Source organism: Manis pentadactyla, chromosome 10 (assembly GCF_030020395.1).
Source record: "Manis pentadactyla isolate mManPen7 chromosome 10, mManPen7.hap1, whole genome shotgun sequence".
Taxonomy (NCBI): Eukaryota; Metazoa; Chordata; class Mammalia; order Pholidota; family Manidae; genus Manis; species Manis pentadactyla.
In genome coordinates, this window is record NC_080028.1 from 7,228,120 (window position 1) to 7,368,597 (window position 140,478).

At 53.0% G+C, this 140,478-nt stretch overlaps 3 protein-coding genes and 1 long non-coding RNA gene across 9 annotated transcripts; 2 read left to right on the top strand and 2 right to left on the bottom strand.

Annotated features, from left to right (window-relative positions):
• The first annotated feature begins 772 nt into the window (after positions 1-772).
• LOC118935212 (uncharacterized) lies at positions 773-18,196 on the top strand. Its single transcript, XR_005033719.2, has 3 exons — positions 773-1,060; positions 17,103-17,268; positions 17,780-18,196. It is a non-coding gene; the product is annotated as an uncharacterized LOC118935212 (long non-coding RNA).
• TEF (TEF transcription factor, PAR bZIP family member) lies at positions 8,684-30,029 on the bottom strand. 4 transcript variants are annotated; one of them, XM_036931294.2, is made up of 4 exons: positions 29,813-30,029; positions 17,456-17,773; positions 13,452-13,672; positions 8,684-12,305 (listed from the first exon to the last, which is right to left on the bottom strand). In XM_036931294.2, exons 1-4 carry the CDS (start codon positions 29,913-29,915, stop codon positions 12,090-12,092), a joined length of 858 nt encoding a protein of 285 aa, XP_036787189.1. In that variant the 5' UTR covers positions 29,916-30,029; the 3' UTR covers positions 8,684-12,089. The 4 variants fall into 4 exon arrangements, with proteins under 4 accessions (XP_036787189.1, XP_057342318.1, XP_036787188.1 ...); XM_057486335.1 differs by lacking the exon at positions 29,813-30,029 and adding an exon at positions 21,420-21,526; XM_036931293.2 differs by lacking the exon at positions 29,813-30,029 and adding an exon at positions 20,838-21,071.
• A 3,553-nt stretch (positions 30,030-33,582) lies between these two features.
• ZC3H7B (zinc finger CCCH-type containing 7B) lies at positions 33,583-83,312 on the bottom strand. 2 transcript variants are annotated; one of them, XM_036931297.2, is made up of 23 exons: positions 83,072-83,311; positions 64,810-64,868; positions 62,223-62,256; positions 61,895-62,092; positions 60,810-60,968; positions 58,396-58,476; positions 57,590-57,646; positions 52,160-52,202; positions 51,462-51,652; positions 50,743-51,064; positions 49,907-49,965; positions 49,065-49,164; positions 47,462-47,623; positions 45,711-45,916; positions 44,701-44,801; positions 43,660-43,841; positions 41,405-41,490; positions 37,961-38,094; positions 37,708-37,813; positions 37,457-37,565; positions 37,143-37,276; positions 36,895-37,058; positions 33,583-36,549 (listed from the first exon to the last, which is right to left on the bottom strand). In XM_036931297.2, the coding sequence occupies exons 2-23, from the start codon at positions 64,860-64,862 to the stop codon at positions 36,303-36,305; spliced, it is 2,928 nt and encodes a 975-aa protein (XP_036787192.2). In that variant the 5' UTR covers positions 64,863-64,868; positions 83,072-83,311; the 3' UTR covers positions 33,583-36,302. The 2 variants fall into 2 exon arrangements, with proteins under 2 accessions (XP_036787192.2, XP_057342317.1); XM_057486334.1 differs by lacking the exon at positions 57,590-57,646 and having other exon boundaries at positions 83,072-83,312.
• A 13,318-nt stretch (positions 83,313-96,630) lies between these two features.
• On the top strand, positions 96,631-122,776 carry RANGAP1 (Ran GTPase activating protein 1). Of its 2 annotated transcripts, none has more exons than XM_057486338.1 (16): positions 96,631-97,039; positions 99,449-99,583; positions 102,217-102,344; positions 105,338-105,397; positions 107,708-107,887; positions 110,485-110,619; positions 112,791-112,949; positions 114,018-114,131; positions 114,528-114,627; positions 114,705-114,789; positions 115,702-115,888; positions 116,832-116,951; positions 118,042-118,144; positions 119,262-119,350; positions 119,614-119,735; positions 121,717-122,776. In XM_057486338.1, exons 2-16 carry the CDS (start codon positions 99,472-99,474, stop codon positions 121,784-121,786), a joined length of 1,764 nt encoding a protein of 587 aa, XP_057342321.1. In that variant the 5' UTR covers positions 96,631-97,039; positions 99,449-99,471; the 3' UTR covers positions 121,787-122,776. The 2 variants fall into 2 exon arrangements, with proteins under 2 accessions (XP_057342321.1, XP_036787297.1); XM_036931402.2 differs by having other exon boundaries at positions 96,635-97,039; positions 99,434-99,583.
• Positions 122,777-140,478: the final 17,702 nt, after the last annotated feature.

The following is a 140,478-nucleotide window of genomic DNA, read 5'->3' on the forward strand; positions in this document are numbered from 1 at the left end:
TCTCAGGGCTTGGTCAGCTCCCTGTGCCCTCCCCGTCCTGCTCCACCTCACCCTGCCTACCCTGTCTCCCACATCCCCACCTATCCCCTAGGCCAGGCCTTGAAGTTTGTCTCCACTCTGTTGCCTGACCAGCTCCACTAGGCTTCTCAGGGACTGTGGGGAGCCAGGTCATTGGCCAAGTACCTGATCACTGAATCCAGACCTGCTGAAGGAAAGCAGATGGGCCCCAGCCTCCTGTGCCTCCTGAAGGCCAGAGAGGGCAAGGGACCTGCCCAGGGCCCCACAGCCAGGGCTGGGGGGTCATCAGATGGGCTCTGTAGACACCTAGAACCCCTGGCTGGGCCTTGGGACTGTCACCGAAGCTTGATTTAAATTCATTTTTTTAAAAGAGCTTTTTGCCTGCGGGCCTCAAGGCTTTCTTGATGCCATACATCTCAGACAAGCTGCAGAAATAAACTGGGTGATAGGGTAATTCCCAGTGGCACCACAGCCCTCACCACCACCCCAGGCTGGGTGTGTGTCCATCACAATTGTCACACACCCTCTCAAATGACTCTAGACTAAGGACCTGTCAGTACCCTGAGCTTAGAAATTTATGCTGATGAGACACCCCTTTTATCAGTTTCATGTTTGCTTTCTGGATAAGACTGGGGCGGAAAACGAGGTTTACTAGAAAAATCCATTTGAAAATGGCAGCCTTGACTCCTCTCTCCTCACAGCTGCCTTGGGAGGCTGGGCAAGGGCCAGAATCTTCTTTCAGCAAATGGGGAAACTAAGGCTCAAAGGAGAAGAGTGACTTGAGCAGTGCCTGGCATCAGGGTGCTTCTGTCCTCCAGCTCCATGAGAAGTGAGATTGGCCTGCCTCACCCAGCCCAGCATAGAATTAGTGGTCTGACACCCCACTAGCCTGCAGCACCCAGCAACAACAAACCCTTAGAATCTCCATTTCTTTTTTCTTTTTTGAAGAATTTCCACTTCTTGATGGACCACTTCAGTCCAACACAAACTTTGGACCCAGAGTGACTCAGTTTAAAACCTGTGTGTGCATTTCTTACCTTGGGTAAGTCACTCAGCCTCCCTGTGCCTCAGTTTCCTTGTCTGTAAAATGAAGATAATAATAGGATACAATTTCCAGGGGGGGTTGTGGGAAGGGCTGCTTGAGAAACTGCCTGAAAAGCACTTAGCACAAGGCTGGACACTTAATGAGTTGCCCAACTGACAGTAGATTTTATTTTCATTATTATTATCCCTAAGCAAGTACTCACTGGATATTTACCCTAACAGCGCTGCTCTTTGTCCTGGAAATCAGACGTGGCTTTTGCCCTCAGGGGGCTCAGAAGTCCAAAGAGTCAAGGGGCTGAGGGAGAGGCCACTTCTGATGGGGCATCCAGGAGGGCCTTCAGGCAGAAGTGGCCTGGAAGCCGGGCCTGGAAGGATGGCCTCTTCAGTGTCTGGGCACAGGAGTTGGGAAATAGCTGGCCCAGCTTGTCTGGGAGAAAGAATTGCAGAGAAGACTTCCTGGCTGGACTGGGGGGGGGGGTGTGGAGAGAGGCCAGAATCAGCTCAAGAACCCCCGAAACCTTAGCAGCCCCTTTGTCTTTTACCACTGTTGCCACCACCACCCTCATCTCCCCAGCTGGTCACTTGAGCCAAAAGGGCAATAGCCAGGTGGCTGGGCAGATGGCTTATAACCAGGAGGGTAGGAGCTAAGAAAGAGGGAGCATGTAGCCCCCTTCCCATTCCCACCCCACAGCTGTGTCAGCAGAAAGTCCACCAGAGCTGGGTTTCCACCCCACTTATCGTAGGATCTTAGCCCAGTCACTTCCTTTCTCTAAACCTTAGGTTTCTCCTCTGCCAAATGGGCATAAAGATACCACAGAGGGCTGTTGTGAAGACATAATGAACAGGTGTACAAGGTATCCACACACAGTAAACGCTTAATAATTATATCTTTTGAGAAGGGAAAGAGCCAGGCTGACTCCACATGAGGAAATGGGAGGCTGGGGACTGGGCCCCTCCAACTTAATTCCTGGCCCCCTCGCTCTCAGCCTCTTGCCTGGGTTGGCAGGAGTGAGACTGACTCGGTGCCCCCTAGGGAAGTAGGTGGGTCTGAGTGCAAATGTCTGCAAATCAGAAAGCGCAGAGTGAGAGAAAAGATCCAGCCCCAGGTGCTGGGAGTGGCAGGAGCAGAAGCGGGTGCCCGGTGCCCTCCTGGCACGGACTGAATAGGTGCTCCAGGCCCTGAGGGCCCCTCCTGGCATGGAGGTGAAAGCCTCTGGTTCCCTGGAATCCCAGGTTCTCCTCTGCCAAACGGAGGCAGCCTGTCCTCACCCACGGGCTACTGGCGTGGACACATACAGATGCACACCCCCGCTCAAACAGACCTACCTACCTGCACACACACATACCCAGGCTCTGTCTCTCTCTCTCTCTTACACACACACACACACACACACACACACACTTCACACACATACACTTCAGATCAGTGGTAGGAGAGGCCCTAGATATTTTCCCCATTTGGTAGAGCAGGAGACTGAGGCCCTTTGCTGCTGGTTTCTTGTCCGTCTGTCTTTTCCCCAAACCCACACGCTACCCACCTGCACATACCACCCACCACTGGGGTGGCCCCTCGGAAAGCCCCTCAGCCTTATTCTGATAGAGCAGCCCACTTCAGTTCTCCATAGAACATGGGATGCCAGCCCTTGCTCACATTTTTATCCCATTGACAGAAGAGGAAACCGAGGCTCAGAGCCAGAACAGGCTTGTCAAAGGCCTACGGAGGAGGTGAGGTACACACCCAGGTTCGGAGAACAGACTGCACGGCTGAGGCTCCCAGACACCTTGCTGTGGCTGAGCCTCGGTTCCCTACACCGCACCCCCTCATGCCTAGCCGTCCACTTTCCCAGAAAGAGCCTAAAAGTACAGGCCATGGGAGTCAGCCAGCCCTCCCTCCTCCTGGGCTTCTGTGGCTACCCCTGGACGGTCTGCCAGTAGCCACTGGAGGACAGGCACGGTGGGGGCCAAGTCAGCTGGTGCCCCCCAGTACCGCCTGGCACAGAGGCCCCAGAAGGCTTTGCTAAGAGGCCAAATCTGGAGGCTGGAGCTGAGGTCAACACCCAGAAGCCTGTCTGCTGCGCCACCTGGTGGTGAGGTGCACGACTGCACACCCAGCCCTGGTCCTGTCATCCTCTCTCTGTGGTTTCAGACCACATTTAGCCCCTACTCTGTGCCTGAGCACTGGGTGGGCCGGGCACTGAGAATGGGACTAGGCCAGGCAGATCTGGGGGCAGCGCTCCAGGCAGACATGACAGCAAGTGCAGTGGCTTTGAGATGGGAAGGAGTTGGGCATGACCCAAGAGGAGCCAATGGGCAAAGTGGCCAGACATCGGATGGGGGCTGGGGTGGAGGGGGGGCAGTGGGCTGGGTTGGCAGCTGGGTCTCACAGGGCTTTTTAGGCTGTGGTGAGGGGTTTGGCTTTGTTTCTGAGTGGGTTGGGGGCCATGGGATATAACAGGTGGCTTAAAGGCTGCAGTGAGGGGTGAACAGAGAATCAGGAGGGTGCTGCCCTGATCTGGGCAGGACATGGTGGTGGCTCAGACACCATGGGATGGCAGTCGGGTAGCAAGAAGCATCTGGATTCTAGAACTGACAAAATTTGCAGAAGGACTTGATGGGGCTGCAGGCTAAAGCAGGAATCAAGGATGACCCCAAGACTTAGGTCTGAGCACCTAAGAACAGTAGGACACTTTAGTTTGAAGGGAAGACTGAGGGGAGAAGTGTGGGGAGACCAGGAGCCTTTGGGCAGGTGAAGGTGGAAATATGTGTAAGATGCCCAAGTGGAGGTACTGAGGAAGATCTGGAGCTCAGGGGAGTGGTTGGAGCTGGAGATACACATGGGGAAGTTGTTGGGCTATAGATGGTACATATGGCTGCTTGCTACATGCCTGGCAGTATTTTAAGCATTTCATGTGTTATAATTCCTTGGATCCTCTTGTCAAGTGTGAGGGATGGATTGGGCCTGGCTGGGGGCCTCCAGAAGAAGGCGTGGGGTCATGCAGGAGGGGCAACTTTTCCCCAAAAGAGTTGGTGAAGCCTTCCTGGTGGAGGTGACTACTAACTGGGGCCTGGAGGGATGACCAGGAGTTTGTGGGGCAGAGAAGGAAAGGGAAAGCATGGGCAAAGGCCTAGGGATGGTACCAAGTCTGAACATTGGTACTGAGAGCCACACTTCCAGTCCTCTTGGGCAGATGGGGACACTGAGGCCAGAACAAGAAGACACTCAATGAGTCATTGTGGGCTGGGCACTGGCTCATGGCTCAGAGGTCTAGCCCCCCTCTGGGCACCTTCACTTCTCTGGTCACACCCCTAGGCTCACACTTGGGGCTTCAGCAAGACTCTAGGTAGGATTCCGGGCATCTGAGGTCAGTCCAACAGCTTCTCAGAGTACTGGGGCTGGGGGTATGCCCAGCCCCGCCAAAGACAAGGGTCAATAAGTTCCAGGCTCAGACCCTCGGAGAACAGCCATGCTCTTCAGCCCTGAGTGGCCTGGCCCCATCTCCTGCCTCTATCTCCCTCCCTCTTAACCAACCAGCCATCTTTTCTAGTGGTGGAATTGCAGGCATGGGCATGTCTGTGGGGAAGGGGATTTGTATGTGATGTGGGGGAAAAAGTGGGGCAAGGCACCTATAATCACATTCTGGGTCTGATGTGTTGGGCTGGGGTACTATCCCATGTCTCATCCCTTGCAATTTACAAGGGCTTCTGTACAGCATCTATATGAACCTCACAGCGACCCTGACAAAAGGGCAGGACAGGAATCCTGATCCCCATGGTAGTGATGAAGAAGTAGCTCAGAGAGGGATGTGGCTTCCAGGAGGTCACACAGCAAGCTGGAGATGGTGCTGGAATGAATGTGGCCTGATTTCTGGTTCCACGTGAGCCCAGGTTTCCATGAACAGCTCATGGTCTGGGTAGGAGTAGGCGCAGCCAATGGGAGAAGAAGGACCACCCAGCTGTGGCACAATTCCAAGGAGATGGGACGCGTGCAGATGCAGGATCCTGTAGCCTGAGTCTCATTTTGCTGTGAGACCTTAGCTCCTTCCCCTCTCTGGGTCTCTTGCTCATCCATTCAGGGAGGTGGTAATGTCTAAGGTCCTTGGTGTCCAAAGCCTCTGACCCTGCTCCCATGCTTTGGTGGGGAAGGGGGGAAGTTCAACAGTAGCTGGGGACCAAGAAGAGGTCAGGAGTGGCAAGAGCAGCAGTGTGGCCTCAGGGAAGTTACTTCCTCTGTCTGAACCTCAGTTTCCACATTTGCCAAATGGGGTCACCGTGGAGAACCTGCCTAACGTGGGACAAATGTCAGTCTTTTCCTTCCCACCACCACCACCTGGTCCTGGACCCCACTGCTGGCCATGGGGGCCTGGGCAGCCCATTGATGTCAGGCCAGGCCTTGTCCTGGCTGCTTCAGCTGGCTGACCTCTCCTGGCCCAAGGGAGGTGGAGGGCAGGGGTGTCCTTCCAGCATGGGCGGGCCTAGGCAGTGCTGACACCTTGGCCAAATGGCTGAAATGGCAGGAAGAGCTTGGGCTCAGCAGTCACCAGGCCTGGTTTGGATCTCAGCTCTGATACTTGGTAGCTGTGAGATTTGGGGCAAGTCAGCTAAGACCTCACCAAGGCTCAGTGTCCTCCTTTGAAAATGAGACACACATCTTAGGGCCCAGTGAGGCTGGGATGATAGGAGACAGCCAAGATGGGGCTCTGAGAGAATGGGCTGGGATTCCTCCTCCCTCTGCTTTCCCTGCGGCCCACTCGGGATCAGCATGGGCCTGGAGGCAGCACCCAAGGCCCTGTTAGCCCTTCTGCCCCCGTCTCCTCCCACTCCGGACTTGGAGTGGGCCTGGAACCCAGGCTGGAGTGGATGGCCCCCACCCAGCTTATAGATGCGAGCAGCCGCTGCTGGGGGAGGCTGAACATGGCCTGTGCAGCCCCAGCTCCTGCTGACAGAAGGGGCAGCTCACGGTAGGCTCTGGCTCCGCTGGGCCCAGCTGCCGGCCGGCGCAGCTGGGAGAGCTGCTGAAGTGGGAGGCTGATGTGGGCACAGGGAGGGCTGGCTGGGACTGGGGGCACCCACCTTCACACCTGTCCTCATTTCCTTTGCTGCTCGCCCCTATCTCCAGCTGGCAGCTTCCGCACAGTAGCTGCGAATGTCAGGAGCTGCCAGGTGGGCTGGCCTGGCACAGCCACAGGGAGGTGGGTGAGGGCTGTCCGGCAGCTGGGTACAGTCAAGGACTGGGGCATGTGTGCAGCTTTGGAAATACATCCTCCCGGAAGCTGGGAGGTGGGAGGGAGGGAGCTGCACTGTGTCAGGCGCTCACACATTATCTGTAGCACTGAACAGAGAAACAGCTCAGGGAGGTAGAGTAATGGCCCAAGGCCACACAGCTGGACTGACCCTGGCTGCATCCACACCACCCAGTGGCCACCTCTTCCTGGCCGAAGCTGTTGGGCCTGGAGGGGCTGACGTCTGTGTATAGGTCAGTACCTTTTACATCATCTTCACCACGGCAGCTGCCACTGCCTGAGGCTGGTGGCCCCTTCTAAAGAAAACAGAAGCCCAGACAGGGAACTGACTTGCCCAAGATGACAGCCCAAATTGGTGATGGAAGCAGGGTTTGAACCCAGGACTGACTCCAGAGCCTACCTTCTTACCTGCCACCCGCTCAGCGGCCATCTCACTGCTTTGATGTATTTAAAGCCCACAGTCCCTGTACTTCCCCCAAGGCTGCACACACCTCTGCTTTGGATGAGAGCATTTATTTGTATGCAGAGAACAAAACACAGTGGGTTAGGCCAGGTCATCTCCAGGGAGAAAGACTTCAAGTTGATAGATTGGGGGGGACCTCATGCTCACTCCTTGGCCAGTCAACTGTGCCCAGGGCTAGGGTCAGATAGCCATGGAGCAGCCCCCTGGGGACCACGGGGGAGGAGCAGGGCCTGGGCAAGGCCTCTGACTGGAGATCTGACCCCCAGGGTGAAGGCTGTGTGTGTTACGTCTGCCTCCCTTGGCTTCTTGGCATCCTGTTCCCCACCTCAGTGCCTAGAGGCTATGTGGTGTCAGGGTTGCACTCACCCTGGGTCCTCGTGTAAGTGCTTCCCTCTGACCAGCTAGTCGGCTGAGTCTGCCTGGGAAACTGAAGGGTACAGATGGGGGTCAGTAGCTACTGGCAGGACTAGGCTTGTGCCCAACTGGTTGTGAGCCTTGGGGGCAAGTCACACGCATTCACCCTTCTAGTCTCAGCTTAAATCCACCCACAGAAAGGTCTTCCCTGACTCCACCAGTATAACTGGTCTCTCCCAGTTCCCCGGTCTCAGCCACACCACTTACCACAGTCCGTCATTCTCTATTTTTGCCTGTGTCATTTTATCTTTCCTAGCAGACTGTGAGGGCAGGAGACAGGGCTGACATAAAATAGACATTTAGCATTTGCTGAATGAGGTTTCTCTAAACTTTGGTTTTCCTATCTGTATGGGGGTAATAACACCCCCTTGAAATTTAAATGATAGTGCCTCAAAGCAGCCAGCCCGGGCCCAGGATGTAGTAGGTACTCAGTCCTGAGGGCTGGAACAAGGGGAGGCAGAGCTGGAGGTCTTTGTAGGTGGGAAGACCCACAGGTGTGGCTGGTTAGAAGACGGGGTGTGACAGCCCTGATCGCAAGCTGGACAGTCCACTCGCCATTACTGTTCTGGGAATCTGGATATGAAAATTTGAAACCCTCTCTGCATTTGAATTTCAGCTCTGCTGTTGTGATTTGGAACATATCACTTTGCTTTTCTGAGACTCAACGTTAATTTTAAAAAGCCCACCTTACCGACCCATCTCCAAGCCGCTGATGTTTGTTTTTTCCTCAGAAACAAAAATACAAGTAGATCCAGGTCCTTCAGGCCACACGGACCCTGAGCCCTGACAATACGCAGTGAGGGAGGCAGGACAGAGTGTCTCTCCAGGCCTTGCTGGAGGCAGACGCCTGGTGGGCACCCAGAGAGCATGGAGGGCAAGGGTGGGACAGGGGGAGAGGGGGGGGCACTTGCAGCAGGCACGGACAAGGCTGGTACACCCTATTCTGTGACTCCCACCCAGTGAAAGTCCCAGGGAACCCAGGCAGGCCCTGAGCAGGGGATCTGGGGACACCAATGCTAGGTAACTACTACGGCTGGTGTCCTGCAGGTGGCAAGAATCCTTGTGTATGAACTGGCGTTTAATTGTGAAGGTCTCATAACCACAGACAGAAGGTTTGGCCAAAGAAGAAAAGGAAGACCCCCAGAATCCCACCACCAGGATCCAACTCACTGTCTTCTTACTTTTTTTTTACATAGTTGCCATCAAGTGTTCCCTGTTTGGGACACTTTTCACCAGCAGTTCCCCATCTTTCTACCAGCTGTACAGTATTATTTGTTCAAACTGCTTTTGGTCTGATTACCGGTACCTGCTCAATGAACGGTGAGGTAAAAAGACAGGAATGGCTTCCGTCTGGCAGATGAAGTCACTGAGGCCCATAGTAGTTAGGTGACTTTGCCAGGCTGGTGATGCTGGGTGTCTGGGATGACCTTCAGGCTCCGAGGCCGACACACAGACAAAGGGAATACTGGAAGAGGTGAGGAGGATAGAAAAGACAGCCCCACAATTCTCGTCTCAAAATATTTAATTTTGTTTTGAAAAGGATACATTCCCGGCTTCCCTCCCTGCCGCATCACTCCGGCCCACCAGCAGCGACACATTCACACGCACACACGCACGTAAGGCCAATGGGCTAGTCTGCTTCTGCCCTCCCCAGCTGGGAAGAAGGCATTTTCTCCTCGTCTCCTCTCCCTAACAAAGGTAAGGAGAGGGCCACTGGGATGTCAGCTCCCAGGGGAGGACGCAGAGCCCCACTCATTCCATCACATGCACTTAGAAAAATAAAACCACGTGGGGTTCTGGCATCCCCAAGAGCCTTAAGATAGCAGTAGCCACCTGGGAGTCATCTTTGCCATTTTCTAGAAAAATTTATTGCACTTAATTAACAGGATGTCCAAGGAGCTCTGGGGTGGGGCTTTGCCATGAAAACCAGGGGCTCTTGGCCCTTTGTGTTATGCAGAGCAGAGCTCCCCAGGGCCCTGGATGGAGAGCTGCCCAGCACAGAGGGGACCCACCTCTGCTGGCCCCCATGCCTGCCACCCTGCCTCAGGCTGGAGGATGGCAGAAGCTGCCTTCCTAGGGCCTCAGCGCCCCCTCAGCAGGGTGATGCTTACCTCGAGTCAAGGTTCACTGCTAAGTGCCTCCCCAACCTCAGGACCCAGACAGGCAAGCCCCTCCCTTTGGCCAAGGTAAGAATTAGCCAAATCCTCCACAAGGCTGCTGCCATCAGGAGAGCTATCTAAAAGCTCTCTCTCTCTAAATATATATATATATTTCTATATCTAGATAGACATTTATTATATGTATAGTCTTGTAACGTTCTAGTTCATTCATGATTTGTCAATTCTGAGGTTGCATCAAAGCTGCCATGAAGACAGGATACTTAGAAAGGGATGGTGCCTCACAGCCGATCATGAACCCATGGAAAGCCATTCACACTGGTTTCTCTATCCACCAGTGCTTTCTAGAGGATGTCAAAGATCTGAGCATAGGAGCCTCACTCTTTGGCTGTTGGGCCCAAGATGGAGAGGGTCCAGGGAGAAGTCAAGGGGACTCCCCATTCCATGATGGAAACTGAGCAGGCACCAGCCCTCCCCTTCTGCAAGGACCTGGTTCTTAGGTCCGGGAAGGATATGCACTTACCTGAGGGCTCCGTTCCCCAAAATGTCGACCTCCATGGACATCATCCTGTCCCTGCCAGGCTCCTGACTCAAAAGGGCTGTTCTAAATGAGGCCAGCCACCACACTCTTTCCAAATAAGCACTTTGGGAAGGAACCATATACCCACTGCCTGGGGGTGGTGGAAGGGGTCAGTGTTGAACACGCATAGGTGGGACAAAGAGAGGAGAGCCATCAGGCCATCATGTCACCCACTGGGGTCAGAACATGGACTCCATCAGAGATTAAATGTCCAGCCTTTAAAAAAACAGAGTAACAAAAACCCCAAACCACACACTTTTTGGCCAAAGAAAATGAAGAGCTTTTAAGCTGGAGGCTCTTCTACCAATAACAAAATGAGAACTGCCCTCCTGGTGGGTAGCCAGACCAGAGGGCAAGTACCGGGCTGGCGAGCTGCCCGGGGCAGGACACTGACATGCTGGATGCAACTGCCCTGTGTGGTTACAACAGAGTGAAAAGTGTGAACACGGTTTTTATAGAATCACAAAGTAAAAGTCAGGGGCCTAGAGGGAGGGGGTTACCTCCCTTGGCCTTAGGAACCCTTGTCAAGTCCCCCAGAAAAGGTGTGCAGGTCCCTGGAGGGCCATGGCATTCCCATGGGGTGTGGTCCACAGCCAGTGCATGGCTTCCCCTCGTCTTAACATCTGTTGTGAAAAGTCTTTAGGGGACAGGGCCTGGGGCTTGGAGCCACCACTTTAAACAAAGCCAGTGGTAAGCATGACAAAATGCACCCATCACCTCTGACTCCTTTACCACAGGCTGCCCGCCCTGAGCAAATAAATACCCCCACGTCCAGGTGCCCCAGCAGACCACAATGCACAGAGGGTTCCACGGACTTCCTCAGTTAATCTGGGCAGAGCAAAAGGAAAAGTCCAGTTGGACACAAGACAAAGAGCAGCTGTGAGGTAGTGAAGCCACAGCTGCAAGGACCCTCCACTCCATGCCACGGCCAGCCCATGTGGGTGGCCCACATCTCCTGGGACCCAGAATGAGGAGACTCCAGCCTGCACAAATGTCCCAAGAGCCCCCTATCCCGTAAGTGTTGTGCTGTGACCCTGGTGACCCCGGACCACAGGTTCTGCCCAACGGATGACCTCGGGGTCAGCTCGCACAGGGGAGGGATCCTGAAGCAAGGGCTAGGAAGCCTCTTCTGCCTTCAGAGAGAGTGGATGCTGGCTTGGCCCACACCAGACAGCAGAGCAAGAAAACAGAGGAGCTTCTCGAGAAACATGCCCAGCTCTTGGTCCGCAGTGTAAGGGGACTGGAGGAGCCGGTTCTCTAAACACCATGCGGAAGGTGCAGCCTGGCTCCAGGAAGTTAAGCTTCCTAGACGAGGGGGTCTTCCTTCTAAATCCAGGATCTGAGACTGGTCACTGGGTGGAAACAAACAGCAGGTCCAAAGGCCCAGTCTAGTGGGACAAACAAGATTCAGGTGGCTTCTGTGAGTGACCTGGAGAAGAGATGGCCTCCCTCTGTACTGTGATCAGGGCTCAGAGACTGGCTGCCCTGGGAGTCTCTCCTACACAGCAGATGAAATACAGAGAGAGCCAACTGACAGGCCTCAGAGCCACAAGAGAAAAAGGGTGTGGGAGCTAAGACTGGCTAGGTGCACTTGCGCACAGTCCCCAGACCCAAACCCCGTCCCAGGCTGTGCAGAGACCTTGCTCCTGTGGCCTGGTGCCTATGCAGACACTAGGGAGGAGCTGGTGTATCTTTCTACCTCTGAGAAAGATGGAAACTTTCTCTCCAATACTTTCTGGGAGGGTGAGGTGGAGACAGACACACCCGACCTAGAAATGCGCTCTGCTACCTGAGAAGACATAAGGGCAACAACAATGATCATGACTTAGTCGGCGGAGACAGGTCTCAACGGTCAGGCTGGAAAATGGGTGACAGGGAGCAGGGGCGGTCAGGGAAGCCTGAGCACCCTGAAAAAGGAGGTCTGTACTCCAGAGGTCCCCCTTCCGATTCAACTGGGACATCCAAGAATAGAAACTAAGGCTGATTCACCCGTGTCCGTAGGTTCTCTCGTGTCCCACCTGTGAGGAGGCTGGCCCCTCAAGGAAGTCGCCACGTGCGCTGGCCATGTGATAAAGAAGCTTGGACGTGAACGCTCCTGGAGCAGGTGCACCGCCATTTGCCCATGACGAGTCATAAGTCTCCATGCGCGCGTGGGTTCTGGGAGCCCCAGGCAGGTCTGAGGTTCAGGTAGCACTGCCTGGTGGGCACACAGGTTACAAGGGCCCGTACTTGGTCTCATACTTGGACACGATGGTCTTGCACTTGCCCACCTCCTTGCGCAGCTCAGCCACCTCCGTCCGCAGGGCTGTGTTCTCCTTCTCCAGGAAGGCTGCTCGGATGGTGATCTGGTTCTCCTTCAGGCGCCGGGCGTCTCGGGACCGTTTGGCAGCCACATTGTTCTTCTTGCGCCTCGTCCAGTACTTTTCGTCCTGTGGGGAAGTGTCCTTTGTGGGTCTCTCTCCTTCCCGAGGGAACCTGCCTTTTACTCCTTCCAGCACTCACCCCCAACTGCTCTTACAACTCTTCTGAGGCAGGCAGAGTAAGAGCTGGTACCCCGGGAAGGAGCTGCATGTGCCAAGGACACTGCGGGCCCTGCACTGCCTACTGGGAGGTGGGATCAGCAACAAAGTGCTTTGCTAGATATGTGGTGGAGGGAGGGGGACCCCACTTCCTGGTAGTCCATGCCCTTGCTTCTCCGGGGCATTTTGGTTGTGGCTAAGGGCCTGTATACTACGCAGGGGTCCAGTCCCCTGAGTTCAAAGCTTGGCTCTGCCACTTACTAGCAGTGGAACTGTGCAAGTTCCTTAACCTCCCTATGTCTCAGGTCCCTCATCTTTACAATGGGGGATAATAACTGTAACTACCTCACAGAGTTGTTTGAGGATTGTATGTACAAGACGCTTTTAACAGTGCCTGGCCTACATGGTCGTGGATTGCATAACTGTTTACCATTTTCATCATCACTATTATCAAGGCCTTAGGAGCCTCCTGAGAGGCAGGTATGTTATTCCCATTTTACAGATGAGAACCCGAGGCCCAGCTAGGTCTAGGTAGCAAAGTGGTATTTCAATCCAGGTCTGCCCTGAATCCAAAGCTTGGATGAGAAGATCTTCCTGTGAGTTTTTCATAGGAGAGGATGGAAAAACTGCAAAATCCTCCTTGCCCTCCCCCATCTCCCAGTTCCTATAAAAACATCAGCTTCAAAACTGCTTGCTTTCCTTGGGGATGGCAACATACAACTATCTTTTCTTTCCATGCAAGAGTTCATTCACACCTCAGACCTGCCTTGGTGAGCTCTTGCCTGAAGGCTGGGCTAAAGCTAGAGCAGCAGGAACATCAGCACCGCCAGTGGCCCAGAAGGGAAGAGAAGCTTTAGGGAGTCACACTGGGGCCAAACACCACCTGACTCCCTTTTCTTCTACCAATTGCTGCAGGATGTGCCTCTATGCTCTCTATTTATGCTTTTCTAAATGCTGTCCACAAGGAGGGCAGGTCCTTCACACAAAACCAAATGTGAGGAAACACAGCCCCTTGAACCAAGGCTGCACCTTCATTTATAACAGATACCAGGTTACCTTCTGCTCATCAGGGACAAAGACCTTCTTGGCTTTTTTGATCATGGGCTGGGGCTTCAGGTCCTCCTCTGCGAACTTGTGCTTCCGAGGGTTGAAGAGCTCCCCACCAGGCACACTGGAGAGGACCAGGTCGGCAGGGTCAGGATTGAAGTTCACATCCACCTCCACACAGTTGGGGTCAATGGGACTGGGTGTCTCCCTCTCCTTCTCCAGGGAAGATTCTGAAAGACATAGAGGAAGGTGGTCCTGAAGGAGCCCACTGGACGGCAAAGACTCACGTCTTCACACACCGAGACACCTGCTTGTATCTCAGGGTTACACAGGCCACTGCCCCTTGGAGGGAAGAAAACCCACAATGGCAGCAGTCCCCAAGCCAGACTGGCATACGTGATGCAGTTCAATGAAACACACATGGAATTCTTCTCTTTCGGAACAAAATGCTCAAAAGGAAACAGAAGCCCTCAAAAAAGAAAGGATTTTCTGATTGTTTTTCCTCCGAAATGTTATGCAAAACATTAAATCACTATATCCCCTTAACTTCCTGTGGTTTCAAGTTCTCAAGTAATGAGAAACAGCTGAATCTTGCCACAAACTATAATGGGTAAGGGACAAAGATGGAATAACAAAATGGCTTCCATTTTTGAATTCCTTTTCTAATGAGCACAAATTAGTCTTACGACGATTCTACATGGAAGATGGATGTTAGCCTTATTTTACAGATAAGGAAACTAAGGCTCAGAGAAACGTGGTTTTCCGGGGCTCACACAGATAGTAAGTGACTGAACAAAATCTGAGTGTGAGTCTGGCTGATTTTGAATCCTTGTTCTTCTCTGCCCTACCCAGCCGCCACTCTATAGTGAACACTGGATTAAAGGCACTTTCAGAATTCAAAGGTTGTGTGTTTATTAGAGATAAGTTATTAAGAAAAAAAACTACACCTTTGGCCTGACCAGTGCTACTGACAGGAGTACACAAACTGATTATTCAGTTAATAGATATTACTGAGCACCTACCATATGCTGATACCATCCTGGCAAAGACAAAGCAGTGAATCAAACAAGTAAAAATCCTTTGCCTTCCTGGAATGTTATTCTAGGGGGAAGGCACTGGTGTGTTTAAGGAACAGTAAAGAAGGCCAACATGGCTGGAGGGAGCGGATGAGAGGGAGGAGTAATGGGACTGGCTCAGAACAGAGTGTTTAGGGCTTTAATCTGAATAAAGCATTGATTTTCAATAGTGAAGGATTTTGTCCTGCAGGGGACATCTGGACATGTGAGGATGGGGGCTGGGGAGCAGTGCTCTTCTGGCATCTAGAGAGGCCAAGGATACTGCTAAATACCCTACAATGCCCAGGACAGTCCTTCCCCACCCCCAACAAAACATTATCTGGTCCAGAGGTCCACAGTGCCACAGATTCTGACTTTTACTGAGATGGAAGAAGCCATTGGAGGGTTCTAAGCCGAGGTGTGACACAATTGGGTTTTTAACTGGATCATGCCCATAAACTCACTGTGTCCTGTTGGAGGAGGTTAACTAACTACAGAGAGGGCTGAGCATCAGCGGAGTCAATGACCAGGGACGAGCATGGCAGCTGTAGGAATACTGAGGCTGCCAAACTCTATGCCTGCAAAACAGACACCTGAGGTACCAAAGGCTGACCACTAGGAAGGACTCCCCCGCTCTGTGGTGGAACAATAAATGGCCAACCCCCTCTGTACACTATTTGGCAGCATCTATAAAAGCAGAACATATGCATGTTCGATGACCCAGCCATTCTACTCTTACGTAAATAACCAAGCGAAATGTATACATATATTTACCAAAGTATGTATAACCCAGAACTAGAAACACTGCAAATGCCCAGCATCTGTAGAGGGGGTGAACTGCGATATGGCTGTACAATGGAACACCGTTCACAGAAAACATGAAGGAACCACTGCTATAGGCAACAACATGGGTGATTCTTATGAAGTTGTGGAGAGAAGCTAGACACAAATACAGTTTATATCTTTTCTACAGAGGAACAGAAAAATTAAGAGGGGGAATTCTACTTTCATTTCTACCACGTGTACAGTCAGTTCTTCAGTGTAAGTCTTACTGCATCTGTGTGGTTTTGCTGTCACAGGAGTATTCCCTAAATGTGTTTTGTAATCTATTTTATCAGTATAAAGAGATTCTGATGCCCACATAAATTATACTTTCTATACAGCTAGCTATGGGATGCTATATATGTGAGAGTGTAAATGTAATTAACTTAAATATAAAAAAAGGACACAAGATACAATTTCATGATTCTTTGGTGATGGAAATGAGGCTAGTGATTCCCTCTGGGGAGAAAGGACTGTGCAGGGTCACAGGCCCTTCTGAGATACCGGAAGTGTTCTATATCCTGACTTGGGTGGTAGTTACATGGATGGGTTCACTTTATGAAGACACATCAAGCTGTATACTTATGAAGCAACCACTTTTGTATGTCTTACTTCATTAAGAAGGTTTACTTGAAATCAAAGGCAAATGCCACCTAAGTGGTCTAAGGTATAAGATGAGAGCTCCTGTCCAGCTCTGCTCCCTATTCACACATGAACCCGGCCTTCTAGGGCAAGCTGACCAGCACGGAAATGAGCTGCCTTTAAACTATTATTCAGCTGTAAGCAGCTGAAGCCTCTGGGTCTAACCGGTTTACAGGAAAAAAGCAAGGGGCAGAGAAATGTGTTAAATGGCATTACAGGGATATAGTCAGAAAAGTCCAGCATGTACAAAACTCTACAGGACAAAATTTTCAGTTTCTTCAACAAATAAGCCACAAAGAAAAAAAAAAAAGATAGGGGAGCCTATAGATTACAAGAGATTTAAAAGATGTAACTAAATGAAATGTGTTAAGAGAAAAGGGTCTTGTTTGGATTCTGTTCAATCAAGCAGCAACATTCATGAGACAACTTTTTGGAAATTTGAATGCTATGGACTTATTGTCATTTTCAGATGTAACACTGCTATTGTTGTGCTTTTTAAAAGAACCTTTACATTTTATATACATATTGAAATATTTGTGGATGATGTAGTATCTAGGATTTGATTGAAAATAATCAGGTGAGGGGAATGGAAGAGGTTACAGAAAATAAGAATTATGGAAGCTGAGTGACATTACATGGAGGTTCATTATAGTAGTCTCCTACTTTTGCATTTGAATGATTTTCCATAGTAAATAGTAGAATTCCTTGGGTGTGGGTGCCTGGGGTCCTTCCCTGTATACTTCACACTGAGTCTGCAGAAAGCTTTGCAGAGCTCATGCCTTCTCTGGGGGGTTCATGTCCAAGGGGCATGAAAAGCAATCAACCTCCAGAGGTAAAATAGAAAAGGGACAAGCAGATGGAGAAATCCCACAGATGATGTTTGTCCTGGCAGCAGGAATGCCTTCTTTGTGCCAGTGCCTAAGCAGTACCTGGCTCCAAGTGCTGCCTCCACAACCTACCAGCTGTGTGACCTTGAGGAAGTTAGTTAACGTCTTGGTTTCCTCACCTATAAAACAGGGATAATCTATCAATCTCATAAAGTTCCTGTGAGGATTCCATGTTAATGCCTGGCACACAGTAAGTGCTAAGTGAATGTGTCATTCTTCTTGTTGTTTACTGTTATTGTTATTATTACTGCTAGATCTTCCCAATTATCTGTGGCAAAGTGCATGCAGGGTGAAGAACAGCACCGAGGAAATGTAGAATGGGATTTCTGTCCTGCAAGGCCCAAACTGGAAGGGCTCACTCCACAGTCCCAACCATCTGTATAGCACGCCAGCCAACAAGAGAGGCTCCACGGCACTGATGTGAGCGCTATTTTTATCTCTAACCTCGGCAGACTGCGCTGAAAGGGAGGGAGCAGAGGCCTTCTCCACCTTGCGGGCCCACCAGGACATCCTCTAAGGGAAGGGTGTGTGGACACAAGCAGCCCTTGGTGGGAAGAGGACTTCCTTGGCTGGGAAAAGTGGCCCTGGCCAGAGGCCCGTCACCAACCTGTGCTGGAGACGGTTTCAGAGGGCTGAAAGATAGCGGTGGAGGAGGATGGGGGCGATGCCGTGGACGAGCTGGCCGATTCCTTCCCTTCGAGCTCGGCCACAGGCAACAGCAGGTTCTGGGCCAGGTGAGTGGGGCTGGCGGGGATGCCGTTCTCCAGCAGGAACTCGTCCAGGTCCATGTACTCCAGGTGGAAAGACTCGCCATCATATGGGATAGTCTTGTCCCAGATGGGTGGCATGAGGGAGGCCGAGACGGCCATGGTGCTGGCTGCCGCGGCCTCGTCTTCCTCCAGCTTTTCCTTCCCCTTTTCTTTATCTGCAGACACAAAATCTGTGATGAGACACCACGCAAGAGGGTCACTCAATCCCAGAAGGTGAGCAGTGAGCCTTGTGGGGCTGACCCATTTCTCAGAGGCCTGATGTGGTCCCAGGGTGAGTTCAGAATGACCTGTGGGATTGGCATCTGCAGCAAAGAGGCTACAGGGAGAAAATGGGAGATTCTGGTCCTTCCTGGTGTCTTACAATGTCCTGGCAAAGGGCTGGTTTCTCAGGCCAAGAACTTTTGTGTTTCTCCTGTCCTGTCCTGTCCTTTTCTGCTTTGCTTCTCCACAGCAACCCGCCTAGGACTTGAATCCCAGCTCTGTTCCCCACTTGCTGGGATGTGTGACTTTAGCCATGTCACCTAACTCTCCCAGTCTCTGTGTCCACCACTGTAAATAAGGATAATGCTGTCTCTTTGGTGAAGACTAGAAGTAACATTTCGAAGTGTTGTACAAAGCTGCTGGCCCATGGCAAGCGTTCATTATTACTGTGAGCTTGTTGAGGGCTGGGACTGTGTCTGATTCATTTCCAGATCTTGGGGGCCAACACAGGAGAAGGCAGGCAGTGGGCCATGGGGAAATGTATATATTGAACGAAGAATGATGGGTTTGCAAACAGACTCCTGAGGTTTATCAGATGAGAGGGCATGGAGCTGTCTTTTCAGGACCTTTTTCAGAGCAACCATTTCAAGAGACCTCTATCCTTGAACAAGCAAATGAGACTGAAGGCAGATTTCTGCAAGAGGGAGAGGGGTAGAGCTGAAGAAGAAAGTTTGTTTCTATTCAAAGCAAAACTGATCCATCAGTGGGGACTGGATCCCACCTAATTGTCTTAGTCAAAAAGTTATGCAAGTGAATATCCAAGGAAGGGCAAATGAAGAGAAAAGGGGAGAAATGTGACAAGGTTGCAAGGAAATCAAAGTGACAGGGATGCTAACCAGGGAAGTGGGAGATAAAACTCATGACAAGTTCATAATGGGTTTTCAAATTGAGGGAGACAACTTTGAACTCTGGATTTTGAAGTGAAAAAGAGAAATCTAATATGATTATGTTGGACAAGTCATACATGAACTCCTAGACCACAGATGGCCAAAAAGTAGCCTGTTGATCCAATAAAAATGGACACACCCAGTGAATTAAGAAGGTGGAGATTTTGACAAATAGAATTTGGCATGGCTTCTAATATGAATTAACCTGAATTCTTACAACTGCCTTCTGTACCAGACCTTGGTTTAAAATCAAATGGGAAGAAAGCCAAGCTCTGGTGGTCTGGGTGGGCCAGATGGCCTCTCTGCTCTCCTCCCCAGAGCTCTTGACTCGACATTCTATTCAGGAATGACTGTGCTCCATGTTGGGTGAAGTCATGGGGATCAAAGCAGTCAGGAGAAGAGAAGAGATAAAAAACAGACATACTGAAGGACAACAATAAGTTCCAGGTTTTGTCTGGCCTAAGCAATTAAGGATATTTTTAATCGGTGTTTTTATAGGATGGAGTTCTAATTATGAGATGATAAGGGACTAAGCCCATACCTCAGGTCACAGGGATTAACATCAGTGGTTACTAGTGACACAAGAAAAAGCACCAGACTAAGAGCTGTAAGGCTTAGCTGTGTGACCTTGACAAAGCATCCCCACCTCCCTGAGCATCAGCTCTCCACATCTGGGAAGTGGGGAGAATGCCCTATGGGACAGCTGTGAAAAACAATAATTTCATGTCAAACTGCTTTGTAAGCACTCTACAAAGGTAAGGCAGAATTATTGTCATGGATGTTTATTACTTGGTAATCTTGAACAAGAACCTGACAGATGTGCACACCTGCTCTGGCAACTTGTCTCAGCCCCAGATCTGGAACAAAGGCATTGCCTTAAAAACAAAGGATTTGTGCACATGAGGTCCTGAAGCAGGACAAAGTCTAGCCTCACCTGATGTGCTAAAGCTATTTATAACCCAACAGAGACAGCCATGGGGATGCGAGCCTCAGAACCCAGGAAAGCAAAAGAAATGGAATTTTTTAAAAAGAAAATTAATTCCCCAAGACAGGCAATTCACTGAAGGCCTATTCCTTCCCAAACCCCTGAACTATATTGACGGTTCTTGGGAACTCAAAAGTCTCCGACTGAAAGCATACCTCAGTGCACCTAAAACCCCACAATAGGTGGCACTCTTGCTGCTCCCTGAACCTCATGTTCCCAGGTCAAAAAAACCTGGGCCAAACCTGCTTTCCAGATAGGCCCCCGGGACCTCTGCGGCTAGTCCTGGACAGTGGCCCCAAAGTCTAGGGTCAGCCCCAGCCAGCCAGGTAAATGGCCTCAGGGCCACATTCTCACCCTCATCCGTCTAACCTGCCTGCCCCAATCTCCCCCTCAAGGCTCCTAGAATCCCTTCTCCTGACACCCCTCCCCCACCCCAGCAACAGCCCTGAGACACGTTTCCAGAAAATCTCCAGTTCTGTGCCTAGTAGCTGGGGATACTCACTCACACGGAGGGATGAAGACGGGTCCTCCTCCCAGGAGGGGGAAGACCGAATGCAAAGAATTTGCCACCATACATCACTGCCTCTCAAACTTCAGTGGACGCTGTTATCACAGGTGGGGTGCTCCCTAAAATGCAGATTCCTGTCCCAGGAGCCGCAGATTTGGTGGGCGAAGGGTGGAACCCAGGAACCGGCATTTTAAACAACAATCCCAAGTGATTGTGATACAGGCGCCCCAAGAGAAGGCGCCCAGGAGCGTCATTTACGTGGCTGCTGCGACCCCCATCAGCCTCCTCAGTAACCCCTCCGCATCGCGTGCGCCCTGTGAACCTCCTCGGCGCGACCCCACCCAACACTTTCCTCCCAAGCCCTTCACCGCCAACTCCTATCTGACCCAACCGCACTCAGCTCCCTTCCCACCTTCTTCTCCGAAGCCCCTCACCACCCTCCCGGCTTCTCATCACAGGCCCCAACCCCCTCCCCCAGACCACTTCACCCAGACCTCCGACCTCCCCGGCCCCGCCCCACGAGTCCCCGCCCCAGCATAAGCCCCGCCCCCAGGGGCGCGCGGACCCCCGTCTCTCACCGAGGCGCGCCTCGCGCGGGGGATTCTCCATTAGCTTCCTCAGGACCAGTGGGAAGGAGCCCGGCAGGCCCCTCTCCCCAGCTGCGCGCCCCGGCCCCGGGCCCGGCCCCGCCTGCGGCTCCACAGGCTGCTTCTTTCCGCCGCCCGCGTCGGACATCGTGCCCCACGCTCCACTCGCGCGCCTCGCCTCCCCCGCCCGCCCCCCAATGTGGGCCGGAGCTGTGCGACCCGCCGCCGCAGCCGCTACGGGCAGCTACTGCGCAGGCGCCCAGCAGCACCCCCGCCTCCCTCCATCCCTACCCCGCCCGCGGACAGGCCCTGGCATATTAATTATTCATGAGGCCAGGCCAGCTTCCCCGGATCGCTGCCGCGGATTGGCCCGCCCTGCCAGGAGGACTGGCGCAGCCTTCTGGTCCGTGATTGGCTAGCCTGCCTGGACAAGCGAGACACGTGCGGGGCCAAGTGAGTTGCAGCGCCGGCGGCCCCGCCCCGTCCGCCCCTGAGTCCCGTGATTGGCGCCTGCTGGAGTTTGTCACAGGCCTTCTCCCGCGGCAGCCCCTACCCCTCTACCAGTGATTTCACCTTCGCTTCCCTCTTCATGACCCCTGCCCTCCTTCCAGACCACCGTAACCGCTCTTCCCTCTCATCCCAATCTCGCCATTCTCTGGAAGCGCCGCTGAAGAGAGGCGGCCCTCCGCGTGTCACGTGGAGCCGCAGCCGAGCCTGGTCGCGGGGGAGGGGGAGGAGAAAGGCACGGAACAGCCAATGGAGGGCGGGGGCGGGACTCGGGTCGGGGCACGAGGCGCAGCACGTGCAGGGCTGCGACTGGGAGGTGAGGGGCGGGTCTGTTTGTTCTGGGGACTCTGCCCAGGGTCGTGGGGCTGGGACACAGAGCCCCGCCCGCGACCCAGAGGTTGGCTCAGGGCAGGACCGCGAACGGTGACCTGCCCTGCCCGTAGGGATGGCTGGAGCAGACTTGGCCGCTGCTGAAGAGGGGGTATCGGGTTCCCCACTGATCCGGGTTTCTGGTGCGGGCGTGGCCGCCAGATAAACACTAGCGCGGAGGGAGCATTCTCGAGGCCCCAGGGGTGGAGGGAAAGAGCCCAGACCTGAGAGCCGGGGTACACGCTTCTGACCTTGAAAAAGTCCATTTGCTTCACTTGAACCTGTTTCCTCATCCATAAAATTGAGGAGTTGTGCTAGATAATCTCTGAAGCCCTAAACAGCTCCGAAATTCTATCCTTCTCTAGGACTTTCTATTTCCTAGAAAAGACAACGCAAAACAAACTCTACACCGGATACCGATTGCACACTTTGTGGGGGAACCACCTCTTTTAAAAAGTAATCCCTGGGAGGTCTTCAGGAAACGTATAGAAATGTTAAGATGTGAGGGGGTACAGGAATGTGGAGCCCTAATAAATAGGAAGCTGCTCCTAAACACCACCCAGAACTTCATAGCTCTTTAGAGCACTGATCCTGCTTTGCTTTGAACCCAAGCAATATTATCTGACTCCCCCTACCTGAACTTCCAGCAGGGGCTTTGTCTTGTTGATCTGTTTCCCACCAATGACTCAGGCTGGGGAAACGGTAGAATGCAGTCCTTGGTTCATGGGGTGGGTGCATGACAGCAAGGCCCAGCTAGCAGAAAGTTGTCAAGCTGATCAAATCAATCTTGCTGTGAGTTGAGGAAAAAGAAGTTGGACTCCTGAGCTGATCTGGAAAGCGGGTGGTTTGGAGGGACTCTGGGTGGTAGGCATGGCAGGCTGATGAAGTCTAACTCCAAAATTCAAGTTCTTACTGTCACACTCAGTACACTGCAGTCATAATCTGACGGCCAATGTTCACCTATCCAGGCCTCCTTTCTTTATAATGTCAAATACAGATAGGGCAGGGTCTACCTTGTAAGGTTTCTGTAGGCCAATGCATGTAAAATTGCAAACCTGCAACAAATGGTAGTTTTCATAATTTTACTAAAACTCATGGGTAAAAATCCGCTGCTTGGTGTATCCATGATCCCAGAGACTAGCACAGTACCCACGTCATTCTATATTTAGTATAAATACTAAATTGTAATAATAGAAAATCTGTTGTGGTGCGGAGTTGTTAGTGGGAATTCTTTATGTGGCTAAACTAAGATATCTTTAGGAGAAAATGACCTAGAGATTTTTAGAAACAATTTCAAAGGGCAGTCCAAGGAAATTTACATGAAGCTTTTTAAAAAATGGCTACTATGGCAGGTGGTGAGACTTGCTGGATTAGAGTAAAATGTATAATTTCATGGCTAATGTGATTATTGAAGGGCAAAAAAAAATCTCAAGGTATCAGAGGAGGATTTATGATAACAGAACTGGAAAGTTATAACATTTGTTTATGAAAAAATGGATGTAGTAAGAGGGAGTAAATATTTAGATTGCTTTTTTAAGTTACAGTTATCCAAAAGGGATAATGCCTACTCCAGTCATCACCCTGCCTGGGGCAACTAACCTAATGGGCAGAGGACACTGGTGAGAATCAGGCAGGCACGTTAGGGCTTCAGAACCTAGTTTTTATTCCATTCTCTGTTCATGTACTGACATTACCCAGTGAGGGTTTTTCTCTGGAGAACCACAGGGTAAATGGTGTGTCACAACAAACACTGCAAGAACATTATAAACATGTTCTCTCTCGTGCTTACTTGCAAGCCAGGAGCTTAGCTAAATTGCCAACCAGCAGCATTCGCTAGCACAGTCCTGGAGGCAGGAGCCATTCCATTCCGTCATTCTCCTGCAATCTGGGAAGAGCCTTGACATCCTCTCTCTAACCCCCCTCTTATCGGTGAAATGGGAATGGCGCAGCCTTGCCCCTTTTCTTAGTGGAGAAATTAATGTTGTGGGAAGTAGTTTGCCAATTTTCATAGTGTTTGTAAGCCTTACAAAGAAATTCCAGAGAAAGGACATGTTATTACGCGTTAAGACTTTAAAGGTATGAAGTGGCATCTTAGTGATCTTTAGTAATAGGGCTTTAATGCAGCAACTTCTTGAGTGAAGCGTAGTCCTGGGGGCAGTGGCGGCTCTGTAGGCTCAGGAGGCAGACCTGGGTCTCCTGTCAGCTGCTGACCAGTGCAAATGACTTCTCCTGCCTAAGCCTTAGTTATTTTTCTCTTGGAAACAGATGGATATGCTTCCCTCACAGAGTGGTTATGAGGATTATGTGTGAGAAGCAGTGTCATGTGTCCATCTGAAAAGTCTGTGGCATGGAGTTGGGGTGGGGGGGCCTCCACCCTTCCCCTCCATTCTATTTGCATTGGGTCAAGAATAGAAGAATTTTGGTTATGGGGACAAGGTTGTGGGGCTTAGGGTGGGTTCTAAGTCTTAAGCTACAGCAGAGACAAGGGTGTGAAATGTCCATTTTCCCAGCTGGACTGGCTTTAGTGTTTCAGAAACCTGCTAACCAATAAGTTAAAAACTCAGTTCATTGAGCATATGCAGAACAAGTGCCTTATACCAATTTGGAGTATAATTATTTAAACTTGGAAGTTCAGAGGAGCTAAAACTCTAGCATGGGCACCTTTGGCCAGATTATCCCATAATGCTCTCTTTGGCCACATATTCAGCCTCTAGCAGGACAGTACTACTCAGTCTTCTGACTTATTGAAAATGTGACAGGAGCCTGGTTTGTAAGAGGAGCAGGACAGCAAGAAGGCTTCCTGTGAGCTCTAACAAAGCCTGGCTGGCAGTGCTGTGCCAATACCAAATGCAGGAGAACACAAAACTTCGTTCAGGGTAGTAACTCAGTCAATATTTGTTGGCTTGCTTTGTTGGTGGTGCTGGTAAGAGGCTTAACAAAACCTTTCAGAGCCAAGTCATATACATTTGCAGTCTTAGTAACATTAAATAACAGTCATTGTCTTTGATTCACAGTTGAACCTGGCCTAAGAGGACAAACCTTCCTTACGGCAAATCCCCCAGTACCAGCTTGGCCAACAGCTGTCTCCTTTTGAGCCCACATACCTGTGGCTGCCTAGCTCTGGACGGTGGTTTGTACCTTGGCCTCAGTGTTCTAGGGCTGAAGTGGTGGGTGGAGGCTCTTTACTAACTCTTGTCCACCTCCTTAATACTCTCAAGAGTACTAGCTTCCTGTTTGGCTTGCATTTTGTCCACTCCCAGGGTTTGGATTAGAGACAGAAAGCTACCCTGAGAGTGCCATTTCCAGAGAGAAGCCGTTACCTCCAGCCTCTGCCACGTCTCCACAGCCACTGCCTGACAGCCCCGGTTTCTCCGGGGGAAGCCATGTTGGTGGTGTCATGGTAGGGTATGGGCTCCGGAGCCGGACTGTCTGATCAGTTCCTGCTTGACTACCTCCTGTGTGACCTGGGGCAAGGGACTTAACTTCTCTGTGCCTGGGTGTCGGAAGTAAAGGAGTCATTTCAGGCACATGCTTGAGAATAGCACTCAGCATATAGCAAGTGCTCAATTGGAGTTAACCTTTACTGTAACCCCACTGTGAGTTCAGTATGGGAATACCTTATCCCTCCCCACCTGCCACCTCCCCAAGAACAGTGGGGTGGTTGGGGCCTTGCCCACAGAACGAAGACAGCCTCTCTTCTCCTTCTGACCTTCAAGGTCCTGCGGGCCCCCCCTCTTGTTGGCATCTCCACTTCACCTCCTTCTCTTCCTGTTCCTCACCTTCTACAACCACAGTGCCTTGTATTGCTCAGACATAGACACGGGGCTTACTTGCCTCAGGAAAGGGGCCTTTGCAGGTGCTGTTCCCTAGCTGAAAGTTCTTGGTAGAGCTGGCTCCTCCTCCCTCCGCAGGCCTCAGCTCAAATGGCTTCCCTTGGAGCGGGTGGCGGCCTCCTCACTGCTGACTGCCTCCCCCCAGTGGAATGCAAACACCAGGTGAGGGGGGTCAGTGTTTATCTCATTCACGCCTGCACAAAAAAGTGACTCAATAGACAAAAGTGACTGGTTGGTGACTGAAGGGGCACTGCCCGCAGCAGGTTTCAGAGACCCCAGGGATCCTGTCTGCAGGGAGAGCCTGCACGTGTGTGGGGCTGGCTTGGAACCCTTTGACAATGGTGTGGCTTTCCCACCTCTGACCAGCAGGCTCCCATCTGCAGAATGGGTCGTCGGACCTCTCTTGCAAAGCCACTTCGCAGACGGGGATGTAAAGGCGCCCAGCGCAATTCCTGGGACACACTCAGGAACCAGGATCCATTCCCTTCACAGCCTAGCCCTGAGCCAGGCCCCTAAAGCTGCCAAGCCTTCTGGAGGGGGCACTCCTGGACCCTGCCAGTTTCTGTCATGCAGTGAGAATGAATGTGTCCCATTTCTCTGGTGGTGGGGTCAGGTAGGGAAGAAGGCTCTGGGCCCCTCAGGATGGAGTGAAGGAGAGGCTAGCCTGGAGGGCAGCAGTCTCTCCGGGCGAGTTTCCTCACCATTAGGAAGGTGGTAGTGAGGCTAAAGGAGCTGAAGTCCCACACATCGAAGGCCCCCACCCTTTCCTCTTCCCTGAAAGCGAATGTCACCATTTCTTGAATTTGCCCTGGTTTCCCCAGGCTGGGAGTGGAGATGACCAGGTGGGCCTTTACTGAGGCCAACCTCAGGTCAGACCAGGCTGCACTGAGCCCACTCGCTTGGTCCAGCTACCTCGGTCCTCCTTGGAGGGCACCCAGGCCCCTCCTGTGCGCCCCTGCCTCTGCCCCTGCAAGTCCTACTGAGTTCCAGCCTGTTACCCTTCAGTCCTTTCTCTGGCCAGCCCAGCTGGCACCTGTTTAGCGCAGGGCTCATGGCACCATGCCCCTAGGAGCCTCAGCACACGTTTCCAAGGAGACAGCCCTGCGTGCACTCACACAAACTTGCAACATCCAGTTCTTTCAAGGAGAATATCCACGGGAAGGAGGGTGGAGGGGAGGCAGTGAGGGTCAGATTGCGAAGGCAGTGTCGGTGGGAGGAGCTGAACATCAGGCCCAGCTGCTCTTTGCCTTTCACAGAGAAAACAGCCTGGCCCTGCACAGTCTGCAAACACTTTCATGTGGGATAACTCATTTAATCCTGGCAACAAGCCTGGGAAGCAGATATTCTTTTATACTTGTTACAGATTGGGGCTGGAGAGAGAGGTGTGTCAAGGATGCCCTGCTGGGTGGCCCACACTGATTCTATCAGGGAGCTCCCTACAGTGGGGCCTCTGCCTTCCCAGCTCAGTCAGCCTCTGGGTGTGCTTTCATAGTACATGGGTCCCTGAAAAGGAGAACTGAGTAACCAAGGCTGGTGGAAAGAGGGGGACGGCCTGAGAGCACAGCACAGGGGTGAGGGGAAGGGGAGGGTGTGAAGAGCTGACAGCAGGGCCCTTCCAGAGTGCAAAAGAGAGTGACAGGGAGTGATCCATCTGGAACAGAATTGCCTCTTGGGAGTAGAAACAGAAGAGTAGTTCTTAGGGATTAGGGCCCAGATACAGAGGGGAAACTGAGTCAGGGTTGGGGTACAGACCCACTCTTTTGCTGGACTTGGATTTCTCTGTCCAACTGGTAGCCCAGAATGAGGGGCTGCCAGGTGGCTGCTGTCACCTCTTGCCAACAGGGGCAAGAGCCTGGCCAGACCTGACGGAGAAGGTATGCTGGCCCAGAAAGAGGAAAGAAGGGCCGGTCTGCGTAGGCTGGGCTGGGAGGCCAGGTGGCAACGGGTGAGGGGCCCCGAGGCTGGGCCTCAGGGAGCGTCTCTGAGCCAGGATCTCTCACACTCCACACGGCTTTCCTCGGAAGTGCTCCCTCACTGGACCCGGGATACGCTCCGCGTGCGACCTAAATGTGTGCTGAGGCTCGGTCACTGGGCTGGAGCAGGTGGGGAGCGTGTTCACAGGTCTCAGTCCCCGAGAAGGAGCTGCCCCTTCCACACCAAAGTAGAGGGTGAGCACTCCTGAGGGCAGGCCCGCGTTCCAGGGTGCCTGACCACCTGTGGTCTTCCTCCCATTGAGGTCTGCAGCCAGAGTGGTGGGAGTCTGGGGGAGACGCTGCTTCACCAAAAACTTTAAAGCACCAGACTGCTGGGAGTTCAGTTCTGTATGGGTGTGTACTGTTTTTACCAAGGAATATTGCTTTTCAGGGAGATACTTTTATTTTTATAAAGGATTTGGAGAGTCCAGAAAGTTTGGAAAGTGGTGATTGCAAATGGGGGCAGTAGTGTGAGTGAGGCCTTTGGGGGGTGCACTGATTGCTCTGGCTCTTCACCCCTCGTATCTTCATTTTATCTACCCCTTGGCATTTGTCAGTCCTGTGGGGCCTCATGCTTCTGACCTCCAGTGAGACACTAGGTGGAGAAGTGACAGGAGTGGGCCGAGCCATTGGTCATGCCCCTTGGATGAACCCAGCTGTATCAGACCAACTAATCCTTGGTCAGAACCTGACAGTTTTTGGGCAGAACTCTGCCTGAGACCTTGGGCAAGTCCCCTCAGTGCTTTGCCCATCCAGTGAGTGAGGGGGACTTCCTGACTGTCTCAGGGCTCTGCAGACCAGCTGTGAGCCACTGACCTGTAGCTGCTGCCACCCTTCAAAGGCCTTATTGGTCTGAGGAGCCGTGCTCCGAGTCACTCCTGAGAGCCCATCCCTGCCCAGCCAGCGGCTGGCCCTGCAGAGCCACTGGGTGCACTGGGCCACCCTGCCTTCCCCGGGGGCCTGGACCAGAAGGGAACCCTGTACCTCCAGCTTTTGGAAGGACTTCCAGCCTCACCTCCCCCCACGGTCCATTTGGAGATGGCAAGAACAAGTCAGCTGTGGCTCACCTGCAGGGCTGAGCAGAGGGTCTCCTGAGGAGAGGGGCTTCTCCTGGTGGGCAGCTGGGGTTCTGAGCGCCAGGAGAGCAGGAACTCCTAAGATGCCCGCCTCTGAGGGTGGCCTGCGCTGCCCCAGCATCCAGAACCGCAGGGCTCAATGGGAGAGCCCACAGAGAACCCACCCTGAGTGCTCGGGGCCCCCTCGCCTGGGGGGTGCCCATGAGCAGAGCCCGCTGCCCCTCTTCTCCGGAGCCCGGCTCCCCATGGGATGAGAAAGAGGGCAGGGGCTGCGGTGTCTGCCCTCTGGCTCTTGAGTTTGGGAGTGGGCTGGGAGTCCAGAGGAAGGAAGTCCGGAGGGCACAGCCAGGGTGCTGAGATGGGATCGGTCAGATGCCGGCTCAGCAGGAAGGGGGAGAGGCCTCAGAAAGTTGCCCGAGGGAACGCCCGGGTGCTCAAGTCAGACTCAGGCAGCCGAGGGACAGCTGGCCTCCTGTCAAGGCACTTGTGGAGTCCGAGCAGTAGGGCCCTGGGTGGGAGCCCTGACGTCTTAGAACAGGAGTGATTTGGGAAAATATTTATCAGTAAGGAGCACCCTAAGCCGGCTGGCGCCAAAGCTGGCCGTGGCCTTGGTTTTTCAGGTAGACAGGAGACACCTGGTGCTGGCTGCGGGCACTACCCCTTGGTCCACGCCCTACTCTGCCAGCCCCCTGGCCCCGTGTTTGTCTGTGGTATCCTAGGAACCAGGGCTTCGAGCCTGTGGCCTTGTTACATAACAGCCTCCAGCCCATCCGTGGGTTCAGCCAGCCAGCCAGCAGGAGCTGAAGCAAGCACACAAGAGGGAAGTCTCTCCAGCCCCAGAGACTGCCCAAACCTCCGGATTCTGCCAGTCCTCTGCCCCACAACACGCAGAGGGAGGGAATTTAATCAGCAGTCAGCATCCAGTGCATTCTCTCAGCAGGGCCCTCTGGTCCTGTCCTTGTCCCACGTGAGCACAGCACCTGTCAGTGGCCACATGCTGGCCCTGGCTTCCCAAGGCAGGCCCAGGAGGCAGCCCCTGGGTTGCAGTGGCACTCCCCACCCTTCTTTGCCCAGGAAGGGGCCAAGGGCAGACCTCTGCTGGGGACCCTCCCTAGCTTGGAGATACCTCTCCTGCTACCATGCCTGTGGCTGCCCCCACCCCTTGGGCACCTGGGCAGCCAGCCAAGGCGGGCCACTTCCGTTCCTACCTGTCCTCTTCTCTGGCCAAGGCAGAGAGTGCTCCAGCAGGGACTTGAGGACTTCGGGCATGTCCATGGCAGGGGCCACTCCAATCCGGTCACAGCTCGACATGGCTCGGCAGGAGGCGCTTGCTTGGGGAGTTTAGCAGCAGCTGGAGAGGCAGATGCTGGCGGAGCCGCAGGCTCTGGAGGCAGGCGGGGCGGGAGCCCTAGGCAGCCAATGGGCAGCACAGGCCCTGGCCCACCCGTCCACCCCCAGCTCGGCCACCCGCCAGCTCCGGCTGCAGCCAGGCCTTTCCTTCCCGCTGCCTGGCAGGGCGGGCCTGGCCCTGCGCCAGCCGCAGCACGTGGAGCCACCGCGCCAATCCTCTGACAGACCAGCCTGTTATCTAACTTTGCAAAGGGAAGTTCTCCCCTTGGCTGAGAGCCATAACCAGGGCCTGCCAGGTGAGAACAGTGAGATGGCTCTATGCCCACGTTGGGCGTGCACCGCACACTCGGCACACTCAGCGGAATTGACCCGGAGGCCAGGCACAGCAGAGAGCAGGCTCCACCACGGAAGCTGGCTCAGGCTGAGACCTGGGATCCTGGCACCCAGGCAGCTGGGCACAGGGGATGTACTCTCTGTGGGCACATACAGGCCCATGAAGGGGTATCACACATTCACCTGTGAGCCTCCAAGGGTTGTTGGCATGTGTTGTTGCTGGCGTGCCCTGCAGGGCACCCAGGTGCCCAGGTGGTGTGCATTATCGGGGCTTTATACCATTTGCAGAGCCTGAAGCCTGCTTTCCTTAGGGAAGTGACGAGACCTGCAGCCTGGGCTTTCTTTGGTCTTCCAGGGAGAGAAGAGGCAGGAGCCTAGGGAATAAGTTCTGGGAGGGACGGGGGTGGAGCTGGCACACTGAAGGGGGCAGCCCTGTAAACCCAGCTCAGGCTTATCCTGGTTGATGGCCTGCTTCCCAGCCTGTCCTGGGGAACTTGGTGGCAATTGGCTGTTTGCTCTCTGTTACCCCCACCCCCAAGCCTTCTCACCAGGGCACTGGTCTCTGTGTCCTGAGGTCACTTGAACATGTGCTTCTTTCTGTAGATCTCTCTCCACCAGAGACCAACATCAGACTTGTCCAGGGCTGCTGACTCTGGTGTGCGATCTCAAACAAGCGTCTGGGTCTCAGTTCCTAAACTACTGATTGTTGTGACCTCTAAGGTGCCTTTTCTCTCTGGTTCTGTTCCCCTTCCTCACAACAAACTTAGTGTCTTATTTATCCTTCCAGTGCCCTTTACTCTGCGACTATGGTGGGAGGGTGTCGGGGGCCTTGGGGCTCATTAACCATTCCTTGGCCCAAGAACCATCTCATGTGCATGACTGGCTTACCCCGCAGTGGCGTGGGTAGGTGGTCCCAGAGCATGATTTCAGAGGCGACAGGACATGTCTCGCACATCCCTATCTGCTGCGTGACGATTTCATTCTCAGAGATTCATGCCTGAGTTCTCTGCAGACCTCTTTCAATGTGTACATGTTCTGAGGCCTCTCAGACCATGAACGAGTGCTTACTGCGCACCTGGCACCACCAGCCTAGACCTTGGGAGGAATTCAAAGGTAAATAAAGCTGGCCAGGTAGGTCCCTACCCTTAGGGAATTTTCATGCCACTCAGTCCACGTGGCACCCCACTTTGCAACCAGGGTGTCCAGCTGGCAGCTTCACCTATGCTCTCACAGGGGCCACATCAGCAAGTTGCAGCTGCAGAGGACAGAGATGGGGAGAAGGGAGGCCACATACAAGCCTGGGGACATTTGGAGGAGGCTGTGTGGCAGGCAGGTTGCGATCGCCTGCATTTCTTAGGTTTCCTGGCTCAGAGGTCTGCTGCCCCTACAGATGACTCCCCTGGTGGGGGGTATATGTGGACAGTTTCTGGCAGAGCCCGCAGGGCTTCCTGCAGAGAGGTGCAGACCTGCCTCCGCCCCCACCTATGCCTGCAGGTAGGTCCCTGACAGTCACCCAGGTGGCTGCTCTTCAGGAGCAGCTCTCCCAGAGGCAGGGAGGAGGAGCCAACTGAGGCGCCCTGGGGATGCTCACTGCAGCCCCTACTGACAGCACTGAAGACTAGAAATGGGCCTTGTTTAATATCTAGGGGGTGCTCAAAAAAGCTCTGGCCCCTTAATGGATGAAGTGTCAGCCCCTGACTAAATATCTAGGTTACATACACATCGGGTTACATATACACCACAAATGTATTTGGGCTCAGAGACACATGTGAAATACAATTGAGAGAGAAAAAAAGATGCAGAACAGTAAATGATTATAATGACACAATCTTTTCTCACCTCAATTCCAGTTTCACCTCCTCCAGGAAGCCCTTCCTGGCTCCCCAGCTTGGATGATGAGGTGCCTTCCCTGGCACCTGGGGTACCTCTCAGCACTGCCCCTATCACATAATCTTACCCTCTTCCATGTGGGTCTGTCTCACCCACAGACTGTGGATTGAAGGGAAGTCATGTTTAAGTCATCTGAGATGAGATGGGTGCTCAGTTAATGCCTACCACCCTGAGCTAAACAAGGACCAGAAAATAATTTAGGGGAATTAATGAGAATTTAAGAATTTAGTCCTTTAGGCTCACTGAAGTCCTGTTTATCTTACTCTCTGATTTTCTGAGGTCAATAGCGGGGGAAGGGGGGTCCTGATGCAGATTCATGACCCATGCAGCCCGAGGATGGGCCTGCATCTTTCCCTCGGGAGCTGCCCCCTGCCATGCCAGTTTGTTTTCTTTTGGTGGGGCCAGAGGGGCTGAGAACTTCAGAACATCAGGGCTGATGGGATCTTTGCCAATTAGCCAGTTTCCAGTGGTTCTCAGTCTTTTTCCTTCCTCCCTTCTAAAGGTCCTTAGAACCTTCACTGAACCTCCCTGGGCTCTAAGATGTGGGTATGAAATGGGCAGGCTTGTGGTGAACAGACGTGCTGCACCCACAGAGCCTGGCACACAAAGGGTGCTCACTCAGGCCAGTTTCTTCCTTACCCATCATCTGAGCCTCTACTGCATACCTGGCCCTAATGATTCCCTGTCCTCAGAGAGTCCAGAGGCCTCGGACCTCTGTTCCTGGGCTACTCCATACTGCAGCTTGAAGCTGCATGGTGAGAGAGCCTGCTCTTGAATATGTGCAGCCCCTCCCATCAGGGCTCCCCCACCCCCTTCATCACCTGCAATCACCCACAATCCATGGGATTTGAAAAAGTACTGCCCATCCCCACAGATACATGTGTCTCTGACTGAGAATTCCTGATCTAATGTATTCTCTCATTTTAAAGCTGGGCCCAGGAGGCTTGGATCTCCCCTAGGCCCAGAAGAGCTGGGGTTGCAGTAAGGATCATATTCCAAAGCATGGCATGGCCCCTCATGTTTCTGAAAAAACTATGTCCAGAAAGGACACAGAGCCAGCCCTTTGGGACCTACCACAATACACATGCTAAAAGCATGCATACTGCTGGGCAGCCGCATGTAGAGGGCTGTGAGCAGGCAGGCTGCAGAAGAGCCAGTGGAGGGTGGCTACTTGGGGCCACTTGTGCAGAGCACAGCTTGTCCCTGCCAGCCGAGGTGCTGCCTGAGCCAGGGTCAGCTGGGTCTCCCTGTTTACACAGGGACACAGACCTTCTGCCCCTCACCCCTTGGAATGTCTGCCTTGAGGCATGTGCAGTGCCAGCCAGCTGTGCCTCATGAGTCCAGAGAAGAAGCCCAGGCCCCTGGCACAAGTGCCAGGCAAGAAGAACAGGAGCAACACCTTGGGGACAGAGGTCAAAGTGCATGTTTATTTTCAGAACAAAGGCTAAAAGAAGTTTTTCATTTTATTTTAAGAAGGACAAAAATTGTTATTAAAACATCTACATTATTATCAAGATACTAGACCTCATGAATATTTAATATTAAAGTGTGGTATTCCTAAATTTTTAATACACAGACATTTTAAAAGGACCGTTAAATTGATTACTGCCTAGCTGAGAAATGCAGCATCCCTTTTTGCCCCACCCCAAAGGGACATTTCCATGAGGGGCACTTGCCCCTCACCCCATGTTCATGTAATGTCTCGTCCCATTGTGCTGGCAGTGGGCACAGGACCCTGATTTAATTCTCCTAACCTCCCAGGCAGGGTCACAACTGAAATAATCACTGTCCTCATTCAAAGTGTATATTGCTGATTCTCTCCGTCACCCATTCCCTGCCGCTTGTTCTCTTTGCAACTCTGTGGAGATCCCGCTCTGGCCAGGATGGGGAGCCCCAGATTCCAGTGGCCCTTGGATGGATAACAGGTTGGAGAAAAATCTAGACTCCAATCCTATTCCTTTGGGTGGGAGACAAACACCAATATTTTCTTTCCCCGAGCACCCCTGCCCTCTGCCCACTAGGCTAGGGTGGTCTGGAGGCTGTCAGACAGAGCTGGGCCCAGGCAGGAGCCACTTCTACCCCTACTGCCCGAATCACCGCTGACCCAGGGCTCCAGGCCCTGAGTCCTTGAAAACAGCCTGACAACCCTGAAAATCCGTCCTAATTACACCAGGATGGCTGCATTTTCTGGCCAAATTCTTTATCTTTAGCCCTCATTAGAAGTGATTTCTTGGATACCACACACATATAATATTATATAGAGCGATATATTTAATACCTGTGTATATATGCATCACGGGGGCGACATATATACACACTAAAAACAAGGCTGGTGACAACAGACTGCAACACCATGGATCAGGGAAAACAACTGTCATTGACATTCACAGCCACGGCCCCAACCTTGGGTGTGGTCTCTTCTCCCCTCCAGCCACACCACCAGCACCCAAACTCTGCAGTGCTGGCCTGCTGGGGGAAGGGGGCAGGGAGAGGAAGGGATGCATGCCACAATTACTGGGAAAAGGTTGGGCAGAGGCGGCAAGAGGAACAGGGTTCTCTGCGGCCCAGGGTGCCCATCATACATCCTCACGCAATATCAATCCTTGCAGGAGGAGAAATAAGGGGGATTCCATTCTCTCCATCTCACCCTCCCACCCCCAACTTCAGCCTTGGTCCCTGGTTCCTCCTGGGGAGGGGGCCCACTCCTTGTGCCAATGGTGTGGGACATTCTGGAATGTCTAGGGAACCAGGGGAGGCTGGGTCTGCCCACAGTGGGTGGAATGGAGAGGAGGGGGTGCACATGGACACATCAGACGAGAGGGATGGGTGAGGGCTTGGTGGGTGGGAGCAGGGACTTGGGGTCAGCTGGGGTCCCAGCGGTTAGGGAGGGGCTGGGACACATGGTCATAATTGTATGTCTGGGTCTAGCAAACAAGGGAGATAGGACTATGCTGGGTTCCCAAGAGGGGCTGTGTCCCAGCTGAGAGTGGCCCATGGTGCCCCAGGTCAAGTCTCCCTTCTCTCTGTATTCCGTGATCCCTACCCTCCCAGTACCTCATGCAGAACCTGAGTCCACAGGTGCCTTCCTGTCACCACCTTTCTCCAGGCAGGCGTGGAGAAGTAACCTTTGCTGCTATGCTCCCTAGGAAAGGACTCTCCCTCTGCAGGGTACTGATGGGACCAAGCTCCTGTGCCTCCCTACCCAGCCCCTGGGGCCCCAGCTGCACACCTATTTGGAGGCCGTCCCATCTCTGCTGAGAGCCTGGAGACTCCAGCTCGCAAGTGCTCAGAGTCTTTTGACCAGTTTGGATCCCACCAGTTCCCTCATGCCATGGGCTGGAGACCCCGTGGGCCAGGGCATCACTCCTCTCTTCTAGACCTCAGTTTTCTTATCTGTAAAATGGGAGTTTGGGCTGGGTCGTCTCTCAAGGCTCTGAGATCTACAGTCTACATTCAGTGGCCCATGAGGGACAGGGGCTGGGCTGGTGGCCTCACTAGAGAGAGTCAGACTCCTTAGTCAGGCTCCAGGGATCACATAGCTCAGCCAACTTCCACTACTCCAACAAGAGGGGAAACTGAGGCCCCGGAGGGTAAGTGACCAGTACAGTGCCCCCAGCTCCATCCTGGGGCAGCATTTAAAGCTAACTGGGGCCTCCTGCCCATTGCTGCGTCCTGATCTGCCCCCAAGGAGATGGGGGTGGGTGAGGGTGGGGCAAGAGAGGGACCTTCCTGCTGCAGATTCAAGTGGAGACCACAGGCTCCCCAGCCCTGAGCTTCAGGCCCCCTTTAGGAGCAGACAGAAGTTAAAGCTATAGGCTGAAGCTGGAGGGGTCAGCCAGCCCCTCCCTCACCATCATGAGAGCTGAGGGGGTGGGGGAGGGTCTGCCCAGGGTATTAGGAGGATGAGGACCCTGGGACCACTTGGGGCTGCAGCACGTGCACCTGGGTCTGCACACTGGGGCAGGGTGGGCAGAGAGGATGAATAGGGCCTTAGGGGGCCGGGGGCTGCCTGGCGAGGGCGGCCCCCCACCCCCAGCCCTGGCTTGCCCTGGCCCTGCTATCAGGCCCTCTGTCCCCAGCCCTACTTCCTGACCCTAGGACTTTACCCACAGCCAGGAGCTGGCCTTACTCCCCAGTTACAGTGGGAGCAGCAGGGGCTCCTGGGGCGACACCAGTGGTGCTCCCGTCCTCTTGCAGCAGGAAGTTGTATTTGCCAAAGTCGTCATCCCGTGGGCACAGAAGCATGTCCTTGCGTGCCTTGGCCAGCTTCTGCTTCAGCACCTCGCGCCGGTCCAGCCACTCGGTGAGCTCCTCCTGCCCGTGGGCGCAGCGGCACTTGTCCCCGTCAGGGCAGGCCTTGCCCTTCTGGAGCCTGTGGACGGCAGGAGGCTCACTGCCCAGACCCTGCGCCCTGCCCACCACGAGCTGCTGGATGTTGGGCTGGCTGCTCAACCTCCCCCTACACAAGCCTTTCCCAGGCAGCTTTGGTCCTGGTGAAAGCCAGCACATCCGACCTTCCCTCGGATCTGACCCAGGACTGCCAGCGGGAACCTGGGCAGGCAGGCGCCCAGCCCTCCAAAGTCACCCCGCCTGGCTCCCCGTGGCCCTCATGCCTGCCCCGGGACACGCTGCCCTGTGTGCACCCCCCAAGCCCAGGGTTGCCCAGCTAGCCTCGGCCTCCAGGTTGTGGGCCCAGCACCCCCATGCGCCCGGGCACCTGTCGCAGAGCCGGAACTCGCCCATGGGGAAGCGGTAGGCCCAGCCGCTGGTGTCGCTGTCGGACGTGAAGACCTTCTCTTTGTGCTTCTCAGACTGGATATGCTGCTGCCACTGTTTCTTGCTGTTGCTGTTCTTGCCGCAGAGCCAGCAGTGGTAGCCCATCTGGGGGTACAGCCGCCATGAGAGCCCGCCCCGCCCCCGCCCCCCACCCGGGCGCTCAGGCGCCGAGCACTCGCGGGCTGTTACCATGATGTCCGCGTAGTCCGTGGGCATCTGGATCTGCTTCTCCCCTTCTCGAGAACTGATTGGGGTCCCTTCCCCCGGCTTCCCCGGGTTGTGTTTCTTCAGCCACATGTCATAGGTCTGCTGCATGTCTAGGACTGGTGGGAAACAGGGGACAGGGTGCCTGGTGAGAGGGGTTCTCCATCCATTCTGCCCAGTGGCCCCTGCTGGACTGGGGCCCCTACTGCTGGGCTGCCCAGTCACCACAGAAGACCCGGAGAGGGCACTGACCCAGGAGGAACCCCGGGCCAGCTCCCCTAGCCCGGCTGCCCACTCACTCTTGTTCTCCTTCATGAAGGTCCACATGTCCCTCTCCTCTGGGCTGTGTGCAAAGGAGCAGTTGCCCACATACTGGCACTTGCGGCCATTTTGCGCATGGATGCAGAGCTGTGGAGTGGGCATGGGGAGGGCTGGCTAAGTCTCACCGGCTTGTGTAACTGCCCTAGCCAGCGGGCCAGCTGTCCCAGGGCCCCACAGTCCCCACGTCTGAGGTCCCACTGCCACCCCATGCCCCACCCCCGGCGCTCACGTCGTATTGCTGTGGGAAGTTTCGAATGGATGGCAGTGGCCTCACTGACACCCATTTCCTCTTGGCCTTGGACATCACCAGAAGGACCCGCCGTTCCTTGGTCCAGCTGCAGGACAGAGCAGGGGGTTGGTTGGAGAGGGTTCAGAGCAGAGCCTTGGGCTGTGTAACTTCCAAGGAGAGCCCCAGCTTCCTCCCCGTGGTGCTCTGGTGGGCCCCACCCCGCCCACCCATGCCCACGCCATGCCTGGCTCACCAGTGCCGGGCCTTGGCACTGCAGTACTTGAGGTCTTTGTCGGGTTCCACCACCTGCCCGTTCCTCCAGCACTGGCCACACACGAACTTCATCTGCAGGTCAAAGGTGCTGGGCCCGTGTGTCCGTGGGGCACCCTGTCAGGGAGAGGAGCTTATGAAGCCACAGGCGCAGAACTGAGGCCCTGGGGTCTGGGAGGCAGGTGGCCTCCGGGAGCATGAGGGCTGCCCAGCACCTCGGGATGGACTGGACATTATCATTTGCTTGTGAGAAGTGACCCCCTAACTCCAGGCTTCTCAGCACGGGAGCCAGGCCCTGGATGGGGCCCCTGCCTTCCGATTGGATGCCCTTCTCCTCATCCGGCTGGTCCGTGTGGGCCTGCTCCGTGGAGCTGCCGGCGTCTCCCTGACCTCAAACCTCCCAGCCCCTGCACAGGCTGTTCCTCTGCCTAGACTGCCCTTCCTGTTCTTTATCAGCCTTGTTCTAGAAACTTTCAAAACTCAGCTCCAGCACCTCCTCCCTCTGGAAGCCTTCCCTGGAGCTCTCCTACGTGGCAGCTGCTTGTCCTACAAGCTCCCACAATGCCCGAACTGCCTCATGCTGATGAACACATCTAGTTATGAGGGCTGGGCCTGGTGGACAGCAGGGTGCAGACGGTGGGAAGGGGCGGAGGGGCCTGCCTCAGGTGGTGGCCCAGACTTCTGGGCAGCCCTGGACCCCCTCAGTCTCCACCAGGCTCATTCCCTGTCCCCTGCCTCAGCCCTTCCTCTGCAGGCAGGAGAGCCTGCTCTTCTGCACCCATGGGGCAGGCTGGGCGGCAAGAGGCGGGAAAACCAGCCTTGTCGCCTTCAATCCCCTCACCCCGCTATGTTGGCCAATCTGTTCTCCCTCCTTTTAGTTAGGGCCTCCCTGTCCTCCCTGGAGCCTCAGATGGGAGGTTCCCCCTGGGTAGCCCTCTCTTCTGGGCTGGTGGGTACGTGTCCCCCGCCATGGGACGGCTTGCCCTGGAGCAGGAAGGGGCTCTGTCCTTATGTGTCGACTGATTTCTGGCCTGGTGCTGGGAACCCCCAGCCTGGCTTGGCCCCAGGATAACACATATCATCCCAATAATGAGGTAAAATCACACCTTAGTGGCTGGCACACAGCCTGTACTAGAGCATGCTGGAGGTTTATCTGCACCATGATTGATTTCTGGGTGTTCCACGTATTCTCCCAAGTATGAAGACCCATTTCGCAGGTGAGTTAGGAGGGGCCCAGAGGGGGCGTGGCTTAGCCACTGCTCGAATGGGCAGCTGCGCCCATCCGCTGAGCTTCCCTTTGCACACTGCAGTAGTCTCACCAGCTCCTTGCCACAGCCCTGGGGCAGCTGAGATCGTTCCACTTCAGCAGAAGCAGAGGCTCAGAGAGGTCACTGACCCATCTGCAGGTTGAGTGGCCTGAGGACAGGAACCTGCCGTGAGGTAGGTGCTCATACTTCTCTGTGGATGGCACAGCTGCACCATGGGCACTGGGCCAGAGTAGCTTCTAGCCTGGTGTCCTGTCCAAACCCTTGCAGTGCACTGGCCCTGTCCTGGGATGGCAAGCAAGACGCCTCATGCCAGGATCGCGGTCAGGCCTGGCATAGAAGCCCTATTCCTAAGCAGGCCCAGAATGGCACCTTGGGTGGGCAGGGCGGGGCCCTTGGCAGCAAGAGGGGGGTTGAAGCCTGCCGTGGCCCCTTCGGGCAGCTGGGCTTGCACCCATTCCTGGGGACCCTGGCAGCAGCCTTGGGCAGGATGAGGGGGGTCAGAGGGGCCGGTGAGTCCTTAGTGTTCTCGCTTAGGCTGACTATGCTGTAGGTCCAGGCTGAACTCCTCACTGCTTCCCAGCCAGGCTGCTGGCCAGGAGCGAAAATAAGCCACGGTGGGGGAGGGGAAGGGGAAGAGAGGACTGCACAGGAGAGGACAGAGGAGGGGTGACGGGAGGGGACAGACAAAAGAGGGAAGGGACACAGTGGGACGGGAAAGAAAAAGGATGAGGAACAAGGGGGCAGTGAGAGAGAGGGGAGGCCCGAGGGGCCAGGCAGCCCTGCCTCCCTGGCCGGCCCAGGCCCCCCACGCCCGCCAGCCCGCTGTGCTCCTTGGCTCACTGCCACTCCGGGCCCACCTTAAGAGGGCCTCTCCCAAGTTTACCAGCAGCTGAGCCTGGCACGGTGAGGGGTCTGTCCTTCACAGGTGGATGGCATGGAGGCCTCGCCTCACACTCGTTATCTCCTGGGCCCTGAGACCACCCCTTCTGTCCCTACCATATCCAAGGTTACGATGAGCCCTGCCTCCAGGGGGGCATGGGAGGACCAGGAGGCAGGGGCCCCGTGCAGAGCAGGGTCTCAGCACACTGCAGCTCGCTTGGCTTCCCGAGCCTCACACCTACCCTGAAAGATGCCAGGCAGGACAATGATCCCCACTTGACGGATGAGGAGCCCTCAGGGGTGACAGGTGTGGTGCAGGGTAGGGAGGGAGTGGAGAGAACTCTAGATGTGATATCAGAGAACCTGGGATTTACTCCACTAAGTGTGCCCCTGGCATGCTCTGAGCCTCGGTTTCCCCATCTGAAAAGGCCAGAATGCCCCAGCTCACTTCTTCAGGGCCAGGGTGGGGACCAAGAGGGAAGGGATCAGTGGGTGACAAGTCTGAGGACTACTAGGATATTTACATGGCCTCAAGGCATCTCCCCAGAAGATATTAATTACAAAGTAGAAAAATAGAACTTCCCATAGAGAAACTTTTATAGTATAGTAAAGGCACCTTTGTTCAAGCCATCAAGTTATCACAGTGAAGGGACAAACCGAGATGCTGTGCCTCCCAATGAGCAAACTGAGAAGAACATTAACATCACCGATGTGTCCGAGGAATCATCAGACAATCCCAATGGGTGGACCTTTGTGAACAACTGGCTCTTTGAAAATATCAGTGTCATGAAAGACACTGACGAACTGCTCTAGGCAAGAGAGGCCACAGAGACACAATAAATGAACACAGCCTGTCACCCAGGATTTAGGGACGATTCCAAAATCTGAATAATAGTAAACCATAATCAGAACAATTACATCAATGTCAATTCTGTGATGTTAAAAATTATGCTGTGGTTATCATGTAACAGAGCGTCCTTACTTTTAAGAAATACATTCTGAAGGATTTAGGGGTGATGGGGCATCATGTCTACAACTTATTCTCAAATGGTTTTGGAAAAAGTGTGTATATTTCTGCATATAAATATATACATGTGTGTACACACATATATACATAGGACAAAGTGAGTGGGGAATGTGGTGAAACATGAACATCCGAGGAATCCAGAAGGTGGTGTACATTAATTCTTTGTACAATTCTTACAATTTTCTGGTAAATCTAAAAATATGCCCAAGTGGGAGGTAATGATCCCACCCCCAACACCAAACCAGGGTCTTACCAAGCTGCTGCTGGCCTTCCCTGTGTGGGCCTCCATCTGCTGCCAGTATTTCTTGGATTCCTGGACGATGTCTTCGTGGGTCATACCTGGGGAAGGTGGAAGCAGACGTGGCGTCCCTGAAGGAGCTCAGTGAGGAGAAGGGCAGAGGTCCTGGGGGTGCCGGGCCCTTGCCAGGTCCAGGGAAGGAGCCCCATCCGCACCAGGCCCTGCCATGGAAAAGATGTGGGGCGCAGGCAAACCGCTCATCCTCTCGGGGCCTGCTGATCCTTCTGGGACTGGGAGCAGCGGCCTGCCCTGAGCCCTTATTGGGATTGAGAGAACAAAATGTGGCCAAGAATTGGAAAATGCAGGAGAAAGATGCTGGCTCTGCAATGTGGCATGGGGACACCCCTGACCCCAGGCCAGTGTTCCTGTCTCTTGGGACAGCTGCTCAGCACCCTTCCTTGACCCCCTCATCCCTCAATGAGGCCTCAGGCCTGATCCCCACTTGACAGCCTCTAGCCCAGTGGTGCCTGGCCCAGCCAGCCTCACCAAGAGGCCAAGGCGCTTCACTGCCAGTCAGCAAAGGGCAAGCACCTGAGCCTGGCGGCCCACACCCTCCCAGTGTGACTGTTGACCCTGTGCCCACCTTCCCAGATGGAGCCTGGAGCCTATTCCATGAAGCCTGCCCCATCCCCGCCGACCCCCTTGAGCCTTCTAGTCCCGTTCCCAGAACGGATTTTGTTTTTGACGCTGTCCTATGGATACTGTTCCACAGCTGCCACTTGTCATCAGGGGCTTACTCGGCGCCAGGCACTGTACTTGACATCCGCTTTCCTGCTGCTGATGGCCACATGTGTGTCTCCAGCCCAGACCTCTCCCATGAACTTCCAGGCTTCCACAGCCGGCTGCCTGCCTGACGTGGTCACGTGAGCTCCAACAGTAGCTCCGACTGCCCCGGCCCACGCTCAGCCCTGATGTGACCTCCCAGGCCTGCTCACCCATGGCCTCCCTTTGCTCAGACACTCCGGTCAAAGACCCTGGAGCTGACGTGGACACTGCCCTTCGTCTCACTTTGTATCTGCTCCATCGACGACTCCTGGGGCTTCTACCACCAAAATGCACCCAGAATCTGGCCATTCCTCCACCTCCACTGTTGCCACCCTGGCCTGAGCCACAACCTCCCTGGTCTCGCTCCACCTGCCATTGACCCTCTATTCTCCACCCAGCAGACAGAATGACTTTTTTTAAGTACTGATCAGATCATACAACTCAACCCACTTAAATCCTCTAGACCCTGCACATGGTAATTAGAAGAGTTTCAACTATTTCCAGGTATGACCCAGAGACTTTGACATGCTCAGGGCCCTGTGGACCCTCAGGCCTCATCTCTGACCCCTCCCCACGCATTAACTGCCCAGCCCTCCCCGCCGGTCTTTCTGTCCCCAGCTTGTCCCTACACCAGGGCCTCCAGCCTTGCTCCTCCTGCCTGGAGCGCTCTCCCTGCCTCTCCTTGCTCAAATGCCACCTCCTCAGAGGCCTTCCCCAACCATCCTACCCCAAGGGCCCCCACCCCGAGTCCCTCTCCGACCCACTGCTCTGCTCTGCTGTCCTTATCGCACCGACGCACATCTGGAATTCAGCTACCCTGTGTCATCAACTGCAACTTCCTAACATGGATTGTCAGACACACAGATTTCCAAGTTGCTGATTAAATCAGGACATGCAGTAGGGCAAAGCGTGCACATCCTAGCACGGACAGAGTACGGGATGTATCACTAGGTGTGGGGTATACTGACTGCCGTGCCCTCACTTACAGACACCACGTGTCCTCTGGGAACAAGGACCTCAAGCCCTGACAGAGCGGGAGCTCCATGAGCTCCTGTACCTGAGCCGGTGACGGAGTATCTCTGAATCTCTTCAACTGAGGCACAAGTTATGGCCACCACTCCACAGAGGAGCTGGTGGAGGCTCACGGGGAGGCGACCTGATGCCAACCACCCAGGGGCTGCTCTGCCCCCTCTCCCTTCTCCACCGTGTACCCCTGGCAGTGCCTGGATAGGGATGAACCCAGGTTCTTTGGAGCCTGGCAGCTCCCCACAAGCATAGCCTTTGCTCCTTTGTGATGGCTAGGAAGCCCTGGCTTCTGCAAAGGCACCCCCCGCACCCCCAGGACTGCTCTGCTGAGTCCGGAAGCCCCCACCTCCTGTGCAGGCGGCCCACCCACCACAGCCCATCTCACGCCTCCCCCACACCTGCGCCCACCAGCATCTCACCTGAGTACTGCTGCAGCAGCCAGACCTTGAGCTCAATGAAGCTGTGGGCGAAGTGGCAGCTGTCTTCCCGCAGGCACCCATAGCGCACCTCGTGGCGGCACACGTCGAACTGGAAGTGCTCCTGGAACTGGCGGATCTTGGAGTACTTGAGGGAGGTGGAGCGGACGATGTGCACCAGGCACCTGGTGGGCAGGGGTTGGACCACAAAGCAGTGTGCAGCCCCCGGCCACTCCTGGGCTCCTGGGAGGGCCACTCTCCCCAGGCTGGCAGGCCTGCGGGCAGAGGCTTCTCCCCGGGTGCTCCTGCCCTACTAACAGTTTCTAGGACACGATTACACAGTAGGTAAGAGGTGGGGGTCTTACACTCAGGCAGTCCTGGGTTTGAGTCCCAGCTGTGTACCCCTCTTCTGGCCTTAATCTCAGACCAGCTCAAAGATGGAGGTGCCGGCAGGGGGAGGGCACCAGACCCCTGTTACAAGGCTGGGGTGAGGGGGTGCCTGTGGCTGGGAGAAGGGGCATTTCCATCTGGTTCCCCAGCACACTGCTCCAGAGCTGGTCCTGCACCCAGAAGAACAACAGTGGAGCACCTCCTCTGGGCCACGAATTTTGATTACCTCACAGCAACCCTAGGAGACTGAGATCTTTATAGATGAGGAAGCCAATTTTACAGATGAGGAAACCAAGAGTTACAGTGGCCAGAGCACATAAAACAGGCCATTGACCAAGGCTGGGATTTGGACCCAGCTCTGTCTGCCACGAGGACCTAGGCTCCATCAACACACGGAGCCAAGAGGGGTCAGGGAGCAAGGGTGGGTGCTGGGCCTGGCTTCTGCAAAGGCACCCCCCGCACGAATATAGTAGATGCTCAGTGAATGTGGTTGTGTCCTTTCAAGGTGGATGTTCAACCTGAGTCTCATATTCTGCCCCTTGTCCTGACACCCTAGGCCCGCCCTCTGGCCTCAGCTGCTCCCGGCATCTGACCTGCCCCGGGGGAGCTGTCCACCCGCCTGCACCCTGGGCCCGGACTGGAGGCCCCTCTCACTTGTTGCTGTAGAAGCTGTGCTTGGCGGCCAGGTTGGAGCAGACAGATGGTGAGTCCTTGGTGCCTTTGCTGATGATCCGGGGTTTACTGTCGAAGCAGATCTGCCCAGGGAGGGGACGGACAGACTGGGTCCCCACAAGCCTCCGCCTCACTGCTTCTGGCTCGCGGGTCACCTGGACCTTGGCCCCCTCTCTGGTCCCACCACTCCTACTGCCTGGGGCAGGGGGTCCCTCCCTGTCTTTGCGCCTTAGTGTCCTCAATTGTAAATGGGGGATAACCACACCTACTCTGCCCCGCAGGCTCACTGTGAAGCTCAGAAAGGATGTAACAACACTGTAGGTGCTTTGCAAAGTGCTGTGGCCGTGATTCCCAGGCTGACTGCTCCCGGGAGGGAGCAGGCACTCCACCTGCTCTAAGAGTTGGAGGGAAGGGCTGGCTGTATGCTGGATGGGGTGGGGCTGAGCTGCACCAAACCCTGGCAGCAACCTGGACCCAGAGCTGTCACTCCACACAGATGGGCCTGACACTGTCCCTGCCCTCGTCACGCTACGACTGGGTGGGGACGCAGGAGGCCAGTAGGGTCTTCTGTGACAGCTCTGGGGAAGGATTGATTAATAGCTTGGTGGAGCTGCTGGGATCAGAGCTGAGTCTCAGAGGGTCTGAGAGGCAGAAACCCAGGGAGGGCCCTCCAGGCAGAGAGCACAGCCTGGATACGGGCAGAGAAGTGGGCCGAGCCTGTGAGAGCCGTAAGGGGAGGGCAGGGTGCATATCTCTTTCTGGCCTCAGTTTCCAACCCAATGGAATGAGGCAGATGGATAAGACCTGGGCTCTAGAATGACAGGGCCCTATGTGCCTAGCTTTCTGACAGCCCAAGGACCTATGATTCTAAAGTCAGGCCTCCAAAACCCACTGCAGAAGGCTCCAGGGCGGGCCTTCTACAGTGCAGTGCACCAAGGAGCCCCCTTCCCCAGCTCCATCTGTGCCAACACCGTGGAGGGGCGGGCAGGTACCTCACAGAGGAAAGTGAAGATGCCCTGGTGCTCCTTAAGGAGCTTGGCGATGGTGAGGCTGCCGCGCTTGACGCCGCCCAGCGGGTCAAAGAGCAGGTCGCGGTTGAGGGTGCCCTTGCGCTCCTCGGTCCACACGTCGATCTCCTCCTGGTGGTAGGCGAAGGTGCAGCTATCCCCGTACTTACAGTCCTGCTTGTTAATCATGTCTGCAAAGAGGCGACAGGACACACAGGCGGCTAGGCAGGGTGCAGCCGACAGCGCCCATGAGCACTGCTGCGGCTGGCGGGACGTGCAGTCCGCCGGGGGCCTTGGGCGTGTCTCCAACACAGTAGGGTGGTGGGGTGGTGGCCTGCCAACCATGGGGCTTTTGGGCAGTTTGGGGAAAGAGTCCCTCTTGGGCCAGGCCCCTTCTTCGCCTGCACCTGGGGGTGAGCGGTGGTGAAGCATGGCAGTCATTCTGGCCCCACCACCCCCACAGGCTGCCTCGTGTGGGTCAGGCATGAGGAGGCATGAACAGGGCTTTGTAGACGTGTACAAGACGGAGACAATGCCACTGGTTAAGGGCCTGGAGTCTTGTAATTCCTAAGCTGTCTCTGCCATAAACGGAGAACACCAGGTTCTGGGGGATTAAGTGAAAAATAAACGAAACTCCTAGGGGCCTGGGAGCTAGGAGGGGAGCAGCCTCATCATGCAGAGCTGTCACTCCCGGGCGGTAGGGTGTGTGGGGGGGGACTGTTTCTTCCTCCCCATCCCTCACACTGAGCTGGCCCCATCCCATCCCTCCGCCAAGCTGCAGGGACACATGGAGGAGCAGCCGGACGCCTGGGTGATCACCACAGACTGTGCTCCAGGCGGAAACCAGCCCTGCACCTTCCCTACAGGGCTGCCTAAGACCCAGGCCCTGCAGAAGCAGGAGCACAGGATGACCAAGTGCAAAGGGCACAGCGTATGCAGGAGTCAGGTTCAGTGTATGGTCAAGGGACTTGCAGGCCTAGGATCTGGACTTCATCCACGCTGGCCAGGGGATGGCTGACAGTGGCCTTTGAGCCCAGAAGCAACATGTCCTCAGTGTCCCACTGGGAGGACAATGAGCTGGTCCAGAAGGCCCGGGTGGGCTCCTGCCACGGGCTGGGTCAGAGAACAAGGCAGAGCCTGGGCAGGGCTCCCAGAGCCTCAGTTTCCTCACCCAGTTGTGAGGATGCATGTTGGTCGGCACAGAAAGGAGACCCTATAAAGTACTTAACAGCAGTATGGCTGTTCCGGCACTGCATGTAGACTGCACCAGATGCTGCATGCGGGATGAAGAAAGCAAGGAAAAATGTCCCTTAAATATGGACCAATTGGCACGAGCCAGATGTGAGGACAATGATGACATAAAAAGCTTTAAAAGCTCATATGTATCAAGCCCTTACAATGTGCCAGTCTTGAACACCAAACACAGGTTCTCCATATCCCTCCAACAGCCCTGCGGGGCCCTGCAGCAGTAGCAGAAACCAGCCCCCCACGAAGTGTCTGACCCTTCCATCCGAGAGCACAGGCCACAGTAGGGGCTCCAGCTCCTACGAATGTAACGTCCCGCCTGTCCCTGCCTGTCTACACTGCTGTTCAGGGACAGAGGTTCTCATTCTGGTGCTGGACTCATCCTCGTGGACCACGCTTGCTCTGTCTACCTGTAGTGACGGGCAGAGCAGCAGCCGGGCTGGAGAAGAGCCGGGCCCTGGTGGGCGCCCGCCCTGTGGCAGCACACCCACCTTTGCACAGGTAGTAGGAGCCCACGAAGCTGGTCTTGGTGGGCCGCGGCCGGATCCGCTTCCAGGTCTGGTCCTCAGAGCTCCGGAGCCGGCCAAGCAGGATGTCCCGTTTGCACTTGTGTTCAAGTCCCTCACGGTAGGTATAGTCACCTGCCTTGGGGCCTGTGGGTACAGGGTGGACAGGCACTGAGATTCTGGAAGCAGAGCTGCTTAGGCTGATGGGCCCAAGCACTGGGAACTAGCCCCCTTGCCTGAACACCTGCCTCCCTCACCGGGGCCTCCTGCCAACTCCTGCCACACATGCCTGCCATGGGCTTCCTGGAGACAGGGGGAACCGGGTAAAAAGGGAGCTCCCAATGAGCCCCTCCTTTGCACCCACCCCCTTTCTACCACCACCCTGAATCTCCAGTGAGCCTGAGCATTTCAAGGTTTCCCTAGGATAAACTATGAGGGGAAGGCCTGGCAGGGGGCAGGGGCAGGGAGCAGGGGGCAGGGGCAGGGAGCAGGCCACAACAAATGCCCACCCCTTTCTTGTCCTGCCTCAGATGGCACTGCTCAGATTCATTTCCCCCTCATTCTTTTTCTCTTCCCGGGTCCTCTCAGATCCTCTGACCAAGGGCCTCCTTTCCCCCAACAGGGTTAGGGACTCTCTCCAAAGAGACCAAGAGGAAACGGCACTTGTGGGGACCCCAGGCGACCTGGCTGTGTCGGCAGAATGCGGGTCAGGGAGGAAGCCTGAAGTCTGTGTGAGGAAGGACTTCCTGACGGGCACAGCCACCCACCAAGACAGCGCTTTGCTCCCCATCCCCGCAGGTCCATGGGAACTTTGCCAGGGGTGACACTCAGGCAGGGGTGACACAGGAGTTGGGGGATGAAGGGAGAGGTCCTGCAGTGGGTGGGTGGCAGCAACTAGATGATGTATAAGGTCCTGTCACCTCCAACACCCCTGAGGAGAATCATTCTAGACTGCTTAGATTTTTAACCCTGGGATCCCAAGAGAGTATCATTCTAAACCTCAGAACTAAGGGATTCTGGCAAATTAAACCCCGTAAGTCTTAGAAGTCTCAGATTCTAGATGCGCTGAAAACTGCCTTCCAACATTGGGCATCTGTTCTGAATTGCTTCTATCGTCTCCCTTGGATTTGGGGGCTGGGAGCCTAGGAGCCACATTTCCCAGACTCCTTTGCCACCTGGGTTCCAGGCATGGCTTGAATTCACCAAGTGAGATGCCCTCAAGTAAGAGGTGGACCAAGAGGTGGGGTGAGGGGGGCTTTCCTCTGGCAGATGTACTTTTCGCAGCGACCAGCTGGCTCCGCATTCCACAGTCAGGTATGGGCCTCTGGGCTGTGGGGCAGCTGTGAGATGGCGCCAAGGTTCTAGCAGCCCCCCGAGCCCTAGCCCATGGAGCTGCGCGCTTCCAGCAGTTCTGAAAGCTCCCAGCCCCCATGTCACCCCTCTGTCTGCCTGAAATCCCTGAATGGACTTCTGTTCACCCGCACTTCTCTCTCACTGGTGCCCTAGGATATCGTCATCCTTTGATTCTATGCTCCTGAGATCCCTAGCATCTCAGGGCACAGGGGTTGGGTATGAAGTGTGACATTACCTGTTCTGGGGTAGCAGAGCTGGCAGGCCTGCTTGAACTCGTGGGTGGCAGCCAAGGGGTTCTTGATGAGCAAGGCAGTGTTGGGCATGGAGGGCTCTGGCTGTGACAGGAGGCACTGGATGATGGCTGGAGCCCCTGGGGCCAGCCTGGGCACCAGAGGTGAGGCAGCTCTGTGACACCCCTCCCTCTCACTCAAGAGCAGAACTATAGCCCAGGACCCTCCCTTCTTTCTCTGCCCTCCTAGCCAGGGAACTCCGTGGAATAAGATCCAAGAATCCAGAACATCAGGACCAGATAGGTTTGTGGGCTGTGTGGGTGACAGTGATCTTGGCTTAGAACCTGTCCTGGAGTGAAAGCATAGTATGAAAGCAGAGGAACAGGGGTGGCCCTGCTCGGGGCCTAAGCACATGCTATACTCCCCACCCCCAGCCTCCATCTCCCGAGCCCCCAAAGCACCAGCAGATGGGAGGAAGGCAAGGCTCAGAGAGGTTAGATGACTTCTCCAGGGCCACACGGAGGCCAGATAACAGGCTGCCAAACTCCTAAACTCAGGGCCTGGCTGAACCGAGACCATGGGTGCAACTGACCCAGGGAAGGTCCTTGACACCGCCTGAGCCTTGATGTCCTCCTCTGTCAGACAAGGTGGGTGCCGCCTGCAGCCAGGCCTCCCAACATGAGGTTTAGTCTGGAAGGGCCTGGAAAGGACCAGGCCCATCTGCTCTGGGGGTGCCCCTCCTTGGGGGATGCAGCACTTTATCCCATGCAGAGGGCTTACACCCCACTTTCCTCTACCCTTGGGAGCACATGAGGGCCTGGCCACCGATCCGCAGCATGTCACTCACCGAGGGAGCAGGTTTCTGAATACCGCTCGGGGGACGATGGTCCTGTGAGCTGGTTTCCTCTGGGCAAGGAAAACACATGGGGTCACCTGCCCTACTCTGGAGGGCATGAGGGGCCCTCCAAGGACTTTCCCTTAATTATTTTGAATTCAGAGAAGCTGTCCAAGCCACACATCCTCCTATTCGTGTTGGTCCCCTGACCTACCCCATGGCTGCTGCCCAGGGACGGAGGGGCATCCCAGCCTGAGCATGTCCACCCTGTGCTGGCTCCTGCCACAGCCTCCTTGCCCCCAGGAGAAAGCCCAGGCTCTTCCGCTTGACTCATAGGCCCAGAGGCCAGACTCAGGTTTTCAAGGCCCTCAACCCGCCTTCCCCTCTGGCCAACTACCCTGTTGCTCAGCCAGTCCCTCCGTCTGGCAGGCCTCTGTCATCTTGCTCCCTCTGCTGGCAAATGACTTCCAAGACTTCGCTCAGCCACCACCTCCTCCAGGAGGTCTCCCTTGGCTGGAGGCTGAATGAAGCCCATTTGCATGCCCCCAGCTGTGAGCTCTCTGGGCTAGGTCTGACTGCCTAGGAATCAGACAAGTCTGAAAACAGGTCTATTTCCTCTCTGGGTCCCTGGCACTCAGTTCAGGGTCGTGCTGGAGGAGCCCATGGCCTTGCAGCCCCTCCCCCAGCCTCAGGACATCCCTGTGGGATACTACCAGCCTGGCAATCCCAGGGCCTGGGAGGCTGGGCAGGGAGCACCAGACTGCAAGCCCAGAGTCCCTGACCAGCCCGGGCCAGCACTAGCCAACTGTCAAGGGAGTGGCGAATCAACGTGCCTGCCCAGGGCTCACCCGCGAAGGAGCTGGGCTTGTCCAGAGAGCCACGGACCGACCCAAAGCTGTCAAGGGCATCCCGTCCGGTGTCCGAGTACGGCAGCAGGTCCAAGGAGTCCAGCGCAGAGCTTGGAGGATCGAGGGCATCCAGCACGGAGGCAGCTAGCTTCTTGGAGGGGTCCATGACCAGGCCGAAGGAGGCAGGGGGCAGTGGGCTGGAGACGGGTATGGAGCCACCCACCACAGGTGGCAGCAGTGGGGTACCCCCTGGGAACACAGGTATCAGCTGGGGCAACTCGCTGGGCACACTGCTGCCAGGCAGTCCACCCTGGACCAGAGACTGCGAGGTGGGGAACAGAGCGGGTGTCAAAGGAGGGCTCAACCACCCAGGCCTGGGCAGAATCAGGCACTGCGAGCCCCAGGCAAGCTGACCCCCGTGCCTCTGCCCTGACCGGTCCTGTGGGGTGCAGTCCAGGGGCTGTACAGTCCCCCCAGTCCCTTCGGGTTACACACCCTGCAGCTTCAGTTTCTATCCTGAGCAGGCCCCTTTCCCTCCCAGGGCCTCTGTTTCCCCCAAATTAAACCCTGTAAGTCTTAGAATTCTCAGATTCTAGATGCACTGAAAACATAGAGATGGGACCCTCCCTCACCCCTCATGTGACCTGAGGATAAAGTGATGGGGTACCTGGGAGGGAAAAGGGTTCAGGGGAGCATAAGGAGGCAGCAGCACGGCTCACCAGTGAGTCCAGGAGGGTGTCCAGCTCTGGCCCAAAGACGTCCCCATCAGAGAAGTCATCCAGGCTCTCAGTGCTGGGGACGGCCCTGCTGCTGTCCAGGGGCGCCAGCAGGTCCAGGACGTGAGGGAACAGCGGCATCGTGGGAGTAGAAGGGAGGGGGGCCGGGGAGCCTCGCAGGTCCACGTAGCAGTCTGTGGATGGGGGTGGGCTCAGTGGCCGCGGGGGGCCCTGGCTGGTGGCAGTCAGGGACGTGTCCCAGCAACACCTTCCCCCTTTTCCTAGCTCCTGCCAGTAACTGCCTTCCCGTTGGCCTGACCCTGCTGGCGGAGGCTCAGTCCTGGTGAGGGAGGCTGAGGTGGGGCAGGACAGGCCCTTCAGTCCTATTCCGCCTCCCGGATGGGCCTGGCTCAGTGCCTGAATATCAGTCCTCTGAGGTAAGCGATGCATTCTGTAAGGGACACTTTAAAAATGTGACACTTCCTGGAAGCCAGCGGGGAAGAGAAGGGGAAAGCAGGGCTGGGAAGAGGTGGACTCCCATTGTTGACCTGGGACCCTGCTGGGTGGCCGCCCCACCCTTCCAGGCTGCAGAGTGTTTGCCCCTCCAGGTGGGGTCTCTTTTCCTGAACCCACTGTTTCTTTGGGGAGATGGCTGAACCATCCCTGGGCCCCCTCTCCACCCATCCCATCCGCAACATTACCTGTTTCGATGTCATCTATGGACCCCAATCCATCGGAAGTTCCCTGTGGAGAGGAAGGACGTGGAGGGTCAGTGGGTGAGGGCTGGGAGGGCCACGGTGCCTGACACAAGGGCCCGACTGTCACTGACATTAACCCTCTCAGAGGAGCACCCTTAGGGGAAGGGATATAACCTGAGCCTGGTTTTCTCACCCAGCACGGGATGGAGTCCACAGCCTGGGGCTGGTGGCGAGGGCTCTGCAGAGCCCTCCACACGCCTTGCCACACATGGGTATTTTGCAGCTCAAAGACAAAACTGCCACTCCCTGATCCCCAGTGTTCCCCCACAGCCCCCATTACAGTTCCCGGCCAAGTCAGCCCAGGTGGCATTCCCATCGCTACCCGTGGGCCTCCTCCTGTGCGAGGGAAGCTGGGCCCGGGCTGTGGCCTTACCCTCTCTGGGCCTGTCTCCGTATCTGTAAAGCGATGACAGCACCTACCCCCTAGGACTGCATTAAGGAGGAAACCACCTGACATCGGTCCAGAGCTTAGGCCAGCGCCCGACACACAGCAAGTGCTCTGTGTGCTTTATGTGCAATCTCAAATCTTAAATCCAGGCCATGGGGAGGCCGGCCCTGGAGACCGGGTGTTCTCATCACCAGCCTCCCTGGCCCCACCCCCAGGCCCCTGTGTGGCTCATCTCCACCCTCAGCTGTGGTCTCTTCCATGAGTCTGGCACGTTCCCTTTCCTGAGTCCTGCTCATGCAGCTGAAGGGCTCCTTCCCTGCCACGGCTCTGGGTGACCATCTCCCCTGCATCCCCACAGAGGGCAGCAGGGCCAGACCCCCACCGTTAGCCATCCCGTCCCAGATTGGTGGCAGTGAAGTTCAGCACTCGGTCCAGGCGCCCTGCAAGGAGCTGTCCTCAGCACAAAGGAGACATCGGCCCGGAGAAGCTGCTGCTCACGGGTCAGAGGGGCTGCCTGCCTTGGGAGCCTGCCCTGACCCCAGCCCCCAGCCCCCGCACATCCTACTGCCACCCGCACAGCGCGCCTCCTTCTCATGTCCCTGGGTTCTCAGCAGATAAGTGCACTTCAATCTCCCGGGCGTGTCTGGCCGTCACAGATGAGCTGCACAAGCTGAGGCTGTCGCGCTGGATGAGAGAGCCATGACTCTCACGGTAAGTATAACGATGTTTGAGGGGTTAAAGACGTGCCACGTGAACGTCTTAGGGACAGCTGGGCCCCTCTCTGCTCAGGGCTGCCCACAGCTCCCCAGGCCCCATAGGCCAGTCACCTTCTCAGCGCCAGCCCATCTCTCTAGGTTTTTCTCTCTGCCTCTTCCTGCTGGTGACACTCATTTGGCAACAAAGGTTTATGGAGCGCCTCTTCTCTGGCAGACGCTGTGCTGGGAGCATCCACGTATGACCCACTGTAACCCCACAACCACCACAGAATGGAGGTTCTAGCACCTCGCTGACAGCTGGGCAGCCACCTCAGGCAAGGGCCTGCTCAGGATCCACATCAAAATACGCCCAGCTGCAGAGCCCAGGTTCTTCGGAACCAGCGGGTCCAGGGTGTGCACGTCCCTCTCCCTGCTCTCGGCCTCTGCTCGAACTGCTCGCCTGGCCTTGAGAGGTGCTCCCTCCTATCCACTGGCCCGAATCCTGCCGCCCGGGCTCTGTGAAGGCCTCTCCAACAAGGCTGCCCCACAGCCTCTGTTCCTAGAGCTCACAGTGCTCCTCGTGTCCCACTCCGCATGAGTCCAAGAGGCAGCTGACACAGACACCACGCCTGCGGGACCTCTGCCTGCTCCCAGGCTCCACCACGAGGCGCACACGTGGAAGGACTGCCTGGCTGAATGGCCAGGACTCCCACGCCGGAGAATCCTGCAGGCATCCAAGCAGCCAGGCTCACACACACTCTGTGTATAGCTTACAGAAGGTCAGGGGATCTGGCTGGGGCCCTGTCCACCCACATGGCCACTGTGTGTGTGGTGTGTCGATGTGGGAGTATGCGTGTGCACAGGTGAGCACCATGTTGGTGCTCTGAGGCAGGACCTGACCTGATCCTCTCCATTGTGGAGTCGGCTCTATTTGGGCTTCTCACAGACACCCATCGCTGCGACCACCCTGGCCTCTGTGTATGGGGTGGGGGCCCCAGCAAGACTGTAGGATGGGTGAATGGTTTGGCAGGGCCTGAGGCACAGCTCAGTGGCTGAGTCGCAGACCCCAGCTACAGACTCGGTGGACACCAAGGACTGGCCCTTGTGCAGCCAGGTATTCAACCCACGTTTGCCGTGGCCCTTTGGCCATGCTCATTCCGTAATTCAGTGAGTATCTGCTGAGCATCTGCCGTGCCAGCCCAGTGCAGTTCTGCTTGCTGTGTTGAGCGGTTGGTACACTGCACCCTCCTCACTGGCCTGTGAGGACCCTGGAGGCAGGGCCCTCCATCCCTGACCCTTGGAAGAGACTTGTGACCTGGGCTGGGATGGGGAGTGAGCACACCCTGCCATGGGCACCATGCTGCCAGCTGCCTGACCAAGCCTGCTTGCATTTCATCCATGCAGCCACCTGGGACCTGAGCAATTATCTCCTTTGTACAGAGGGGCACCCAAGGCTCAAGGAGAAGTCATTTTTCCCCAGGTCATGCCACCAGAGAGCAGAGACCATGCTGTCTGACTCCAAGGTGGTGGCTCATCAGGGCACAGAACAGAGGGACCCACAGACCCTGCTCTTGGCTGAGCTTATCGCAGAGCTGAGGAGATAGGCGCACACATTGTCTGGTGCATGAAGAAAAGGAGGTGAGGATGGAGAGGGAGGTTGGACCCAGGTTGTGGAGGGGTCTGAATGCCAGGCTACAGTCTCCAGATGTTGATTAATAACATTATTTTAAATAGATACCTTAATAACCACTGAGGATTTCTAAGCTGGGGAAAGACCCACCAGGTCTTTCTGTCTGGCTGTCAGAGTTCATTGCAGCAGTGTTCGTGGGGACTGGGAGGGGAGGGCAGTACCTCCAAACCCTTCTCACAGCACTGATCAATTTCTGTTTTACCTTTGTTTATCACTTTTTTTTTTGTCTCCCCTAATTAGACTGTAAGTTCTACTAGGGTGGGACTCTTTGGCTATTTCTCCCTCTCCCTTTTCCCCGGTGTTTGGGTAGATTTTATGCTGGGCATATAGGAGACCTCAACAAACATCTTCGGGATTAATGAGTAGAATCGACGTTATCCCCCTTCAATGCTTTCCCGGTTCTGTTATGTGCAGACCCTGCTCCCCCCCAGGGACTAGGAGTCCAGCTTCCACCTACTGCGCCGGCCCCACGGGGGTCCTGCCACGCCTCACCCGGTTCAGGCCGGAACATTCTGAGCTCCTCCCAGCCTCACGGCCTCCGCACGAACCTCCCCTCCGTCTGGAACGCTATTTCATCCACACACCCTGCCCTACCTTCCGGTCTTGTGTTAAAGGCTCCTGATGCCTGGTCTGAATGAAGCCTCCTGGGCCCAGTGGCCCCCTGGCCCCCCACACTCCGCCCTTACGGCTGTCCCCATGGTTTATAACCAGAAACAGGTTGGTGTGCATTTGCCCCAGCCTGTGAGCTCTGAGGGCAGGGGCTGCATTTGTTTTGTTCACCATGTACTCAGCCCCAAGTTCAGTGCTCAGCACGTACTGGGTGAACTCAGACAAGTTACTCAACTTCTTGGGCCTCAGTTTCTCCTTTGTAATAGGGGGTGAACGGTACCTCCCTCAAGGCATTGTTGTGATATTATTTGCGATTGTTCACTTGTTCATTCACTGCTATGGTCTGAATGCTACGGCCCTCCACTAAGGTTCTGTGTTGAAATCCTAACCCCCAAGGTGGTAGTGCTGGGAAGTGTGGCTTTTGGGGGGTGATGAGGTGGTGGGGATGGAGCCCTCACGATTGGGATTAGTGCCCTTATAAAAGAGGCTGCAGGGAGCCCCCTGGCCCCTTCTGCCATGTGAGGTTACAGCCAGAAGGTGCCATCAAGGAAACAGGAAGCAGGCTCTCACCAGGTATCAAATTTGCCAGCACCTTGACCTTGGACTTCCCAGTCTCCAGAACTGTGAGAAATAAATTTCTGTTGTTTATAAGTCGCACATGGCATTTTGTGATTATAGCAGCCCAAACAGAGCATGACATTCACTTTATTTCTTTTTTTGAGAACCCGGGTCTGTTAATTTCTGGTTACAAACCACAAAGAATGTTATACAAATGGAACTGAATCTTCCTCCTTCACAACCCAGGAGGTCCCCAAGACATGCCTGACTCAGCTCTGCCCGCTGAGAAGGGCTCCCTGGGAGTTTGTTGAGTGACTGAATGAAAACATATAACACTCAGGAGGGAGGGAGGCCCACTGCTGCCTTGCTGTGTGACATTGGCTAAGTTCCCCCCAGCTCTGTGCCCCAGTCTCCTGTCATGTGCAATAAGGAAGCAGGACACTAGGCTCTGTTGGTGGGTGCTCTTACAGATTGTCCCTCATCTTCCACAAAGCCCCAAAGTCCACCTGAGCAGCTCCTGTCTGGTGGGCAGTGGGAGAATCCAAAGCGTGTGCTGGGCCTGGCCACCGCCCCCAGGAGGAGCCAGGCCCCACTAGGTTGTGCAAGGGTGTTGGCCGTGGGGATAGGGAAGTCTAAAACCTGGGATGATGCTGCGGTACCAGCAGTTACTGCCCATCGTGGCTCCGTCTGGGCGCCACACTTCCCAGGGTATAACGTGCTCTCCCCTTGCCCCATCTGAGCGGTAAAACACCCCCATCTCACAGATTCAGAAGCTGAGGTTCCAAGGCGAAAGACCTGCCCAGGGACACAACTAGCAAGGGGCAGGGTGGGCTCTTATCTGGGAGGGTCCCAAGTCTGAGCTCTCCCGCCACCTCTGTGCATCTCCCCAGCAGGTCACTTGGGCAGGGCATCCCAGGAAGGGCCCCCTACCAGTCAGGGTGGGTACTTGAGCTGGGCCTTGAAAAGTGAAAAGGCAGGGTGGGGAGGAGCAACAGCAGCAGGAAGGGAGCAGGGGTAAGAAAGCTGAAAGAGAGACATGGGGGCCAGGCTGCCCAGGGCTTGTCCTGGCTGCGGGGCCGTGGGTGAGGCTCCCCCGCTGGCGCCCGAGTGGCCACTCCCACAACAGCAGCACAGCCTGTCCCCACTCTGCCCCTTTGGACACAGGAAACACCTCTGGCAGGGGAGGTGCCGTGTGTCCCCGGGCTGTCATGAGGCTGGCTGGGCCTGGGCTGTCAGTCACTGCCTCCTCCCAGGGCAGGTGCTGGCTCACAGCAGTGCAGATTAGGACCCACTGAGCCCAACCACTCAGCTTGATGCCCCCGGACCTGCTGCTTGCAGTCAGTTCTACCCAAGAGTGAATCCAAAGCTCTCGTGATGGATGAGGCGGGTACTGGGGGTGGGAAGGAGGCTTGGGGTCCTGGCACCCCTCCTACCTGATCTGCCACGCCAGCTATAGTGCCGTTACTGAGCAGAGAAAAGGTTTCCAGTTCCTGCCAGAGATTGGAGAGAGGTGAGAAGAGATGAGGTAAAGATGCTCAGGGTCCCATCAGGCAGGGCAGCAAAGGGCCCCTACACCAGCAGCTGGGTCTGCATTGCCCTCCACGGCCCCGAGCAGCCCTGACAGCAGGTACCTGCCTTGTGTCTCTGGGTCAGATTCAGGTGTTTTCTTTCTGCACCATGACCTGGGCAGAGGACTTCCGTGCATGTGCCCCTACTGTGCCAGCACTGTGCCAGGTGCCATCTCAATCATTCCCTCATCTTGATCCTCCCACGAACCCTCTGGGGTGGGTACAATTATCCCCATGAGCCATACCCTTTCCTACCTGCAGCTTCCCAGCATACAACAGGTGCCAAAAGAATAAATGTGGATCTGAACGAGCCAAAAAGACACCAACATTTTAAATACATGCCATACGGGGGTTATTTGAGAACATAAGGCTGAAGGACACCAGTGTCAACTCAGGCCACCTCCCAGGTGTTGAAGTCAACCAGGGCAGGGAGGGAACAGGTTTTAACAGCTGGTACCTGAGGTGAGCTGGAAGCTTTGGCTGTTCTTTCCTTTTCCAAAAGGTTCTGGAAGTCATTTCAGGGCTTTCAGCCAACAGAGAGGGGAAGATCACGTGCCACTGCCCCCCTGTCCTGACCTGGCCCTGACCACCCTCCCGTGTCCTCCAAAGACACCGGTCCTCCCTTTAGACCTCCCCATCACCACCCACTCCAGCCCTCGGCGCCCACCTACCTGGGGCCTCTTATATGCCTTCCGAACTCGCAGCCCAAGCTTCTGAGCCAGCTCCTGACCAAGCTGAGTTACACTTTCATCCTGGGAAGGCAAGACACAGGGGGGAGGGTTAGGCTGCCCCGGCTCCTGCGGCTGTGCTCAGACGCTTGTGACCTTCAAAGTGGCTGCTGCTTCCCTATGTTACAGACCAGGGAGCAAGGCCCCAGGAGGGGACACTGGCTGCCCAAGTCACCCAGCCAGTGCGTGGTGGGGCTGGGGCCAGGAGCCCATGCTTGAATTTATCCTTTTATTGTGGGGAGGGAGGAGGAGTAATTCATTTTTTATTTTAATATTATCCTTTTATGTCTAGAATTCAGCAAGTAGCAGTGTCGCTGTAGAAGGCGGAAATGTACAGAGAGGGCGCCCCAGGTCACCCCACCCTGCCTCCGGCACTGTGGGGCTCGTGCGTTTCCCCACACCATTCCTAGGACCTCATTTACCTGCATGTGGGCCTACCAGGGAGGCTCAGTTCTGCTGCATGGGGATTTTCTCTTTCTCCTTCACATAAGTGAGATCATATTATACCTGTTGTCCTATAATTTGCCTTTTCACCAAACACTGTCTTGGACTCTTTGGATGTGAGGACATGTGGAGAGTGCATGGATGTGAAGACGTGCGGTGTGCAACACACCCAGCCTGTGGCTGGTGCCCAGTAACAGCACCCAGCCCTCCTCTCTCCCTCCAAGTCCCTGTGCCAGGCCAGAGCCAGGAGCTGGGGAAGCCACATTAACAGGCCAAGGGGCCCAGGCCTCGTGGAGGCTCCAGTCTGGTGGGGAAGACCAACCAGAAAACAAAGAAACGGGTGACTGTGGTCTGGGCAGCAAAGGGGCAATGGGATGCTGTGACATCCTGTGCATTTGTCACCTCCAACCTGCCGAGCTCCTGGAGCCCAGGGTCAGGGTCTGGGTCATCTCTGGTCCCAGGTGCCCAGCGTGGAGCAGAGCTCAGTCAGCATCTGCCCACAAAGACTGGACAACAGAGGAATTCCCCAACTCAGAGTGCAAGTCCTCTGGCTGGCTACCAGCCCTCACTGGCCGGGCTTCCTCACCTGTACAGTGGGGTAAAGGCCACCTTGCCCTCCGATGAGTGGGTGGCCATGTGACCTGGATGTGGACCTGCTGTGAATGATAGCAAATGTTGTGTGATCGGGGCTCTGTCTTAAGGTTCTCAATTGTGAACTACACTGAACTGGAGAATCAGGAATGATGACCAGTATCATAATAGTGAATGTTCTCTGATACATACTATGTCTGGCCATTGTGCCAACTGCCTTATATGATTTTCTGAATCCATCCTCAGCACAGCCTTATGACCCATGGTACATTATCACCCCTGTTGGACAGGGTTGCAAATCAAGGCTCAGAGAGACTAAGCCACATGTCCAAGGTCACACAGTTAGAGGTGGCAGACCCAAGATTAGAACTGAACCCGGGCCAGCTCTCTGACACCAACATCCTTGACCATCATGCACATGGCCTCCCCCTTGCTTTGCCTGCGCAAATCCTTCTTGCTTCTTCCAACTCCATGAAGCCTGACCTCCCCCAGGGGGGTCAGGATCCTGACCACTTCTGAGTCCTTTCTGCGTTCCCTGGGCAGAATTTACCTCTCTTTGAGCCCTTACACAGCCATTATTTTCAGGGATAAAATAGGCAGGGCACTTTATAGACATGAACTGATGAACAGAAAGAAGTGTTTTGTCCAAGGTGATGCCAGGGACCAATGGCAGATCACGTAGAGGCAGGCCTAGACCCCAGGCCTTTTTCCATTTGTCTGCTAGTGGACCCTGCATCTCTGAAGGGCACAGATCTGGGCACTGTGTGGGTGCTTAGTAAATACTTGTGAAGTGGATGAATACATGGGGAGGAGGACATGGGCCCAGCTGTGCTTGAGCAGGAAGGAGCAGAGCTCTCTGCTGGTCATTTCCCGCTGTCTCTCCCCACCTAGTGACAGCCTGGCCGTCAGGACCCCGGCACACGGGGCAGCCTGTTTAGCCCTCACTGCAGCACGGTACTCAGAGGCTGGAAGCTGAGACGGCCTGTCCACAGTCAGACTGCCTGGGTTCAGATCTTAGCTCTGCCACCCGCTAGCTGCGATCTTGGGTGAATTCCTTCCTCTCCGGGCTCTGCCTCATCTTTAAAATGGGGATAATAGTATCCACCTCAAAGGGTTGTTGCAAGGATTACATGAGTCAAGACCCACAGTGCAGTCTTAGCAGTGTCTGAAACACAGTCGGAGCTGCGTGCTAGCGTCAGCATCTGCAGCTCCACGTCGCTGAGTTGGAAGAGGCTCAGAAAGATGTGGTGCCTTGGCCCAAGTTGAGAGCTTGGACCTGGCCTGGGAGCTGGTCCCTGGTGGGGCCGCAGGGCCGCACTCACGTGGGGCAGGGCGAGGGAGCACCGGCTGCTGCACTCGTAGGCCTCCTTGTGGCGCCCCAGCTCGCTGAGGGCTCGCGCCTTGCGGAACAGCGCCCGGATGTTTTCGCCGTCCAGGCCCAGCGCCTTTTCACTGTCCTCCAGCGCCTTCTCATACAGGCCCTGCCAGAGAGGAGCAGGCGGCTCGCTGGTCAGCGACCATTACCCTCCCTAGGCCCGCTGCCCCCACCTAGACTGAGCACTGGCAGGCGTTCAGACACTGGTTGGGGCACCCGTATGTCCAGCTGGGCACTGGCAGGCCACTGGAGGGGGCCTTCAAACATTACAGGGATGGGCCTGGTTGCTCAGACACATCTACTTCTACTTCCATATCAGCCTTCAGTTGAGACCCTGTGGGCTGAGGGTAACAAGGGTGCCTTTGAGAGGAAGTGAAAACATGAAGGCAGCTCGGTATGCAGAGCAGAGTGTGAACAGGCACCTGGCAGACTCATTTCTCCAGAACAGTCAATTATGGATTGCAGAGGTGTTCCTGGACCCTCTACAGAGCCCTCGGCAGAGCCTCCCATGAGGTCTGGAGAATGAATCAGTGGGTGGGTGGGACAGGGAAGAGTTGGCTGGGTTTTGAGGACAGGAGGGGAGACTGGAAGCCCAGAGGAAGTGAGCAGCTGAGGGTGTGTTGGGAGGGGAGGGGCAGGAGAGGCCTGAGGTTTGTGGAGAGAGGCGGTGGACAGAAAGGAGTGGTTCTCAGCCCTCCTGACCGCCCATGGGTGTCTGCCAATACCTGGGCCACCCCCAGCTTCTAACTCAATGCACCTGGGGTAGGGCTTAGCGCTCCCCCTCCCACCCTGCCCAGTATCATTTAAACCTATTTTTAAAAATTATGTGTTAATACTTTAATAGCTTCCCAGGTGAGTCTGTTGTGCAGCTGGGGTGGAAAACCCAGACACAGAGGGCGAAGTGCAGAGAGGAGGAGGTGGAGAGGCTGGCCTTCCAGGGGCTCGCAGGGTACAGGCCTGGCTCGGCTGGGCTTCTGGGGAAATGGTGAGCAGGGTGGGAGTAGAGGAGAGGAAGGTGGGGTACACACTCACCATGGTGAAGTAGCAGGCGGCCCGGTTGACATGCAGCTTGCACAGCAGCTCCTGGGGCAGGGCCACCTGGTCAGAGGCAGCGTAGTCGGCCACGTTCAGCCCCTCCATGTACTGCACCAGGGCCTGCTTGTAGTCCTTCTCCCGGAACAAGTCATTGCCTTCAGCAAACAAGTTCTGCACCAGCTTGAGCAGAAAGGCCTGCCGGGGGCAGGACACAGAGGGGCTCAGCCCCTTCTCCATCCAGCCCCAGCCCTGGCACCCAGCCCCCGCCTCCCCCTCCTACACCCGCTGCCCTTGGCCTTCCCCTAGCGTGGCAGCTGATACTCACCTCATATTCTTCTTGCTTTAGGGGTAGTGTTGACCTAGCCAGAAAAGGAGAAAGACACAAGGTCTGGGTGACCCCAGGATCCAGCCTCATGGAGGCCCCAGGAGCCAGGGAGATCATGCCAAGAATGGGCCGCCCCAGCTCAGACCTCAGACGCCACCTTGCGGATTGGGGTGAGAAGACAGCAGTTTTTTCTCCCTAAATCACACCAGGTGGACCTTCATTTGTGATGGAAGAGTTGGAGGAAGGCCTTGCGTTTCCCAGGTACATATGCTGAGAAAGAGCAGACCAGCCAAAGCCAGCTGTCCTCTGCCTAGAAAACCAGTCCTCTGGGAGTTACTGCACCTGGACAGACCAACCTACAACTGCAGGCCATGGGCAGCACGAAAATCCTCCTTAGGCTCCTTAGTTTTGGGGTCTCTGCCTTCTGCCCATTCCTCCCTGTAAAACACACATGACCGCAGCCCAGGCTAGGCACACTGAGCCTAACCCCTTATGCCAGACTCAGTACAGTAGGTGGGGGCTTGGGCACCCTCTCCTCTCCTGTGGTGCCAGGTCAGCACGGAAGAATGCATCAGCTGGGAGAACCACAGCACATCTATCAGGCTCAACGGCTGAACTGCAAGGGAAGCTGGGGGCTGTCTCCTGGCCGCTCATGTCACAGGTGGGAAAACAGATGCTCAGAGAGGGATGGTGACTCGCCCAACATCACACAGCAGGTCAGCATCAGAACAAGGGCCAGAGTGCAGGCTGGGGCTCTTTTCGTTACCTAGAGCTGCTGCCAACACCTGGACAAGTAAGAGCGGCCTGAGCTTGTGAGTGAGAAGGGGTGAGGAGATGCTGGGGGTTCCCTGTGTGTGGGAGGTGTCCCTGATTGTGAGAGGGCTCACTGCCCCACCTTCTCACCTGCCTCTCCACCAGCAGAGACCTAGGCCTGCCTTCCTTCCCCTATGGCCCAGCCTAGCCCCATGTTACCCTCCTGATAGACCTCCAGCCACCAGCATCAGCTTCCTCTCAATAGTCACACCCTGTCCGAAAGGTCACACCTGTAGGTCATCCTGGTGTTTAAGGCCCTACCCAAGCAGCGTCAACCACCTGACCAATTCACTTTATGGCTCTGTGCCCAGAGGTGCCTAATAAATGTCTGCTTGTGAGAAAACAGTAATTTTACCAGGAGCAGGTCCTGCTGTGTTCTCCTGCAAAGGGGTCCCTCAGGAGGCCAACATGTGGATTCCCAGGAGGCTGTCCTATTGCTAAACCTTCTTGGAACTCCCCTTTGGAAAGGGGAAGGACATACTGCCAACATTTACCCCAAGTGCAATGACCCTGTGAGGGAAGTGGCATTATCTCCCTTCACAGGGAGGGAGCCCACCTAGGAGTGGGGGACCGGTATGCGGAACCTGGTCTGTGGGGCTCAGACGTTCAGCGCTGCAGAAATCAGTGGCTTAAGTTAAGGACAGAATCTTACAAAACACAGTATCTGCAAGGTTCGTCTTGCTCACCAGCCTGGCCTTGGAGTAACATGTGAGTACCTCCTCAAAATCAAATGGAAGAGACCGGCCTGCAGTGAGGGGTGGGGTGGGCCACGGGCGGCCAGGCCGAGCAAGGAGGAGTCACCGAAGTGCAGGCAGAGGACAGGGTGTGTGTGTGTGTGTGTGTGTGTAACGTAAACACAAGCTCTGCACAAGCAAATCGGACACTGGGGTGTGTGTGAAAGGAGACCTGGTGTGTGGTGAAAGGTGGGTCTTTGAGAGCGAAGAAAACTGGGGAGTTTAGTATGAGGATATTTGATGCAAACCCCAGTTTTGTGGGGTGGTCTAGCTGAGGAAAAGAAGACAAATGAGAGAATTGCTAGGGAGTCTTCCAGGACTTCGGAAAGAACCTGTGCCATTGAGGGGTCCTGACTTATACCTCATTAGTCTGATGATACATCAGCCTCTGAGGATCTACCTGAGAAACAACTTGGTAAGAATATTTCATGTGTAAAGAAAAACATGAAGAAACAAACATGGTATGTAGGTACTGGGGGGCAAATAATGGAAACAAAAGTGGATTTTGGAGTCGGCCAGACCTGAGTTAGAATCCTGTCACTAACTAGCTGTGTTACTATAAACAAGTTTCTTGACCTCTCTGGGCCCTGGCTTGCTCCTTGGCACAGTGGAGATGAGACCTTGTACTGCTGTGACGACTGAAAAGATGATGGATGTGAGGGCCAGCATGGAGCCTGAGACTCAGATGAGCTCAATGAGGGGGAACTGCTGATTCACTGTAAGATGTGCCCAGGCAAGCAAGAGAAGTCACAGGGAATGCGCAGGCAGGTGTGGGAGGTAAGGGTCAAATGGTATCCTGGACAGTACGAAGGGCAACCAGGGACAGGTAGCATGTGCAAGGGTGGGGTTCAGATCCACCCCCTGGCCTCACCATGCCAGCCCCTTCCTAGTGTACCCCACCTCCCCGCTCCCCAACTCACACAGGAGCCTGAAGAGCTAAGGCTCAGCTGGCAAGGAAAGGGACAAGGGGAGAGGAGTGTAGGCTTCAGGGGTCACTCTGGCGGACCCACCGCGGCCCAGCCCGTCCCCTGCACACTCACTGAATGAACTGCAGCCCCTTCTCGATGTCCGCTTTCCGTCTCTGCCTCTCCATCAGTCTCTGGAGGGAGAACACAGCCCATGAGTCGGTCTGGAGGAGCTGTCCACACGCTGCCCCCACTCCCACCTGCCCACTCCCGCTCTCCTCCTATTTCACGGATGGGGAGGGAGTCACAGGGGACACTGACCCACGTCAGGGTCTTCACAGACTGTCTGAGCCAGGCCAGGCAGCACCTGCCCTCTGCACCCATATCCCACTGGACTCCAAGTTTGTGTGGTGCCCGTGATGGGCAAGGGGCTACATGGAGGCCACTTGACCTTTCCCACAATGGCTAGGGCTGCCAGTACTGCACAGGACACCCTCAGGTTCAAGGGAAAAACTTCGTTTCACCATCAAACTCAGTCCAGGGAAGGGGACAGAAAATGCAAAATGACGCCATGATTATGCTTGGCCCACAGGGTGGCCCTCATTCCCTCCTGCCACAGGATCACCGCGAGAAGCCTGCGGGCAAAGGCCCGGAAGGCGGACATCCTCAGCCGTGACTGCGGGGCAGGCTCCCGCGTGCCTCGGCTCCCACACAGCACCAGCGGAGGACCAGGACGTGGGCCTGGGGGGTGGATCCTCCCCGCCTCACTGGCACCAAGGTGTAAAAAGCTACGAACAATACCCAGCTACTCCGAGGAGGGAGCAGTGTGCCAAATCAGTCCTTTCCCCAATTCCTTACTTTCTTGTTCTTTATTTCCACCTGAGCTCACCCACCTATCCTCACCCCCTGGAAGGTACAAGGGGCAGGGGTCACTAGGCCCACTTTACAGATGAGGAAAGCGAGGCACTAAGAAGTGAAGCTTGACCTACAAGCAGAGCCTGGCTCTGTCAGACCAAAGGCCACGTCCGCCGCCACCCTCCGACCTGTGAGGAGCGTGTGGCTGGAGCAGGCCCCTGGGCTTCTGTGTGCCTCACTTTCTGCGTCTGTACAGCCAAGAGGGGTGGGACAAGGAGCTCAGGTCTCTGGGTCTCCCGCCTCCCACTTGTCCTTCCCAGGGAAGAGTGAAGCCCCACTGAGTCTTCGGGCCCCCAGAAGAGCGCTCTTCACCCCGGATCCTCATCTTGGCCAGGGCCAGGACCACTGGCATGTGCCCACCATCCATCTGCTCGCCCTGCCGGGGCCCTGGATCAGGGCTCTGCACTCGGGCAGACCTGGTGTGGATGCCCGCTTTACCCTTGCTGTGGGACTTTGCGCCTGCCACACAGGCTGTTGTGAAGGTTTAGGAGATGGATGACTCGTGCGGAGCGCCTGGCGCAGAGCAACGGTCCCCAAACCTTGGGAATATGTGTCTCCAGCGCTGCTCTTCGTGCTCACAAAGAACTCCTGGCGACAGCCCTGGGCTGCCCACGCCTTGCCGAGCAGGCCTCTGGGTCAGTCTTTCTGTTCCCAGCTTTCCTGTCTGTGGAACAAGTTCTCATGATCCTCACACCCACACCCAACTCCAGGTCTCTCCGGAAACCGCAGCTGAGAGCAGTGTTTCCCAGTCTGCCCCCTCGGCCCTGAGGTCTGAGCAGACTCAACAGAAACAAACATTGCCCATAACCAGCCCAAGTGGTAATTCCCAAGAAGTCTGAATTTGTTGCTGAGGAACAAGCATTCTCTGCTCCAGACAGTAAGAAGAAGGCTCCCCACACAGTCCCCGGCCTGCCCCCGCCTCCCTGACCACTGAGACCCGCAGCAGCAGCCCCGGCTATGGGGAAGGCTTCTCCCCCGGCTGCGGCTCCCCGCGCTGCACGCACATCACACGTTGAGCCCACTGACGTTCCCACAGAGGAGGCTTTCAGCTCAGGTGCTGGCACATAGCAGACAAATGGTGGCTATTGGATCAGAATTCATATGCTGGGCATTCAGTTCAACATCTGCTATATGCCTGTTACACGTAGACGAAAAGGTTCAAGTGCCCAACCCACCCAGGTCTCACAACCTAGTTAGAGACATGGAAAGAATATCCCAGCGGCTCGACCCCAAACTCGATTTCTGGGGCAAACATAGGCTGGGATGAGGCACAAAGTGGAAATTCCTCAAAGTGGGTGGGATTTTCATTGGGCTTTAAAGAGTGAACAGGCATTGGCTCCTCGGTGTCAAGAAGGGAAGTCTGCATGGGACGGTTCAGGAAATCACTGTCCTCTCCCACGTTTTGTCTGATCCTGAGTGATGACCCTGGGGGCTGGGCTGGGCCCCACATTTGAGAGACAAGGAAAGTGAGGCTCAGAGAGGTCACAACGCCTGCAGACAGCAAGTGGGGGCCAGGCCTGGAATCACTGACCAGGGGTTAGTAAAGACACTGCCGCTCCCCTTCCTCAAGGGCATAGCAGGGGTGGAACTGCTTGGCCACCTTCCCAGGCACCTGAGCCTGTGCCTGGTGTCCATGAAGGCTCAGGCCCCCAAGATGGCGGATGTGGGCTGATCTGGGGAGAAGGCTCCACAGAAATACTATGCTTCTCCTAAGTTCCTGCCCCAGAGTCTACTATCAGCCACTCTAGAGTCATTCTGTTGGGCATATGTTGAGGCATGTAAAGGCCCCAGCCCAAGGCTGGCAAACAGACTCCAGCTCACACAGCAATGCTGCCAGGCTGGCAGAGGCTGGTTGGGGCTGCCTGAAGGGCTGGGCGCTTTAAAGAAAGAGTGCTGATAGCTGATATGCACTATCAGCCGTGAACGAGGGATGCCCAGTGGAGGTACGCATGCCTTGAGCACTTAGGCATCCCCTCCCCAGTGAGCGTATACGTAACTATTGTTAAAATTCATAGTAATACACAGTGACACCAAGTCAAAGGCCCAGATCTTACTGGAGCCCAGGATGCAGAGGGAAGGAGCCTACACCACCCGTCCTTTGGGAAGATTTTCTGACTCGTCCAACCACACTGGCAAGTTGGCCTCCTCTGAACCAAGGGCACAGACAGACATGGAAAGGGAGGATTTAATTCAGTCCAACCAACATTTACAACCTTCCTACTTGGGGCTAGGCATGGTGCTGGGCATGGGGGTGCCTCAGCACAGTCCTGCCCTCCAAGAACTCCTGGTCCAGTGGGAAGGAAAGACAGGTACACCACCAGGAGCCACCGAGGTGGGACAGGCTAGCTGCGGGTGCAAAGGGCCTGGGAAGGGAAGGAGAGGTGGGTGCACCGGGGAGGCCAGGGAAGGCTCTGCAGGAGGTGGCCCCTGGGCTGGATGTGAAGGAGGATGACAACTAGAATAGGAGAGAAGGGGCATTCCTGACAGGACACCTGCTCAGAAGCACACCACTGAGCCCGTCCTGAATCCAATTCTTGTGGTACCTCACAATATGCACAGCCATGATGATGGAGAAGCCCAGGCCCACCTACCTTCAGGGCTGCAAACAGAGGTTGGCTGACAGGCCTGGCTCACGAGGAGAAGCCGCAGGGTCAGGTGGCAGCAGGGCAAGGACACCATGCTCCCTGGGCGCCGTCCACGCACCAGGTACAGTGCTGACCTCGCCTTCAGCTGGTGCCTCCAGCGGCCCCTGCTGAGGACGGGAGCGGCGCAGACCACCCCAGCTGCACGGCCCAGCTCTACGTCTGGCCCCGCCTGACCATGCCCATTACAGAAGGTGCACTGAGCACCTGCTAAGTGCCAGCCCCTGGATGGAGGGACAGGAGAAGTATCACACACACTGCCTGCAGGGAAAAACCACAGAGGCTGCCAGGATAGTGGCCCTGCATGAACTGTCACACACTCAACTCCCTCCCTCACGCATTAAACAGGAGCGGGCACTTTCATGGTGCCAGGTCCTGCTGGGTATAGGGGACTCAGCCACACTTGAAACAAATTCCTGCCCTGGAGAGGCTCACAGTGCAGTGGGGAAACCAGACTACAGGGGCAGTTATGGTAGGCTGAGGAGCTTCCGCGGAGCCAGTCAGCCCTGCAACGAGCACTTCGGGAATACTGGACAGGTTCTGGACCTTTTGGAGATTAACAGAGCAGAGATGACGTCTCTCCTCTTTTAGAGCATATGTTCTGGTAGAAGATGGATACAAATATATACATAAAGTGATGCAGCCTGCAGACACACAATGAAGGAAAAACAAGGAGACAGAAACTCTCCTATGTTAGTTGTATATGAGATGCTATGATTTTACTGGGGACTGAGCGATGTCCTTTTGACATTTGAACAGAGCTCTTAACGGCGGCAGGGAGCAAGCCACGTGAGTACATGGGAAAAACTCTGAGGCAGAAGGGACAGCGAGTGCAGAGGTCCTGAGGCAGAGACTGGTGGGTGTACCTGAGGAAGAGCAAGGTGCTGGTGTGGACGGGTCGAGTGGGCAGTGGGCGGGTGGTGAGGGGGAAGGTCAGCGGCATTAGCGGGGAGGACCACACCTGAGGCCTTGTACGTGCAGCCAGGACTGTGGCTTCCAAACTAAGTAAGATGGAAAATTACAGGAGGTTCTGACCCAAAAGGGCAGCTCTGTCTCTGGCTTTGCCCTGTATGAAAATGAGTAGTCATTAAATAAAGGAGATTTATTTACGTTTTACTACAACCCCTTCAGGCAGAACAACAGTGCTCCAAGAAGCTTGGAAAGTTGTTCAGGGACACACGGTGATCCTGCAGCCTTGGTCCAAAGGGCCTGGGGAGACGGCCATCAGACAGCCTCGTTAACAATGTGCTGGTGAGCAAAGCCCCCAGCAGGTGCCAGGCTCCCCTTTCTCTGCAGTTTCCCTCCTCTTGAGACAAGGTTTATAGGGGGCTGTAATGAACTGAATGTTTGTATCCCCTCCCCCCACTAAATCCACAGGTCGAAGCCCTAAGCCTTGGAGGTGGGGCCTCTAAGTAGTGCAGCTTAAATGAGGTCATAAAGGCAGGGCTATGACCCAAAACTGTTCTGGCAGACTGAGGAGACTAACAGATTTTGGGACTGGGAAGTGGGGTGCTGCTGCAACAAATACCTGAAAATACAGAGGTGGCTGTGGAACTGGATGGTGGTGAGAAGCTAAAAGCGGTCTGAGGTGCACACTAAGAAAACTAGGTTGCCAGGAAGGGACAACAGGCAAAAATATGGATGCCAAACGCTACTGCGGAGAGATCTCAGATGAAAATTAAAAACAGGTGATTGGAAACTGGAGGAAAGGCCATCCTTGCTATAAAGTGGCAAAGAACTTGGCTGAGTTGTGTTCTAGTGTTCTAGTGTTCTGTGGAAGGCAGAACTTGCAAATGATGAAACTGGAAATTTAGCAGAGTTTCTAAGCAGAATTTGGAAGGTGTGGCATGGATCCTCCTTGTTTAAGTAAAATGTGAGAGAAGACAGATGAATGGGAGAAGAACTCGTTAAACAAAAGGAACCAGAACTTGAAGAATTGGAAAATTCTCAGCTAATTCATTTTGCAAAAAAACTGAGAACTCTTGAGTTCTAAAGAGAACAGTAAGGGTGTGGCTCAACAACCATTTGATAAGGAGATTGGTACAGGGTGAACCATGGATCTAATCAGCCATCAGCAGAAGCCAGACCAAGAGATGGGATTATACCGGCAGGAACACTGCCAGATTGAACTAAAGGGGCTGAGAAAGCTGGCCGATGGAAAGAAGGAACCCTGTCAGATTTCCGGGATCCTACAGGACCAGACATGCAGCTATTTGGCTGCAAACACGCTTTCCCCTTCAAGGAAAGGGAAGGTGATCTCGGAGGTGATTCAGAGCCCCATCAGGGCGGTCTCCTTAGTTTCAAAGGGTGGAGCCACCGCCTCCTTTTCAACAGGCCCTGCTGTGGCCACCCAGAGCCACGAGGGTGAACAGCTGGTGGAGCCCTGGGGGTGCTGCTGGTCCCAGTAGGCCGGGAAGAAGGAACATCAAGACCCAGAAGATGATTCTCAAGTCTTAGTATCAAATGGAAGTTGCCCCATGGATTTTCGACTTCCTTGGGACCCATCACCTCTTTCTTCCTTCCAACTAATCCTTTTGGGAACAGGAGTGTCTATCCTATGCCTGTCCCACTGCTGTATTTTGGAAGCATATAACTTGTCTGGGTTCACAGGCTCACAGCTGGAGAGGAACTGCCTGGGATGGATCTCCCTCCAGTCTCACCTAGGCCCTATTTAGATGAGACTAAGACTCTAATGTAGACGTTAGAGTTGATGCTGTGTGAGTTAAGACTTCTGGGCTGCTGGGACGCAATGAATGCATTCTGCATAGGAGAAGGACATGAATCTGGGGACAGGAGGAGAACTTAACACACTGAATGTTTGTGCCCCCAAAATCATCCTTGTAGCCCTAACCCCCAATGTGACTATTAGAAATAGGGCATTTAAGGAGGTAAGCAAAGTTAAATGAGGTCATAAGAGTGGAGCCCTGATCTGATAAGATTAAGTGTCTTTATTAGAAGAGAAACCAGAGAGCTCTTCTCTGTCCTGGCATGAGCACACACAGAGGAGGCCACATGAGGCCACAGCAAGAAGGTGGCCTTCTGCAAGCCAGGAAGAGAGCTCAACAGAAACCAAACCAGCCTTCACTTTGTTCTAAGCCTTCTAGCCTCCAGAACTGTTTCGTTATAGAATCCTGAGCAGACTAAGACAGTTGAGTAAAAGATCATGTGTTTGCAGCTGAAGAGGGAGGTAAGTTCCCTGACAGTGAAGGCTGGGCATGACTCAAGGTACTTGGTGGAAGAGCAATGGGCATGTAGGACAAACAAACCTCACTCTTTTGAAAGAAAAAATGTCCAAGGAGAAAACTGAGGCCTAGATCTTCCCAGAATCCTACTACCAGGTCAGGCAGTCCCTTCCCCCCAACTCTTAGGTCCTATTCTTAAAATTTAGGAAATTAAAACTGGACCTGCCTCCAATGGGATCTACCCAGAAATACAGCCATGAATTAAGGAACCAGTAGGAAATGATTCCCTCAACATGTCAGCACAATATGTGCCCACATACCCAGATGCACACCTAGGTTCAAATCCAAGACCTATTCCTTATTAAGTGTGCACAAGTTGCTTAATTTCTGCATATTTCACTTTCCTCATCACTAAAACAGGGTTACTAGTATCCACTTCATGGGTGTGAATGTTCATAAGATGTCTGCCACACAATAAGCATTTAATATCAACTATTACTGTATTATAACGATTACAATTACTTTAAAAGATGGGCAAAGAACATAAATAGGAAATACGAATCATTAAGAAAGGATACTCAAACTCACTGATACACAAACCACATATTAAAACGAGATGCCACTTTTCACCTATGAGACTAACGGAAGAAGGGAGCCTGGTTAATGAGGGTGCACTAGGCACTCACAGTAGGTACTGCAGGCACCTGTTGGGCGGGAACTGGCCGCGTGGCGGAGCAAGGCTGGGGCTGTGGGTTTCCCTGCTTCCTCCCTGTCGAGCCCCACTACTCCTTTCCCAGTTACTCATGGGCAGAGCCAATCATGATGGTCCCTTTACTTGCCAGTAATTGGCTTAGACAAGGGCATGTGATACCATCCTGGCCAATGAGAAAGAAGGGGAAGTCAGCCAAGTAGTTTCTGGGAAAGGTTCTGTTCCATTTCAAGGTTTCTCACACTTGAAATGGAACAGAAATAATGCCCTTTTCTGCTCCCGTATATGAACACACTGGGGATGGCAGAGCAGAAACACAGACCAAAGGTGTTTGTTGCCAAATCTGACCTAATAAATTAACTGACCCTGGAACTGCTCTGCCTCACGTCATGAAATTATAATAAACTCCCATTTTTAGGTAAGAATTGTTCCTTGCAGCCAAAAGCCTTCTAAATGATTAAATGTCCTTTCCCTTTGATCCAGAAATTTCACTTCCAAGGATTTTAACTTAGCAAAATCTTTGTACAAGCACTCAATTACATTTGTACCTGATTCATTTTTTTAAGAGTGAACAACTAGAAGCAACCTCAATGTCGAAAAATAATCAAGTTATAATACACCCACACCATGGAATACAATGCTGATATTGAATCTACGCGCATGTCATGGAGATGCCTCTGAACATGACTGAGAAAGAAAAATATAAGCAGTTTCCAGAACATTTTGTGTTGTGTGATCACATCTGTGTGCAAATATATGTTTACATCAAGAAGGAGTTAAAGATAATTCTCCAATTTAACTAGTTCTCTCTGGGGACTGGGATCTGCCAAAGGACAACAGGACACAGAACACCTTCCTTTCCGTCTTACATACCTCAACATGGTTTGGCTTTTTTGCAGAGCAACTATTAACCTTGTCGTCTAGAACAAAAAATGAGACGACTGATTTGAGACCAACCCAGTAGAGCAGGGGCTGAGGGGGAACCAGCAGCTTGGTTTTAAACCTGGTGCTCGAGGTCTGCCAAAATGTCCAAGGACTGTTCTTCCTGACAAAAAGACCAAAACATTGACTTGAGAACCATGAAGGAAACACTTTTTTTTTCCCACTTTGGAGAAGGGTTTGAAGATGACATTTTAGACTCAGATCTTCCATTGGAACAGGTAGGGACTGCACTGGGCTCTTGGAAATCTCAGTGCCTGGCTCTGTGCTTGGCACAGAGCAAGTGTTCCACAAATGGTGATAAAAGAAATGGATGAATGAATATTGACTCATCTAACCCAGGCATTACATAGGTAAGGATGAATGAGTGAGTGTTCAATAAATAATTGAGGAGAAAACTGATACCAAGAGAATAATCATGTAATAATATGAACATTTGCTGAATGGTTACCATGTGCCAGTGACTGTATGACCCCTATACACAGAATAACTTCCTTAACCCTTACATCCTGAACAGCCTATGGGATAGGGACTGCTATCACTCCCATTTTGCAGAGGAGGAAACAGAGGCAGAGAAGTTAAGTATCTTGCCCAGGGTCACAGAGCTGGTACATGGTGGAGCTGGGATTCAAACCCTGGCAGCCTGGCCCCAGAGCCTACACGTATCACCCTTATTGTTGCTGATGAAGCAATCAGACCAATCCCAGGACCCCTCAGTCTGTCATCATGCTCAAGGATCCCCCACTCCCAAAATAATTCCTCTCCTGATCCCAAATGCCCTTCTGGCTAATGCACAAACCCACCTCTCTTTCTTGGCCACATTTCCTGAAGGAGTCGTTTCCATATCCTCACCTCCCACTCCACCCCCTAACTCCCTGGAAGGTGTCCTCCCCACCCCAGGCACCTCCTCCCTGCTGGGTCCAGTAGAGGGCAGCAGTTCTTCCCTAGCATATCTGGGACTCTCAGCTGCATCTGCCTGGTCCTCCTTACCCTTCCCGATGGTTCTTGATCCATTTTTCAGGGGCTCCTCTTTCTTTGCCCAGGTCCCATAATCAACGCACCCGAGCTTCCATTTAAGGAACAGTGCTCCTGCTCGCCTCACTCTACATGCTCTCTGAATCTCTTGCATTTCACGAGCTCATGAGTCATGCTGATGACTCATAGAGCTATTCCTCCCGCTAGGCAGACCCCCTCCCCAATATTGCCGATTCATGTTTCTTACCTTCTGGGTAGTGCTACCTGGATGTCTAACACTCTGGCTGTTTATGGTCTCCACGCTTTTCTTAATCCTGGGCCCTCTACGTGGAATGCCCTCCCCACCACATACACCTAGCCAACTCCTATTCATCCTTTAAGATCCAGCTTGGATGGCTGTGTCCAGAAAGTCCTCCCTAGTGGCCCAGTCTAGCTGGGATGGGTGCTCCTCCAACTCCACACATTCAACTTCATTTGGCAGCTCTTCCCCTAATCCTGCTGTTCCTCCATTTTTCCCCAGTTCTGGTCATAGCTCTGATTGCCCTCCTATTCTCAACAACCTTCACCTCCTTCCACCTTTACCACTGAAACATTTCTCCACTCTGCAGCTCCTCCCAACATCTCCACAACCACAGCTGTCTCTCAGGTCCTCATCTTCTCTTGCCAACAGCCTCCCACAAGCCCCCTCCAATCTGCTGCCATTTGGTGGTCAAGGATATCTGTCTAACACACATGTCCATGTCATCCCACTGACCAGAACCCTCCCAGGCATGCGCAGGTACGCCAGTGAATGCAGGTTTTAGAAGTGGTGAAACCTGAGTAAGCTCTGTGGTCTATAGTTTTGATAATGCACAACAGACATATATCACCATCAGGGGAAGCTGGGTGAAGACCTCTTTGTACTTTTTTGCAACTTCCTGTGAATAAAAAGTTAAAAAACAAAATCTTCCATGACACCCATTACCAGGGAGACAAAGGCCAAGCTGCTCACCACAGGCACACAGTGCCGGAGGACGCGCCTGGCCACCCCCCAGACAGTGACCTGGCCTGGAATGTCACATTCAGGTAATGTCAGCTTCCCTTTCATGCTGCCCGCTCAGTCTGGAACAACTTTCATGCCCGCTGCTTCTTTCCAGTGCCCAGTGCTTCTTGAAAGCTCAGCTAAGGTGGCTCCTCTACCAGGAAGCCTTTCGAGCCAACCCCAGCACCAAACCCCAATTGTGTGCTTATGTTCCAACCGCTCCCTAAACTCTGAGCGCTTTGAAGGAAGAAGCTACATCTGATTCCTTTCTGGGCAGCCCAGAGAAACAGTGCTCAGAAACCAACTCTAAGGCTCACAAATCTTAAGAGTAACAGTGAAGATGCTGATTTCAGTCATCTTTGTTAAGCACTTTCTCCTACCAGATATTGTTCCAAGACCTTTAAATATAACAGTTAATCCTCACAAAGCGCCCACTTTACAGATGAGGAAATCAGGCACAAGGAGGTGAAGCAACCTGCCAGGGTTACAATTAGCAAGTGCCGGAGCTGAATGTGAACCCTGGTTGCTGGACTCTGGAGTCCACACACTGTCATCTCCCCAACACCTGCAGGCTGCCACCATCCTCATCCCATGCTCTGTGCCTGGCCCTCACCTGCCTAGTCTCATGAAGGAGCAGCAGTCACTACGGACTGCAGACACGCCACACGCACCTCACTACCTGTGGTTACATCATCTCCAAAGATGCTGGGCACTTCTCCTGACTCAGCCCTGGATGGCTTACTCAGAGACTAGGAAACAGTCAGTTTTGCTGTCCCCAATGTCCAGGTCTGACTTATTCCTTCCCCACTGTCCTTAGATGCCCTGTCTAGCCACTGAGGTTCCTCTCTCCAAGGACCTCAGGGGTTGTCTAGGCTCGTTTGGAGATTACCTGCTGTGTGTCAAGCACCTTCTACGGCAGAGGAGTTTTGAACCTGGGGCCTGCAGAGAGAATTCATGGGCTCCATGAACTTGAAAGGGAAAACATTAATAAGTTTTTTTTCACTAACCCCTACCTGATATTTAGCATTCCCTTCAGCAATGATGCAGGCAATATACCACAGTAGTGTCTGTGCTAGAAATCACAGCTTTCACTCCATTACATTTCAGCTACTGGAGACATAACAAAATATAGTTCACGCTCATCACGACTTTAAAATTACGGTAGTTATATTAGACTCATGGAGAGATCTTGCTTTTCAGTGCATTGATAAAAAGCCCTGCTGTAGTTCAAGAAAATTGGTTTATTTTGTAATCCTGTGTGTTTTACTTTCTGCACTGAGAAGCAGTACTCTGAGAGGGCGTTTGTGGGCTTCCCTGGGCTGCTTGCGGGACGGGTCTGCAGTGCAAGGATGATTGAGGAGCCTTGGTCCAAGGAATGATGTTCTTTATGCCTACAATAATCTCAAAGGTAGGTGTTATTATTCCCACTTTCCACAGAAAAGTGAGGCTTGGAAAAAGTCAAACCTTTTCCAAAAAGATGTGGAGGACCCGTGGCCTGTCCAAGGCCACATGGCTGCTGGGGGCAGCAGGGGGTGCTGGAGGTACTGGTGCTGCTATGGCTCCACCAGGAACCACCTGTCGGGGAATGAATGGGGAACGGGAGGCCCACAGGCTAAGCAACCTGTGGTTTGTTTTCTTTTAACAGGCCACCCTGAACAGAAACCAAAGTTCAGGAGAGTTCCCCCAAGCCTCTCCCCGACTGCCATACCATAAGCCCAACTAAGAGTTGGCAGCGACACATAACCCCCTCCTGGCGGCAGCATTCTGCTTACAGAGGCTTCTACTTTTCATCTTGTCTTCCACTCCCAACAAGCTGGGGAAAGAACTGCACAGGAAGGGTTCAAACCCACCTGTCTGTCTGCCCGGGCTCCAGCTTCTCCATCACCACCCACGAGCTATGATGCTAAAGGAAGAAAGTTAAATGCAACTTTTTTTTTAAAATAGAAAAGTTATAGAAGCTCACGGCAAAGTCCTTGGGAATTATAGTTAAAAAACAGAAATCACCCGGAGTTCCATAGCTTAGAACGACCGCTCACCATTGTGGAATCTTGCTTTCTCTCTTTTGAGCAGTAGAGTTCACAGGAGCTCAGAAATCCTTGTGGTCATACGACCCAGGCACCTTGGGAGTTTCATGGGCTGCTCTGCCTGCTTCACTGGCTGAGGGCAGGGAGGCAGGCTGGGGCGGTGTCAAGAGCCCCAAGCTGTGCAGTCTGCCAGACCTGGGTTCTAACCCTAGCACTGTCTGCATCAGTTCTCAGGGCAACTCTCTGAGCCTCTTGTGTCACTTGCGAGATGAAGCTAAGGATACCCACCTTGCAAGATTATTTTGCAGATCTACATAGTATTTGCTCTACCACCCCCCCAGCCAGGAGGTCAGAAATTTGTGTTTCTGCTGAACTGGACAACTTAGCAAAAAAAAGTACTTGGCAACTTAATAAAATTGCCCTGTAAGTACTTTTCAGTCAACACCAATTCCTTTGCAGCTTCTGCCTAGGTCACTCTTTTTTGACAAGGGCTGTTCTGGACCATCCTGCCACTATTATTCATTTATTCATCAAATAACCACAAAACACTTTTATGTGCCAGGGGCTCTACCAGGTCCTGGGGGAACAAGGTTAATAAAGTTCCTGGCCTTAAGGAGCTTGTGGTCCAGCCCTGGGAAGACAAACAGGTCAGTGGTAAATGCACAAGACAAGTAGATACAGATAAGAGTTAGAAAGAAACTAAAACAGGAACATGGTAGGGAGTGTGAGAGGAAAGGGGTGTGGGCTGGGAGCTTAGGGAAGGTCCTTCCCAAGAGGCAGCATTTAAGAGAGATAAGGAGTCAGCCCTGGGAGCACGGGAGGCAGGTAGAAGAGCACCAGCAGAGGGTATGGCAGAAGCAACGGATCAGCATGTTCATGAAAAAGACAGAAGGCTTATGTGACTGCTGCACTGGAGTGAGGGCAGGCCAAGTCGAACACAAGGTCCTGAGGCTGGCCTGAGAGCTACTTGCTGGACATGATGGAGAGCCAGAGCTGTGTTCTGTGCGTCAGGAAACCACTAGAAGATTTTCAGCAGAGGAGTGACAGGGTCTCATTTAAATCTTGAGAAGATCTCTTTGGCTGCAGCATTGAGGATGGTAGATAGCAAGAGGGGAAGTTGTGGCAATTAGTTAGGAGGCTCCTGCAGAAGTCCAGCCCTGGATCAAGGTGGGCTGTGGAGAAGATTCAGGAACATTCTGGAGGTTTTTAAATGCTCACAGTGACCATAACCATGCCTTCACACCCGATCTTTATATCATTCAGAGCTCCTTCATTTGAGTCTCACAGCAAACCCTAGGTAGATGGGACTGAATCAGCAAGGCCATTTCATAGAACAGGAGACTGAGGCCAAGACTGACATAATGATTACACCCCAGATCATGCAGCTAGTTTGTGCTGGTGTTGGGAATGAAATTCAGGACTTTGGACTCCGTGCTCTGCATTCCACTGCCTGCAGAGGGACAGGACATCACATGGAATGCTCTGGAGAACAAGAGTGCAGATGAACCTCTGAAAACCCCAGAAGGGTCACAGCCTTGACCTCCCCTGTAGGCCTGACAGGAAGTACTCAATGAATACTTGCTGGCTGACCCCAGCACTTCAGAAGGCATGGCTCCTGGTCTCAGAGAACATGACACCCCGCTCCCTTTCTGAGTCACGTGCAGACAGGGCAGGAAGAGCTGGAGCGTGACTCCTCAGTTTTCTTCTGAAAAACAGGGACATCTAACTTGAAGGACTGTCATGAGGATTCATGACAGATAATGGGCAAAAGCATGACACAAATGTTAGATAATTAGGCTTTCCAGACAGGTAAGGAGAAAGCTTCATGGGAACTGAAATAACTTGAAGGAATCTCTCCCACATGGCAGCGGAGAGCTTGGACTCAGTTTACCATACTGGGCTCCCTGGCCCTGTGCTGCCACAGCCGGGTGATCGTGGCATCTCAGTCCCCTCTTCTGCAAGAGGGGCTGCTAATAATCATTCCTGCCTCCAAGAGTTGCTAAGCAGATTCAGTAGGAGAGGGCCCAGAAAGTTCCAAGCAAAGAGCCAGCACACGTGGTGGCTGCCATTGCCATTGTCACCGTTACCATTGGGCGCATGTCTGAGCCTCGGATTCAGGGCTTGTGAGCTGCAGAGCTGAGGTTGCCTACAGACGGGTTCTGAATGCAGAAATGCGGCTGCTCTTTCCCTCCAGGCCCTGAGCTGATGGTGAAACGGCGCTAACACACCTGCAGAAGCCATCAGGGCACTTACAAGAAACAGACTTACTAAAGAAATAAATAAGGCGGGAAGGAGCTCCATAGCTGGTGATGACAGAGTAAGGAAAACGGGCCTGTTTTCTATGAGCCATTAAATGTGATGAAAGGCCCGGGCTTCTGTGGAGGCCCCTGCAAACTGACACCCAGCAGTCACTTCATCAGCTGGGCCCAGGCTTCAGCTTCAGGTTGCGACCAGGCTTCCTCAGAGGACAACTGCTTCTGCTTCTGAAGTTTCCACTGCAGGCCCATCGGTTGTTCCTCTCCCTCCTGCCCAGCCACACCTGGGCCCAGGCTGGGCCAACCCAAGAGCCAGACTGCCCGGCTTTGCTCTCTCATTCTGCCACTTACACAGTGTCACCTGACTTCTCTGGGCCACAGTTTCTTCATCTGTAAGATGGGGATGATTATCACAGCTACCTATAGGGCTGTTATTAAGATTAAATAAGCTAATCCAGGAGAAAGCATTCGCAACAGGGCTCAGCCACTAGGTAATTGCTGGATTTAAATTATTAAAATTCTAAAGCTCTTCTAGTCCTTTTTATCTGAGTCTGCTGTCCTGAGCTGCAGACACTGGGCTTCTCCCACGAGTTACCATCAAACGTGAAATCTCAGGGCTTGTTTTCACAAAGGGAAACTGGGGCCCAGGGAACTCAAGGAGCCATGACGGCAGAGCCTAACTTCAACCCGAACGCACACCTGCCCCTGTATCGCGGCTGTTCCGGGCAGCCTGCCTACGCCTTCCTTACAGGGGCCCTGGCTTCTCCGCCGTGGTGCCTTTTCTCACAATCCCCTTTCTCTGGCCTTCCTTGCCTGTCTTTCAAACGTTCCAATGGCACTTCTAGGAAGACCTTCCACCCCGAGGCAAAATAAACCTTCTTGGAACTGGGGCATTATTCAATATGACAACACAATGGCTGAATGTATTCTCCTGGCACCTGCACTGGGGCCTGGGGCACAGGGGGTGACTCAGATCCAGTTCCTGACCTTGGAAACTCAGGTAATCACCCTTTCTCCTTTCCAAGCTACTACCTCCTCCAAGGTGTCACCAGGCACCGAACTGTGATCTCTACACTCAGGGTCCAGCCCTCCCTCCACCACCATTCTGCCTTTCTCCAGGCACACTCCCAGAAACTCCTGAGCGTAGGTTCCCTGGGCCAGCCCTGGAGGCCCTGGTACATACAGCGCTAGTACAGTAAAACTCCCGGCCTTGGGGGACCTGCTGACCTCAGCTTAAGCCTCCACCCCTGTTGCATTTGCCAGATCAGACCGTCCTGGTCTCTGTTCATGTCTACATATTTGAGCAGGAGATGGTCCAATTCTGACACCGGTTCTGATGAAGCACATGCAACAGTCACACAGGCCTGGGTTCAAATCTAGCTGGGTAACTTTGGGCCAGCCACATAAATCATGTCTTCCTCAGTTTCTTCATGTGAAATGGAGATAAGAATGTCCACCCCTCATGGAGGTGCCGTAAGAAGAGAAAGAATGTACACCAGAAGGTCTTGCTCTGAGTAGAGAAGCCATGGTGGTAAGCACAGGAAATCCCTTCCTCTTCTCCACCCGCAAGCCTCCCCATTCTTTCAACATCAAGACCTGCTTCCGGGAGCAGGCTTGCTCGCACTTTTCCAGGTAACCCTGAGGGCGCTCTCTTCTCTCCACTCCCACAGCATTGACCCCAGTATCGAGCATTTCCTTCTTCTCTTTTTGGTCCACTAGAGTTAACTTTCTCTTCCCAGCCAGACTCTAAGTGACAAACTCAACCCCACGCCTGCCCTCCAGCATCTCGCCATTCTCACAAGAGGCACTTGGACCGTAACTTGCTAACGTAGCTCAGGACTCTGGGAAAGGCCCCAGGGATGGAGTCAGAAAACCAGGTGGGCATCCTCGCTCCGCTGTGTGACTTTCCAGGGACACATTCAGTTTTCTAAACCTCAGGTTTCTCATCTGGAAAATGAGGATGGAAAAATGTCTACCTGACACGGTTGCTGTGGGGGACAGATGAGCCAGCATATGTGAAAGCCTTTTTGTTATAAACTAAAAAGTGCTATTTAAGGGATTATTATTTTCAGATTCTCAAATCCAAATATACTGATGCCTCAACCTTCCTATACCTAGATTGAAGAGACTAGAGCCTCTGACCCCCATTAATCCATTCAAACCCACACTAACTGCCCATCCTAAACAAAAAGCCAGCAGCCTTGAATTCACAGCATCTGTGAAGCGCAAGCCCATCCCAGCTCCGGGGCCACAAAATCTCTCCCCTGCCTCCGTTCTCATGCCTCCTGGACACAGGTTTCTCCTTCCCAGCCTAACCAGCACCAACTGCGTTTCTGCTGGGCTTCATTTCTAACCTGCAGTCCAATTTCTATGGGAAGGGCAAGACCACTGCGGGGATGCTTGTATGTGGAGAGAGGAGGAGGAGTCTTGGTAGTAGAACTAAAGATTCCACTGGAATTTTGTGTCCAACACTTGCTAACGGTACTATAATTATCCCATTTGTGTAAAAATTCAAGGATCTGCATTCTGCTGTTTTCATGAGACTATGAATTGCAGGCACAAAGGAAAATGGTAAGAATCTGGGATTCAAAGTCTTGTACCAAGGAACCAAAGTCCCGATGAGCAACCCCAGAAAAATGAAGCCCCTGACAGCTGCTGTGGGCCCGGGTAACCCCTCCGGCCCGACCCCCAGACTCCCCGGCATCGGTCTCCCCTCCCCCGTTCCGGGCTCTTCTTCATTAATGCCATGTTGGCACCGCAGCCATCAGGGTCTATCAGAATCGTTTCTACGTGATTTTTTCCCCTTGGGAAAACTGCTTTGTTTCTGTGGAAGACCCCCAAACCGCGCACCTTATGAACACGCGGAGACACACAGATGTTAAGAGGAAAAGGGGGACGGGAAGAACAGGCCCCAAGGGGCCCCTGAGACCAGCTAAGAGCGGGAGAGGAGTCCGAGGCCGGCTCGGCGGGTCCGGGGCACCCATCCCTGGGGGGTGTCCCCCACGCTCTGGAGCTGTTCCCCGCAGCCCCCGCGCTCTCCCGGCACCACGACGGGCCCCTCGCAGGCCTCGGAGCTCAGGCACTGATGGTGCGGCAGGAAATGCCCCCCTGCCCAGACCGCGCCCCCCTTTCCTGCCGCCCTTCCCCTGGGGCCGGGCTACAGGCCCCGGATCCCCGGGCTCGCGTGGCTGCCGCAGCCGGCAAGGGAGGCCCGGCGGCGGCCGAGGTCCTCGGCCCCGCTGCGGTCCCTCCAACTCCTGGTGGTGGGGGGGGCCAAGGCGCACACAAAAGGAAAGGGTGCGACGCCCCTGTCCACCCCCTCGACCCCCTTCGCGAGGGCCGGCAAAGCGTCCTCGCGCCCCAGACCTGCGGACGCGGAGGGCCCCCCATGGAAGAGAATTCCAAGGCACCTCCCGGGAGCTGCAGGGGCGGCCAAATCACCGAGCGGCAGGTGCCCCCGGCCGCACAATAACTTTGAAACTTTGGGACAGGACGCGGGGACGGAGAGAGGGAACCCCAAAAAAAGGAAATGAGGATTTGGGGAGATGGCTTTCTTTCTGCAAAATGCACTTTCCTGCGGCCCCGCGCGGCGCCGGCCTGGCCGGGGTTTTTCCGCGCCTCCTCCCGGCCCGGCGCCGCCCCGGGCGCCCCCAGCCCTCCCGCGCGGCCCCCGGGACACAGTCGGCCCCGGCCCCGGCCCAGGCCCCGCCGGGCTCGGCCGCGCGCACCACTCACCTCGGCCGGGCAGCGCTCCCCGCGGGCCTGCACCGAGCCCGATAAATGGTATGCTATGACTAGAGGTATGATTACGTTATTATTATTAGTAATAATAAGAGTAAATGCTATTTAATTACGGGCGGCCGCATCCTGCCCCCGGCGCCGCCGCCCCGGCAGCTCCGTCCGTGTGGCTCCGGAGCCCTTTACTTTCATTTCCAGCCCCTCGGCCGGCCGCTCGCGGCAGCGCCCGCTGGAGGCACCGTCTCCCCGCAGCCCTTCCTCCTCGGGTCCTAGAGCGCGGCCGCCCTCGCCTGGCGCCCGGCGTGGGCGGCGCGGGCTGCGCACCTGGGGGCGGGGGTCCCCCTTGCCGGCGGGAGGCTCATGACCGGAATGCGCCGCTGTTTTCTCTAAAAGCGGCCTTCCTTTCTAGGGCTTTCCTCGGGGCAACTGTGCGTGTCTGGGCTGCCGCTGGCCAGCCTCAGCGCCTCCGCCCCCCACCCCCGTGTGTGTGAAGAGCCCCCGGGATTCCAGTCGCGGGGGTGAGGACCGGACGCCCACCGAGGAACTGGGCCCTCACTCAGCCGGTGTTTTCGGTATGGGATCTTCCCAGAAAGGATTTGAGACTACCAAGAAGCCACTTACTTTACCAGTAGGTAAAGGGAGATTAACCAGTGACCGGCTGTATTCCACCCCCGGCACTGCCCCAGACCTGCTCAGAGACAGGCTGGATTTGAATCCAGAGTTTCTGATTGCAGATACCGTGTCATCCCACCCTACCACTACCTACCTGCCCCCATGACTCCAGATGACTCGCACATACATCCCTGTGAGAGTCCTCTCAAATTTCCCCTTCTCCTCCTCTGCATTTTACACACACACGTGTATAAGTATATGTATATATGCACGCATATTGAGCTTTTTGAGGATCAGTTGTGAGCCTGGCAGACTTTATAAATGTTACCTCTTCCCCAAACCTTTGTTCCAGACACAATCCTAGGAGCTAGAGATACATCAGTGGGGCACACTTTTGTTTTAAAGAAACTAAAAAGCTATTTTTTAAATTAAGGTATCATTGATATACACTCTTACGAAGGTTTCACAAGAAAAACAATGTGGTTATTACATTTGTAAGAATATAGTAATTTATCCTCCATTTGCCCCATGCTCCCAAGCACGTAAACCGGTGAGAATTATGCCTGGGCTTGCCTGGGGTTTGCTGGGCTTACCCCGCCTTATCTCTAAACATCCCGACCCTCCCCCAGAGCAGCAGGCCGAGCGGATCCACAATGAAAGGCACCACGCTGCTGCCATCTCTCTCTCTGTCTCTCTCTGTCATTCTCTTTGTCTCTGTCTGTGTCCCCCTGCTCCCCTGCTCTCTCCCTCTCTCTCTCTGCTGTCTCTGTCTCTCTGCTGCTCTCTCTCTCTGCCTCTGTCTCTCTCTCTCTCTGCTCTCTGTCTCTCTGCTGCTCTCTCTCTGTCTCTTGTGTCTCTCTGCTCTCTGCTCTCTCTGTCCCGCTGCTCTCTCTGCTGCTCCCTCTCTCTCTCTCTACCCACCTGCTCCCTCTGGGGCAGCCACTCTCTCCTTCAGATAATAAAGTCTCTTGCATGGGCCTGTGTCTCCTGAGTCGTTCTGGTTAAGGAGGGTCGCGGCGAGATACCCTTTCATTGGTGCCGTGACTTCGGATGAGGCTCTCCCATTGACTTTGCTCTTCCTCTGGGAACCTGAGCTGCTCTGGGAACCCTCACTGCCCGATCCTCCTCCACGGGCTCACCGTCCATTTCTCCAGTCGCTCGTCTTCTCGCCCAACACTGGCCTTCGATTTGGTGAGTCTCCCCTTCATGGTCTACTTAAATGTCCCTTTGAAACCTGGGAAGTGACCGTTGAGTGTCCGGCACCCCCAAGGGCTCCTCTGGGACAGGGGCAGCCCCAACCACGACTTTCAGAGTCAGGGTTGATCCCCATAGTCGACCCTTCTCTGCCTCCCCATTGTAAGAATCCTCATCCATTGAGGCCCAGTCTCCCTTTATCTACGTATCTACTCGACTCGAAAACTCCTGGTACCAGGTACCGAGCCTCCCCGGCGTTTTCACCTCGACCCCACAGTTAGAGGTGGTGACGACCCCCTAACTGTGCCTGGTCTTCTTCGCGACCTTCTCAATCGCTCAGGGACGCCTCAGCGACTTCTGAACGGTCTCGTTCTCACCATGGGATCTGGCCCCTCCGTTCCCGCAGATTCACCGCTAGGGTGCTTAGTCAATGATCTAAAGTCCCTCCACCTCACTCCAGACCTCGAACCTGTTCGCTACTGTAATGAGATCTGGCCACAATATCCCTTGGACAATCAGTCTAAATGGACCCCCAATGGCTCTTTAAATCCTAAAATTCTCCATGACTTACACAACTTTTGTGAGCGTATGGGCAAATGGAAAGAGATCCCATATATCCAGGCTTTCTCCTACCTCGGAACCAAGCTCTCTCTCTGTCTCCCCTGCAATCCTAAACACCTACTACTTGCCTTAAAGTCCACATCCCTAAGCTTTTTTCACGTTCCCAAATATCCTCAACTGCCTATAAAACCCCTAGACAATGCACCACCACGGGCTCTCTTGTCCCCTCCTGGCTCATGCCATGAGCTCTGTCTGTCCTCTCACTGTATCATTACGTCTCAGTCTGTATGTTTGTGTCTAAGTGTGTAAATGAAAAATATTTTTCTACCTCTGGATGGTATTAATAAAAATTGATTTAAAGACAAGTGCTTGTAAAAATTGGGCATTCTCAGAGACGGGTAAGATTCCTCAAGGGAGGAACAACCTAAGACAGGCACAGTCGCAGGGGGGCCATCAGGTGAGAAATTGGGGATCAACAGAGGTGAGGCTTAGAACCTCACCCCCCCCTGTTCTGAGAGAAATCTTCTGCATACGTGGATGTTTTATTGCCCTGGTCTAGCTTGGATTAACACATAGTCTACAGGCACACACCTGATCATCTACATTTGCTCTCTTACAACACTAAACTATGTTTTCTACCTTTATCTTGCATCTACCTACCACTTCAGCATTTTATTAAAAATAATAATAAAGAGAGAAATGTGGTATCCACATATAAATCAAGTATAAAAAACAAATGAGTATTCATATTTGAACTGACTGTTTATAGTTCATAATGCATGAGCAAAACCGAAAGTTTCTGTGATGACTGCCCTTGTACTGTTCACCATGTAACTTAATCAGTATGTAAGAATTTGTCCTCCATGTAAGAACTTGTTCGTTATGCTTCAGAAGATTGGAGACTGATGAAAATTGGGCTTGGGGTGGATTAATGATTGTGCATTGAGCATTGTCTCCCCTATACAGAATTTTATTGTTGTTAACAACCATTTGATCAATAAATATGAGAGATGCCCTCACAAAAAAAAAAAAAAAAAATTGGGCATTCTAAAATTTCCAGAAAATTCTAATAGAAGATATTAAGCATTAATGCTAATTTAAGATGAATTGAATAGACATGTCCTTATGGTTATCAGCTGCCTAAGTTTACCTAAAGTCATTTAAGTTGATAGTATCTGTTAAATCTTTCAAAGAAAAAATGTATAAAGTGAAGTGTAGCTTTGTCTAATGTAACTATTTAAGCAAGTGCCTTAAAACTTTTAATAGCTTCCCAAAATCAAATGCAAAAAGGTGCTGTTACCTCTAGTTAACTCTGATATTTTCCAGAGGGCCCCTGGAACATGTCAGAGGAATTTTTTCTCATTGAGGAAAATATTTGGCTAATTTGGCTTATTTACCTGCTTAATTACCCAGAAGGCACTATCACAGAGAATGATGCTAAACTGTTACTGAATGTTTTATGTTACAAAAATACCCAAATTTCCTTATGACAACTGTCTTACAGTAAGCTCTCATCAGATCTTTAACCATTGTCATTTGTAAGTCTTTTATCATCTATACTCACTGTTTTATTACTCTTAACTAGTAAAAAACTAGATTTCAGCAGAACAGGTATTAGTTACATAGGATTAAGTAAACTAAGGAAGATAATTTTGTGGCTTTTTATTTCAAATGTTGATAAAGTGTTTTAAGCTTTTTCTCTTAAGCTGACAACAGTTTAGTAAATGACTGCCTTTATAAGCAGAATTGAAACTTTATCTTTCTACCTGATCCCTCCAGAATTTAAAAACTCAGTGACTATTTTTATATTTCATGGCAGTATGTTTATTTGCATAAGTTCAATAAGAATCTGCTTTCCTTGTAAGAGGACTAATTAAAAACACTGGTTACATTACCAAGGCTTTGACTGGAACGTCATACCTGAGAGACACGTGTGTAAACTCAGATATGAACAGACAGCTTTAAGGAACTAAGATTGACTTTATAAAGCCAACAAAGCCCCTTGGAAGAACTGGCCTGGTACCTTGCTTACAGGGTTCCCAGCAGCCTTACCAGGTGAGTAAGGAAGGTCACTTCCTGGCAGGTGCAGGAACCTCAGGAATGTCTTGGGGACCTCGAGAAGAGAAGAATTCACCCAAATCTACAGGTACTGCAGGCACAACCTGATGGCAAGTCTGGCTTAGCTTTCTGGCCTCAAAAAGCCCTTAAAAGTTCAATCTGAAATTCCTTACAAAAAGTTCCAGCAAAGCACATTTAAAAGATCCCATGTAATCCATTACTCTTCTTGCTGCACTTATGCAAATAACCAAGCCAACTGTTAATTATTTTCTTAATCTGGCTATTTCTAATAAAAATTAGGCTGATTTTAGAAAAAAGTATTGTTTCAATAATGCAGTCTTATCTATACTAAATCCTAATACTAGTCATTGAGATGTAAACTCGATCCAGAATTCTAGTTTCCCCATGATACCTGGCTATGATTCTCAATTAGACTCTTAATATTTCTAGTTCTCATGTTCAGCCATGCATTCTTAATCTCGTCAAGTTTGTCCTTCCAGAATGGAAAATCCAACTCCAGATGTTGCTACTTAACCTAATAATTTGTTCTGTCTTGCCTAAAAGCCACAAAACTGCAAATAGTAATAGAAATAAAACCCAGAATAGACGCGCCAACCTTCCGAGGCCCTCTCAACTGACCAGTGATGGAGACCTAGCTGCACCCTTTACTGTGCCCCCTCTTAGCATGAAGCAGCCAGAGCGGTCGTCGCCCCTTTTCCCTAGCAGCAGCTAGAGTCTCTATCTGTAGAGGAGAGAATGAGACAGGGACCATAGGCTTAGACAGAATAAGGTGAGAGCCTCTGGAGAAAGCAAGGCGGGATATTTGCAGTCAGAGCAATGTAACTACATGCTAGGAAACCGCCCCCCTCCCACTAAAACTGTTGAACATTCTTCAGTGAGATCAGTTAATGTTCCCCAGATAAAGAAGAGTAGCACATGTTTTATTATGCTAACCATTTGTAATCGTGTATAAGACTCACTTTAGCATACTAAAAGGCCCAGGCCTATGTGCTGTCTTTCCTCCAGATGTGATGTGAGGAGGTAATTTTGCAAACTGAGCAACTAATTTAGCATGCAAAGCCAGCTGTAGACGGCATAGTAAAAGGCAGAATTCTTTAGCAAATAGACAATACCTCAGCCCACCTTGGGAGCTGAGCAGGCACTCTTTTGATATGCTCCCAGACAAAGACGCCGGTATTCCAGAGAAAAATCAAGGCAGGAAATTCCTTATGTTAATTTTTAATATTCAGAGACCACTTAATAAGTCCTTCCCCAAGGCTTTAGGGTAGTCCCCACCTTTTCGGACAGGCCCTAACACAAGACCCCAAATCCCTTACTCTCTCGAGCTCCACCCTCCTTCAACATGTAGATGATCTTCTCCTGTGCAGTCCCTCCCTACAAACCTATCAACAGGATACTATTCTCCTTTTAAACTTTCTCTCAGAACACAGCGGGTTTCACCCTCCAAAGTTCAGCTGTCTGCCGCTCAGGTCACATACCTGGGAGTTCAGCTCTCCCCGCGCTACAAAGCCATTACCATAAACTTCTCCAAACCATGCCCGTTCCAAACAACAAAGACACCATCCCTCACTCCCAAGTGGCAAGGACCATACACAGTAATCCTTTCCACGCCAACTGCAGTTGAACTCCAGGATCTTCCCCACTAGATACATAACTCCCACCTTAAGCCGTTTGTCTCCCCCTATTCCCCTCCCACCAAATCTCCCACAGGTTCCTACTCGTCCACCCTGACGGGACCTCTTACTCTCCGCATTTCGTGCTGCTTATCTCCACTTCCACTCATCACTGAATTTTCTGCCAGCACGGAGTCCTAAGACCTCCCTTACAACAGCCATGCTCTCACCAGATCTATCTTCCCAACACCAGCCCTTTCCTCTCTTTCAGACTATCCAAAAGATTGCACTATTAAGGATTCCCTTTGCCCTACAGGTTGCTTTGCTGCCTACACATATGTCCCCAAAAATGCTATTAATTCAGCCACCCTATGTAAACATAGCAATCAGCCCAAATGCAAAAAATTTCTAACCAAACCTTTAACCAGCTTATATTACAGGATTACCAACCCCTCTCCAAAGACGATGATCCTTATTGAACCTGGAAAATGCCATCGCCACTGCAGACCAAGGGCTCATCTGAGGACCGCCCCCCATCAATACAAAAATGAACTTTATCGCCCCTAATCATCAGGAAGCAGTTACTGAAGACTGACCTGCACCCCTTCCCAAATCCTCTACCACTTATAAAACAGAAAAGGGAGGAATGTAAGAATATAGTAATTTATCCTCCATTTGCCCCATGGTCCCAAGCACGTAAGCCTGTGAGAATTTTGCCTGGGGCTTGCTGGGCTTACCCCGCCTTATCTCTAAACATCCCGACCCTCCCCCAAAGCAGCAGGCCGAGCGGATCCACAATAAAAGGCACCACGCTGCTGCCCTCACTCTCTCTCTTTCTCTCCCTCTCCCTCTCTCCCTCTCCCTCTCTCCCTCTCTCCCTCTCCCTCACTCTCACTCTTTCTCTTTCATCTCTGTCCCTGTCCCGGTGCTCTCCCTGCTGCTCCCCACCCCCTCTCTCGACCCTCCTCTTCCTTCTGGGGCAGCCACTCTCTCCTTCAGATAAAATCTCTTGCTTGGGTCCGTGTCTCCTGAGTCATTCTGGGTAAGGAGGGTTGCGGCGAGACACCCTTTCAACTTTCACCCTTATTATCGAGACCCCCCAATACCGCATTGCAGTCACTGTCTATCAGTGTAGTAAGATGAGTGTGACACATTTGAAACACTTAAATACACCGGGAAGTGCTGGGAGAGAGGAGAACTTGGGGCTGTGTTTACTTAATGAATTCTCACAATAATCCTTGAAGATTGGTTTTTATATACTGAAAACCGAGGGTCAGATTAAGTGGTTTAAGGTGATTCTGACTTCAGAGCATGTGTGTTTTACGATCTCCTACACTTCCTGCTCTGCTTTGAGGGAACCTTGAAGGGCGGGGGAGGGGTGGGTGAAACGCACCTGCAGGTGAAAAGTTTTCCAACTCTTCTAGGGGTTCCATCTCTCGTCTCTCTCCCCGTTACCCTAAGATTAACAAATAAAAAAGCAGCCTCTGTCTGGCTTTAGGAAGGTGGGCCTTTATGCCCAGAAGTGAAAAGCAGAGTCCAGTGGCCCCAGACTCACTGCAGAGGGAGGCTTGTTTGCATTGAAGACCCTCTCCCCAAGATTTTTTTTTATTAACTTTTTTTTTTAGCAATTATGAAATTGGTTTATTTTAAAAATATTTCATAAGACAGAAAATAATACAATGTAACAGCAAAAACAGGTAAAACAACCTCATATATATACCTGACAAATAGCATATTGATTTTTTTTTTTGTTATCATTAATCTACAATTACATGAAGAACATTGTTTACTAGGCTTTCCCCTACCCCAAGTGCCCCCCACACACCCCATTACAGTCACTGTCCATCAGCATAGTAAGATGTTGTAGAATCACTACTTGTCTTCTGTGTTGCAAAGCCCTCCCCTTTCCCCCACCCCCCACATTATACATGCTAATCATCTCCCCAAGATTTTAACTCCGGGTTTCTGAGAAACACCACTTGGAGATTCTGATGTCTAGTGGGAAATTAATCCCTGGGTCACCTGGGATAGACCCAAGGTCAAGAGTTAAAGGCAGCTGCAGGCCAAGCCTGGTGATTTAGGGAGGCTGGGTGCTATGATAGAGATGTCAGCTGGCCTGGCGCTGGGAAGACCAAGGCCGTTTGCTGACTGTGTGACCCCAGGCAATCTCTGAGTCCTTTTTCTCATTTGTAAAATAAGGATAAGAACACTTAATCAACGTAAAATTTGTCTCAAGGATTATAATTAATTGATATCTGTAAAGCATGTAGTGCACTACCTGGCCCATGGTAGGGGATGAATAAATGTTATTCCCACATCTGTACAGTTTACAGTGAAACACTCTTGACAGTTTATCAGATTAGGCTCCACTGTTATCACTCCCATTTTGTGGATGAGGATGCTGAGGCCAGTTAGACCACTGCATTTTACCTCAGATGAACTAGCCGGTAAATGATGGGCTGATTTCACCATCCCAGGCTGCTAGTGGAATAACCCATATCCTTAAAAACGGAATTTCCATCATTTAAGGGGTATTCAGCTGAACACCAGCAACTCACCCTCAACTTGACATCAACTGGTTAAACTGTCCAAGCTATCAAGTTGGTAAATAGGCCTTTACAAGCCCAATTGGAGGTGGTGGTGCTTTGCAAAGAAAGGCCTCAGGGCTGGCACCAGCAGGTTGTTTTCTGGGAAGCCCCAGTGTCGTTGGGCAGCAGTGTTCTATGTCCCCACATGAAAGTCAAAATAGCAGTAAGTAACAGCCATCACTTACTACCAGCCAAGCACTTTGTGCATGTTGATTCTCTTATCCCCACAAAGCTCTGTAAGGTAGAGATTTTTACCTGTGTTTGGCAAAAAAACAGACCCAAAGCAGTTATTTGATTTGGTTGATATCACACAGCTAAGAAAAAGGCAGAGGCAGAAATCAGTCCCAGGCCTGTCCACCTGTAAAGCTCAACTACTGCATGGTGACATGGCCTTCTTAAATCTGGATGCATTGCTGATAACCCCATGGACCTGTCATGTGAGTGGGTAGATGGAGGATGGGAGTCAGACACTCATGCTCTCTGAGCTTTGAGGAGCTGACAGGTACAACATTCAGTTGTCCTTTCTCCCATGAGTGCCTCCTGGACAGGCTTAGGCCTGCCATGTCCTGGCCCCCAGAGGTGCCTTGTTAACTCTTAGAGCCTATGGGCATGGCAACCCTTGCTGCAGCCATGCTGGCTCCTGAGACTTCACAGAAACACCATGTTGCCACAGCTCCAGCACAGTCACAGGCAGGTGCCAGCCATCCAGCAAGGGATCTTAACTTGGGGTTTGGGGAAGGACCCTGCAGGTGGACATGAAACTCGAAGCTTAGGTTGGGGATAGTAAGAGTACTTTACCCATAAAGGCACTGTGAGGATTAAGTTAATTCCTGGATGCAAAGCCTTGGAAATTTGTAATTAACTAAAAAATATATTAAAGATACATTCTCCTGGGAAACAGCCCATAGAATTCAGATTCTCAAAGGAGAGAATAACTTATAAAGAGAGATGGGGAGGAGCCACGGGCCTAGAGGCTGAGCTAGGCTAGGCCCCAGACTACCATACAGTAGGTGAAAGGCAGGGTAAAACATGGTCACATTTGTCCCCTTGTGTTATTAAGAAAACGTTTAAGCATAAAGTTGAAACTGTACTGTGAATACTCACATACCCCAGTTGTTCACATTTGCTATATTTGCTTTATCACGTATCCATCCTTCTATCCATCCCCCCAACCCATCAATCTACACATTTGTTACATATAAAACAAGTAATGTGTAACTTTCTTAATTAATTAAAGTGGCCTTAATATACAATCTTATGTTGGTTTCATCCCAGTGGTGCAGCAGTCCCCATGATCAACTTATACTGTAAATTGTGAATCGTTGTGCCCCTTTATTCCCCTCCCTCTCCCTCCCTGCACCTATCCCAACCCCTGCCCCTTGGGAATCACTAGTCACTTCTCAGTGTCTGTGAATTTACTGCTGTTTTGTTCCTTCTGTTTTGCTTTGTTTTTAGATTCCACAAATAAGTGAGATCATATAGTATTTGTCTTTCTCCACCTGGCTTATTTCACTGAGCATAATACCCTCTAGATCAATCCATGTTGTGTAACTTTCTTCTTCATGTGCTCTTTTGCATTTATACTTTGAAAAATTGCTGTCAGCTTTCAATTAAAATACTTTAATTATTTCCATTTTGGAACAAAAGAATTATTAAGAGAGAAAATAATCTACCAAAAGCATTTGCTATCAGGAACCCCTCCATCAAGAGTTCTTAATTTGAGGTCCTCCAGGTCCTTCACAGATACTATCCTCTTCTATCTCATTCATCACTGGATTCTCAGGGGCTGGAACAGGGGCTGGTACCTAGTAGATGCTCAATAACTATTTATGGGGTGAATGAGTTACTCTAATTATGGATATTTATCAAGGTTGATAAAAACAGTGCGTATTCTGATGGGGAGCCCTGTGCTTGAACCCAGGAGGGAATGTGGTTTGAATTGTCTTTAACAGATAATGCAGCAGCCCTTCCTACGAGGGGAGGTGAACCCTTGGGTAGGAGGCCAGGCCCACCCATCTTTCTCTAAAACCCAAGACAAGCACCTTGTTGGAACTTTGGAATTTCTCTCCACATTCCTCACAAGTCTGGCATACTTGAGGCATTTGTTTTTGATCTGACCAACTGGCAAGTTTGCAGCCTTGGTAGCTCTTCAGGAAACAAGCATAAATATTGTTATTTATTCCATTTTCAATTGGCAATTAAGTTTGTTTTCAGGCACCAGAATGGAATTTAAAACACTCGGTTTAAGTAAACTGAACTAATCAGAGGCAGCCTGCTTTTCTTTTCAAAACATCCTCTCCTTAAACACACACACACACACACACACACAACTGCACAAAAAAGAGAGAAAAGTGTGGAACATTTCCCTTCCCCTTATTCCCACCTCACACTCACAAAGTGACTTGTTTCACATGTATGTTGAAATGGACCCCAGAGATCCGGCTTCTACTATCTCTTGCCTAAATTATTGTGTAACTTGGGCAGGTTATTTGACCTCTCTGAGCCCCAATTCTAAATCTGTTGGAAAAAGGAAAAGGGATGGCCTAAGTTGACTCTGTCCATCTGTCAAAAGCTATAATTCTGTTTCCTGGGCCAAACAAACAAACTAGCTCTCAGGTGACAACTTGAAAGGGAGAGTTGGTCAAAGGGAAGAAGAGAGAGAGATGGCAAAATGCGTTGCTAGGAAACAGATGGTTCTGGAGTCCTCTGATTCCCTGTGCACCTTTGGGCAAATCCTCTTCTCCTTTTTAAACCCCACTCTCCCCACTTTAAAGGGGTTTGAGATAGACTTTAGGGGTAAGAAACTGAATCCAGATTGCTAAGGAGTGATGTCCAGCTGATTTGTGATTTTTCAGCTTTGAATGTTCTTCATGAGCCTCCTTGAGCCCCTATTACCTCCTGCTGCCTCCCTGGCTCTTCAGAGCAGCTGAGTTTCTGCTAAGAACTTCCTTCCAGTTCTGAAAACCCTATGATCCCTTGGCTGGATGAGGAAGGGGAAGATTGTTGCCTAAGATGTTCTACCTTCCTCTTCCCTTTGGGAGGCCTCTATTGGCAGGCCAAGGAAAGTCTCAGGAGGTAAAACTGGAAAAGAGAAGCTGGGGATCACCCCAAGGAAAATCCAGACTAATTTGATTAGGCCTACCAGAGAGAGGGACAGCATCAGGCCTAAACGGAAGTATTTTAAGCCTTCTCAGACGATCATTCGTTTTAAGCAGACATCCAGTGACCTTGACTGGAATGCAATTCAAATGAGGAAAGCTGAAACGTCTATGACAGCCCAGGCCACAGAGGATGCTGCCAAGATGGACACAGTACCTGCCCCCGAGGCCCTCACAGGTTGAGGAGGAAGCTGCCAAGAATACTGTTATCTGGACTGTGAAAAGCCCTTGGAGCTGCAGACCGACTGCTGCGGGGGCTTCCAGCTGCTTGTGGGGGCTCAGGGGAAGGTAACTCACTCTGGCTGGAATGGAGTAGGAAAACCTGCAGGAAGTGGTACTTGATATAGGCCTTGTAGGAGGAGAAGCAGTGGGAGGGTGGAAAGCAGACCCACACCTCATAGCTGTGTGACTGGGGGATGACAGCATCTGTCTTCTCATCTCTCTTCTGGGAAGGGTGGCAATGACGCCCACTTCCTTTGTGGTTGTAAGGATTAAAGTAGCCGTGTAAGAAAGGATCTGGCACATCTTATGTTTAACATCGAAATGCAGGTAAAGCCAAGCGTGTGCGGGCAGAGTTGTGAGAGGTAACTTTGGAAACGGCGGCTGCACATGTTGATAGTGATGATCTCTGGGCACTAGATTCTCTCGGGTAATGTTTACTTTCCTCCTTATCCTGTGTCATGTTGGTAGAAGTCTTTATAATGAACTCATGTTTACATAATGGTGAAAAAGTTATTTGTGAAATGAAAATAAGAAAAGCTATTTGTGTTCTGAAAATTAAAAAAACTCAAACCTACAGAAAAGTGGCAAAAATGTTCAAAAAGCTTCCATTATCCTTCACCTAGATTCACCTTATTAACATTTTGCCACATTTGCACGGTCTTTTCTGTATACGTATATATGCATTTTTTTTAACCATTTGAGAGTAAGTTGGAGACATTTCCCAAGAACAAGGGTAGTCTCTTACCTAACCCAGTACAATAATGAAATCAATAAATGTAACACTGATAAAATACTATATCCAATATCCAGTCAAATTTTGCCAGTTGTCTCAGTGTTGCCCTTTATAATACCCCCCTCCCGCCCAGCCACACACACACTCAAGGATCCAATCTAGGACTATGTATTGCATTTATTTGTCGTTTTTTTTTTTAATGTCCTTTAATCTGCAACAGTGCCTCGCTTTTCTTTGTCTCTCATGACGCATTTTGGGAAGAATACACAATTATTCTGCAGCATATCCCTCAGTTTGGGTTGGTGTGGTATTTCTTCATCATCAAATTTCAGGCGTTGCTGACCGGATGGTGAGGCTGTGATCTTCTCTGCGCATCACATTGGGGTGTCAGTTTGTCACGTTGTTGATGTGAACGTGGACCGCTTGGTTAGTGATGTCGAGTTTCTTTACTATAGGGCTATTTTTTCCCCTCTGTAATTATCAAATTAACTTGTGGCTATTTATGTAGAAGGCTTCGAATGTCCTTTCCATATCATGGGACAAAAAAGGCGAGGCTTTTATTTCAGGAAATGGAGCTCCACTTCTTGGCGATCAGACCCAGGAGCTTACGTTCCGCAGCACCAGCCTTTGTCAATAAAGTTACGCGATGCAAACCTTCCCGGAAGCGCTGTGGCGGCCGGGCCTCAAAGCCTGCCGGGAATTGAAGTTTCCGCCGGAGCTCTCGTCTAAGCACCGCCCCGCGGTCTGCCCGAGAAAGGGCCAGAAGTCGAGAACTGCGTGCGGAGGGGAGCGGGCGGAGGCGCCGGGCGCGGTGCAACACGGGACGGGTAGTTCCTGGGCGCGCGCCCGCCGCGCCCGCCGCGCCCTCGCCAGGGAACCGGACTCCATACCCGGTGGGCCGCGCGCGCACGGGAAGGGGAGGCCTGCCTGGGCTGGAACAAATCAAATCGAAGGAAAGAAACTGCCGGCTTTCAAAATCCTCCTCCTCCGCCATCATCCGCCGCCGTGCAGGGAGCAGGTGGTGGTGGAGACGCGATCGGCAAGCAGTCGGGAGAGCTGACGGGCGAGCGGGCAGGGCGCCTGGGCCTCAGGACTCGGAGGCGGCGACCACCACCTGACCTGACCCGGACCCTGAATTTGACCCCCGCCCCGCCGGGCGGACGCGAGCTCTTGGGTTGCCCCACGCGGAGGCGCGCCTGTTTACGGTAGGGTCGGGGTTCCTTTCCTTTCCCAGGCACCTGCCAGCGATGGGGGCCGGGGTGGCGCGTCCGTGGAACCGGGCGAGGCAGGAGGGACCCCCCTGAGCGCCTGCGGCGTGATTCCCTCGGCCTTCTCTCCTGCGGTCAAGCGCGGAGGGGTTGGGAGCGAGGGTTTTGGGGGCTCGCCCTTTCACAGTGGGGAAACTGAGGCTTAGAGAGGGAGTCTGGTTCCCCGGGCCACCCAGTCCGAAGCCGCCAGCAGTGGCTCCCCCTGTTAGCGTCGCTGACAACTGGGGGCGGTGCGCGTCCGCCAGAGATTCCAGATGGGGCTCCACCGCGGCCAGCCTGTCATTAGCGGCCTGCAGTCTCTCCCCAGTCGCCGCCTCCCAATGGGCTCACACCCGCGGAGGGCCTGGGTTGCGCCGTAGGCCCGGCATCGGCGGGGTGTCACTACAGACGGTCCGCAGGAGCGACGGATGCGCACCAAGGGAATCTGCTACGCTCTTGCACTGTTTGTCTCCGCTCTGTCGCTGACCCTTTGCAGACTGTGGGCAAACATTTCACCTCCCTATGCTTCGGTTTTTTAGTCCTCAAAGTGGGTGGGGTGAGTGTGCACTGCTCTGAGGATTGGGCCCTCCTCTAGCGGAGAAGTTCTCTGTTCCTGTTGCATCTGGAGGCCTCACCACTATTTTTCTAGCCTCAAATTGTCCCATCCCAGAACTGCCAGAGATGGTGGCATTTCAGGCCCATTTTTATTCACTTGTACCCCCCCTCCCCGTTCTTGGAGCACCTTGTAAATGCAGGGCTGTAAGTGGCAGATAGACTGGATCTGACGTGTTTTAACAAGATGACTCTCCTGCTAGAAATCCTCCAGTGGCTCTCCTTGTCATGCAGAGTAAAAGCTCAGTTCTTGAAATGGCCTTTTGTGATTTGGGTCTCTTGTTAATTCTGTTTTTTCATCTCTTACCTCTTTTCTCCCTTCCTCTCTGCTCCAACTGCTCTGGCCTCCTTGTGGTTCCTCTAACCCTCCCTTCTCCCATGAAAGCCTTTTAATTTGCTGTTCCCTTTGCAGGAAAATGCTCTTCCCCCTGGATATCTTCATGGCTCAATCTTTGATATCTTTCCAGTCCTTTCTTTCTCAGTAATATCTTCTAACCTTTCTACTTTAAAGTGCATCCCCCGAAAAAACACCTTAGCCTCTCCCCTGTTTCTTTTTCTTATCACTGCATAAGATACTAAATATCTTGCTTAGAACACGTATTTGAAGAGGACAGGATTTTTGCTTCATTCTCTGCTGTCCTCCTGGTACCTGGAACAATGTCCAGCATACAGTAGGACTCAGTAAATGTTTGTTGAATGAATGGGCACCTCCTTACCTAGAAGGGTAAGTCATGCTTATAAAGACAGACGACAGATAAACCAGGGTGGTAAGGGTTAAGGTAAGGAGGACCTGGCTGTTTGAGCACAGAGGAACCCTGGGGAAGTGGAAAGATCAGGGAGCCATCACAGTTGTATCTCTAAAATGAATAGATTGGGGAGGCCTTCTGGATTAGGAGTCTCTGTGGGCACCTCCCAGTTCTGTCCCCCGTATCAGTCTTCCTTGGTCTCCCCTGATTACCTGCCGTTTCCTCTTTGGGGAAGTGGAGTGGTCCTTTGGCCAGTCTGCTGAGCTCCAGGCTGGAATCTCCCCCTTTCATCAGCTCTGCCCTTGGTCTGTTGTGATGGTGGCTGTTGTGATGCAGAGACCTTTGGTCTCTTAGGAACCCATGAGGTATGGTCGCCATGGGCTGCCAAGTCTCCTGGCCAAGGCTGAAACCAGACGTGCAGTGGGCTGACCCCTGTGCCCTACCCCTGAGTCATGCCAGTGTGGGTGTGGGGGCATCCCCGGGGTGGATGACCTGGATCCCGTAGCCATCTTTGTCCATTTTGAGGAGTGGAACCCTCCAGCAGAGAGCAGCCAAGGTGATCATGCACGTGTGTGCTTGGGGCAGACTCTTTGCAGACTCTGGGACTGGACTGTCATTCACTGGTGGCTGCAAGTCCTGCTCTGCCCAGTGCCCCGGCTGGAACACCAGGCAAAGCCATGTGCATTGCCCACATCCTGTGCCACCAGTGAATGACTTGTAACGAGGTGGTAACTCTTCAGGAGCTAAAACATCTGTTTTTTTGTTTTTGTTTTTTTCCTTCCTTGCTGCCTCTTCTACCTTCTTAGAGCTCTTTCTTCCCTAATACCGCTTTTGTTTCCCCCAGGGGTTTACTCTTGGGGTTTCCATAGCAGTGGGGGGAGGTGGACTCAGGCCCACCCGAGATGGCTGATATCCTGCCCTGCCCTCGCCAACCTGGGGGCGAGGAGGGGCCCCGGGAGACTCCCCTCTCTTAATAAAACTTTGGCCTCCTCAGTTTGTGGATTTGCAGGGGAACCCACCACCGTGGCCAGCATGGCCTCTGAAGACATTGCCAAGCTGGCTGAGACTCTAGCCAAAACCCAGGTGGCCGGGGGACAGCTAAGTTTCAAGGGCAAGAGCCTCAAACTCAACACTGCAGAAGATGGTGAGTTCTTCTGTGGCCTGGGGAAGGAGGGGAGGGAACACACTCTTGGTGGCTGTTAGGCTCCTTTAACTCCATTATTACATTGTTTGTCCTAGCAGCTCTGTGAAATGTCATTGGGTCCATCTAAAGGTGAGACTCAAAGATGATTTGCCCACAAGCACACGCAGGCTTCCTTGTTGGTTTTCGTGTTTTCAGTTGGGCCTCCCTGCTAGTGACAGCTCAGGCTGGCCAGTGGGAGGGTCCCCTTTATCCCCTGGACGGGACGGTAGGCAAGGGGGGACCACAGTTAATGGCAGTCCCAGGATACAGCCCCTGATGTCTTACTCAGATTCCCCATCACCTTCATGCTCATGATCCCAAGCTGGTCTGGGAATATCTGTTGGCTCCCCAATTGCTGAGGCCCTCATGAAGCTTCATTAAAACAACAATCCAGGCTCTCTTGGAGGGTCTGGTCCAGGCAGTTGAATGCCCCTGGGGGAGGGATGGACGTTCCTGTCTGTGCACAGACACCAGGACTGGAGAGAACTAGGAACCAGAAAGTAGACCTTGTCTTTCCATCTCCAGCCCAGGTATGGCTGGCACCGATCAACCCTGAATCCTCTGGCGTCTGGAAACGCAGACACCCACCTCAGTACTTGTGAGGCCTCTTGAGGTTCTGACCCAACCAGGGAAACTGGTGTAGTCTTGCCTGGTTGTCATGGCGTGCAGGCAGGCCTGCTCCCCTCCCGCGTCAGGGGCGGCCTGAGTGCTTGGCTCGCTGTCAGCGTGGTGATGCGTGTTGCTCACGGCTCTACAGGGCCTTGAGATTTGCCGAGTCCTTCCCTGTGCTTTCATCATTTGATCCTTGCATCATCCCTGAGGGAGGGAGGGAGGGAGGGATGTTGCCATTTTATAACTGAGGGAAAAGAACTTGGGAGACCTGTGTAACCTGCCAAGGTCACACAGATGATAACCAGCAGAGCCCAGATTTTAACACAGGTGGCGCTGAATTCCTGTTCCTGTGCTTCCTAACATTCAGATCAGTTCAGTAAACATGCAGTTGCTATTAAATGCTATTCATTGAATTGTGTGGAGACTGTTGTGCTCATTTCTTGGGGATGTAAGCAGAGGCCAAGCGAGACCCTTTCCTCATGGAGTTGATGACCCAGTGAGGAAGGTGGTATTGATGTATTCTTCATATAACAATCTAGTAACCATTTAGATGAGTGTAAAATTCCAGCTGGCTACAGGTGAGAAATCAGGGTCTGAAACCTGTGGAGTGAGGATTTGGCCTTGTTGAGGGGCTTGCAGGGGGTTCTGAGGCGGTGCTGCTGTGGTGGAGGGCAGAGAGGAAGGCACATGCAAACGCCCCGGCCCGGACAGCTGCTTAGGGAGCCCTGTACAGGTTGCGAGGCACAGCCCTTCTTGAAAACCTTTCTGTGGTCTTTGTAACCTGGAGCGTCAAGTCTAATTTTTTTTTTTGAGAGGACATCTCTCATATTTATTGATCAAATGGTTGTTAACAACAATAAAATTCTGTATAGGGGACTCAATGCACAGTCATTAATCAACCCCAAGCCTATATCTCAACAATCTCCAATCTTCTGAAGCATAATGAACAAGTTCTTACATGGTGAACAGTGCAAGGGCAGTCATCACAGAAACTTTCGGTTTTGATCACGCATCATGAACCATAAACAATCAAGTCAGATATGATTATTCGTTTGATTTTTATACTTGATTTATATGTGAATCCCACATTTCTCCCTTATTATTATTATTATTTTTTAAAAATAAAATGCTGAAGTGGTAGGTAGATGCAAGAAAAAGGTAGAAAACATAATTTAGTGCTGTAAGAGGGCAAATGTAGATGGGGTCAAGTCTAATTTTTATCTCCCACACACTTCTCACCTCTTCCCTGCCACATCACCCCACTCCATCCTGTGCCAGCCAGACTAGATTGTCTCATGTAATTTGTTTTTGTTCAGATTGTAAAATTAATACATGCACATTATAGAACCTGAATATATATAACCAAACACTACTGGTTAGCCTCATTTTTCACTTACCACTATAATATGAATGTTTCCCAAGTAAACACCTGTGTCAGTATTCATAATTACATTAGTGTAACTATATAGTGTATCCCAGTGAATTAACTTATTCTCTGTTGATGGACGTTTAGCTTGTGTGTGGAAGTTTTCATCATACCAAAACAGTACAGTAGTGAACACCCCTACGTGAGTCTTTGAACGATGGAGGCCTTTGTGCCCTGGTGCCTTCTGGCCCTCTGACTTGGGTGCTGTCGCCGTGCATGGGTGGTGTATTCTGGCCCTGGGAACGTCCACACACACCACCCACAAGGTGCCCCAAAGCACCTTTGCCCAAGCAGCCATTTCCTCTCTTCCCTTGGCTCCCAAGCCTTTTGTACATGCCTCTGTCAACACTCAGTGCAAAGGAATTCTGTGTAGTGTCCCCTGTTAGACTGTGAGGCTGTTGGCCTCCACTTTGTAAGCCAGGGCCTGGCACACAGTAGGTACACAATAGCTGTTGGGATCCGAAGTGTAATGTAATTATCCGAAGGGTAATGCCTGGACTCGCTGATGCAGCTATGACTCCAAAAGCCTAAGTTTCTGTTCTTTGGTCCTGGGCAGCCAAAGATGTGATTAAAGAGATTGAAGACTTTGCTGGTTTGGAGGCGCTGCGTCTGGAGGGCAACACGGTGGGTGTGGAAGCAGCCAGGGTCATCGCCAAGGCCTTGGAGAAGAAGACAGAGCTGAAGGTAAGGCTTACAGGGTGAGCAGGCACAGACCATTTGGGGACAAGCTTCCACTCACACTGTCACAGCCCCCTACCCATGTCCAGACCCTCCCAGGCCCTTGTCTGTGGGCAGTCTCCACGAGCAGGTCTTCTTGCTCTGGCTTCCCAGGAGCACGCAGCACTGGCTAGCTCCCTTTCCTACGTGATGTGTCCTTTCCGGTAACAGACACGGAGCTGGTGTTAGGAGTGTAAGAGGTTTATCGGGTAACACGTGTGAAGGGTGAAGAGGGAAGAGGCAGAACTGGATGGGGAGAGCCTTCGGCATGAGTTGGAGGCCTGATATCCGTGAGGAGGGACAGGCATAGAATCGGGCAGCGAGATCGCCAGACCGGGGCCGTTCTGGCAAGCGCTCAGCCTGCCCAGCCCGGAGCTCAGAGCAAAGATTGCCCGGAGGAGTCGTCTCCTGTTAGGCAGAAATGGCCAGGCCGCAGCTCAGAGGCTGTGAAGGACTGGGGAGGTGCAGAGAGGGCGGGGGCCTCCTAACTGTGTCCTTACTGAACGGCAAGTCTCTCTTACAGATTAGATCCAAGTGGTTCCCTCTTTGACCAACACTAACATTCTTCTGTTTTATTGTGTCCCAAAGTGGGTTCCACTGGAGAAAAGTGGGGTTTCCTGTTCAAAATGTCAGGAGGATGTTACTGCTGCTCCCCTTTTCCGGGTCCCAGTATAGCGCATTAAGGCCTCTGAGGAGCACGAGGGGAGGGGACCTGCTGAGACCAAGGTGGTTCTCTCAGTGTGCCCGGGCCAGGCTTGTGCTGGGTCCCTCTGCATGTGTCATTAGTCCTCACTGTGACCCGGGTAATAAAGGCTGTGTCTCCATTTTGTAAGTCAGGACTGAGGCTCAGAGGGGCTGATAAGCAGCCCAGGAACCTAGTTGAGTGGCCGAGCCACAGGTCACACTGGCAAACCTGGTGCTGTTCCGTGGCACTACTCTGCTTTCTGAAGGGAAGGAACGCAGGGCTGGGGGCCAAGAGAGGAAGCCATGGATTCGCCCGGTGAGCGGCTCTTGGAGCAAACCTGGAGCTGGCTTATGAAGTGGCCCTTGATGTTTGCTTCCTTAGGAAGATCACGGTCAGGTTAACACCCAGCACGGGGGTTGTTTCTGCTCTCCTGCCTGGGGCCAGTCCTTTCCCTGAGCATAAGCTGGGGCATTTTCCTACAGAACTCAGCCCTCCTCAGTGAGCAGTGAAGGACAGGAGCTGAGAGGCGGCCTGGCCTGAAGGCTGCTGAAGCTGGACTTGGGCCTCCAGTGGGCTTGGGTTGGAGCCCCAGCAGCACCACTGCCGTGTTTGCGTCACGTGGCCTCCAGCTCTGAGTCTGGCCTCCTTTATCTCCCTCAGAGGTGGCCTTGGTGGTCAGATTCAGGCTTGTGTCGTGAGAAAGCTTGACCAGCAGGAGTGCTTTGTGCATCTTGTCATCCTGTGCAGCCCAGAACCCTACGGCCCCCTAGTCCAGTGTCTCAGTGTTGCTTCTGTGCAGGGAGGAACCCGGGGTGGGGCAGGGATAGCTGGGAGCTGCCTGGCTGTCAGCAGTGTTCTGGGCAAGGTGATGATGCACGACGGTGTCTCCCCAGTCCCAGCACCTGCACAGGTGAGGTCCTGACAGATGAGAAAAGCGTGGCCCAGGGTCACATCTCAGGAGTGGCTGGGATTGGAACCCAGGTAACAACCCAACCTTTAACTGTTGTGCCACTCACTTGGAGATCCCTGGGGCCAAAGACCTTAGTGCAAAGATAGGATACCTGGGGTCAGAGATGGTGAGTTGTGGGCCTAGGTTCAGCTAAGTTGGAATTGGAACTCAAGCCTTGTGCCCTGGAGCCCCATGCTGACCTTTAGTCCATCGGAGTTGGGTTTGGGAAGCTTTGGAATGAGATGGTAGTTGTAAGGGGCTCTGGTGCTCAGGCTGTGGCTGCCATCCTGGCCCTTAGCACCCGCTTTCAGGTATAACTCACTGAACAGACCTGTGCAGACCGTCCCCTGAGGCTCCAGGTGTGTGAGGGATTTACTTTATGTGATGCTTCAAAAAGTCCACAAAAACCAGCTTCCCTAGTATTTAAGGTTAGATTTAATTCATATGTTTCAAGGACTGAATTTTCAGGGAACAGTGCTTCCCCCGTGTCCCATCATTCCCAGGTTTGGTCCAGGGCTGCCAGAGCTGATATTTTGGGCGGACACAGCAACCAGAGCTGGGGATAGGCCTGGGTGCTTGGAGACTGAACTCTGCCGGCCAGTGTGATACACAGCCTGGTTGTGTGGCCACCGTGTTTGCAAAATTTGCCTAATATTTTCTTAACATCAGCCCACTTTGAAGTAATTTAAAAGCAAACATCTCTTCTGTAAATGGAAAGTGGTATCCCTTAACCATAAAGGAAATAAAATAGTGTTATTAAATTCCAGTTTGATACCATTGCCACGGCAAGGCTCTGTGCCCCAGGCTGCTCTTCCTGTGTTCAGAAGGCAGATGAGCAGGAGGTGGGGAGAGAGGTGGGCAAGACCCACGGGCCCCAGAGTGCCGCTGCCTCCTGGAGGCGGCCAGAAGGGTCGGAAGATACTTGAGGGAAGCATCACTTCCTTGCTGCTGGATCCTGTCTTGTTTGCTCTTCTGTTGCTCTTCCACCCAAAATCATATCACATGCTGCTGTGGCCCACAGCACGTGGGAAGCTGGTCCTGGGGAGGAGCCCTGGGCCCGGGGTCTGGTGTCTTGGTCCTGGTCCTGCCCCTGCCTTGCCGCGGGGCTCTGGGGCCAGTCTCCTTCCTCTCAGCCTGATTTCTCTCCTGGAAAACCCAGAGGTCATGTTTTCCTGATGCTTCTGCTGAGCCCCCGTGGCCTCTGGGGGCCTCCAGGTTAGGGTTAAGCTGGTCAGAGCCGCTCTAGCTTCTCACTGGCGAGGCCCCAGTGAAGAGGTCCTGTGACACCCAGAGGGTCTCGGCTGACTCTTCTTCTTCTTTCCAAAGCGGTGCCACTGGAGTGACATGTTCACGGGGAGGCTGCGGTCCGAGATCCCGCCTGCCCTGGTAAGTGACTGAGGCCACTGGCCCCCTCCTTTGGGCTCAGAGACCCCTTTGGAAATTCCCAGGACTGATCTCACCCCTGGTTCACCCTGTGGATGACTGAGGTGCCGAAACAAGCCAAGCGTGCGCAGCTCCTCCGTGCGTTCTGACAGGCGGTTGGGGGTACAGGTGGTAAGAGGGAGCTGGCGGTGTAGGCCCGGGGACTCTGTGACGCATGGAGTGGCAGGAAATGCAGGAGACCAGGGAGTCCTGCGTTCACTGTTGAGCTGCGCAGTCCTACTGGCACTGTGGGGCTTGCTCCCTCCGCTGTTACCCACTTTGTCCCGGTGCTTCCCCGCCCTGCATTGAGGTGCTGCTCCGTCCGGACCTCAGGACCCCAGAATGCACACAGCCAGCCGTCCGCGTCTCCCCCGGGCCCCTCCCGTTCTCCGTGCGGCTCTTTCTCATTCTGTGCTTTGGGTCTCATCGTGGGTGGCTGCCCTCTGCTGTTTTCCATTTCCCCTTCCTAGGGCTCTGCTCAGATTGTGTCAGGTTCCCAGGCTGTGGGTGTGCCTGCATATGTGTGGGTGGGAGGGCACACCACGGAGAGGAGGGTGGCTTGCCTGGGGCTCAGGAAGGAGGCCCAGCTGGCAATGGGCAGGCTCTCAGTGTACCTGAGCCTGGGTCTAGCCCCTAGGATGCCCTCCGGGTGAGGTTCGTGGTCAGGCCCTCACCCTGGGCATGTCGGGGCTGCCTTCTTAGGCGCCTTCCACCTTAGCCAGTGCTGAGATTACTGAGGTACCCATGTGCCAGCCTCATTGCTGAAGCCCCTCAGTCCAGCAGACTACTAAGGGTCCTCCAGGATGTGCAGGGGCCCTAATGGGGACCCTGGAGGGTGGGCCCCCGGGCCGGGGAGTGAGTCAGTCCTTAGAGAGTTGGTGAAGTTAGTTATCAGGCTCAAAGGGTGAATAAGAACCAGGTGAGGGTAGGATTTAGAATGTAGGTTAAGAAAACTCATTTGGGTGCTTGTAAGTAAAAGGATTTCAAGTTTTGCCTGTCGGACACTAGCTATGGGCTTCTGTGTACACTTTTTACCTACACTTGCACAGTTAATTTTCTCAAGTCTTAAAGGAGGTGTTCTTATCTCCATCTTACCAATGATGAGAATAATCTTAGAAAGGGGGTAAGAGAATTTGGGGTCAGGGAGAAGCATGAAGTGCAGGGGTCTTTGGGGAGGGCGAGCACAGAGGGTTGTAGCAGTGCTGGCTGCTTGAGGGCTGGGGGCCATTGGGGGCCAGGCACCCAGGGCCAGGATGGCCTCCAGTGCTGACACATGGTGCAGCGGGCAGCGGGTGCAGAGGGCCCAGCTACCCGTCTGCGCTGGGCCCAGGCGAGGGCAGTGTCTCTCCTCCCCAGCTCTTCCCACCGGAGCCCCCACTGATCCATGCAGCCCCATTTCTGCACCCTGTCTGTAGCCGAGCCTCCTCTCCTGGCTCATTTATGCTGGAGCCGTAGGTATCCGCAGCCCAGTAGGTTCCCAGGGGAGCTCAGCATCTTCCTGCCGCATCTGGTCCTGGACGTTGGCTTGGAGGTGGGCAGCCCATCTGCCCAGTCCCCGCCAGAATCCCAGAGGCACTGGCAGCCTTCCTCCCGCACTTCCAGTGAACCCCCAGCTTCGGCAGGTCCCCCTCTGTGGGACCTGTAGAACCTTCCTGCAGCTCGATTTCCTCTCCTCCGTCTCCCACCTCACCAGCCAGCCACACTTCCTCTGCTGCCTGGACTCCTGTTTCTCACTCCTGGGTGGGCGCTCGGCCTCCAGCTTTCCTCTGCCCTCCTCAGGTTTGGGGGGCGTCCTCCATATGCCTCACCCACCTCAGCACCGTGGTTCTTGGGCTCAGGTTTCACAGTTCTTGGCCTGCTTCTCCCCTGACTTGACTCCTGCCGTCGCTTCCAGCCTCAGCCCTTCTGCGGTCTAGCGGTTGCTTGCCCCTAGGCACACGGCATGCTGCTCTGTCACTCTTCTGTTCTTACTGCTGGCTGGGACCTCCTCATGATAGGTTGGCTCTTCTGATCCAGCCTGAGTGCAGATGCCACCTCCTGTAGGAAGCCTTCCCTGACCACCCTATGTACACCACACCCCATGTCCCAGCCACATTAGGAGCCCTATGCAGGGTTTCCAGTCCTGAGTGTATAATACGGACAACTCTGTACTGAAATGGTCTGTATCTGCCAGTTCCCCACAGGCCTGGGTGCCCCTGAGGGCAGGGAGGGCCTGGCACAGAAGCAGCACTTGGTAGGTGTCTGTGAACTGACCTGAGCTCCCTCTGTGCCCAGATCTCTCTAGGAGAGGGACTCATCACAGCCGGGGCCCAGCTGGTGGAGCTGGACCTCAGCGACAACGCGTTCGGGCCCGACGGTGTGCGAGGCTTCGAGGCCCTGCTCAAGAGCTCGGCCTGCTTCACCCTTCATGAACTCAAGCTCAACAACTGTGGCATGGGCATTGGTGGTGGTAAGGTGGGTGCAGTGGCCACCTCCTCATGTCCCCGCTGTCCTTCATCCTACCCCTCTGCCCCAGTGCCCTGATATGTTTGCATCCATGTGAAGTAAGTGTCTTGGCCGCTCACCGGCTGGGATGGTTGGCCTGTTGTTTTTCTCTTTATGGAGAAGGGCTTCACAGGCAGTAGCCTGTGGCCAGTAGGAGAGGAGGTGGGAGTCCATGAAGGTGGGGTTGCCGAGCAACCATCCCCTGGTCTCGTGTTGCCTTGGCAACACAGCGGCAATATTGCATACTAGCTCTGACCCACTGGTTCTGCAAAACGCAGGCCTGGGGCATCCGTAGAACTGCTCCCCTCAGAACAACTGGCAGAGCCACATGAGTCCTGGCATGTGTACCTGAGCAAGGGGCCCCAAAGAGAAACCACTTGGGGAGGCCCAGGCACAGCTCAACTTTGTCACCTTTGTTCCTGGACAGGGCATTGCCCAGGGAGCCTCCCCATCCCATCCTCAAGGACCGGTCAGTGTAGAAAGGTACCTGCTTTCTTCTCAGGCCCTGCATGAAGGAAGGCCAGCCCTGTTCCCTTCTTGGTCCATTCTAGCTCCTAGGCCCAGATTCTAGAAAGGCTCAGTGCCAGTCTGCGTTTCCGTCTTCCCTTCCCCACCTCACTTTCTGACCAAAAGGAGAGAAAGGTTGGGGCACAAGAACTGATAGTAACGGGGGCATCTTCTCTTTGGAGATGTGGTAGGCATTACCCTCATTCTCCTATCCACACTGAGAGGCGGGTGATGCCATCCCAACTAGACTTGGGCTTAGAGGTCTTGAGTTGAGCTCCCCAGATGACATAGCCACTGTGGGACCGAGTTTGAGCTCGCATCCACGTGGCTGTGTCAGAGGCAGAGCTCGCAGTGCCCCATGGAGGGAGAGCACGGCTGTGTGCTCATGCCCATCTCAGCCAGCCCTGGCCCCATCTGCCTGGGCACTGAGCTGTGTGTGCACTACGACATCAAAATGTCTGCATCAGCCCAGAAGACAGGGCAGCCGAGCTGGGCTGGGGAGGGCGGGAGAGCCCGAGACTGCCCTGTGAGTGCCGATGCGCTGGCTGTGGGCTCAGGCCTCCTGCTGCAGTCCTGGGCCCGGAGGCTCCAAGAGCCTCCCCGGCTGGCCGTTGGTGCCTGGCCTCACCCTTTCTTGGAGTGGCAGGGATGACTCAGAGACGATGCGAGTTGTGAACCCTGGGGTCCAGGGCCTCCCCAGCTGAGCAGCTCCACCCGGGAGTTTGACTCATAGTTGTCCCACACCACTAATTGCACGAGACCTTTTCACCTCATGTCATGGGGGCTGGCCTCTTGGGTCTGCGCTTCCTGGGGGCTGCAGGCACCAGGGTCCAGGTGAATGTATTCAGTGTGGCCCGTGTGTCATATCACGCCATAGGAATAGGAGGGTCCAGAGGCTCCGATGGGAGTGCGGTGAGGCGTGTGGTTGGAGCTCGCCGTAGTGGTCCCAGCGGGAAGCTGGGGAGAAAACGGGCATGCTGGCACGGTTGGTTGTCATGTCTCTCAGGACTCCTCAGAGGCTGGTCTACAGCAGAAGTTTCTAGTCTCCGCACTGAGCATGTGCACGACCCACCACCACCACCTATGGGTCAGGCTGGTGGCGGCGCTTTTGTCCCCCAAGGACAGAGAGCTGTGCAGTTGGACTGACCTGGCTGCCAGCCGTGACTGCTGCGTATGTGGGGCTTTGGCCCATTCACTGCCTCTCTGAGCCTCGGCTTCCTTGTTTGTAGAGTAGGGCCAGTGCCACCTGCCTTCGGGCTCTTTCTGAGGTTGAAATGAGATGTGACCCTTGCTGAGAGTGCTCGGACCTACTAGGTGCTCAGGAAGTGGCACTTCTCTCCCGCTGCTCTCTTTGTGAATCTTTGTGTGTTATTTACCGTGGTCTCTGATTCCCACCAATCAGCCATGTTTTTTGAACTTGTGCTCTGTTGGTGTCACTGGGATAGAAACTAGCTCCTGGCATCACGCCGGGGACGGGACAGACTAGGCTTTAGGTTTCATCCCCAGCAGCTGAGACCCTGCCGTGTGTGGCCGGCCTGGGCGCAGGTGTGTGTCAGATGGGTGTGGTGGGGCCACACTCTTTAGGCACTGGGGAGCGTGGAAAAGACGCTGGAAGATTCGGGTTCTGATCCTGAGGCTGCCCCTTGTCCGGTGCCTGTGGGAAAGCATGTGTCCCTCTGAGCCTGCATTTCTTCAGTCCACGGTGGGGGTCATGATCGCCCCCACCTGACAGGTACCCACTTACAACAGTAAAGTGGGCTGTGAAGCCCCTGCCCCAGGACGTGCCTTCAAGTTGACCGCTCAGAGTTGGGGTGTCCCTTCCCTCCAGGCCTCTGTCTCCCCATCTCTAACATGAGGCTAAACCCCGCAGGGTGGCTGGGCTCACAAATGAAATGGTGGATGTGAAAGCCCTTTGTAAACTGTAGGGTACGGGCACTGTGAGGACGATTGCCGTGCTTCTGAGCAGTTTTGTTCCCATACCTACCCACAGCGGGTGGTGTGGGATGTTGAAGACCAGGCTTCCTGCCTCAGGGCTGGGCCCCTTGCCTTTTCCCCCACAGATCCTGGCGGCAGCTCTGACTGAGTGTCACCGAAAGTCCAGTGCCCAAGGCAAGCCACTGGCCCTGAAGGCCTTCGTGGCTGGCAGAAACCGTCTGGAAAACGACGGAGCCACTGCCTTGGCAGAAGCGTTTGGGGTGAGTAGTTGCCACCCATCCCGCCCCATCGTGCCCTGGGGCGGGCTAGGCTTGGCCGGCTAGCCAGCATGGGTGTGCGTCGCCCTCTGGGCTGGCTCGTCCTGCCGTGGGGCAGAGTTCCCGTCCTAAGCATCTGAAAAGCTGCATGAACCCCCCACTGCAGGTGAGTCGGCCCCGGCTCCCTGGAGCGCTGAGGATGTGGCGAGGTCGCTCTGATCAGAGTGGCATCTGCCAGGCTCCGCAGTGGGAGTGGTGGTGCTAGGGCAGTGTGAGGGCTGGCCACAGCCTGGCCCAGTGTTGGCCTAGGCTCCCTGAGTGGCAGTGCCCTGGCCTCTAGGGGGTGGTGATGGCGATGGAGCCGACCAGACTTGCCGTTGACATAGGGAGGAGGCAGGAATAGTGGCATGTGCTGTGGTGAAGCACGTCTGGCTGTCCGTGTCCCCTGCCTTCCCTCCCGCGCCCAGGACACTGCTGAGACCCTGGTGCTGCACTCCGTGAGAGGGCCACGCTTGCTCCGTGGCCTTGGGAACTCTGGGGTCTGTCTCTCTCTTAATTTAAATATTTTCTTCCCCAAACAATATTTTAGCAGCACATACTGTCCTTGGGCCAGTGCAGCGTCCCCACAGTCCTGCCCCGTAAGGCGGTCCCCCTGCTGAAGCTCAGCTGCCTCAGGCAGAGAGTGGACATTACAGGGGAGATGTGCCCGTGTCTCAGTGAGTCCTGGCTGTGGGGAGCTGGAGGGGCCTCGCTGCTCTCCCTCCAGACGTCGAGATGTTAGAGGTCACACCTTCCTGTGGCCCCTTCCCGTGGCCGCTGCTCTTGGTGCTCTGGGAAGGCGACTGCGTGGTGGTCGTGTCGGGCCTTTGTCACATGTCCTCCAGTCTTCTTAGGATGGACTCCTTAACTTGGGGCCTGTGGGATCCCACCAGTCTGTGGCTAGAACTCGGGGAGTCTATGAGCACAGCTGGGGAAACCGTGGGACTGTTTTAGTCATGTTAGTGATAATAGTGCTTTCAGTTGTGAGTGTGGACAGTAAATCTCAGCAGACTTAGAAATTCCTGTGATCTTGTTACCAATAGAAATCAGGTATTTTCATATCAAATTAGCTGTTCGAGATGTGTGGTAATATTAATGTTCTCACCCATCATGGTCACAGTGAAAGCAGATGTGGCCCTAGGTCTGTCAGTGCCTTCATGGAAGTACATGTCTTACTACAGCACACATTCGGGGTTTTTCTAAATGTCTTGATAACTGTCTTCCAGTCATACTGATTTCCTTTGTAGTCCCATGTAATTTATCTTAAAACTGAAAAACTTTGTTCTGAGGAGAGAGCCAGGGCTTTATAAGACTGAAAGGATCTGCGGCACAGAAAATATTAAGTAGCCCTGGCTGGTAATGTGCCTCAGGTGGCCTGCCTGCATTTACTTGTGGACACCCGGGCTGTGCTGGGCACCCCGGAACAAGGAAAGGTGCTGAGGAGCAGAGCTAGGCCGGGCCTGTCTGCAGCCCTGGGTAGCAGTGGATGTTGGGGCGTCCGCCTCTCCTGGGGTGCTGAGTTGCAGGCGGCTGGTGGGGTGGAGGAGCAGCAGGGTGCTCTGGGCGCACAGAGGGGGAGCAGTGAGACGTGCCTGCAGGGTCTGGAAAGCCGTCCCGGTGGGAGGAGGATCCAGAATGAGAGCTGCAGAGTGTACGGGAGGCAGCCTATCAAGAAAATGCTAACAAATAAGGAGATGGTGTTGCCGGCAGAGGGAATGTGTCAGAAGGCCAGGATGCCAAGGGCTAGGTGGGTAGGGAAGTCCCAGCCTCCAAAAAAGGTTGTATAAAGGGGGGACCCGGGAAAGACCTAGTGAATCTGCATTATGCAGAGGAGGACCAAGGCCGACTACCCGGCCAGAGCCCAGGAGTGCCCACAGTGTCAGGGACACTAGATGAGAAACCCGTGTTCAGAGCTTTGTGATCCGGGCAAGTTACTTGGTTTCTCTGATCCCGGTCTTTTCTGTCTGGTAGAGCTTGTAATCCCGGTAGGTCTCCTTCCTGAGGTGGCAGAGAGGCTCAGACACAGCCATGCCCAAATCGTGCTTTGCGATCAGTGCCCAGGGCATCCCTGCTAACTGCGCCTGCCCCTGGAGCTCGGGCCCACATCTCCCTGCCCCCCATCCTGCCCCCTGCAGATCATCGGGACTCTGGAGGAGGTCCACATGCCGCAGAATGGAATCAATCACCCTGGTGTCACTGCCCTGGCCCAGGCCTTCGCCATCAACCCCCTGCTGCGAGTCATCAACCTGAATGACAACACTTTCACTGAGAAGGGCGCTGTGGCTATGGCCAAGGTGAGGCGGCTTTGGCAGGACCAGAGCAGACTCCAGGAGGCAGGGACTACCTTTTCAAGTGATGCTATTGGCAGGTGGCAGCTCTGCCCCTTTGCCCACCCACCTGGTGTGAACCCCGTGGGTCCAGCCCCTAGGAACATGCCCAGAAAAGGGTGTATGTCCCAGGCTAGCTTGTGCGTGCCTGGGTGTCTGCACTGCGCTCTCCCTGAGCTGCGCGGAAGGCTGCCCCGGCTGGACTGTTTTCCTCACTGGATCCTTCATCAGCTGTGTACTGAGCCCAGCCCTGCACCAAGTGCAGGCCTCGTAGAGTTGAGTCAGTGACTGCCACCAAGGAGCCCCTAGTTCAGGGAGGGAAGGGAGTGGCTACCCAGTGACAGTGCCGGGCTGTGAACACTGTGGCTGGCTGGGTGTTGAGGGCCTCTGGGTGGGAGGGTCCCTCAGCCTCCATCGACCTGACAGGCCCCACAACCCAACAAAAGGCTAGTCCTGCTACTGTAGGCTGTTAGCAGAGATGTGTGCAGGGGAGCACACAGGGAGTTCAGATCAGACTTCATGCAGGCTTCCTGGAAGAGGTCACATCACATTTGGCCAGGCTACACAGGACAAGTAGACTTTCTCTGGACAAAGAGTGTGGGAGGCCTGTTTCAGGCAGAGGGACCAGCAGCACATGGGGAGGCCCAGAGAGGGGAAGGAGCCCTGCTCCAATGGTCCTGGTTTGAAATGCCCAGGGTTCCAGGTGTGTTGGAGGGCTGGGGGAGATGGAGAGAGCAAAAGGGAGGCGAGACCTTGAGGCCGTGCCAGTTCCTTGGGACCTGCTGCAAGTCAAAGGGGGCCTTGTCCGCTCTTCAACGGGTGTGATGTGATCAGACTTGTGCTTCAGAAAGGGGCTTCTGGGTGTCGCGAGGAAATAAGGTGGAGGGGGTTCAGCCAGAAGCTGGAGGCCGACAGGGAGGTGCCGAGATGGCCAGACGAGACACAGCAGAGGACGGGGTGCGGCGGCTGACACAGGTTGGCTCTGGGAGGGCTGGTGGGGCCCACACTCACCTGGCCCTCACTGCCTCCTTGCAGACGCTGAAGGCCTTGCGGCAGGTGGAAGTGATCAACTTCGGGGACTGCCTGGTGCGCTCCAAGGGCGCCATTGCCATCGCAGATGCCGTCCGCGGGGGCCTGCCCAAGCTGAAGGTGCCCCGCCCGGGTCTAGGCTTCCCACGCACCCGGGTTACCCCCTGGTGGGGGGCGGGGGGAGGGGGCATGTGCAGGGGCGTGGCAGGGGTCTGGTCTTTAAGAGCAGGTGGGCCTGGGTTCCTGGCCTCGTTCTTTCACACCCTCTTCACCTCTCTGAGCTGCAGTTCATTTTTAAAATGGGCGGAGGGAGTGACCTAGGTCACAGCATAGCGGTAACGTGAGGAGTCAAGTACCTGGCACATTGTCAGGTAAATGGCACTGTCCTCATAGTGCCATTCAGGTGGCTAGGGACAGAATCTGCCTAACTCCCTTGGGGAAATGGAGGCTTGAAACTCGGAGCTGGTCTCCTGGCGCACGTCTCTGCCTTTTTCTACCCCTTCCTCTTATTTTCAGGAGCTGAACTTGTCATTCTGTGAAATCAAGAGAGATGCTGCTCTGGCCATTGCTGAGGCCGTGGCAGATAAGGCCAAGCTGGAGAAACTGGACCTCAATGGTAATGGCGGTGGCATCATCCCATGCCCACCAGCTTGGGTTCTGGTGCCGGGCCTGACCTTCCCTCTCCCTGAGCAGGCAACACCCTGGGAGAAGAAGGTTGTGAGCAGCTCCAGGAGGTGCTGGACAGCTTCGGCATGGCCAAGGTGCTGGCGTCCCTCAGGTAGGGAACTCCGGGTCAGGAGCTTATTTGTTTCATTAAAAGAAAACATTTGAGCCCTGTTATGTGCCAGGCACAGGGCTAGGAGTTAAGGATGTGAGAATGACAGAAGGTTCCTGACTTGTAGGATTTCATTTTAGTCGGGGAGGGGTCAAGAACAGGTTAGCCCACATTCAGCAAAAGGACAAATAAGGGGCTGAGAATGGCACCCTGTAGATCAGGTGAGCTGGGGGGCCTCTGAAGGGATGACCTTTGGCCTGAGGCTGGTGGATGTGGTGGAGAAGCAGTGAGGCCAGGATAGCAATGGGGTGGGCTCAGGATTGTTGTCCAAATCTGTCTTAGAAGACTGACTCTACAAAGGGAGAGGTTGATGCAAGAATTTGGGGCTTCTGGGGGTGTGGAGCCCACACAGGGGAGGGAGCAAGGTGCTGGAACTGCCTCCCCCTGACGGGGAGGTGGTGCGAGGCCCAGTGCTGCTGCCAGGCATGGCAGATGCGCAGGTGGCCTCAAGAGGCTCGCCAGCCAGGGGGACAGGAGTGGCCTTCCTCGGGGCAGGGAAACCCCTCCGTGTCCCCCAGCCAGTTTCCTGCGGTCAGCGAGCTGTGGGCCTCTCAGCCCGGGCAGTATTCCTGCCGAGCCTTAGCGGTGGAAGACAGTTTTTATCCTTTCTCCCTTTTCTCCCCCAGTGGGACTGGGGGTCCTTTGAGGCAGAGATGGGATCTGCTGCTTCCTTGTCCATGGCTTGGGCTTCCCTGGGTGATGAGAGATGAGTGACCGTCTCCCTGGCGACCGTGGGTGCCCCGCCCAGGAGCCTCCCTCTGCAGGCCCCCTCCCGCCTGTCTGGGGCCTGGGGGTTCCCGGGGCCAGCGTGGCCGCTGGCAGGGAGGGTCGCCTTTAGCCAGGTCCCCTCTGCAGTGATGATGAGGGTGAAGATGACGAAGAGGAGGAGGAGGAGGAAGAGGAGGAGGAAGAAGAGGAGGAGGAGGAGGAGGTGGAGGAAGAGGAAGAAGAGGAGGAGGAAGAGGAAGAAGAGCCACAGCAGCAAGGGCAAGGGGAGGAGTCAGCCACGCCGTGCAGGAAGGTTCTGGAGCCGAACAGTGGGGTGAGTTCCTTGTCGTTTGCCAGGATCAGAGCCCTGGTCCCCTGAAAGTGAAATCCGGAGACACTTCGTGGGGGTGGTGGGGGTGGGCCCCACTTAAGTACAGGGGGGGCAGACTTGCTTGATTGCACTCCCGTGAGAAAGGGGAGTCTCCCCGGTGTGGCTCTCTTTATTTATATTTATACTGACCTTAGTGTAAACATGCCTATTCATTTGCAGATTTTAATGTTACACATAATGCTGCTACATTATATATGTTAGGAAACACATATAAGTATTTCTAGAAAGAATAAGGTAAAAAAATAAGCATAAATAGAAATTACTTTTTCTGTCCATCTCGGTGGCCCACAGCGACAGCCGTCCCATTCCGGAGGCTGGCTGGGGCTGTGACGCAGCTTGGACACGTGGTGGGCCTGGCTTCCCTCAGCTGGTGGAGTCAGGGGCTACCACGTCTATTCTCTCATAGGTTCCCAAATACAGCTTCTGAAAGACTTGGGGTTGGATGAGGACCCCCCCACGCATGTTGAATTTGGCTTCTTTTCCAGTTTATGGAAGCATTTTGACCAGTGGCGTCTGTCAGTTCCTCCCGTCCCCTAGCTCTTCTGGTGCCTGCCAGCATCCCTCACGCGGGCCAGGCTCGGGTTTCTCGTGGGCTCCACTTGAGCTCCCACACACCTCTCGAGTCATTTCTGGGGCACTGTGTGTGGTGGCGAGGAGCCACTTGGCCCAGGGAGGTGGCTTGCCCCAACTCAGAGGCTCCTGCCCTGGGGGCCAGCTGGGGCCAGCCGGGGCCAGCATCTCCGGGCCCCCCACCCTCTGGGGAACTGCACACCCATGGGCGGAAGCATTCCAGACTCTGAGCCTTCATTGGCCAGAGTGCAGGGCGCATGTGCTGGGTGGGGTGTTTGGACTCAGACCTGAACAGCCGCCGTGCTGCCCCCCTCAGGAGCGAGCCCCCGTGCTGTCCACCCCGCCACCCGCAGACTTCTCCACTTTCCTGGCTTTCCCCTCTCCAGAGAAGCTGCTGCGCCTCGGGCCCAAGAGCTCGGTGCTGATAGCCCAGCAGGTAACAGCGCGCCCTGCCCCACGCCCGCACCGCGCCCTGCCGGGGCCTCTGGGCCTGCCGGGGGTGGGGGGTGGGGGAGAGTGGGGGGGTGACAAGCAGAACCTGGGATTGGGAGGGGCGGCTGCTGAGGAAGCGGAGCCGCGGGAGTGTGACCAGTGGGTGTGCCGACCTCCTGTGGTCGTAGATGACCTCACCCACCACAGGCTCCAGAAAGGGCAGGCCGACCCCGCCTCCAGGCCACTGCAGTTAGGGGGTTCCCAGGGCTCTAGGCTCCCCTCCAATTCTGTAGAACCAGCTGCTTCTAGAACAACTGTCCTGCTGCCCAGGGCCCCTGCAGAGGTGACATGCTTATTGTGCCTTTGCTCCAGCCTCACTTTTGGGTGGGTGGGTGGGTTGGTTCATTCATTCATTCATTCACTCTGAGATGATTATCAAAGCACCTCCTATCTGCCAGGCACTGTTCTGAGAACTTGGACATGGTTTTATTATTTAACTCTCTTGGAATCTTGAGATGCAGGCCCTGGTATCCTATTTTGTAGATGAGAGAACCAAAACTAAATGATAAATAATAGAGAAATAAAATGGGCCCACTCATAGTATTTTGGCTGATTGCCTTTAATGTTTTATCTGTACTTTTTTTTTTCTTTAGTGATAAGTAAGATTATGTAATACGAACCTTGTGGCCCACTTTTTCATTTAATGCCATTCATTGTTTTCTGTCACTGAACTCTTTGCATGCCTGCTGTCCCAGCGAATGGATATAGCACTTAGGCTGTTTCTGGACATTTACGTTGTTTCCACTTTTCTCTGTTCTTGGTGAAATTGTGTTAAGCTTCCTTGCATGTGAATGTTGTCTGCATTATAGATTATTTCTTCTAGTTGGATTAGATGGGATTAGATGATAGGGATCACTGGGTCCCAGGGATAATGAATTGTAACGCCTTTTTCACTCAACTCAGCACATGTAAACCTGCTGTGGGCCTGGCTGGTACCAGGCTCTGGGGACAGTGTGGGGTAAGACCTGTCCTTGCCCATGAGAGGCCTGGGGCTCTGGCCCCTGGTGACCAGCCATTGTCTCCTACGTCCTCAGACTGACACATCTGACCCAGAGAAGGTGGTCACCACCTTCCTGAAGGTGTCCTCTGTGTTCAGGGATGAAGCCACAGTGAGGACTGCTGTGCAGGATGTAGTAGGTAACGTGGGGTGGGGGGGCATGCACGGCTCTGCCTCTTCACTGCTCCAGGGCTCAGGTGACACTGACGGTCCCGGGACCCCTCCACACCAGACTGATAGGTGAACTGCTTGTCAGCTCCTCCCGCCTTTCTGTAGGGCTCTTGCCATAGAGGAGGCTGGGTGCTCTCTGGTTTTTTGCAGATGGGGAAACTGAGGCCCTTCCCATCAAAGCCGTACAACCGTGTACAGTTAGAACTCAGGCCTTGGGAAAACCAGATGGCCTTCCCAGAGGAGAGGTCATGATAGCTGAGCCTTGCCGCACCTCTGAGCCTCTGCACACACATTCCACCACCTGGTCGCCTGCAGGGAGGACGCCCATCTTACCCAGGTCTTTCACGAGGCCTCCTTAGATCTCTGGTCTTGTCACAACCCTCCCTTGCCACCTTTTTCCCTCAGTTGCCTCCGTTATAGCACCATCCCCTTCCACCTTAGTGACATATGTCTGAGCCTCCCAGTGTGGGCCAGGTTGGCTAGACAGAGCAGGAAGGGCCTTGCAGGTGGGGGCACAGCATATGGAAAAGGGGAGTAGAAAGGAGTGGAAACACGTGTGATGCTTTCTCCTAGGTTGGCACATGGGGCAGCCTTGAGGAAGGGAGGGTCAGTAGGAAACGAGGCTGGGTGGGCCGGCGAGGGCCGGGCGGGAGTCCCCAGCCCTGTCCCTGACATCCCAACCCTGTTGGCATCTATGGAAACAAGTTACCTGAATTCTCTTTCCCAGAACAGCCTGGCACAGAAGCAGGTGCCCTCGCAGTCCCTGCAAGCCCCAGGCCACTCCTCTCCTTTCTTCTCCACTTGTTCCCCCTCGGCTCCGCACAGTGGCTGAAACCTCCCCCGGCAGTAAACCGCCTCGCTTAAACTCTGCCCCTGCTGTGCCAGGTTCCCCAGCCCGTCCTACATGTGAGGCCAGGACAGAGAGGGGCCAAGGGGTCACAGGAAACAGGCCAAGGCCTTCCACTGGTGCTGGCTGTCCTCTCGGCTGGGTACCTGTGTCCACGCCCTGCCGCCCCGTGTCCATCTGATCAGGGCGGGAGGGAGGGCCCAGGCCTGTGCTGCAGTGAGTGCCCTTCTGCCTGGCAGATGCCTTGATGAAGAAGGCCTTCGGCTCATCTTCCTTCAACTCCAATGCCTTCCTCACCAGGCTCCTCATTCACATGGGCCTGCTTAAGGTACAGCTGGGCAGAGCGGCGGGTGGAAAGGAGGAGGGGGAGTGCACCAGAGGCTGTTCCAGCCACGCCCACCTGCCCCAGCCCACACCCTGTGGCCTGCCCCCCCGCACCGTCCCTGGGCCTGGTCTGCATAACCAGCCTCAGCCTTCCTGGTGGGATTCAGCCTGACCTGGGCCGTGATGGTCTCTGAGCAGGGAACGGTGGGGACATAGGGCCTCCCACGTAGCCTTGAGGCCCACCCTGCCTTCTGTGTGTTCTTGCAGAGTGAAGACAAAATCAAGGCCATTGCTAACCTGTACGGCCCCCTGATGGTGCTGAACCACATGGTGCAGCAGGACTACTTCCCCAAGGCCCTGGCACCCTTGCTGCTGGCATTCGTGACCAAGTGAGTGTGCCCACAGCTGCTCATGGTGGCCAGGGCCTGCACACAGGCCCCGAGTCGGCGGAGGCTTTCCATGCCTGGTGACTGGACCTGTGAGAGGCCGTCACACCTGCTGGGCTCTCGGCATTCATGTTCGAGTCTTACCTCTCCTGTGAGGCTCCTCTGTGCTAAGCTCAGCACACAAGGCTCAGGGTCAATGTCTTTTTCTGAGAGAGACAGAGGACGTGTAACGGCCTCCATTTTCCAGATGAGGCAACAACCTCTGGGTCAGTTAAGGAGTTTGCCCACGGTCACACTGCCGACCTCCTGCACATAGTGATGTCTCTGGGAGCAGTTCTGTGTCCATTCCCTCAGCAACCTAGGCCACACCAGCCTTCTGCAGCCAGAGGCCCCTCCTCTGGGGGTGCCAGTGCCTAGAGACAGGGAAACCTTGTCCTTGTCCTGGGGCGTGGTGGGGCACTGGCCACTGTTGAGTAACAAGGAGCCTCCAGATCCCGGGGCCCCCCAGGGATGGGTCGGGAGGCTTGCCCCTGTCCTCACAGAGGCCCTGTGTGGTCCCCAGCTGACCTCTGGCTTTACTAAGGCTGTGGTCTCCCCATTTGCCCAACCAAGGGGTTGGATGAGGTTGTCTCTGGGCTCTGACCAGCCACAGCCCCCATGAATCCAGCTCGGGGGAAAGTCGGAGGAGATGGAGGGAAAGGAAGTTGGTCCTATCTTAGGGGACATGAAACATAGGTGGAGCTGGGCATCATTCAGGGGCCTTGGAGCAGTGTCATGGGGCCACCTGGCTGGGGGGGCGAGGACACCTGCTGGCCCCCAGGACCTGCTGGTACCATGGCCTCTCAGTCCCACCCGCACAGCACTGCCTCCGGAGTCAGGCCTCACGCGGCTGCACACCTGCCCTCCTCCCTGACTGCACGCTCCCCCACTCAAGGCACCTCTGCTGCTGGGCTGGGTGGCCAGTGTGCAAAGCAGAACTGATGGCTGGGCCCCTCTGCTGGGTCCCGGGCGAGTCTCCCACCGGGTTGGTGATCTCATGCGTGGCTGGCCGCAGCCTCTGCACCCCCTGCCCCCAGCGAGGCAAGCTCTTCCTCACACCTGTTCCTGCAGCGGGCGACATCGCCTCGAGCCCCGGGGCTCCACTCATGCTGTCTGAGGTGCCTCCAGACAAGTACTCCCAGCCCCTGCCTGCGGCCCTCTGACAGCCCAGCTCCCTTTGTGTCCTTCTGACCCCTAGTCATTCCCATGGTCCTCTGCATTGCCCCTGGGCTGGGCGTGGGCCTCTGGGAAGAGACCATTGTCCGTGCTGGGCAGTGGCAGGCCACCTCCTCCCAGCTGGTTGCCCAGCCGCCCCAGCGCAGGCCTCAGTCTGCACCACCTGAAAAGAGGGTGGGTTAGGAAGAGTTGCCCACCGGGGCGTGACGTGTATGCCTCCCCCCTCTCAACTACTGGCTGCGTGGTGTGGGATCCCAAGGCCGGCCTGAACCAGGTAAGGTGCCTGTGAGCCGATCACCCAGCCTCCTGGGTGTCTTGCCTCAGTTTCTTCTTGTGCAGTGAGACTGATGATCTTGATGGGAACAGTGGCCAGGCCCATTCATTACTTGTGAGGGCCCAGGTGGGACTCTAGTGGCTGTGAGGGCTTCCTGGCACTGTGCCCACTGGAAGGGCCCTTTGAGAGGCTGCCACATGGAGGGCAGAGGCCCAGGTTCCCTTCAGGGCTGGCCGCACCCTGGCTGGCTCGGTCAGTGTGGCCTTGGGTGTTGAGCCTCACACATCCCTCACCCACCGGGTACAAAAGGTGAGGGCCAACATTTCCTTTGTATGGTCATTGTAAAAATTAGAAAAACTGAACCTGGCATATTTTTAGCCTAAAAAATGGCCCCCACCCCCCTTCACCTCTTCTCCGTCTTGGGAAATCGGCCCTGCATAGCCTGAGCTCCTGCCCAGAGGCGCTGCCCCACCTGTTGACCCTTTTTCTCCACAGGCCCAACGGTGCCCTGGAATCCTGCTCCTTCGCCCGCCACAACCTGCTGCAGACGCTGTATAAGGTCTAGGTACAACGCCGGCCTCCCCCGTCCCCTGGCCGAGACCGGTGACTTGGGGATGGACTCGGATGAAGGACTCTGGCCAGAGGCAGGGAGGGTCTCTGTCTCATGTGCCGTGTCGGTCCCCAGAGTATGTGTGTTGGCGTGGTTCGTGTGCAGGCATGTGCTTCCTGTTGGGGTTTGGGTTTTCAACGTCTCTCTGCTGGACTGGCCTAGTCCTGTCCCCCTGGAAGGGGACTGGGCCCCCCACTCCCACCCGCTGCCTGGCAAAAGGGCTGCGAGCTGCTCTGCCATTAAATTTACCACCACCCGAGGGCGTGCCGCTGGTCTGTGCCTGGCTTGAGGCCCAGGAGGCTGTCGCATCCACTTTGCCTTCCTCACCCTCCTGGGCGCCGCCACAGCCTGGAGAGTTGCTCTTCCTGTGCTGTCCCCTCCCTCTGTGTTGTGGCTGGGCCACACCTCCCACCCTGCCTGGGGAGGCGCGCTCGGCAGCTGCCTCTGCTTCTGGCCCCTGAGCTCAGGCAGCCACTGCCACCCCATCATCCCTGCTGTGCTCACTTCCTGGCCTGAGGGAGAGACGGCCATGGATGGGGCCCTGGGGTGCTCAGCGGAAGGCAAGAGCCCTGGTGCCCACACTGTGCGTACAGGAGGAGAAGTCAGTGGGAGATGCTGAGGATCTAGGAGCGGTTGTTGCCTGGACGGTGCTACTCCAGACCCGGAGCCTCCCCTGGCTGCTGAGATGTCTGTGACTACCCCGGGCGCCAAGTTGGAGGGGGGCACGTTGGCCCCAAACAGGCCCAAACTGTTTTCCAGCCTGGGAGGCAGGGGCAGGGCCCGCGGATGCGTGAGTGCATCTCGGGCCCTCTCAAAGGACTTGGGCAGGGGCAGCGTGGGGGCCGGGCTGGGGCCGTGCTGGACGCCCTGCGCTTTCCCCTTTGTGCTCTGTGTGTGTCTGGGCCGTGCCCGGGGCTTCACAAATAAAGTCGTGTGGCAGCTGTGGAGACTGAGAAACCTTTCACCAAAAGTGGGCCATTCTCTGGGCCTCAGTTCCAGGAGTCCCACCGCAGTGCGGGCACGGGGGCCCCACCTCAGTCTGCAAGCGGCAGTCCGTCTCACAAAAGAACTTGTGTCATCATGTGGGGCAGCCTGTCCGCCCAGGCCTGGATGCTTCCTCTGCTGTGGGCAGGCCAGCGCCCCTCTAACAGCTGGGATGGAGGTGCAGGAGGCGAGGCAGGGAGTCCTGGGTTTGGGGAGGGCCCTGGAGGTCTTCAGATGGGTGGGCTTGTCTCCCTTGCTTGGCCTTTCCTCACTCTTTACCAAACCTTTCACTGGCCCAGCGTTGACCCGTTTATGGACCCGGCTGAGCTAGGCACTGTTCAGACTGTGCGGCAGACCATGCTGGCTGCACAGGCAGGAGCCCCTGTGTCTAACTAGCAAGGTCACTTCGTAGGGTTGGGCCTGTCTGGGAAGCCAGCACAGCGTGTCTGGCCATGAGGCCTGGAGAGGGTGGAGGGTGCTTCCCCTGGAGTCCTTCTCTGCCGCTGACCTCGAGGGGTGTGAGGACAGCCTCGCAGGCCCCCCTTAGTGCTGACACCAGACAGCAGGCACACCCGGGCTGCCTGTGTCTCCCACAGGAGTGAGGTTCTTCTGAGGCTTCTTAGGGGTCAGCTTTTCTATACTGGCTGTAGGCCACCCAGGTGACTTCTTGGCCAGATGGCGGAGTTGCCCTGGCCTTGCCCTGCTCCCCTGCCACACACACTGTGATAGGGCAGCAGGCAGGTGGAGATCTAATGCGCTCCAACCCCACTGCCTTGCCAGGCCCTGCTTTGAGCTCTGGGGCCACAGGCACAGCCTTTGGGGAGTTCCCAGTCTGGTGCAGGAGACCAGTGATCAGGGCCCAGTGTGAGGATGGTGGGCACGAGGTCAGGGAGCCTTCAACAGCTGGGGGTGCACGAGCTGGGCCTTGAGGTTCACACAGGGCTTCTCACAGGTGATATTGAACAGATGGAGAACCTGAGCCTCAGGGCTAGGGGCCTGCCTGAGGTCCTCTGGCTCAGCTGCTCTTTCTCTCCGGACTGCCTGGGGCTGGCCCCCTTCCCCACTACCTGATGCATGCACAGGCTTCACCTCAGACTGAGAAGAGAACATAGACCTCATTTAACCTTGCAGCAAACCAGCAGCGCCTGGTTCCTTAGCCTTATACACCGACGAGGACCCTGTTGGTCCCACGAGCAGGTTTCCGACTGCCCCGGCCCCTGCTCCGGCCCTCAGACCAGCTCCAGGTGCAAGGCCTCTAACTCAGCTGCGTACTGAGAGAGCTGCGACCTTTGGAATTCACCCCTTCCCCCCAGCCCTGACTCAGATGCCCCTAAGAACTGTACCTGTAGCCAACCCTAAGATGAAACACTCCAGGTCCCTGAGCATCGTGATCTTGGGTTTGCAAGATTGTAGACGCCTTGGCCTGAGCAGCCTGTGGATCCCATATATGAAGGGTGTGCTCAGCCCCAGGCTGGCCCATTAACCACAACTCAGCCACAGCCTCAGGGCTAACCCAACAGTTCCGTTATGAAACTCAGACTAGAAAAATCCCAGTAAGTGTGGTTGAAGGTGCTCTGAGCAGCACTTCCTGATAGCAAGAACCTAGAAAGATTCATAGACCAACATCAGAAAAATGGACCAAGTGCAGAACCAACAGTGGAAAAGAGCCAGTGGAAAAGAACCTTCCACGGGTGAATCAGTAGTGATGCTGAGTGAAGAAAGTCTCAGTGTGACACCTTAGTTCATGTAAATGCTAAACACGGGTTTAGGTATGCAAATATACGTGATAAAGTCAGTATTCAGGATAGGAGTCCGGGGAAGGCCGGGGATGGGACGGAGGAAGCACAGTTAACGCCACTGTCATGCACCAAGCATTCAGTGATCCAAATCCATCCACCTTAGAGCCATTTAAAAATTCAGATTACATAGTTTCTATAATAAAAGGCAATAGAAAAATTGAGTAAAAGGCTCAAATAGGCACTTCACAAAAAGCATATGAAAAGGTGCTTAATTTCATTAGTCTTCAGAGAAACCCACATTAAAATCACAATGTACAGCATCCATTCATGATAAAAACTCTCAACACAATGGGTACAGAGGGCAAGTACCTCAACATAATAAAGGCCATAATGACAAACCTACAGCCAACATCATACTGAACAGCGAGAAGCTGAAAGCTTTTCACCTGAGATCGGGAACAAGACAGGGATGCCCACTCTCCCCACTGTTATTCAACATAGTACTGGAGGTCCTACCCACAGCAATCAGACAAAGAAATACAAGGCATCCAGATTGGTAAAGAAAAAATCAAACTGTCACTATTTGCAGATGACATGATATTGTACATAAAAAACCTTAAAGACTTCACTCCAAAACTACTAGAACTAATATCGGAATTCAGCAAAGTTGCAGGATACAAAATTAACACACACAAATCTGTGGCATTCCTATACACTAATGATGAACTAGTAGAAAGAGAAATCAGGAAAACAATTCCATTCACAGTTGCATCAAAAAGAATAAAATACCTAGGAATAAACCTAACCAAGGAAGTGAAAGACCTATACTCTGAAAACTACAAGACACTCAAGAGAAATTAAAGAAGATACCAATAAATGGAAACACATCCTGTGCTCATGGATAGGAAGAATTAATATTGTCAAAATGGCCATCCTGCCTAAAGCAATCTACAGATTCAATGCAATTCCTATCAAAATACCAACAGCATTCTTCAATGAACCGAAACAAATAGTTCTAAAACTCATGGAACCACAAAAGACCCCAAATAGCCAAAGCAATTCTGACAAGGAAGAATAAAGCAAGGGGGATTATACTCTCTGACTTCAAGCTCTACTACAAAGCCACAGTAATCAAGACAATTTGGTATTGGCCCAAGAACAGACCCACAGACCAGTGGAACAGAATAGAGAGTCCAGATATTAACCCAAACATATACGGTCAATTAATATACAATAAAGGGGCCATGGACTACAATGGGGAAATGACAGCCTCTTCAAGAGCTGGTATTGGCAAAACTGGACAGCTACATGTAAGAGAATGAAACTGGATCATTGTCTAACCCCATACACAAAAGTAAATTCAAAATGGATCAAAAACCTGAATATAAGTCATTAAACCATAAAACTTAGAAAAAAACAGGCAAAAGTTTCTTGGACATAAACATGAGCAATTTCTTCATGAACATATTCCCCGGGCAAGGGAAACAAAAGCTAAAATGAACAAGTGGGACTATATCAAGCAGAAAAACGTCTGTACAGCAAAGGACACCATCAATAGAACAAAAAGGCATCCTACAGTATGGGAGAATATATTCAGAAATGACAGAGACGATAAAGGGTTGACATCCAAAATATATAAAGAGCTCACGCACCTCAACAAACAAAAAGCAACTAGTCCAATTAAAAAATGGGCAGAGGAGGGTGGGGCGGAAGATGGCGGCGTGAGTAGAGCAGCGGAAATCTCCTCCCAAAACAACATATATCTATGAAAATATAACAAAGACAACCCTTCCTAGAATAAAGACCAGAGGACACAGGACAATATCCAGACCACATCCGCACCTGAGAGAACCCAGCGCCTCGCGAAGGGGGTAAGATACAAGCCCCGGCCCCGCGGGAGCTGAGCGCCCCTCCCCCCAGCTCCCGGCGGGAGAAGAGCAGGCAGAGCGGGAGGGAGACGGAGCCCAGGGCTGCCGAACACCCAGCCCCAGCCATCCGGGCCAGAGTGCAGGGCCCTCGATACTGGGAAAACAGGGCAGCAAGAACAGTGAGCAGGCACTGGAGGCTGGGCGACAGAGGACATAAGAAAAGCGCGCGACCACTTTTTTTTTTTTGCTTTTTTGCTGCTTTGTTTTGGCGAGCGCTTTTTGGAAGTCTTAAAGGGACAGGGACCCCAATATTAGGGAAACAGGGCAGAAAGACCGGTGAGCAGAGGCCTGAGGCTGGCACCGGAGAATAAAGAAAAACGAACGACCACCTTTTTTTTTTTTAATTAAAAATTTTTTTTTTTTTTTTTAATTAAAAAAATTTTTTTTTTCTTGTTTTTTTTTTTGTGGTCGTTGTTTTGTTTTGGCGGGTGCTTTTTGGAAGTCTTAAAGGGGCAGGGCGGGCCACTTAATCCAGAGGTAGGGAATCCGGGATCTCTGGGCACCCTAACCCCTGGGCTGCAGGGAGCAGGGAGGCCCCTTACGGAGATAAATAGCCTCCCAGCAGCTCCTGCTCCAACGCGACTCCACCATTTTGGAGCAGCTGCCCGAGCCAGGCCACGCCCACAGCAACAGCGGAGATTAACTCCATAGCAGCCGGGCAGGAAGCAGAAACCCTGTCTGCGCGCAGCTGCGCAGCACAAGCCACTAGAGGCCGCTGTTCTCCCAGGAGAGGAGGGCCACAAACCAACAAGAAAGGAAGTCCTTCCAGCCGTCACTCGTCCCAGTTCTGCAGACTATTCCTATCACCATGAAAAGGCAAAGCTACAGGCAGACAAAGATCACAGAGACAACACCAGAGAAGGAGACAGACCTAACCAGTCTTCCTGACAAAGAATTCAAAATAAGAATCATAAACATGCTGACAGAGATGCAGAGAAATACGCAAGAAAAATGGGATGAAGTCCGGAAAGAGATCACAGATGCCAGAAAGGAGATCGCAGAAATGAAACAAACTCTGGAAGGGTTTATAAGCAGAATGGATAGAATGCAAGAGGCCATTGATGGAATTGAAATCAGAGAACAGGAACGCATGGAAGCTGACATAGAGAGAGACAAAAGGATCTCCAGGAATGAAACAATATTAAGAGAACTGTGTGACCAATCTAAAAGGAGCAATATCCGTATTATAGGGGTCCCAGAAGAAGAAGAGAGAGGCAAAGAGATGGAAAGTATCTTAGAAGAAATAATTGCTGAAAACTTCCCCACACTGGGGGAGGAAGTAATCAAACAGACCACGGAAATACACAGAACCCCCAACAGAAAGGATCCAAGAAGGGCAACACCAAGACACATAATAATTAAAATGGCAAAGATCAAGGACAAGGAAAGAGTGTTAAAGGCAGCTAGAGAGAAAAAGGTCACCTATAAAGGGAAACCCATCAGGCTAACGTCAGATTTCTCAACAGAAACCCTACAGGCCAGAAGAGAATGGCATGATATATTTAATACAATGAAACAGAAGGGCCTTGAACCAAGGATACTGTATCCAGCACGACTATCATTCAAATATGACGGTGGGATTAAACAATTCCCAGACAAACAAAAGCTGAGGGAATTTGCTTTCCACAAACCACCTCTACAGAACATCTTACAGGGACTGCTCTAGATGGGAGCACTCCTAGAAAGAGCACAGCACAAAACACCCAACATATGAAGAATCGAGGAGGAGGAACAAGAAGGGAGAGAAGAAAAGAATCTCCAGACAGTGTATATAACAGCTCAATAAGCGAGCTAAGTTAGGCAGTAAGATACTAAAGAGGCTAACCTTGAACCTTTGGTAACCACGAATTTAAAGCCTGCAATGGCAATAAGTACATATCTTTCAATAGTCACCCTAAATGTTAATGGGTTGAATGCACCAATCAAAAGACACAGAGTAACAGAATGGATAAAAAAGCAAGACCCATCTATATGCTGCTTACAAGAAACTCACCTCAAACCCAAAGACATGTACAGACTAAAAGTCAAGGGATGGAAAAACATATTTCAAGCAAACAACAGTGAGAAGAAAGCAGGGGTTGCAGTACTAATATCAGACAAAATAGACTTCAAAACAAAGAAAGTAACAAGAGATAAAGAAGGACACTACATAATGATAAAGGGCTCAGTCAAACAAGAGGATATAACCATTCTAAATATATATGCACCCAACACAGGAGCACCAGCATATGTGAAACAAATACTAACAGAACTAAAGGGGGATATAGACTGCAATGCATTCATTCTAGGAGACTTCAACACACCACTCACCCCAAAGGATAGATCCACTGGGCAGAAAATAAGTAAGGACACGGAAGCACTGAACAACACAGTAGAGCAGATGGACCTAATAGACATCTATAGAACTCTACATCCAAAAGCAGCGGGATATACATTCTTCTCAAGTGCACATGGAACATTCTCCAGAATAGACCACATACTAGGCCACAAAAAGAGCCTCAGAAAATTCCAAAAGATTGAAATCCTACCAACCAACTTTTCAGACCACAAAGGCATAAAACTAGAAATAAACTGTACAAAGAAAGCAAAGAGGCTCACGAACACATGGAGGCTTAACAACACGCTCCTAAATAATCAATGGATCAATGACCAAATCAAAATGGAGATCCAGCAATATATGGAAACAAATGACAACAACAACACTAAGCCCCAACTTCTGTGGGACACAGCAAAAGCAGTCTTAAGAGGAAAGTATATAGCAATCCAAGCATATTTAAAAAAGGAAGAGCAATCCCAAATGAATGGTCTAATGTCACAATTATCGAAATTGGAAAAAGAAGAACAGATGAGGCCTAAGGTCAGCAGAAGGAGGGACATAATAAAGATCAGAGAAGAAATAAATAAAATTGAGAAGAATAAAACAATAGCAAAAATCAATGAAACCAAGAGCTGGTTCTTCGAGAAAATAAACAAAATAGATAAGCCTCTAGCCAGACTTATTAAGAAGAAAAGAGAGTCAACACAAATCAACAGTATCAGAAACGAGAAAGGAAAAATCACGACGGACCCCACGGAAATGCAAAGAATTATTGGAGAATACTATGAAAACCTATATGCTAACAAGCTGGGAAACCTAGGAGAAATGGACAACTTCCTAGAAAAATATAACCTTCCAAGATTGACCCAGGAAGAAACAGAAAATCTAAACAGACCAATTACCAGCAACGAAATTGAAGAGGTAATCAAAAAACTACCAAAGAACAAAACCCCCGGGCCAGATGGATTTACCTCGGAATTTTATCAGACATACAGGGAAGACATAATACCCATTCTCCTTAAAGTTTTCCAAAAAATAGAGGAGGAGGGGATACTCCCAAACTCATTCTATGAAGCTAACATCACCCTAATACCAAAACCAGGCAAAGACCCCACCAAAAAAGAAAACTACAGACCAATATCCCTGATGAACGTAGATGCAAAAATACTCAACAAAATATTAGCAAACCGAATTCAAAAATACATCAAAAGGATCATACACCATGACCAAGTGGGATTCATTCCAGGGATGCAAGGATGGTACAACATTCGAAAGTCCATCAACATCATCCACCACATCAACAAAAAGAAAGACAAAAACCACATGATCATCTCCATAGATGCTGAAAAAGCATTTGACAAAGTTCAACATCCATTCATGTTAAAAACTCTCAGCAAAATGGGAATAGAGGGCAACTACCTCAACATAATAAAGGCCATCTATGATAAACCCACAGCCAACATTATATTGAAGAGCGAGAAGCTGAAAGCATTTCCTCTGAGATCGGGAACTAGACAGGGATGCCCACTCTCTCCACTGTTATTTAACATAGTACTGGAGGTCCTAGCCACGGCAATCAGACAAAACAAAGAAATAGAAGGAATCCAGATTGGTAAAGAAGAAGTTAAACTGTCACTATTTGCAGATGACATGATACTGTACATAAAAAACCCTAAAGACTCCACCCCAAAACTACTAGAACTGATATCGGAATACAGCAAAGTTGCAGGATACAAAATCAACACACAGAAATCTGTGGCTTTCCTATATACTAACAATGAACCAACAGAGAGAGAAATCAGGAAAACAACTCCATTCACAATTGCATCAAAAAAAAATAAAATACCTAGGAATAAACCTAACCAAAGAAGTGAAAGACTTATACTCTGAAAACTACAAGTCACTCTTAAGAGAAATTAAAGGGGACACTAACAGATGGAAACTCATCCCATGCTCGTGGCTAGGAAGAATTAATATCGTTAAAATGGCCATCCTGCCCAAAGCAATATACAGATTTGATGCAATCCCTATGAAACTACCAGCAACATTCTTCAATGAACTGGAACAAATAATTCAAAAATTCATATGGAAACACCAAAGACCCCGAATAGCCAAAGCAATCCTGAGAAAGAAGAATAAAGTAGGGGGGATCTCACTCCCCAACTTCAAGCTCTACTATAAAGCCATAGTAATCAAGACAATTTGGTACTGGCACAAGAGCAGAGCCACAGACCAATGGAACAGACTAGAGAATCCAGACATTAACCCAGACATATATGGTCAATTAATATTTGATAAAGGAGCCATGGACATACAATGGCGAAATGACAGTCTCTTCAACAGGTGGTGCTGGCAAAACTGGACAGCTACATGTAGGAGAATGAAACTGGACCATTGTCTAACCCCATATACAAAAGTAAACTCAAAATGGATCAAAGACCTGAATGTAAGCCATGAAACCATTAAAATCCTGGAAGAAAACATAGGCGAAAACCTCTTAGACATAAACATGAGTGACCTCTTCTTGAACATATCTCCCCGGGCAAGGAAAACAACAGCAAAAATGAGTAAGTGGGACTATATTAAGCTGAAAAGCTTCTGTACAGCAAAAGACACCATCAATAGAACAAGAAGGATCCCTACAGTATGGGAGAATATATTTGAAAATGACACATCCGATAAAGGCTTGACGTCCAGAATATATAAGGAGCTCTCACGCCTCAACAAACAAAAAACAAATAACCCAATTAAAAAATGGGCAGAGGAACTGAACAGACAGTTCTCCAAAAAAGAAATACAGATGGCCAACAGACACATGAAAAGATGCTCCACATCGCTAATTATCAGAGAAATGCAAATTAAAACTACAATGAGGTATCACCTCACACCAGTAAGGATGGCTGCCATCCAAAAGACAAACAACAACAAATGTTGGCGAGGCTGTGGAGAAAGGGGAACCCTCCTACACTGCTGGTGGGAATGTAAGTTAGTTCAACCATTGTGGAAAGCAGTATGGAGGTACATCAAAATGCTCAAAACAGACTTACCATTTGACCCAGGAATTGCACTCCTAGGAATTTACCCTAAGAATGCAGCAATCAAGTTTGAGAAAGACAGATGCACCCCTATGTTTATTGCAGCACTATTTACAATAGCCAAGAATTGGAAGCAACCTAAATGTCCATCAATAGATGAATGGATAAAGAAGATGTGGTACATATACACAATGGAATACTACTCAGCTATAAGAAAAGGGCAAATCCAATCATTTGCAGCAACATGGATGGAGCTGGAGGGTATTATGCTCAGTGAAACAAGCCAAGCGGAGAAAGAGAAATACCAAATGATTTCACTTATCTGTGGAATATAAGAACAAAGGAAAAACTGAAGGAACAAAACAGCAGCAGAATCACAGAACTCAAGAATGGACTAACAGGTACCAAAGGGAAAGGGACTGGGGAGGATGGGTGGGTAGGGAGGGATAAGGGGGGGAGAAGTAGGGGGGTATTAAGATTAACATGCATGGGGGGGTAGGAGAAAAGGGAGGGCTGTACAACACAGAGAAGGCAAGTAGTGATTCTACAACATTTTGCTATGCTGATGGACACTGACTGTAAAGGGGTTTATAGGGGAGACCTGGTATAGGGGAGAGCCTAGTAAACATAATATTCGTCATGTAAGTGTAGATTAGTGATAGCAAAAAAAAAAAAAAAAAAAAAAAAAAAGGGCAGTTCCTGTGTGGTAACCTCCAACGAGTTCTACACAAGGGTATAAAGGGCATATAAAAGTGTAGGCAAAGGGTCTGTTTGTGTTTATACAGAGGATCAAAGCCTAATTGGGCTACCCCGAAAATGAACTAAGATATGATATGAAAAAGAACTTCCAACATCTGCACCCTCTGGAAGACTCATGCCAGAAGATGATCATCAAAAAACCCCAACAAAGACCCACGCACTGCTACAGCTGTAGATGCACTCATCCCACCAGTTCCTGGACCTGCCATGGGAATGAGGAAGGAGATATCTAAGCTGGCCTGTGCATACAGTAAAACAACAAAATTGGACTGGATCTATACTGTTGGAACTCAACCAAGAATTTGGAGAAGTGCAAATTGTAGCGCTCCAAAGTCTTACAACTACAAACTATTTATTGTTAAAAGAACATATGGCATGTGAACAGTCCCCAGGAATGGGTTGTTTTAATTTGTCTGATTTCTCTCAGACTGTTCAAGTTCATTTGGACAATATCCACCATATCATAGATAAGTTTTCACAAATGCCTAAGGTGCCTTAATGGTTTTCTTGGTTTCACTGCAGATGGCTGGTAATTACAGATATGCTTTGGTTATGTAACTATACTCCTATTATGTTAATGTGTGTGTGCAATTTAAGTAGTAGCTTAAAACCTATACATGCTGAAGTTACTCTACAAGAAGATATATCAAAGAAATAATCAATCTTCCCATGTTTTCTTCCGCCTGCTACTTCTATAGCTTTTCTTCTTCCTTCCTAATTACAACCCTTAAATAGAATTCGTGCCTCATATCAAATTTACCGAGTATCATAATTCTTCCAAGTGGTAAAGATACCTCAAGACAAATGCTGGGCATAGAAGCCACAGGGCATAAATCTGCAAAGAAGTAAAAAGCTAACTTTTTCAAACAATAAGGCTTCTCTCTCACTTACCAACTTCACATTTCCCTGTATGGCCCCGGAAGATGACTGGTTAGCCAGAGACGGGTAAGATTCCTCAAGGGAGGAACAACCTAAGACAGGCACAGTCGCAGGGGGTCCATCAGGTGAGAAATTGGGGATCAACAGAGATGAGGCTTAGAACCTCACCCCCCCGTTCTGAGAGAAATCTTCTGCATACGTGGATGTTTTATTGCCCTGGTCTAGCTTGGATTAACACATAGTCTACAGGCACACACCTGATCATCTACATGTGCTCTCTTACAACACTAAACTATGTTTTCTACCTTTATCTTGTATCTACCTACCACTTCAGCATTTTATTAAAAATAATAATAATAAAGAGAGAAATGTGGTATCCACATATAAATCAAGTATAAAAACCAAATCAGTATTCATATTTGAACTGACTGTTTATAGTTCATAATGTATGAGCAAAACCGAAAGTTTCTGTGATGACTGCCCTTGTACTGTTCACTATGTAACTTATTCATTATGTAAGAATTTGTTCTACATGTAAAAACTTGTTTGTTATGCCTCAGAAGATTGGAGACTGACAAAAATTAGGCTTCGGGTGGAATAATGATTGTGCATTGAGCATTGACTCCCCTATACAGAATTTTATTGTCGTTAACAACCATCTGATCAATAAATAAGAGAGATGCCCTCACAAAAAAAAAAAAAAAAAAAAAAAAAGGACAGACTTCCAATGGTAAAATAAATTAGTAACCGGGATGTAATGTATAGCATAAGGAATATAGTCAAGATATTGTAACAGCCTGGTAGGGTGATAGCTGGAACCTAGAATTATGTATATAAATGTTCTACCACTGTGTTGTACACTTGAAACTCATGTAATGTAATACTGTGTGTCAACTACCCTTCAATAAAAAATAATAATTAAAAAAAAAAAAAAATGGGCAGAGGAGCTGAACAGACAGTTCTCCAAAGAAGAAATTCAGATGGTGAGCAGACACATGAAAAGATGCTGCACATCACTAGTTATCAGAGAAATGCAAATTAAAACCACAGATATCACCTCACACCAGTAAGGATGGCTACCATCCAAAAGACAAACAACAACAAATGGCGAGGTTGTGGAGAAAGGGGAACCCTCCTCCACTGCTGGTGGGAATGTAAATTAGTTCAACCATTGTGGAAAGCAGTATGGAGGTTCCTCAAAAAACTACAAATAGAAATACCATTTGACCCAGGAATTCCACTCCTATGCACCCCTTGAAGGACCCCCACCCATAAGATGGCGAACCTCCTGCTTCCTCGGTTCCCGCTGGTGCCACCTGAAGCCCAATCACCCCTCGCCCCCCTAATCCCAGCACCTAGCCAATAGCCACCAGCCCCGTAGAAGTGACACCTCAATCAGCTCATGCCCCTTCCTATATAACCCAGCACCTTTCCCTAATAAAGCGGAATTCTCCGGTGAATTGCTGCTGTGTGTCGCTCCTTTCCTTTCATTGGTGCCGAAACCCAGGAGACGGGACACCCCAACTGGGCCCCTTCTTCCCCCCGACACCAGCAGCAGCTTGCCCTCGTCCTCTTTTTCCGGCGCTGGCTCCTCACACTCACCACTCCTCTCTGGCCTTTGGGTAAGTTTTCCCCCGAGCGGGCCGCTCTTCCCCGAGCTATCGCAGCACCATTGACCGTGATCGTCCGGCAAGGCCCTGATGCTCGGGGACGAGGAGAGAACTCTCCCCGCCTGAGGCCTTCATGGCTGCGGCGGACCCTCAGGCCCCCCTTCAACAGCCATAAACGAGGTGACTCCTTTGCGGATGAGAACGCTCCCTTCCCCCCCCCCCTTCCGTTCCTTCCGCCGAAAACTCCTAGTACTAGGTTCCTCGTGACTCCGGCACTCTGCCTTCTTAGAGAAGCCTGGGTGACGACCCACACTTCCTAAGAAACCGACTCGTATACGAGTTTCCGCAGACCCCCAAGGATCATCAGGGACGCCCTTTGTGTCCTTGCCGTCTGCTCCCAGTCCGAGGATCTCCGTTCGTCTTCCCCTGTGTGTCTCCTTCTCTGTCCTTTAGCCATGGGAGCCTCCTCATCCCTCCCTGAAAGTTCATCTCTTGAATGCCTGCTCAAGCATCTAGCCACCCTCTCCCTGACGCCTGATATAAAACCAAAACTTCTCCGTAAATACTGCTCCCAAGATTGGCCGACATGCCCCCTAGACAATAACAACCAATGGCCGGCAGGGGGAGCTCTTGATCCTAACATCACTCGCGATCTCTTTAACTACTGCCAGCACCTGAAAAAATGGAAGGAGATTCCCTATACCGAAGCTTTCCGCCTCATCCTCCCGCCCCCCTCGCCGCCGCCGCCTCCTCCCCCCACACCCCCCCAAGTTCTCCTAGCCTGCAAGCCGTCTCCCCTGCAGAAGCCTCCCGTTCACTCCCTTCCCCCTCCTCTCCTACAACAGCCCCTCCCCCTTCCTCCACCACCATCACCTCCCCCACCTCACCCCCCTGCAGATCAAGCCTGAGCCTTTCAGCCCCCCTCTAAGTCCCAGGAGCCTCCTCCGTCTTTGCCCCCCTCACCTGTTTCTCCCCCACAGACTGAGCCAGAACCCTTCAGTCCCCCACCGCCGTGGGTCTCCGCTCTCGAGATACCTTCACCTGCTGCTTAATAGCAGGTCTGAAAAGGCAGCTCGTAAAGAGTCAATTTTCAGAAGCTCCCTCCGAGTTCTTAGACAGACTCCCTCAAGCCCTATTACAGTTACCAGCCTGGACCCAGAAACGCCTGACGGGAGACATGTCCTTATGACATACTTCCTGGCTCAGAGCTACCCCGACATTACAGCTAAACTCAAAAAGTTAGAACAGGACCCCGCTACCCCACAGACTGAGATCCTAACAGTGGCCTTTAAAGTCTTCCAAAACCGGAGGAGGAGAAAGAACGCCGTAAACAAAAGGCTGATCAGGCCAATTTCCAAATGTTGGCCCAGCTGATAAAACCACAACCTGGGCGCCCCTCTACAAACAAGCCCCCCCCCCAGGAGCTTGTTTCAAGTGCAGAAAAGAAGGACATTGGTCAAGGGCGTGCCCCTCCCCCAGATCTCCTACCACCCCAGCCCCAGATGCCACAAAAAGGGCCACTGGGGGTCTGATTGCCCAGCCACCCAGAGGGGAGGCTGGACGAACAACCCCCATCCTAAGCCCGCCGTAGGGGGGCTGGCAGAAGAAGATTGATGGGGCCCGGGGGCTTCTCACCCGACCATTTCCATCACCAAACAGGAGCCCAGGGTTACTTTAATAGTAGACGGTCGCCCCATCTCCTTCCTCCTAGACACAGGAGCCACCTTCTCAGTCTTGCGAGAATACCGGGGCCCTACCACACCTGCCATTACTCCTATAGTCGGGGTAGGAGGTAAACAGATTTTCCCATTAAAACTCCCCCCCTTTTTATGCACAATCCAGGACAGTCCATACCTTTCTCCCACTCCTTCCTGGTTATGCCCCAGTGTCCCATCCCCTTACTAGGACGGGACATCCTTTCTCTCCTCCATGTTTCCATAACTATACCCACTCCCACAGCCCCCAGTACCCCCTTTCTGATGGCCCTCATAGCCGACGACCCCCCTCTACCCAATGAAAGCTCCAGTTCTGCCCTCATACACCCTGTAAATCCCAAAGTTTGGGACATTACAAGCCCCTCCGTGGCTCTATGTCCTCCTGCCTCTATCAAATTACGTGACCCCTCTCAGTATATCTGTCAGGCCCAATACCCCCTAACCACTTCAGCCCTCATAGGCCTTCAACCCATCATTCAAGATCTTTTAAACAAAAATTACCTTGGACCCACTCACTCCCTGTTTAATACCCCCATATTAGCTGTTAAAAAAACCAACGGATCTTTCCGCCTCGTCCAAGACCTTCGCCTCATCAACATGGCCATCGTCCCTATCCATCCCTTAGTCCCAAATCCATACACCCTTTTATCGCAGATCCCTGCCTCAGCCTCCCACTTCTCAGTCCTAGATCTCAAAGATGCATTTTTTTCTATCCCTCTGGACCCCTCCTCCCAAGATTTTTTCGCCTTCACCTGGATGGATCCATACACAAGACATTCTGAACAACTCACCTGGACAGTTTTGCCACAAGGCTTCCGAGATAGTCCCCATATTTTTGGACAGGTCCTAGCTCAGGACCTCAAACAGTTTCATCATAATCACTCTGAATCCACCTTATTACAATACGTGGACGATCTTCTACTCTGCAGTCCCTCGTGGGAACAGTCTCAACTTGACACTACCTCCCTACTTAACCTTCTAGCTTCCAGACGTTACCGGGTATCCCCCATCAAAGCTCAAATCTCTTCCCCTTCTGTCACTTACCTCGGATTCCTTCTATCTCAACAAAGAAAGTCCATTACCTTAGACAGAAAATGGCTCCTCTCTGACCTGCCCATTCCCAAAACCAAGACAGAAATCCTTTCTTTTCTAGGCCTGGCTGGGTATTTTAGAGCGTGGATCCCTAACTTCTCCCTGTTGGCAAGACCCCTATATGACCTCAGCAAGGGCCCCCCTGAAGAACCATTATCCTCCTCACCCCGACACTCCTTCATTAAGCTCCGTCGAGCCCTTGTGGAAGCCCCAGCTCTCCATCTTCCTGATTTGTTGAAGCCCTTCTCATTATACATTCATGAGAGGTCCAGTCACGCTCTAGGAGTCCTAGGCCAATATTATGGCCCATCCTTTGCCCCAGTAGCTTATCTTTCCAAGCAATTAGACTCCACAGTTCGGGGATGGGCCCCCTGCCTACGGGCATTAGCCACTGGACAGCTCTTGCAGAAGGAAGCTCATAAACTGACATTCGGGGCGCCCCTTACCATTCTGTCCCCACATCACCTAAAGGATCTCTTAACCTACAAAAGTTTACAGACTCTCCCTCCCTCCAGACTCCTGACCTTACTGTCCTCTTTCCTCCAAAATCCAGACATTTCTTCCCTCCCCTGCCCGCCCCCGAATCCGGCCACTCTTCCTCCCCTACCCTACTCTCCTCATACTCCCTCGCGTGATTGCCTGGAAGCCCTTCACAACCTCCTTCCGGGCCACTCCACGATCTCCGAAGGAGCCCTCTCACACTCCGACCTCATCTGGTTTACTGATGGGTCCTCCTTCAAACATGAGGGCACCCATTACGCAGGATACGCAGTAGTCTCCCTCGAAGACGTCATCGAGGCACGAGCCCTACCCCCATTGCAGCCACCAGAGCTTGCACTCCGGCCCGGGACACGTCTCTCACACTGTACACTGACTCCAAATACGTATTCCACATTCTCTTATCTCACGCGGCAGTATGGAAAGAATGAGGCCTCCTCACCACAAAAGGAAATTCCATCACTAATTCAGCCTTAATTACTAAACTTCTAGAGGCTTCACAACTCCCACACCGACTGGGCATAGTCCACTGCAAATCACATCAAAAGGACGACTCCCCCATTACAAGAGGTAACAATAAAGCTGACAGAGTAGCCCGGTCGATTGCCCTATCAGAAGAAGCACCAGACAGCGATCCGTCTGCCCCTGAGGTTTTAGCCTCATCACAAGACACCCTCTGTTCCCAGGACAGAGAGTCTCTCTTCCGCCTCTTACACGATCTGTTCCATCCTAGCCCCCAATCCTTAATCCATTTTTTACAATCCTTTTTTTCTCTCTCTCCTGAAGACAAAACCCTACTTGACCAAATCACCCACAGGTGCACCATTTGCCAATGCACTAGCCCTAATACCCCCCTCAAGGCCCGACCCTTCCCAGCTCATCAAGCAAGGGGTAATGTCCCCGCCACAGATTGGCAAATAGACTTCACTAACATGCCCCCCGTATGGCGTACCGGATACCTACTCGTGTTAGTAGATACATTTTCAGGATGGGTCGAGGCTTTCCCCACCACTAACAAACGAGCGTCTGCAGTTGCCTCTATCCTCCTCACCCAGATCTTTCCTAGGTTCGGGATGCCCACTTCCCTCCAATCAGATAACGGCCCAAATCATTCAGAACCTCTCCAAGTCGCTCTCACTCCCCTGGCATCTACACTGTCCTTATCGACCACAGGCTTTGGGAAAAGTAGAAAGAGCCAATAGGACTCTAAAAGACATCCTGACCAAACTATCTTTAGAACTACACCTGGACTGGGTTCGCTTACTTCCCTTAGCTCTACTCCGCATTCGGGCTCTCCCAAAGAAACCTTCCTTCTTGTCACCCTTTGAGATCATGTACGGCCGCCCAATTCTACCCCCAGGGCTCCCTTCCCACAAAGGACCGACTCCTCCCAATATGGCGCTTCCACTACTCTCTCTCCTCTGCACTGAATTGTGGAAATATCAGGATTGGCTCCTTCCTGATCCATCCGCCACCAAAAATCCTCCTGTCTTACAGCCCAGCCAACTAGTGTTTTATAAGCCGCCAGAGATTGGCCCTCTGTCACCCCAAAATGGGAAGGTCCACACCCAGTTATTCTCTGCATCCCCTAGGCCGCCAAGCTCTCACTGCCTGATAACTCTGTCACCCCTTGGATTCATATCTCCAGGTTGAAACCAAACACCCAAGTACCCTTCATATCTCTCGAGAGTATGTTCCCTCTCATTCCCAGATCTCTCAAGTTGCATCAGATATCATTCATTCCGAAAAAGTCATTATCCAAACTCTTGACGGCGCCTCTTCATCTTCTTATCCCCGCCCCTCTTCCAATTTCTCCTACTCTTGGTTACAGCTCATTCAGGACACCACCATCTTTCTCAACCACACCCTTAACACCGCCAATTGTTTCTTGTGCGCATCACTACAGCGCCCACTGCTAGACACCGTGCCCCTTAACATTTCCAATTACTCCTTTCATGCAGAAGGACAACCCTTCGGTCCCCTGGCAGACATACCCCTATGGGAACCAGAATATGCAGATAATCTCACCATCCACCACTGTGCAGGCCCAACTCCACCCCCCTCCAGCGCACTTCACTGCCTCTCTACACC

Excerpts from the sequence above, each read along its gene's own strand:
- TEF (XM_036931293.2), bottom strand. The coding sequence starts at position 20,994 with ATGTCCGACGCGGGCGGCGGAAAGAAGCAGCCTGTGGAGCCGCAGGCG. Across the intron at positions 13,673-17,455 it reads TGAAACCGTCTCCAGCACAG|AATCTTCCCTGGAGAAGGAG; the intron begins GTTGGTGACGGG and ends TATGTCTTTCAG. Across the intron at positions 12,306-13,451 it reads TTGTCCCTGATGAGCAGAAG|GACGAAAAGTACTGGACGAG; the intron begins GTAACCTGGTAT and ends ACTTCCCCACAG.
- ZC3H7B (XM_036931297.2), bottom strand. The coding sequence starts at position 64,862 with ATGGAGAGGCAGAGACGGAAAGCGGACATCGAGAAGGGGCTGCAGTTC. Across the intron at positions 58,477-60,809 it reads GCTCCCTCGCCCTGCCCCAC|GATGAAAGTGTAACTCAGCT; the intron begins GTGAGTGCGGCC and ends TTGCCTTCCCAG. Across the intron at positions 47,624-49,064 it reads GCTCTGCTACCCCAGAACAG|GCCCCAAGGCAGGTGACTAT; the intron begins GTAATGTCACAC and ends CTGTACCCACAG.
- RANGAP1 (XM_057486338.1), top strand. The coding sequence starts at position 99,472 with ATGGCCTCTGAAGACATTGCCAAGCTGGCTGAGACTCTAGCCAAAACC. Across the intron at positions 105,398-107,707 it reads CCGAGATCCCGCCTGCCCTG|ATCTCTCTAGGAGAGGGACT; the intron begins GTAAGTGACTGA and ends CTCTGTGCCCAG. Across the intron at positions 119,351-119,613 it reads TTCACATGGGCCTGCTTAAG|AGTGAAGACAAAATCAAGGC; the intron begins GTACAGCTGGGC and ends GTGTTCTTGCAG.